A 108,145-nucleotide genomic window follows, 5' to 3' on the forward strand; every position below is an offset into this window, starting at 1 on the left:
ATGAGGGGATAATTAGTCAAGATGACGGTACACTAACGACAATGTGTGAAGGGGCCATTTAGCAGAAACACAGGGGCCAAACAAGGAGGGTGCAGTTGGTGCTTGGTAATTAACCCAGCAGGAGGTTAGGATGGGGGGGGGGGGGGGCTGGTCAATATAATGCTGTTGCAAAGGTTGGAGTCCCGTCCCACTGCTGAAGCACCGCTGTTGATTCAGAGCTTTGGATTTGTTTGTGCAGCAGGTTTGAGGAAGGACTTCATTTCTGCTTCTGGAGCTTCTGGTTTCCAAAGGTCGGAGGAGTCTGAACAACACAGACTGTGGTTGTGTCTAAAGACCAAAAGTGTTGAGCAAGAAAAACTTGTAATTAGATCAGTTATTTCAATCAGCAACTGCTTAGAAAGTAATTTATTACGAGGTGAAGTAAGTTCTGAAATATCTGTATGAATTCTTTAATTGGTGCACCCATAACTTTATTATTAATACGTCCACCAATGATGTTGTGTTTTTACTGGCGTATGATTGTTTGCAACAGCTAATTGACAGAATAACATTTAATTGAGAAAGGTTGCTGAATTATAAATTTATCTTATTTATGACACCTTAAAATCGGGTGATGGTGTCATTAGACAAAAGTAGAGTAGTGAGATAATTTCTCTCACAAGCACGTACACACACGCACACACATACGCACACACTGAGTAGGCCATAATTCCAGATATGTATTTTTAAAACATAGAGACGTTACAGTAACATTCGAAACTGCTAAAAAGAAAGAAAATACAACATGTTCTGGATCTATAGGGTTATTATTCTATATCTGTAGAGCAGCAGGTTTCCCTGGCCTGTCACCGTCTGTCACCGATGACATAGGGGATCTGAAAAGAGGAAGCAGACGGGGACACAGAGTCTCTGTGGTGAAACGGCTCAGACCAGAAAGACATTTCTCAATTGTCGAGTGCGTCAACGCCTCTGATTGGCCGTCGGGGCCTCCGGTCAAACTTATGTGTCCGTGCAGACGCTCATGTCAGTTTGAAATAAGGGAAGCAGTCGAGAGACGTTTGAGTTCAGCACTTATTTTGGGCCCATCGATGCACAGAGAACAAAACGGCATCAGACAAAACCACAGAGTTTATTCTCTCGCGAGGGAAATGAACCGGTCTGAAGCTGAGATGTATAAAAAGGGAAAGATTGGGCGTCGTAAAGCGGCTGAGTCTGATAGAGGGAGAGGAGCGTGCGTGGGCGGTCGAGAAACAGGATGCGGGCGACACATGTGCCGGAAATCCACCGTAAAGATAGAAGAGAGTAGAACTGACGAACAGGCTCGACAATAAAACCTCATTCCAGTGTGATTACTTCATTGTTTAACTATAAGTGTGTGAGTTCAGATAACTGAGAGCGGGTGTGAAGGTGCAGGGACGTTTGACATCACACAGGATCACGTGGGAGACACAGAAATCGTTGCTTTAATCCTGACGTGTTCGGTGCACGTGGCCGACAATGTGTCCTGGATGAATCAGCGTGGAGGAGGCAGAGCAATGAGGCTGCACCAGAGAGTGGAGCTGGTTAATCACCCTCCCTGGTTAAAGGTTTCTATTTTGAATACACAATAATGAAACCTTTGAGTTATTACTTAAATGTAGAAATACACATATGTACTGCAGTTTCTGCTGTGATGTGACAGGATTTCAATATTTTAGCTATATTCTCTGTCTAGCTGAACTCTAAATGGATAAAGATAGAAGCAGTTTGAGCCAGATAAGGCCTGCACGCAAATGATTTATAAATAACCCTTGCTGCGTAGTGTTAATAATGAATATTTTAATTGTTCTAAATTCTAACTTCTGATATTAAATACTTCCCTTAGCTCCATTCAACATCAGACAGAGTCCAGGAGCTGTCCCATCTTGTCCCAAGTTGTTTTGAATGTCGTATTTACATTTCTACGACAGGTCGGGCCCTTCCGGCTTCTCTCTCTCTTCTCATCTCTCCATCACGAGCACAAAGCACGACGGTATAATTGCTCGTTAGTGATCGTCAGTGACCATTGTTTGTACTCTACTTATCGCAATGCATTGTGGGAAACAATGAGTCCACTCTATAGGGTAACAAATATCTCCCAACATTTGGGCAGGACTAGAAAACGGCAAACTCACTATGAAGTGATTCATGACTGGTTTCAGCCTCCCCTGTTTCTCCTCATGACAGCTCCCTCCATCACCTTCTACCAGGAGAGTGATCCGCCAACCAGACTCAACTGTGCGACTGTTCTCCACCTACAGCGTCTGAGCAGTGAAGTGCATGCAAAGTGATGAATGCTCTTTATAATCTGATCGTGCATTTTGGTTTCGGCAGCAGTGAGTTGGTTGCTTAAAGGTTTTATCGTCTGGTTGAGGCTTTAACAGCTTCTCTCCTGCTGCTCGTAATTCCCCCCCCCCAACAGCTTGTTAATGGACACAACCAGACTCTTATATTGAAGAGCAGGACAGCTGTGTGTTTTATCAGAGAGTCGATATGGTCCCTCCGATGTTTCCCTGCAGCAACACAAGTCTGATGGATCCACACAACGTATGTCAACATGTTAACTGATAACAGAAGATGAACAAACAATCCTTCCACACGCTCTGTCCCTATATAAAAGCAGCGCTGTTTTTAAACTCTTCTGGGTCAGAGAGAAAGTCACCGGCTGATCCATTAGATCCTGCTCCTGAAGCTCCGGGTCAACAGAGGTGTCGTAAAAAATCCAAACGGCTGAACGCACACGTCACCGTTTTGTGAGTCTTTGTGCGACGATGCTCGGTGTGTTTGTTTTGCAGAGGAGGGAAAAGACGGTGGAGATAATAAACTGGGTTCAGTTTCTGTAGCAACACTTCCTATTCATCATCGACTCGTGTGCTTATCTCTGGTTACAGAGTCCTTAACACACACACACACACACACACACACACACACACACACACACAAACTCCACATCTTTACTCCAGATCTGGTGCAGCACTGAGGTTTTGTGTTAACAAGAAAGAACAAAAACTAACAGCTGTATTAATGTTAAACCTATGAAGCTTCACTTCAGAATGTTTTTACCAGAGACTAATAAGCAGGGAGAGAAAAAGAAGGATCCAGTCAGAACGACATTTATTCTGAGATTAGCTACACAAGCAGCTGTTGTGTTTCTGTGTCGGCTTTGCACTAAACGGTCGTAGCTGCCTGACACATGAGCAGCAAAGGGAAATAAAAGAATATTCAGTAACACAGACGTTCACACCTGTCACAATCCTGAAGAGGAAATAAGGCTGTGGCATAGTGTGTGTGTGTGTATTTATGTATTTATGTATTTGTGTGCTGTTGTTCAGCCATCTCTGTGAGGACCCCCCCCCCCCCCCCCCTTTAATGGACTGTTTGGGGGTTAAGACTTGGTTCGAGGGTTATGGTTAGAATTAGGTTAAGGGTTAGGCATTTAGTTTGCATGGTTGGGTTAGTGTAAGGGGCTGGGGGGGGGGGGGGGGGGGGGGGGCATTATGCCAATGAGTGTCCTCACACTAAGATAGCTTTACGAACATGTGAGTGTGTTTGTGTATTTTGACCAGAACATCCTTTTATAAGGTTCTTATCTATTATTATTATTATAACAATAAGTTAGGGTCACAGAGTTCGACAGAGTGTGCGTGTGTGTGTGTGTGTGTGTGTGTGTGTGTGTGTGTGTGTGTGTGTGTCTTTGTGTGCGTGTGTCTGTGTCTTCGGTTATTAAACAAGTTCCTCTTTCTTATGATGGCTTTATGATGTTTGAGAACACAAAATCAGATAAGGAACCACCTGCTGAAGTTCTGTCAAGCACACACACACACACACACACACACACACACACACACACACACAGACACACACAGACACACAGACACACACACAAAAACACACAGCACTATTCTTTCTAGCCTCATGGGGTTCAGTTTCCCAGCCAAATGTATCTTTACTAGGTAACTGAAACTTAAAAATCTCTCTCTCTCTCTCTCTCTCTCTCTCTCTCTCTCTCTCTCTCTCTCTCTCTCTCTCTCTCTCTCTCTCTCTCTCTCTCCTGCAGGGCATGTGTGTGGCAGGGTGTGTGGTTGTTTAGCAGCTAGTTTTGCAGTGTTTCTTGTTTAGCTGCACGGTCGGAGAAAGTCCTCAAATTCAATAGCAGGAAATGTCCTGTTTTTTAAAATCTTGTAACAAACTGTGGCTCCAGTTTGAAAACTTTTCCAAGACCCTGTAACAGCTAAATATTCAAAATGGACTATTTGCCAATAGCATAATTCTTTCCAGTAAAATACAAACCCCAAACTATAGATTTGTGTCTGGGCTGTTCAGGCCTGTAAACATCCACAACATCCCCTCCAGGGTTGAAGCCTGGCGACACAACTTCTTCCTGTCTCCAAAGTCAGGAAGTGGTGGGGATCAGCCTGTTCTGGACGTCAGTTTCTGTTTCCAGGAGGATGCTGGACAAATAAAATGACCACGTCCGCACGGGGCCGAGCTGCACAGTCCGGGCAGATAAAGGTTCAGCGTGTTGCCTCATCTCCCACCACGTCGGAGCAAATGAAATCAGCCCGGCCTCGTGAAGGCTCAGGCTGTGCCGCCGGAGCCTCTGGGCTTCAGGAATGCTGTGAGCAGTATTTTTTTGTCCAAGAGGAGAGAGGATGTTGACTCACCAGGGTTTTATTTCCTTGCAGCTCCCGGAAAAACAGAGAGGATGGAGCCCAGAGATACTGTACTGTGTTTCCCAGAAATCAACACGATTGCAATGGAATTCTCAACTTTTAGGAAGATGGCATGTTGCTCCTGTTTGATGATGAACCTTCAGAAAAATCACAAACAAACTCCCCTGTGTGAGAATGACCTGAATCAGAAACATGGCGTCATCTGAACGACTCTGAGCTCGGTTGGTTGGAGCTTTACTGGAACTTCTATGGAGGAATTGTTCATTTTATCTTTTTACTGGACAGAGAAGACAATTTGATCAATATCATAAACTTTGACCACTGGAATCTAATCAAATAATCTTTGAATCCAAGCAACAACTGGTCAGCGTTTGAAGAAGCTCCCCAAAGGCAGACTTGAACGCCCAGAAATATTTGTTTTATTGTGAAGCCACTATGACCTTGACCTTTGATATTAAACCCCCCAAAATAAAAACAGTTGATTCATGACTCCAAGTGAACATTTCCGCCAATTTTGAGAGGATTCCCTCGATGCGTTCTTGACAAAACACGTTCACAAGGTAAACAAGGTTTTGTGAGATAACTGTGACCTTCACCTTTGAAACCCAATCACTTCATCTCTGTTTTTAGAACAGACAAAATGGAGAATATCCCCTGTGTGTTTATCAAGATGCCAATCACTAGTTGTATATTAGCGGATGCTAGGGACATGTCTTCAGTTGTGTATCTTAGCATCATCAGGTGTTCTGGCCTTTAAAAACATCCGAACCTGAGGGTACGATGAGGCTAGAGGTAAACCTGACTGGCTACTCCCTTGTATGGCAACACTATGAAAGCCATGTGGCCGATCAGTAGAGCAAACATCATTACCTCTGTGTCTTTTTAAACTTAACCCCTACTGTCACAGGCAACAGAGTCGAAAGCTGTCCTATTTTGGATCTTTGAGTCCAAGTGAGGGTTTGTACAAGATTTCAAATATAAATATAAATTCGTACACATGTTGAAGAGCTGATAAATCAAATTACGTTGATGTGGAGTAAACCTGGGGGTCCGGGGCCCTGGGAAAGTTAATGGTGATTCAGCCTCAACTTTTCATTGAGTAATATGGACAGTCAACGTCAAGTCAATGTAAATAATAATAACTCTACACTCAGTTATTTAGAGTGTAGACTTGAAGTCTACAGTAAATGTTAAGGTATATTTATGTGATGCTGTTCACAGACACACACACACACACACACACTCCTCATCAGGTAGAACTGAGTCCTGCTGTAACCTGTATGTCACACACACAAACTTCACAGGAACAAGAATGACGATTATGAAAGCAGACACTTTCTTCACTGTGACGTTACTCGACTCAAACGAGACAGAAATGGATCCACAGTTTTCGGGGGGGAAAGAGGAAGTTTCCCCCCCCGATGTGCCTGTCGAGTCACATCGTGGTTTCTTATCTTCTCCTTCCTCTTCTCACTTTTATTACTTGTGTTTATTAGATTACATGATTTCCAAAATACATTTGGCAGCATTTAATTCCCAGGTTAGGAGTTGTGTTTAATCTTCAGCAGTGAAAAACGTGTCACCTTCACGTGCCTCGCTGTTTTCTGTCCTCGTGTGTTTCAGTGGAGCCTCATGTTTCAGACTCTGAGCTGGAGAGAGAACTCACTGCGATTAGAAAAGAGAGCAAACATAAGCACATTGTGGCAAAGCTATTTTCCCTTTTCCAGCTGAATGGCAGCTGTGGTAGTAACAGCTGACATTTCTCTTCCAGCCTCTACAACTTTCCTCAATCCCTGTCTCACAGTGACAACCGGGGCTTTGCATTGTTTGGGGGGATTTTGCTTGCACACACACACACACATGCACACGCACAGGCACACACACACACACACACACACACACACACACACACGCACACGCACAGACACACGCACAGACACACACGCACACACAAACACACTTTATAAAGTCCCCCTACTTACTCTTAAACAACTGGCTCCTGACCTTGAACAGGTCCAGGAAACTTTGAGACAATAACACCCCTATTTCATCTACGGACTGTATCTGGAAAAACAAGAGGAAATTCATTGAAGAGAGGGAGAGAGAGAGAGAGAGAGAGAGAGAGAGAGAGAGAGAGAGAGAGAGAGAGAGAGAGAAAAGCGTTCAAGTCCAGAGTCAGCCAAGAGCCAATGTGTGTGAGTCAGTGATGGCGACTGTCCCGGGCCTGGAGAGGAATCAAAACAAGAGCATAGCCCATAGTTGCGGCGGCACATGCAGGCCCGCGAGGAGACGCTGGTTTAAGGGAATTCCTGGAGGTGTTCGGCGATGACTCCTGGATTTCTGATTTGGGTGTTTTGAGGAATCACGTAATGTTTCCTGAGAGTTTTCCTCCTGGACCTGGGAAGAACATTCCTCACCCTCGTCCACACTTCTGCTCGGTGAGAGCAGCGGCATCCACGACAGAGACGCCCCCTGAACACCGATATGTGAATAAAGGCTTCCTGTGACCTCATTGTCATATTGTGATTGTGTTCTTGCCTTTGTGGGAAGTAACTAAGTAGATTTACTCAAGTACTGGGCTGGAGTTCATTTCACAGATATAGTTACTGGTTTCTATTCAGACAAAGTTCTCACGTAGCAAAATAAACAACATACAGCGTCGGCTCTGAAGGATTTCCGTGTCCAGCTCGGGCCTCTTGGCACATGGCAGACGAGTTGTTAGCGCCTCGGCCAGAGAAACCATTCCTCTCCCAAACGTCTCTGATGGTTTCAATTAACAAGTGTCTGAGCTCCAAAGAGGTGAAACCTTCCAACATTCCATTAAAAACTAAGATTAGAGAGAAAGAAGGAAAATATTAGGAAGCAGAATTCTTTTTTTGTTCCATTCATCAGATTTATCTCATGACCACCTCGGACTGTAGTAAAAACAATGCTAAACTATAGTATTTTAAGTAGTTTAGACCATAGACTGTATATAAAGATGTCCCCAGTTCCTCCCACTATCCAGAAATGAAGCTAAGATGGATATGAACGCTGCCATCTTGTGTATTTGGAGCCAAATTCAAACTACGGAACTATTTAAAACTAAACTTATCAGAAACATAAGCACTTGAACATACATGAGTTTGATAAGAACGACCGAAAATGACAGAAACCATCTTTCAGAAAACGTTATTTGGTCGATGTCCAATCTGCTAACACGGAGGAGGTAGGGTTTTTGACCTATAATGCAGCCTGCCACCAGGGGGCAATCAAGCTGCTCCGGCTTCACGTTTAGTGAGTGACTTCGGACACAGCCTATCTGGTATTAATTTAACAGCATGTATAAATAGAAAATTAAAATTTTCTGTATTAGATCTGTCACAGAGAGTTAACGAGTTAACTACAGAGGTTCATAGGAGCTCGTAGTCCGATTCTCCAACATCTGGACCGAGTCCCCAGTTTCCCTCTGTTTTCAGTCTAAATGCAAAGCAAAGCCAAATACAACCTTAACTAATCTCATCTACTCTCCACCACAAAGTGAATTAATACATTTCCCTAAAGGTTAAACTGTTTATTAAGTGAACAACCATCACGTTTTCTCTTACGTGATTGACTGTAACTCAATCATCTGCATGTACAGGCCTGTGTGTGTGTCTGTGGCCCAGCGACATCAACATGTGGCGTCCCTGTGAGTGAACCCAGTTGTGGAGCATCCCTGCGTCTGTGCTCCAGCGTACGTGGGCAGTCGCTGGGGGAGGAATGTCCGAGTGGGACGACTCAAAGGGAGACTTCTTCTTGTGTCCTGCAAACGGGGCGACAGAACAGATTCTGTCCTCCAGGGTGAGAGAGACAAAACAGGAGGTCAGAGCTCATCATTCAGAATTCACTGTGATGAAACGTCTCTGATGACAGGAAACCGGCTCTCTTGCGTCACAGCCTCTTAATGTAATCTGGACGGAAACACATTATTCAGCACATGGCGGGTTTACAGTGCGGTGTCAGTCCCAGGCATCAATACTGGTGCATCACATGTTCTCTGTGGTATGTTTATAGATTTGCATGCAGGGTTTCAGACAAATAGAAGCTCTCATTTGAGATGTGTAAATAATTTATATATTTCACGGTTTAAAAACAATGCTCTTTCATATCTTAGGGTCTCTGACACACTTAAGAATCCCCTTTCAATGTGTTTTTATTGATTATTAATTATTCTTTTTAATTTAATCCTGAACTTTGTTTAATAGTTCTTCTTTCTTAGTTAGTTACATATAATTAGTAATTAGTAGTAAGTTTGTTTTCAATCTTTTCATTACCATATTTACTATCCTTTGAGTTTAAATCACAAGTGATGAGGTGAAGTTACTCAGTGACGTTGGGATGCTGCCCTCTAGTGGTGGATCGGCTCACAAACATTTGAGTTGTAAATTCTATGGACAAAGTGTAATGGTATAAATATATTTATTTAGAATCAGGAGTTGGTTTGTGAAAAGTAAAAATCCTCAAACTCTAAAACTTTGATGTTTTTTAATTCAATCCAAGGACCACATTTGAATGATTAAAAGACATATAGAAGATAAAATAATTCTAAACATATGTAAACTATAGATTATAAATGCATGTATATATATGTAGTACACGTATTCAAATGTGTTATACATCATATGCATCTATTGTACATATCTCATGTGTTGCTGCTCTCTGTCCTGTCCCCTGTGTGTCAGCTCCACCCTGATGAAAGCCAGTCAGTGTTTGATGTGGTTCACCTGGACTGGGAATCAAGGAGATGCTTCCAGTGTGGGGACCTACTGGGTTTGTTGTGCCACAGTCTGTACACATACTATAATTATCATACATCCGTCAACAAGGCTTCAGCAGCTGTTCTAGAGCTTTTCATTGTATCACGTGAGTTTGCTCAGGCCAAGAGAAGCCTCAGATCTCAGACCGTTTGAATCTAATCACATGATTCAGCTCTCAAACGTCACTTCTAGTTCTCTGGTCTGTAGCTTTCTTCATTTCCAGAGTGAGTTCTGGTTACATTTAAATCTCCTACTTCTGCAATAAGCATCTTTCACACACATCATAACCTCCAACATATTGCAGAACCCTTGTTTGAGGCAGCATGAGTTTCTGGTGACCACAGTGAGAAGCCAGCTATGTGTGGATTCACCAGCAAGTCATGCTGCCGTGTCACGCCACCAGATGGAGCGGGCACAGTGTGTCATGGCTTCTCCTGTCGGTGCAGACCTCAGCAGAAGTGGAGACGTCTGAAGGGAGCTCAGACATAATGGATAAGATGTCACTTGTTCTGACTCTGAAGTGCACACCCTCAAACATTCGGACCGTTATAATGCACAACGGGGATCTGAACAAAATGAAAAGATAATAACTGACAGTGACAGCTCTGGAGACGAGTTTGTATTTTTATGTGAACTGAATGTAACATATGAGCCATATTTATTTTATGTGTGATGTGTGATCTGCTTATGTGAGAAGGGAAAGTGGAACCTGATAAGGACATGGGCGACTCAAGCCTCGTGGAGGAATGTGGGAGTAATTGAAAACTGTCTCATGGGTTATGTCACAAAAGGGAAAGAGTCGCATGGAGGCCGGGTCGTTCTTACGTCATCTGGTGCACCAACTTCTCCAAATGTGTTGGTTTTATGGTCTGGAAATAATTTTTTGGGGTAATATATACATGTAATTTATAGGAATTTGGAATCATTTTGGAAATGCCACAACTCATATGACCAGAATTTCCCTCTAAACTCGTTTTCTGTTTCACATGTTATATTTTACATATTTTACAATCAACCTCAGACAAAATTGAGTTGAATAAAACAAAAAAACATAAAAAATTAAATTTTTTCCCCCCGTCAATTTGAGGAATCTGTCATTACCAAAATATCTCTTCCTATTTATTCCTCTATTTAGATAATATAGGATGCAACAAGACTTAATATGATACAACACAAGACACACATGACAAACAAGACATGGTACGATAAAACACACGTGTAATGAATTGATGGATAATTGATGGAGAACCTTCCCAACCTCACAGTGTGGCCCTAGCTGTTCCTAATCTTCTTATCATTGTTATGCATCTGTACCTGCGCAACAGAGGTCGTCCTCCAACCAGAAGGTTGACGGCTCGATTCCCAAAGACGAGGTGTCTTTTGGCAAGAAGCTGAACCTTGAATGGCCCCTCATAGATGTTAATTGCACTAATTGGAAGTCGCTTTGGATAAAAGCATCAGCTAAATGAGGTAATTAACTTTTTCAATCCACTTGTTTACTGCTGTCAGAACCTCAGTTTGTTAATTCAATTTAAAGGTAATTTCTTAGACTAAATTAATGCTTTGATGCAAATGAGATGGAGAAAACTTTTCAGGCTTTAATCATCCAATCGAGTGTGTTTTAGGTAAGGTATCATTTATTTCAGGTGCTATTCAATTCAATTCAGATTCATGGTGTTATTTAGTTTTAAATCTTTTTACGGTATTAGGTATAAATCATAGAGAAGCCCAACAGTTCCCACAGAGAGCAAACATATTGCATTACGTTATTCAGAGATGTCTATACTCCAGCGTGAAGAAGAACATAAACAGTAAATATTAGATCAGGTGAATGTATGAATAAAACACACGAGGAAATACCTACAGATGCACACGTACACGACTTCATATCGTGTTCCACGCAAACAATTCCCACCTCGCACCACCTATAAAAACATTATGTGACACTTTACTGGTGGCACAAAGGCCCTTTTGAACCCGATCACCGGGTTCTTAGAGTCCTGGCCACCGGGAGAAAACTGATACTCTAGGTGCAGAATGTATGAGCTATGTCTGTGACTGAAATGAATCTGCAAGGCATAAAACAGGCGGCTGGTCGATGGAGGAAAGGGTCCGGGGATCCTCGTCATGTTCAGGCAGTGTTAGAAAAGAGCTGAGTAATGGATTTGTTACCGCAGAGAGACGACCAGTGACATAGTTTTACTGGAGAAGCAGAGGAGGTTCAGAAAAAGATGCAAATCAAAACTGAGAGCATCTTCACTGCTTCGGTTACAGGTTCATGCAAACTACCAGGGGTATTTATAACTATAATAATAAGGGTTTTTACCTAGACAGCACATTTCAACTACAAGAAGGAGTAGAAATGAAAATCAGACCCATAAATAGTCGGGACATACACATTTTGTAACATGACAGCAAACATGTAAAGCCACACTGTTCCCACACAAGTATCATTTTGTTAAAAATAAATTTAAAAAATGTGGCTTACTTGATAATATGCTCCTTTTTGACTGGTGCAATTAAAATAAAGTAATTAATGGAATTATAAAAGATCTACGAAAGATATGTACGACATTATAAGAGAGAATCTCATGATTTGAATGAGCCTGTTGAGTTACTGTAACCAAATAAATAAGATAGTAGTAATAGTAGTAATACACTTTATTCATATAGCACTTTTCAACTACACTGAGTAGAAATTAAAATCAGAAACCCATGAAATTCCTCCTTGTAGGAAATACAAGTTTTGTAACATGACAGCAAGTATATTTATCTGATAGATAAAATAGAAAAGAAGAAAATTGTTCCTAACCGGATAATCGACTCCAATAAGGCAAATTCAATTTAAGTGAAGGAATTCGCAAATACAATGAAACAATACAAGATAATCTCATATGAAGTGAAAATATTCAGAATTTATTAACAATGTGCAGAACTTCCACAGGAAAATGTTCTATATCAAACTGAAGTATTCCTCCACAATGACAAACATCCTCTAAATATAGAAATGGCACAGTGGAGGAGCGACAGGTGGTGGGAGGAGATCTGGCCGTGCACATGTGATAATACATAAAGACTACGTGTGCTGGGACATGCATGTGTGTGTGTGTGTGTGTGTGTGTGTGTGTGTGTGGGAGCACGGCTGCACACAAAATGCCACATCCCCCCCCGTCTATGACAGGCAGACTCTCACATCAGCCTGTACTCACGGCACAACTTCCTTTGTTGCAGCAGCTCGTGAAAAACTCTTCCTCTCACGGTTCCTCTCCGAGTTGTATCAGTGACGTTATTCAGAGGCAGAGAGGAAAATGGTGAATCTAGAACAGTTTGAACGATCTGTGCCACATGGAGGAGAAGAGAGTGTGAGACCTCAGAGAAAAGTGTGAAGAGAACTATGATAAATACGTTTCAAAGTCAGTATAGTGAGGATTTGATTTATTGGGGATACTGACTGGGGATAGACACAGTAACAGAAACAGAGCACTTTATTAGGGACACTTCCACACAGTTGGTTGTAACAAAGTATATTTTACTTAAGTGGATTTATTTTCAGGTACTTTTCACTTTTACTCCGCTCCATACATCAGTAAGTTACTACATCTTCACGCAGTTTTTCATATTTTTTAAAGTAATCAATAACAAGAGGGGAATTAGTCGATTGATCCAATCACAGCGTGCAGGTAACATTCGACTCCGCCTCCTGCAGCAGCATCACTGAAATGGAAGAAGAGGCCACTGCTGAGACTCAAGCATTAGAAGTGAGGCTGCAGTGGACAAGGCCTCAACTACCAGACAGAACTGGGACAATCATCTGGACATGGAGCATAATCTCCAAGGGATGTTTCCACCAACCGGTGAAATCAATACTTTTAAATAATCAGGCAGTAATAGTAATAGCATGGTTCTGAAAATCAATAACACCACAAAATACAAAACTCAAGTTTGTGCGTCTGACCTCAGGAAACAGGTTTTGTTTTCAATGCTAAATGCTGCCGTGCTGCACAGAACTGGGATGTTACAACTATATTGCCCAATTCAAAATTCACATGGCCACATCATCAACATGTGACCAACATGAAGTTCAATGAACCTTCTAATAACAAAAGGTCGATAGAGCAGTTCCTCTTGCGTTTTTTTTTTCACACAAGACAGCGGGAATCAAAACATTTCCTTCACCGCCAGAAATGGAAAAAATAATCATCTGACTTCTTGTTTGTAAATTAAGAAATTGTGTTTTCCCATCTTAGCAGGAAAACTCACGTCAGAGAGAAATTTGTGGAGTCATGTGGAGCTGATCTAATAAGGACTGTGAGAACTGCACCTGCTAAAAATACGAATTTTTATTCTGCTTATTGAGTTTCATTCAGTGTGTGTGTCTCTGTCTATGTGTGTGTCTCTGTCTGTGTGTGTGTGTGTGTGTGTGTGTTCCTGTACTTATATCCTTGGGAGGACCATTTTTGGCATAGCCCTGGGGTTATGGTTAGGGTTAGACATTTAGTTTGGATGGTTGGGGTTAGGTGCAGGATCGAGGGACTGTATCTTATCAATGAGTTTTTTTCACTAAGATAGAAGTATAAACGTGAATAAAAGTATAAATGTATGTGTGCGCGCGCAGGTGTGTGCCTGTGTGTGTGTGTGCGTGTGTGCGTCAACGGAATCCCGGAGTGCGTCATCCCCACCACCGCTGTCTCGAACGCGGGCCGTGATTGGCCGGAGGATGGAAATCTCCCCGCCCACCGCGCGGCCCTTGTATGGAAAGAGTTCTGTGACGTCACGGCCGAGGTACAGCCGCCAGTATAAAAGCTCAGTGAGCGCGCCTCAGCTGGGAGACTGGGACGATGACACGCGGCAGATAAAAGTCTTGTGGACTCAACAGGTGAGAAATATTAATATCAGACATATTAATGTATAAAATATATAAATAGGAAACATTTTATTTATTTTGAAAGAGCATCACAATACATCACAATGGATTTAAATCAGACACACCTCTGTTTAATATACAGTAAAGATAATTCATGTAAAGTTATGTTCACATTATTATTATTATTAGGTTGTGTTATATCCACATGTTAAATGTGCTCGGTGCAGATACAACAGTGTTTGCAAGAGATATGTCACTTACTAAATTATGGACTTTATCACTGTGCTGTACTCACCTGTCTGTGCAATATTAACAGTTCATGTACAATCCAGTCACTGTTCATATTCTCACACATATTCTTCCTGTTTTTACACTGCATATATTAGTTTAATTACATGCATACTTTTCTATATTTATTCATATTTCTTACACCTAAGTATTACATGTTAGTTATTACTTCCTGATGCCTGTTTTTCTGAACGCTGTGTGTTGCCGTCCATATGCATCACTGCACAAAAGCTTTAGAAAATGAACGGTGAGGCTTTTGAAACTAACAGTGGTTGAGTCTGCCGGCTCGGAGGAACAGTGCCGTGAAAACGTTCCTCATATTTGTCAGAGAAACATGAAAGAACGAAGAACAATGATGCTGGTTTTGATCGATCAAACAGAAAAGCCCCAGTTCTCCTCAGCACACTCCAGGTGGCTCGTTCCAGGCATCTTGTAGAACAGCTCCTCTGGGGATTTAAAGTCTTGTCTGTCCATTCATGTGATCCCACACTGACGCCATGATGTGGAGATGTGTGAGAATTCGCGGCATGACTCCTCGTTGTTCTGTCTCTAAAGATAGTTCCGTTTGTTGATTTTGGGTCGTTGTTTTGGATTAGTCAGATTACTCCTTTATAAAGTGATGGACAAGAATCTGAGCACTGTGTTCCCTTTAATTTATGAGCTGATGTAGGATTAGGTTTTGAAATCCAAGTGGCCCCGGTGTTTTCCCGTATATACTTTATGATTTGGCATAATGCCCCGTGTGAAAGTCATCCCCACATTACTTTGCCTGCACATGTGACATGTGCAGCTGAGCAGAGACGTCTGATGAGATTATTCAAGACTGTTGCTATGAAGAGCTGAAAACCTTCCTGTAGTTTCTCATAAAATCAAGGATTTCCATTTCCTTCAAGGCTGGATTATAGGAAACTCATGTTCTCCAGACTTCTGGTGAATTAAACTTGATTTAAAGTGTTAAAAGGAATCTGGTGTGGGGATTTGCACTGCTAATAAAATAATATCATCTGACTTGATAAGGATCTTAAGGAGGAACGCTGCATTATCACCTAATCTCCAAACTGGAACCCCCACAGAGCAGACAGAGGCCTTTATGATTCTCCAACAAATAAATAATCATATACTGTGCACGTGGAGGGGGAAACGGACCCAGAGCAGATTGATTGGCCACGACTTGAGGTGTAAAGATGAAGATCTCGTCGGGCTCTAACATTTTGCATCATGTCTCTTTCAGTCTTGCAGCCATGACGTGCATACACCCCCAACATGGATCTCAGTCCCACGACAGCCTCTGCAGCACTGAGCTAGACTTCCTCTCCAGGCTGGCTGTGGACATGAGCAGCCCACGGGACCAAGTCTCTGCTCCGTCCCTGCCCAGCATCGGTTCACTGGTGGGCACTCCAGCGGGCGACTTTGATGCATACTCCTGCCAGTTCACTGCCGCCCAGGCCCAAGTCAACCCGTCTGCAGGCCACGAGACCCCCTTCAAGCTGGACGAGCTCCAGGTTTACGGCTGCTACCCAGGAACGTTCACGCTGAGCTACCCGGACGAGGTCTTGTCCCCTGGAGGGTCAGACTATTTTGGCAGCCCCACATCCACCTCGTCTCCTTCAACCCCCGGGTTCCAGAGTCAGCAGGCATCCACCTGGGATTCGGCCTTTGGCTCGTTCTCACCCAGTCCGGGCTACTGGGCAGCTGAGGAGACGTCAGCGCCGCATGCACCCTCCTTCTTCACATTCGGATCAGGGTCGATGGAGGACGTGGGTCAACCGCATTTACGAGACCAGGACCTATTCACGTTGACCCACCCTCACCACTCTGCACTGACCTTCCCTGGCCTGTCGATGGAGTCAGCCCTCAGCCTGGATGGCAACGATCATCTCGATGGAAGCCTATCGCCAAAGTTAAAAAGCCCGAATGGAAACGAGGGCTGCTGCGCTGTGTGCGGAGACAACGCCTCCTGTCAGCACTACGGGGTTCGAACCTGTGAGGGATGCAAAGGGTTCTTCAAGGTAATAAAATCTGACTTCTGAGAGACATGTCTTCAATAAGAGGAGAACTCTTGACAGCTAATGTTCTATGTCTTTTGAGACTTCTAAAAGCAATTCCTCTTCCTTTTACAGCGAACAGTGCAAAAAAAGTCCAAATATGTTTGCCTTGGCACCAAGGACTGTCCCGTGGACAAGAGGAGACGGAACAGGTGTCAGTTCTGCCGGTTCCAGAAGTGCTTGGCTGTAGGCATGGTCAGGGAAGGTGAGTTCAGTACCAGCGGACTCAAGGTTGAATAATTGGGATGATACAGAGGAAACCAAATTAACATCGATGCTGCCATTTTCTCCAGTTGTGCGAACAGACAGCCTGAAAGGTCGAAGAGGCCGCCTGCCCTCCAAGCCCAAAGTCGTCCAGCAGGCGACCACTACAGTGTCTCCGGTGAGCATGATCGCTTCACTTGTGAGGGCGCACATCGACTCCAACCCCGACATTGGGAAACTTGATTATTCCAAGGTAAGACAAAGGAAACAACACCCGTCCTTTTACTGCTCCTTGGCAATAATTGGTTTATGCATTCGTCTAAACGTCTCTGCTGTAATTTCAGTATGAAGAGACGGAGGTCAGTCCGAACCAGAAAGAGGACGCGGGCGACATCAAACAGTTTTATCATCTTCTCACGTCTTCCATGGAGGTGATCGGGAAGTGGGCGAAGAGCATCCCGGGTTTCTGTGACTTCAGCTCCGAGGACCAGGACCTGCTGCTGGAGTCTGCGTTGATCGAGCTCTTCATCCTCCGTCTTGCATATCGGTGAGTGCAGCGTCCTGTGAACTGACATGGTCCTGACACAACAAACAAACATCCCTGAGATGTTGGATAACTAAACTGTGTGTTTTCTTTTTTCAAAGGTCCAATCCTGAAAAGGACAAGCTCATCTTCTGCAACGGCTCCGTGCTTCACAAAACGCAGTGCGTCCGAGGCTTTGGAGACTGGATCGACTCCATCTTGGAGTTCTCTCAAAGTCTCCATCGCATGAAGCTGGACGTGTCCTCCTTCTCCTGTCTCACAGCTCTGGTCATAATCACCGGTAAGCGCTTAACTCCCATCAAGCTTCGACTTCAGGGCCGGAGTTACTCACACACTTTGAGAACAGTTTGCACGAGGAATCTGGTTTCACTGGGGCGGACAGAATAATGCAGTCACACAATATAGGATTGACGCGACAGGTGTATAACAAAATAGAAACAGGACCTCACGTATGGAGCGGAGACGAGGACAGTCTGTACATCACAGCAGACTAAACATAACCACATGTTAACAGTTAAAGCCAAGGGATTGTTCCAGGGTGACAACACGTCGACTATAGCAGTGTAGAATTAAAGTAAATAGAGTATATGTCTTTTTTCTCCTGATTAAACTGGTCTCAAAGTTCACATACGATAATCAACGTGTGTTCTCTGGTTACAGTCATAGTGCCGCAGCTTTAAGGCTCATGCTCATTTTGCTCTTGCTTCCCTCTGCAGACCGACACGGTCTCAAGGAGCCTAAACGTGTGGAGGACTTGCAGAACCAGCTCATCACCTGCCTGAAAGATCACGTCTCCGGCTGCGGCTCTGACTCCTTGCGGCCCAATTACTTGTCCAGACTTCTCGGGAAGCTGCCTGAGCTGCGAACTCTGTGCACCCAAGGCCTCCAGCGAATCTTTTACCTTAAACTAGCAGATCTTGTTCCCCCACCGCCGCTCGTGGACAAACTCTTCATGGATACGCTCCCATTCTGAGTGAGAGATGGGAGAGGGGGCGATCTGCGATTTCAAATCTGGAGCCAGAGAGAACAGACTCAGTGCTTCAGGTGGTTTGAAGTGAAACTGCACAGAGCGAAGGAGAAGAAGAATCCTGAGGGAGTATGCGGCTCCCTGGGAAGAAGAACTACTTCTCATTTGTGAGTGAGTTATGAACTTTTGGATGCGACGTGGAGCATCAAATAAAGCTCTCACTGGTTTGATGTGCTCTCCAGATGGAATGAGACCAGCTCATGGACCAAAAAGGCGACTGTTTACACACAACACGGTGCCATGAATGGAAAATGTTTCTGACGGAGGGAAGATAAAGTTAAACCTACATCTGCACTTTCATTTCAAGGATGTAGAGTTTTTCTTTCTGTGATCTGGATGATTGTAAATTGCATATAAAAACTACGACAAAGCCATTGTTGTGATTATATTTGGTTCGAGTATTTCTTTGAAAATGATTTCACAGAACCAATTTGTCATTTTAAAGACACTTTCTGATGTTGTGAGTCATACAAAGCTACCGATCGGTTTATACTCAATGCTTCCATTAGCATTTGGTGATTTCTACTGCATTATTGCGCTTTATTATTCATGTATCATGAATGGACATTGAGCAGCTAATGTGTCATCCAGTACAGTCTTATGAAGTGGTCATGAGTGTAAATGATTCTGTTTTAAAGTGTTATTGTCACATGAACTGTAATCTACAGTCTGTGGAAGGGGCATTTTGTTTTGGGCTTGTTGTTTTTACAGACTAAGATGCTCTATCCCCTGCAGCTGAACATTTATTAAATGTGGAACGGGATATTTCATCTGCTTTGCTCATCTTTGCTCAGGACGTCTGGAGACGGACACTTGAACTCAAAGTGGCTGGACGGCAGATGACTGAGATATATTCTTTGCACATTTAATAGTATTTAGTACAGCATGTCAGTCTACTGTCTTCAGTTGTGCTGAGTTCCCTGGATGTCCTGCTGAGCCAGCAGCTCGGAGCCCGACTCAAGTGTTTTCTTTGGGCAACAGATCAGAACATGCATCTGAAAAATGCAGCCCCACTCAACTCCCTCCTAGTTATGTACTGGTCTCGTTTTAGAACCCGGCAGAATTCCCAGTACAGTCTCAAGTGACCCAGTCTGCTTCATCAGTGTATAACGCCCCGCTGTAACATGTGTTCATGTGTGTTGAGACATGAAGGTACGCCTCCTACCCCTTGAAGTAAATGTTATGGAAACACCGCTATCCCTAGGGCATTAAAGAGGTATTCATAGACGATAGGCCATAGATTACGGATGTATTTATAGCTCATTAAACTTTATGATCCTCTAGAATTTTATGGGTTTTTACATTTGCTTAGGATTCCCCATCAGTGACACTTCAACATGAAACATAAATGGCACAAGAATGACAAGGACCAACAGTCCCCTTATGAAACAACATTTAAATCCCCTAGAATCTGCACCGAATTGCAACCACTCATAGATATCAGTCCCCTTATGCCTTTAGGCCTGATTTTATTGGAATCAAGTTGCACAAATTATTGCCAGGAACATTTGAAGTGCAAAAGGCCCATGTTCCATCGTCCCATCAAGTTGTGAGGGCAGAGAAGTAAACCTTCTTGGTGGAATTGAGTCAAAATAGGGTAAAAATATCATCTTATAAACATGAAAAATACTTTTATATTATGTTTCTGATGTCTTTTCCTTCATTCTGGCAATGCAGCTTCGGTGCACATCACACAAAATGCAAACGACTGAAATATCTGACCGTATTCCCTTTTGCCTTGGATTTAAAAGCACATATCTTATCATATTTTGGCCGCTGCTCCTCCAGTTGAGCATCTTCATCACTGAAGCTCCTGTCTTCTGCGTCCCAGCAGTGAACCCTCTGTCAGGGTCACTCAGATCTTTTCCACCTGTCACTGGGACAGAGTCAGAACTGACTGGGCCTGCTCAGCAACCAGTCTGCCACACAGCATGAATGGATGTTAAACCCTCAGGGGCACTGGACTGTTTTGGCCATTTAATCGTTTACATTTTTTACCACATTAAAAAGTTTACCATCCCACTGTTTGGTATCTTTGTTTTCATGTTATAACGTGACCAGACAATTATTTTCTCACTTTGTTGTATTAAATAAACGCATTTGACCCCAAAACACAAACAGAAATGAATAACCGGATTTAGAAAACTTTGTTTCTTTCCTCTATAAAAACCACAAACATCCTCAATAATGCCTTTTCAAAGTTGTAAATGTAAATAAAGGTTGCAAATGTGAAGATATAATCATAAAACTGATAAAACATCAAGCAATAAACACCTATTAGAAATAATAAGTAGATATAATTTATATCTGCATTTGTTCTGTTCCTCCTTGATTTGAGTTTCTTTTTTGATTTGTCACCCGTCTGAATCCGAAGCAGCCGGCCGATGCCAGGTTTGACTTCAGTTACAGATTCTCAAATTCTCCTTCTGGGTTGTAATGTAACTTAATAAACCAGTTGGAGGACTTAATAACCTTTCGAATGTTGGACTTATGTAGCAAGGGCAGTTGGATAAAGTCAGCATCACCCTGATTACAGATCTCCGCCTGGGCGAGCGGTGTGACACTGATAACGATGGTGTGAATAAGACGGTTCTCTTGAGTTCCTCAAAACTTGACTCGGTGGAAACATAGCAGGCAGAGAGAGAGAGAGAAGTACTTGGTGGCAGCTTGTTTGAGTCGAGGAACTAGGTGCAGGCGTTAATAGAAGATCACAAGCTTCGGACAGAGTTACAGGATTAGAGGTCCTCTCCACTGCCCTCACACATTGTACTGGACGGGATGTCTGTGAGAACATGAGAATGTCACAATTATAAAGCAAGACCGGCCGAGAGGCTTCGGTTTCCCTTGGAGGCGACGAGCCCCGGGGTTTGTACCTCCAGCTTGTTTTCAGCGTGACGGGTTCCAGCAGTGTCACATTAACTGTCATGAGTAATGACAGAGTTTTTTTAAGATTCTCTCCTTGAAATGACAGGTCAGGGTCGGATGCTTAAATGTATCAAACTTCTTAGTTTTTATGGTATTCAGTCAAAAATTTAAGCACAGGACACTAAGATAAGATAATATAAGATGGTCCTTTATTAGACCCATTATGGGGAAATTTACTGTGTAACAGCAGCAAAAAGAGAATAGTGAAATACACACTCACCCAGGAAAGGTTATAAATAATAAAACATAATCACGAGGAACTATACAAATAGAAATACGTACAAACATGAAATTAATATGGAGACAGTGACTTCTTCTCCAAGTGGGTGAGTTTAACAGAAAACAAGTTTAGACGATAGTTGTATGTAACAAAGTACCTTTACTTTGTTATTGTACTTCAAAGCATTTCCATGTATCTATACTTTACGTGTTTTTTAAGGCGTGCTGCTTGTTTTATTACCATCTTCTATTTTATTTCTCCATGAACTTTATGAGTTGTGTCTCTTCTGCTAAAATAAACGTTACGTGCCTTTCACCTATAGTCAGATGTTGTTCTGAATATTTGTATTCAACCAATGTTAAACATAACTCCCCCTCATATACTGGATCAGGAGACTAATCACTGGATGCTATATTTGACAACTTGTCCATGTGAAGATACAATCACATTCCAAAAGTGCTCAGGAAATATCAGAGATGTTCCGGTGTCAGCACCGGCTCCTACATGGAGCTGTGGGATCATGCTGAGAGGCAATAACCACCACTGGCTTTGGTTTGCAGGGGGGTGATATGGTGTTGAAGCCTCCTCTGTGAGCAGCTCAGGTTTCCCTCATTCAGTTAACACTCTATATGCAGCAGATAGTAGCATATGCATGTGAGGAGAGGCGGCTGTTCCTCGATCGATTCAAGGCCCCTGCACAGACTCCAGGTCCGGCACGTCCCGGGGAGTCGTATCAGTCCTTACAGATGGTGACAGGGCAGCACAGAGCTCGTCTGAACACTTCTAATAATAGCCACAGCTAAAATAGACCGTCATCACATGAAGTCAATAATGCCACTTAGATAAGACAGAGCGCTGGCAGGACATCCTCACACACGGATTACCCTGGCACCCCCCTCCTCACTTTGAAGTCATGCAGCCTTCACCTGGAAAAGTTTCCTCAAATATGGTTCTTTTTATCTGCTATAACTAAACATTCTTGATAATCAGGAGCCATTTCAATCCAAAGGAGATAAATCTAAAATAATTACATTTTAAAAAAGGACGTGGGCTGAAAAGTCAGTGTCACAGGTTGTGCTGCCTCTCAAAGTAAAAAATGGAATAGTAGTGCCCACTAGTGGTGGAGCTGTGACATATGTTTGAGGAGTTCCCTGTCTCCTTATTGTAGACTGCTTTTATTTTTTGATCAATAATTTTTCTCTCAATTTTAAAGTCAATAACTATTGCTTCTTTTTTTTTTTACACCTTTAAACACATTAGACCAAAAGTTTTTTCTCTAACAAGTAACTAAATAAATTTACCGAAGACATTGTACACTGCATTTCAGATGTATAAATATAATTAAATTGGGTGTATAATTACTTTAACTTAAGGATTCAGGTACTTGGTCCTGGGATTAATTATCAACAAGCTGCTCACATTTTGAGTCAGGGCACATTACAACATGCCATTCAGTTTCATTAACCAACAATCAGCACAGGAGGATTTCAAATTTAACTTTAATACTAGCTTTAATATAAAAAACAATACAATTGTAGAAATTAAAAACACTGAACTCGTTAAAACCAAATTTAAAACATAGAACCTTAACTAAGTGCCTGAACAGTATGTGTAACTAATCTATAAGGTTAAACGGCGGCGGTGGGAAGACCTGGATCCTCGATGGCGGGCCGCATCATTCTGCTGAGAGACGAGAAAAGACAAGAGTTACAAAACAAAGAAAACAGACATCTTAAAGAAAGTTACCCACTCGTAGATATCAGTCCCCTAAATGTGCCTGATGCTATTCTCATCTCTGCATTATTCCTGAAGAAAGTCATAAAAATATATTTTGTACAAACACCCCATCTCATAATATTAAAGAAAGTGATAAATTAATCCTGAGCTTTACACGTGTGCAGCGTGTGACGGCTGCGTCCAGCTGATCTCCTGCATTTGGCAGTAAAAATAAAAACCTTGTCAAATAAAATGAATGGATTCAGTCCATTAAAATGCTACAGTGCTTTTACTTTGAAACAGGTACAATGTGTAAATATGTAAATATGTAAATAGGTGTAAATATTTCTGAGACATATTTGACATCGAGTCACTGAAACTGTGAAGAAAGATAATTTTCACCCTCTACTTTGCTGTGAACCGTGCTCATGAATCCAGTGTGGCCCGGGCCCATAACCCCACCTTATCCCCCAATAGTCAATAAAGTCAGATCCCTAGTTTCTCTGTCATCCTGCAGTCTCACAACCAAATAGAAATGAATACATTACCTCCTTGTTAGAGATAACGAGCTCTGAGGCAGGATGGCGGAGCAGGACACTTACTTTCGATTCAAGCCATTGTTTTGACCCCATTTAAATGTGGGAGCATGATCATCGATCTCTGCCAAACAAAAACACTGTTATCTTGTGCGGCATCAGCTTCCAGTGTAGAAAGCAACAAGGAGCGTTGCTGACACTTGTCTTTACCAGCAGCTGCTGTGCAGGGAAATTGTGTGTTTTACAAAGATACAACTTCTCACATGTCCAGTAGGACCTGAGCGGGACGCATGCGAGGGGTCACGGGATATATGTTACAAGCAGGTTAGTATAGACAGGGGTCTAAAGGTCGAAGGTTAGTACCACCCACGTCTCTGTTGGCTTAATTTGCAGGAGATGTCAGCTTAGATTAGAAAGGACTGAAAAGCGGGAACCTAGCTTTTTCCATCACCAACTTTAAAGCTCCTGTTTGTTCAATACATAAAAAAAGCAAGGAGGTTGTGGCTTTTAAATCATACCGTCATCCCAGTCCTCGGTTGAGTTTGGGTTCACCCAGGTGCTGGGTGGGACCTGCCATTCAACATGTCCATTGGTGCCTTCATCTGTAAAACAAATAACAGACACTGTAAACTTACACATAGGATCAATCTGCAGGGAAAGGGAAGAGACGGTGAAGTGAAACTCTCACCGCCGACACTAGGGTCCAGAGACATTCTGTTCTCACAGGTATCAATGTGGTGAGTCAGCTCGTTCTTGGGCATGAGGTGGCAAGCGTTGAAAGGGCAGGTCTTCAGCTCCTTTGCCAGCTTTGGATGATTCTGCATCAGAGAGCGATAGACTGAACGGTTAAATCTGCACGTGTCTGTCTGTCAGGAGACCCGTCTTCAGCTAAGTGCATCCCCGGGCTCACTCGGACGATTTACCAACCGGCTGGCAGGAAAACTTTAGACATAAAATTTCAGGAAAGTGTCCGGAGGTCGGTGGATCTCTGAAAGTAACTTAAGCGAAGACAATGTTATCGTTGCTGAATAAATTCTAACGTAACGTAAAGCTTGACTCACCTTCCTGCACTTTATCAGGTGGTAAGGGAAGCGGCAAATCCGGATCTGGTGGTTCTTGTCAAAAGGGCACTGCATAAGTCGGTCTGGGTCAAGGTTTCCTTTCTCATCTAAAAAAAAAAACCAAACAGAAATAAAGCAAACCCATTTAACACTATTAAGATTTACCATGATATAGAACTTTTAAAGCTGCCATGTTGAGTTTTACCGATTTCTTCCGGCAGCTGTGCTCTCTCACTGGAAAAAATCCCGCACGGATCAGTGGTGTTTCCAAATTTGAACATCGCCATCTCTGAACTGGGATCTAGTGACGACGCTCCAGACTGGTGAACTGGGAAGGTCAAACACACGATGAAGGTGAGCCTGGAAATCTTCACCAATAAGGAAACTGTTTAATAAACATGCAGCGTTTGAACCCATCAGATCGTTAATCTGCAGGACGATGGGATAATCAGTAAATATTAGTACTGACTGAAATCTCATGTGACCGTCACCTCAAGTTAGAAATCTACAACTGCCATTTAAAACAGTCGGCTCTAAATAGTAGCTGCTACTGTGAACGTGTCAAATGTTAAACTTTTGTCACTTGCAAATAATCATTTTTTCATATCAGTCGGTATCGATATCTATCACGATATATATCAAATCACTATTTCTGTCATCTCTGCTTCAGATTGTAAAAAAAGATTAGTGGTAAAATACTTTTTAACACAATTTGCAGTACACAACCCTTTTCTTGTCAGACTTCAAATAGTCAAACTTTCTCCTCACAACAGAATTCCTCTGTGATCCTTCTGTACAACACCGTCATCGTCCTCTGTTTTGTCTTCGTCTGTAAAGATGTCGCTGGAGGTTTTTTAAACATGCTTGTCTTTTATGCAGCAGGAGCCCGAACATTGGCACGTGCTCTTTCAGGTGATCCCACCGCTGGGCCACATGTTCTGTCACTCGTAAGTTCACCTGTGGAGGTCGCTGTTGTCGCCCTGCAGGGCCCGGGTGCGTTTCTATGAGGGACTGTGGTTTCAAACTGGGGTTAAAAGGGTCTCGAGAGCCACAAAGTTCCTGGAAACACGAACAACCGCCAGTGAGCGGGTCCCTGAACCTTACATGCAGGAGACCCGCCACACACCGTGTCCCTGAACCTTACATGCAGGAGACAGGGCACACACCGTGTCCCTGGACCGTACATGGTGGAGACAGGGCACAAACAGTGTCCCTGGACCGTACATGCAGGAGACAGGACACACACAGTGTCCCTGGACCCTACATGCAGGAGACAGGACAAAAACAGTGTCCCTGGACCTTGCATGGTGGAGACAGGACACAAACCGTGTCCCTGGACGATACATGGAGGAGAACGTGGCTCGCCAAAAAGAGACAACCGTTGCAAGGCCCCGAGCGGTTAAAGCAGTTTTAACGGTTGGAACAAATCGTTTTTTTTTGACTTTATAACAAGAATGGTTGTGTGCTTGTTAAGTGTTTCAGTACTTACTGTGAAATAAAGTGTAGTTGTATGATACGGGTGAAAATGTGTCTTTCCCAGATCCAGCGTGTTTTTGTGCTCCTGCCGCGGGGGATTCGCTCTGACTGGAAGCTGCGTTTCTCCTCACGTTGATTAAAGTCGATTAAACCAACGTCACTTCCTGTTTGACCCTCACTCACCTGCTGGAACCAGAAGTTTACAACAAAATGTAGCAAAACATTATTTCACTTTTTCTCCACAATATGTTAGTTGTCTTTTTCATATATGGAACATTAGCAAAAGAAAAGAAACATACAGTGACAACAAGTTGAGGCCGGAAAGACATATGAGACAAATACACACATATCCCTAACATCAGTGAGAAATAAGAAACAGTTTTCCGCTACTTTGTTTACAATTTACCTAAAATCCCCATTATGTATTATGTCTTTATGGACCAATATAATCTGAGAGCTCTTGTGTCCACATTTTCACTGATACATTGAGACCATACTCCTGCATCATAGTGAAACAGCTCTCCTGGCATGAAGCAGTCCAAATTCCATGTCTGTATCAAGTCCATAGGATATATGTACCGTAAGTATACAGAGTTTGACGTATGTTGGAGCCTGACAGGAGTTATGTACATTCTCATCAGCCACTTGTTCGGAGATCATTTAAACTTAGTACATGTTGCCTACTTTTTGCGCTTTCAAACGGGCATCTGTACGGTATGAGCGTCATTACGGTATCTGTCTGCTTTACCTTATGTGAGCGTCATTACGGTAACTTTCTGTTTTACTGTACATGGTCGTTATTACGGTAACTGTCTGCAGAACCTTATATGAGCGTTATTACGATGCCCTTCTGCTTTAACGTATATGAGTGTTATTACGGTAACTGTCTGCTTTACTGTGTATGAGCGTCATTACGGTAACTGTCTGCTTTACTGTACAACAGCGTCATTACGGTAACTGCGCTTCCAACATGGCGCTGTCCTGTTCGAGCCTCTGCAGCCGTTTGTCTTTGGTCCGACTGTCCGTCCTCAGGACGAACAGGACAACGACTGTCCTCTATTCTCCACACGTGTCCTGTCAGTCCAGGTGAGTGTTGGGTCTCTTCAGCTCCACTTGTCCACGACTTGTCCCCCAGTTGTACTCTGTTCTCACCGGAAGCCGTGTCGAGCTAGGCTAAGCTAAGTGTCTCTGCTGGTGTTCCTGTTCAACTATTCATTAATTATCTGTAATATCTGAGTTCCATATCGAGGTACCTCTGATCTGTTGATGGACATGTTGAAGGTCTCAGCTGGAGAACATTGTTACAGAGGACATAGACAGTGTGGGGGGGGGGGGGGGGGGGGGGGGTTCTCCATGTCAGCTTTGTCACTTATTTTTCGTAATTTATCAAAAAAATCAAGAATGAAAACGATCAATATAAATTCCGTGGATATGACGAATCGGCTAATAACATAAATATCGATAGGCTGCAATGTGAACTAATAAAACCAGTTAACCTGATCACCAGTTAAACTAGAACATGTTGTGTTGTTTATCTAAAATCACGAGTTTTTCAATAAAATGCCTAAAATTATTTAGGATACTTCCCTTCTCTCCACTTTCATACAACTGGCTTAATTCCAAAAGATTGTTCTCACATTTGCAACCGAAAATTCAAAAATTTGTGTATCAGAGATATTTAAAATGACAGCGGCACAGATGTCGTAGATATTCTAGTTTTGTTATTGGTATAAGAGGGAAATATATATGGTCAGTAATAGATGTAATAAACACACACACACCAACACACACACATATATAAATATATATGTTTTATACCTCTGCATTTGTAAACATTCACTTTGACTCACTGATTAACTGATACAATTTCTGAGGTTAAAGGTCAAAGTCACAGTGGCCTCTTCTTGAATGATGATCTCATGACTGCTTGAGGGATTTCTTCAACTTTTGATGAGTTGTCACTTTGACTAAGATTTCAGATAAAGTTATTACACTTCAGGGGTCAAAGGTCACAGTGACTGATGTGAATCTGGAAAAAGAGGATGTGGAAATATGTACAAAGAAACTGCACTGGTTGGCAGAGGCACACAACCACAGTGCGGTTATTCTAGTTCCCTTTACCACTTTGTGAACTGGACCAAACAAACCTAAAGTCGGACTTTAAAAGTGTGCCAATGTTGATTTAAAATACTCATGTATACCTCTCTTTTATTTCCAGGTTGCCTGTGTGCAGATTCTACTCATCATCCAAAGCTACTCGTGGTATCGGTCGATACGTCTCCTCCCGCCTTCAACTAGTAAATAGCAAATATGAAGAGTTCCTCAAAAGAAGATTTCCCCGCTTTTATCAGCTCTACCACACTTTTGTGCAAGGTAAAAACCATGGTTAACTTTTCTCTGAGATATTCAGATATTCTCTACATTCTTAAAGTGATACTGCACTTAAATGTGTTATATGTTTTTAAATCACATCACCAAATTAATTAAAGAAAATCTAAATTAATGGGTTGTACATGGCTCAAGCACCCTTTGTCTTCGACCTTGCAAGGCCCATGCTTAAATCTACACCTAATAGAAAAGGGAATGGAATATATGTATGGAACCCAGCTTCTCAAATTTTAGATGATGAAATAAATGCTATTCTGACTGTATTCATCCAAACTTCACACAAGTTCCTATTACCAGCTGTTGCACACCTGATTTTCACTCAAGGTCTTTGTTTGAAGGTTGAAAAGCGCTGTCTAGATGGCAGTCCCTTCCCGTCCATACTTTTTATTACCATTAACATTGTTGCTGTTATTGTTCCATTCAAGGATTTAAGTTACTGTACCAAGATGCCAAAGAGGTGAGGAGGATAAAAGCAAAGATGTACTTTGATGGAGTAAAGTTCCAGGATTTGGCCTACAGAGACATGGAGAAACTTAGACAGGTGGGTCAGTTTGAGCTGCATTTGATTTGAGCTGCAAGCGTTATTGATATGAATATATTTGTAAAGAGGCACCAAGGGCTAACAGCCATTTTAATTTAGTTTAATTTAGTATAAAGTAATCATTTGTCGCAGTCCTATATATATTTATTATCTTTTGGAAAATGAACTTACTTTTACATTTATTTCAGTTTCGCAAAAACGTGACCAAAGCCTTCCCGCTGGTGTTGATTTCCATCCCTCCCTTTGCCAACTATCTGGTTTTTGTCTTGATGTGAGTTGCTGTGAAATAACCATCTTTTAATTACCTTTGGCATCTTTGGTTCACATTCATCAAAGCAATTTGAACTTAGACTCTAAAACATCCCTCCATGTGTCTCTCCTCTCTCTCCTGTCATCCCCCACCTGTTCAATGCCAGGTACTTTTTCCCCCGGCAGCTCCTGATCCCTCACTTCTGGACTCCCAGGCAGCAGGTAGAGTTTCGGGAAGTGTATAATTCCCTCAGGGCGCAGCACCACTGGCCGGTGCTCAATGGCCTGGAGTTCACCAGCCAGCAAGTCAAAGACCGTCAGCTGCAGAGTCGCCTTAAAGATCTGTGCACTAAAGTAAGAGATTGTATTTCTTGATGAAAATGTCCTCATACATTCAAATAACTCTGTGGACTTATATTTAGTTATTTGCTTATTTATTTAACACAATAGTTAATTTGCTTAAACTTTTAGGTACTACTGTAAAGACTGATCCTGTGTCAAGTCTTACATGTGAGTATTTCGGTGCATTTTTCAGGTGAAGAGTGGATCGAGCCCCCAAGTGTCTGAGATCCTTGCCGTCCGAACCCTGTTCTCCGGACCTCCTCTGGGCATACACCGGATGGACGTGGATCACATGGTCAGTGGGACTCCTCATTCACATGCCGCACAAAACAATCTGCTCACAAGGTCGATACCCAAATGCAAAGGGCTCGGTGATTTTGAACATCTCTATAGACGGACCGTTTCTTCTGCTTCTCTTCACGGTTAACCAGAGGCGTATCAGCCCGCTGCTCTTCCTGACGCCGCGCCTCCCCGGCTCGCTGATTGGCCGGCGGCTGAACACTCACGCCTATGAGCTGCTGCTGCTGGACCGCGCCCTCAGCAGGATGGGCCTTCACCAGCTCAGTGACTCTGAACTCAGACAGGTCAGTCGCTCTGCATACGTGTGTATTCACCGGCCAGACATGATTGATATGAGGAACAATGATAAGCCCTCTGTACGCTGTGTTTACAAATGATTTCACCCTCTCTAGGCTTGTTATCTAAGAGGACTCAACTCTGACAGTCTCAGTGTTAACCAGTGCCGGGAGTGGTTATCCCAGTGGCTTCAGGTTTCCTCCTCATTGAAAGGTATTTTCATTTCAAAATTACTCTTTTTGCTTTTATCTTCATGTATAGATAACCGAAACATTTCAAACTATTCTTTTAACCCCATGCTAGTGATGGGTCCATCTTTTGTAAAATGCCATGTTATCCTTATCCTGCCTTTGTTTGATTTTTTTTGCAGATTCAGAGGTGTCACTGCTTTTGCACAACATTGTATTTCTGTCTGCCAACTACCCCAGTGCTCCGAAAAGGTCCCACTGACAGGAAGCCACAAGAAGTCTGCTGCTGTGATCACTCGTGCACTGGTCAGCAAAACATCCTGCAGATCTGTTGACATCAACCTTTTTTTGCCAAGGAAAAAAGTTAAAAGTGTTCTTGGCAACATCTTTTTGGAAAGTTAAACACAAAGTAGGAAACACAAAGTGGGTCTGCCAATAAAGAAAACCAAACCCATCTCCACACGCTGTAGAATTGTCCTGTTTGCCAATGATCGTTCTTGTCTTAGCCGTGAGATCTCTGTGCTGTTTAACAGAACTCAGACAAACTGGAAAATATGACTCTTTAGTTCCACTCTGACATAAGGACAATCTGAAAAAGTATTTTTTGGCCTTATTTCTTTTGCTCGTTGCAGTTTTACTCTTTATGATGCACTGAACTAAGTTAAGTGGTGATAACTTGATTTTTTGTTGCTGTGGATTTTTTAAAATAATTTTAAGGCACAGACCTGTGATCTGTTTACTTAGTTCACACACATTACAAAGCTGCAAACACAAAGAGGAGATTGTTAGTGACAGTTCGCAGAACGTTGTGATCTGTTAATATTCTGCTTGTGTGGCAAATTGATTGTACACATTCCATTCACAACAATCCAAACTCTGATACCTCACTTTCCGCTCTGCTCATACGCATTTTTACTTTGGATAATACTGGTCATGGCAAAATGGCAGACAACCCTTATTAGAGCCTTGGTGGAAGGGACAATATTAAAAACATTACATCCCACCCTGGCTCCTAAACTGAAAATTGAGATTGGTTGTGTGTTGGGTGAGAAGCTGAACTCATTGTATAGGAAAAGTCAAATCTGCTGTGAAGGCACTTTACTTTGTTTACGGGATGTTTTCTTGCTTTAGGGGCTGAATCATATTAACTGACCTGCTCAGACTTCTTACATTCAAGCTTTTTGCAGACTTCAGTTTGATGGTACAAAGAGGAACGGCACATCCTGTGTGCTGGGGTTTGGTGTTGTGAAAAGGGAAATGTCATTTACTCCATGTGCCTTTCACAAGGTACAATACATCTGGAATATGAGTTATAGCTATAAGTTATAATCAGTTTTTAAATCTTTAAAAAAAAACAATTTCATATTATTTTCTCAAGTTTTGAATGTGGTGTTGCTGTGCCAATATTATTTATATTGCTTGTACTGTGTCTGGAATAAAAACCTACATGCTCCATTAATTTTACTGCTTTGTATTTACACCACACACAAAAGAAAATCAAGATTTAATTTAAAGAGTCTTTAATGAAATGAAGCAGTTTGTGTTTGAGAAACTCACCCGAATGCATTGAAGCCTTTCAAACAAATTTCTTCTGAGAGTGACATCCTACAGTCATCAGTGGATCGTCACATGCTGACAGGGCTGTGGTAGCATCACATGACATCGTGACACTGTTCTCAACCCTGCTCCTCTCGCCCCCACAGCAGGTGATGGACCCTGTGACTGTGCTGCATTAATAACTCAAGCTTGTTTTACTAGAACAGACTAACAGGATAAAACACTGACAAATGCAACCAGGCCACAAGATGCCCAACAGAATCCAGCAGGTTTTACAGTCACAGCCCTGCATGACACAATCAGGACTTTGAAGCATTGACAGAAAATACTAAAGATTATTGTTGACCTCTACACAGACAGCAGGTCAAAACTACAAAGAAGATATATATATCATCAATATTAAATACTGTCGTGTAATATTTATGTATATTTATTCCCCATAAAACTATGAAAAGCCACTGAAGTCATGTAATCGATCATTCTTTGTGCTGTGTGTGTTACAATGCAATTTACAACACTCTCCAAGCAATTGCAAATGTGTGCCTGGGGCTGCTTTCTTCTTCTTCTTTGCTCGGCCTGGCGGGGGGGCCATGGATAATTTATGGCCAGAACTGCCTTAGATCTCGAACTAAATTCCTTTGATCTTAAATCTCATACGGCACTAAAGTTCTTGATCTTAAAAAGTCATAACAGGGAGCGGTAAGCAGAATCGTGGAGATTTTTCCGGTATTGGTATCGACTGCTACATTTTGGGATTGTGACATCCCTCATATATAATCTATATGCAATGAAGCTGCATGTTTCATAGCAAGAAAATAAATATGATGTGATAAACATTTGAGGTTTTTGCTCCAACTCTTTCTTCTAATTCTATTCCATTGAAATAGGTTCTGTAAACTTTGTGGACATTTGTGCAGCTTAAGACTCGTCTGTTTACACTTGCTTTGTTTTAACATGTCTTCTTTCATGTTTGTGTGTAAAATCAACTTCCTCTTTGTTGTGTTTTGTATGTAAAGCACTTTGTGACTTTCGTTCTTGCGAGGTGCTGCATAAAAAAGCCATTACTATTATCATATGGTCCAATTATTTTCCCGGTTTTTATTTACACTTTTTCAGATGAAATTTCAAGAGTCTTTAATAGAAACGGCAAACTGCAACCTGGAACCAGCAAAAACTAGAAAGAAACTCGATGCCAAAACGGGTTGAAAATAGCAGAAACATATGCAACAACATACAGCAGGAGAGGAAGATTAAAATAAAGAACAGGAAAACAACAGTGTGAATGCTGAGTCAGCATTAGCTAGAGCTGCAACCATCACCGGGTGGATGGTTTTTAATTTTTTCAGCAAAGCCTCCACAGCATCAGGATCACTCTAACAATCTAAATTTATTTGCGCAGCCCACAACCGCAAATCTCAATTTGACCCATAAGCCGACCTTTCATCCTACAAACTGAAAAGTTAAGAGTTAACCTGCTGACTGCAGAGGTCGGCTTTCTATTAAGATGATTTGTCAAACGTCAAAACATGAAAACGGACTCATCATTCACACTTAAAATATATATAGTTCTGTGTATCAAACTTTAATTATAAGATGAACATATTCAATGTTTACAAAAGAAGCTCCCAGTAAGTGTGACGTGAGCGGCCGGCTCATTAATAAGGTGTGGAGCTGGATCACATGACTTCGTAGCCGCTGCGGATGCCTTTCATCATTAAGCAGGCGAAGACAAGGCCCAATATCTGGAAGGGGAACACAGAGGAGAGGTATTTACTCCCTTCTTAAACTACCTGCAATAAAACTTGACTTTACTTAAAGTCCACCTGACTATAAATATATAAACATCTCATAAGTGGTTCGTAACTCAGAGCGATTCAGTTTTATTTGTGTAACACCAAAATGACAAAATTCATTATCTCACGGCAGATTAATGTGCAAGGTCAAGATCTTAGATTTCAAGATATATGACGTGTCTTCTTTACGTCCTCAAACTACAGCAGTCAAGTGGGTCAAACCACCGGTCACAATTGTCACCAGATACAGGAACCACAACCCTCAACTGGTTCTGAGCTCCGTCCATTCAAAGAATCTCTTGCTCTTTAGCAAGTTGCTCCAGAGCTGAATGACAGAGGTTTTATTTTGAAAAAACGGTGAACTTGGGTCTGAAGATTGTGTCGGTTGCTGAACAGAGATCTGATACAGCCGACATGCAATGCATGAAAAAACGACAGCTACACTAAAGCAGTCGAGTAACTCATTACAAAGTACCTATTATTTTAAAAGCAAGGTGCGATTGAACCTTTGCAGATTGTTGTTATAAAGACGATATGTCAGGTTATAAGAGTGTGAAGAGGAAATTACAAGAGCAAACCATCTACTATATAACTTTATGTGTGGTTATGTTGTGCCCCCCCCATGTCTATATTATCTTGATAGGTGCATTCGCTATTTAAACAATGTGTCGCTGGGGGGAAAATGAGCAGTGTGTTGATCTGAAACTAGTAAAGACATGTGCGTCTTGCTTTGGAACCGGCTGGAGAGAAATATGTTAAAAGGTAAATAACAGTATGTAAAAATCAACACAAACACAAACATGCTTCTGTTACATACCTGCAAGCCAGCGATAACAAGAGCTGCAACGATCACCCAGAGGATGTTTTCCTTCAGGATATCCACCACCGCGTCGTGACAACCCTGCATCAGGAAACACCGACGACACAAGAGGTCAGGTGATTATTTTGAGAGACACTTCGTCTCTGGGTGAAACATCGACATCTTTTCAACATCTTTCAAATATATATATATATATATATATATAAATGTCATGATGTGTATCTGAAGCTGCTCCTCAAATGGGTTTCAGTGGTTGTTCAAGGAGTGTGCGGCCAAACCACGGGTGTTGCGAAATTAACAAAGCCCGAAATCTTGAGGATTAACTAATCTCATGCATATTCATTTCCCAGCAGAGCGTTAAGTCACTTTACCGTCGTGTGAACTTTGACAGGGTCCAACATGGCCCCAGCTCCACAGTTCGTGCTGACATTCACACAGCACGAGTCCGGCACAGAGTTTCCTGCAGGTTTGAAGTTTTTCCAGTCAGAGGAGCTGTTCACACCGCAGCATTTCAACTGGAAGGAAAGGAGTCAAATGAAAAAAGAACCTTTAATATGGAGACGCCAGCTACAAGGCCGCACATGAGCAGTTTACGGTGAAATGATATCACTTGTGTCAACAGATGGTGCAAAGAAGAACAAGGTGGTGTCAGCCGCAGCAACCAACAGGATGCAGCAGTGTTATGTGAAGGTGTAGTCCAGCTAAGTAAAGAGTGAGGAGGAGGGTTCACATTGAACTCACATCCTCCTGCAGTTTATCCACGCTGGCTTTGAAATCGTCTGTGCCGTTTGGGTAATTGGTAATCATTTCAGTGAGGCTGTCCTGGACGACAACCGAGAGCTAGAGGGGAGACACAACACGGAAGCTGACGTTAAACCACACCTTCTGCAGGGTTTTACACAATCACACAAAACTGTGACTTCGCACACTCACCTTGTTTCTGAAGACGTATCCAGTGATGGCTGCTGCAATCTCCACAACGATGATCAGGGAGAGAAGGATGGCAAACTGCCGAGCGGAGAGAAAAGAACAACACTCACAACATAAATATCTTTCAGTGTTTTGTATGTTATTACATGTTTTCAGCAGAATTACACAAAAACTGCTGAACGGATTTCCATCCAACTTGATGGGAGGATGAGTCATGGGCCAAGAGAGAAAACATGAAATCTTGGCCCAGATCCAGACAAAGGGCAAGAGCCAGGATTGTTTTTTACACTTTCTTTAACATTGCATCTCTGATCATCTATAAACGGGTGATATCTGTGTAACGTTGTGCGATTCAGTGCGTTATGATAGTGAGCTAGATGAATTACCATTGTGACCATGCAGTAGTTTTCTTTCCAGGCTCCACAGCAGCCGAAGAAGGCGATGAAGAAGATCACCACACCGACGACGATGACGACGATGGGACCTCCGGAGGCTGTGGCATCATGGATCATGGGAGTGTTGTGCAGAGCCACCTGGACCAGGATGCCCACCACGATCAGTGCTAGGCCGCATAACTGCACAAAAAGAAAATGATTTGTTTAGTTTCTTTACACAAATACAAAATGTGTGTCTTTGGTCTAAGGGTTTAGTGACCTTTAGAAATGTTGGTAAGGTATGGTGATTAAAGTGTATTTGAACCTTTGGTTTGAATTTGTGTAATTATTTTAGCATGCTGACTTTTGCTAATTAATTGAAGTTCATTCATTTTGCAGGTAGGTTTTGATGGAATTAATTAATTAATAATTATTTTACTTTGACTCATGGTTCATCAGAGTAAAGTACTTGAGTGCAAGATTTAGATGAAACTGATCTATTGACATAAATTTTATATAAAATAATCTTAGTGATGATTTCACGAGGGTGTTTCATCTAAATTACACAAATTGTTGTTTTATTTACCCTAGAATTGTTCCTTTATATTGAAATACTTTATATTTACATCCGGGGGGGGGGGGGGGGGTCCTCCCTATGGAGGCCGCCATGTTTCTTGTAGTAGCCCAGACTGGACAAACTCCAAACACCCTTTGAGTGTTTATGAAAACTGAAGGTTACCACAGGTTCTCTATCATGTTTGGAAGGTGAGGTGAGGGAGTATTCAGCTGCAACATGCAACTCCACCTCTAGATGTCACTAGATTCTGCACACTGCCACTTTAAAGGATGATTACAATTTCAGAATTCAGTCCAGATCAATTCATCGAGTAAAATATTCTCTTGCTCATAAGAGTCAAACTGTTCCTGTGAGAAACTAAACTCAGAAATACGAGTCAGCGTTGATGCTGATCAGACGGAAGGAAGTTGCAACAGTCTTCAGTTCCTGAGTGCAGATGTAAAACAATCAGATAAATAAACTGTGATGTTCAAGATTGATTGGTGCGATATCATCATCCACAGACCATCCTGTGATGACTTAGAACAGGTGTTGTTACAGAACGTTTCCAGAGAAGCAAGCTGAATTTTTCTTGTGTATTTACTTTGACTCGTGTCTCTGCAGCAGTATTGTCTTAACATAATATTACACAACAGTAGAGTCGAGTATCTGTAACTAACAGAAGCCCCAGGAACAACAGCTCCCGGCCAAACTGGTCCAACTACTCTATAAGGTGGTCGATTTTCTTTCTGGTTGAAATTAGGCATCTAAAGTAGAATCTAATAAAACCACTCTAATAAAAACACTTCAGGATTAAGACCTGCACATTTTCCCCTGGAAGTCAACAGACTGTCAGGTGAGTCGGTTTGTGATATCCTCCGTGTGACGCTCCTGTTGCAGCTTAGCCGTCGTTCTCACCCCCAATGTCAATATTTGAGTTGAGTCAAACAAATGTCTGATGGTTGACTTCGGGAAAACATGACGAGAGGAGTGAACAGTAAGAGGGTCATGCAAGTCCCAGAATAGAATGAAAATAGAAAATGAAGTGTCTTTCTAGAAGCTGTTTTCTCTTTAGCTTGATTTGAATGTTACTCGATTAATTGATTAGTCGAAGAATAAGAGGCTCACTGGATTAATAAAGTAGCCATCTCTCTAGCTATCTACCTTTTTGATGTACAACCATCTATTTAAGCTCTTTTTTTGGTCGGTAGGTTAAGTTTGACGGATTTAACAATTTTCCTCAGAGACATTAGCGATCGTAAATTTCAGATTAATCAATAGATTAATTTCTGATTAAATAAACACTTTACTTTAATCCCACATTGTAAAATGTATAAGCAGAGTATAAACAGGTTTAAAACCCAAGTAGCTGTAAGCATATATAAGAAAATGTTAACTCCTTGTTAATGGTAAGTATTTATCAACAATTACATTTTCTCTGAGGGAGAGTATTCGTTAAAACTTTTACTTATCAAAATAAACTAAGCTGAAAATATATTTATCGTTATTTGCAATACAGTTTGTGATTAAATCGCTAAATATCAAGTCTCAATCACATTTCTTTGTCACAAGGGTTTGATTACAACATCATAAAAATCTGTCATTTTTTTTAATATATATATTATATACTTATCAGCATATATATATTGGTATCAGACATTTGTAACTCCCTATTATTTGTATTGGCACCAGCAGCCAAAAATCGATATCAGATTTTAATATCCAAATAGACGAAGTTTTAACTGTTGGCAAATCCTGTGTTAAACTCATAAACACAGTACAGTAAACTACAGTACCTGCAAATGTTTATATTTTCCAAATAAACCTTAAATACGAGGGGTTAAAGTGAAGCACTTCCTATAATAATAAAAACGATTATAAGTTCCCACCCTGAAAATGTGCTCCGTGAAGATAGAATAAAAACAGCTGTGTCACTCTACAGTTCCTCTTTCCCAGAGATAAACGACTCAGCGCTAGAGTTTACTTTTCCTTTTTTTTAAGTGGCACTATGTCAGTGACGGATGGAAAAAAAGAAAAAAGAACGAGTCACATGATTTTCGGTTACACATTGAAATCTGGTCATAAGATTCACATTCCACCCCCCCCCCCCCCCCCCCCCCCCACCTGCTGTAAAGCTGCCAAGCCAACCATGAAGAAATCTGCAAACAGATTACAACTAGGAAATGTGAACGTCTGTCCAGGATACGTCTCCCTGTGCTGCCTTTGTGTGAATTTAAACAAACATGTGTCGACAAGTCTTTCGGGGGTGGGGGATAAATCCAGAGGCGGTGTCATTAGCTTCATTAAGTGGTTGTTACAGATTGTGTGTTAATGTTGGGTAGCAATTCATTAACCCATGCTCAACGTCATGTGGTCGGAGGTGGAGATATCTCACACTCAGCCTGTGAAGGTGTCAGCTGATGGATATTGTGAAGCTTATTTCAAAATGTACGTTCTTGTTTGCTTCCACTCACTTCACACGGAGCCTTGTGTGTCTGTGTTGTGTTGACTTTGTGATAGTGAGCACTTAAAGAGGTGGTTGGCGTCCTATTGTACCGGAAAGTTTAAAAAACGAAAAAGCAAGGCGAGGACAACATATTTCACGGTGTATATTGTGATATAGTGCATTTATAGATGTACTTCTTGTTTGTGTCACTTCCTGGTAACACTGGGATGTGCGTTGGTGTTGTGTTGTGTTGACTTAGAGATAAGTGAGCTCACCCAGAAGATGAAGTTGAAAAAGAAGAGCAGGAACTTCACACATTTCATTCCCCCCTCAACGCCCATGGCTGCCGAGGATCGAGTTCCTGCGAGGAGGAGGAGGAGGAGGAGGAGGAAGAAAACAAACACATGTCCACTTTACATTCAACTGCACATAAACATGACAATCAGCTGTACAGGGAGCGGAGACAGTGGGAGATAAATAACTGACGTCTTGATTTACTTCACATGTGTGTTTGCTGCAGTTTAATTCCCCTCCTGGGTGTCAATAAAGTTTGTCTGAATCTGAATCTGAACAAACTTCGAGGCCTCGGTCCGTGAAGAAGACGAGGTGTGACTCACTTCCTTTGTCATTCTCGTCAACACATGACCAGGATATGATGTTATTTCTGCTATTTGACAGTTTCACAGCCCAGGCAGATAATCGAAGCTCGAGGGGGCTTTGGATTGGACAGTGAACCGGGGGCTGAGTCTAAAGACAAACTCACAAGTGAACAAGTAAACTCGGGTATTTCCAACACATCATGGAGGATTAAAAAAAGAAACTACAGCTTTGAGGAGGAAGGAGGGGGGGGTGGGGACAAGAGCCAGAGCTCCCCGGCCCTGCCCCTGCTCTGCCCCGGGACCGTTAGCGACAATACCCGCTTTGTCAACCGCGGCTAAATTCCATTAACCACATCCTGCTCCTCTGATTTAATTCATTATGGAGTTAGGAGTGTGTAACGGGAACACAAACAACGGAGCAGGTGCTGGTTCTCTGCGGGTGGGGGGGGGGTTCTCTCTTTCTTCATGACGACGATGTTTATTTAAAAAGTGCGCAACTCGTTCTGCGACCCCCCCCCCCAAAAAAAAGAAAAACAAACAAACGCAGCCACCGGAGGGGAAACGGTGAGACACAGATTCTAATGTGGAGTGAGTGTGTTTGTTTGGTGGAGTCCTACCTTCGCGAGGAGAGAAATATCCGGTGGTGGAGAGCAGGAGGCGACTATGTGTGGAGGCGAACGAGTAACTACAGTTTATAGTCCTCCTCTTCCTCTTCCTCCGCCTCCTCCTCCTCCGCCTCCACAACTTCTCCCTCCGTGATCCATAAAACTTTTCCTGATGCCTTCACGGCCTCCTCGTTAAACGCACCACTCAAGGAATATCTCCCACTGCTCCCAGTAGACCTACACTCTGGTTTACCTCTGGTTTGACTCTCTTAACTGTGCAACATTCATTCTGTCTGTGCGATACGATGCCTCATGTGGAATCCATACACTGCACATGTTTTTCTTGCTTTTACACATTTGATTCCATTTATGTATTTCTATATTTTTCATATTTCTATATACTTAAGTATTATTATAAGTATTTCATATTCACTTAAGTATTGCATATTACTTATTATTACCCACTGATGCCTTTGACTCCTGTTGCTTTAATATTGCTAAATTAAACTAATAAGGTATTTTCTTTTCTTTTCTTTTCTTTTCTTTTCTTTTCTTTTCTTTTCTTTTCTAGTCTTGTCTTGTCTTGTCTTTTCTTGTCTTCTTTTATCTTATCTTAACTTTTCTTATCTTATCTTTTCTTAGCTTATCTTATCTTAGCTTATCTTATCTTATCTTAGCTTATCTTATCTTATTTTGTCTTATCTTATCTTAACTATTCTTATCTTATCTTATCTTATCTTTTCTTATGTTGTATTATCTTATGTTACCTTATCTTAAAAATCTAATAGTTGCTGAGACTTCTTTATCTCTACATGACTGTGGTGATATCTCAAACCTCTGCCCAGCAGCTGCACATTGCTTAACAGAGATTCTTAACAAATTGTAATTGTGCCTCTGTCAATGTTCCTCCTTTATTAATAAGGCCATTATGGGCCTGCTCCATCATCACCTGTCAAGTCAAGTCAACTGTATCGACATACACGTGTACGGCTGAACGAAATGAGAAGTTACTCACAGACCAATGTGCAAAAAGAGTCCAGCATTAAACACAATATATATATAACACTCAAAAAGTAAAAACAGGACGGTTCTTTAAGGGTTTAAAGGGTGTTTCAAGGTATAAATAGTATAATAAATAGCATATTACTATACAATGGCTGTCACCTGATTGACTATTGCAATTGTCCGTTGTTTGTGTGTGTGTGTGTGTGTGTGTAGGAAGTGGAGGCGTTGTTGTGTTGGCTGTATATATTCATGTATTGACATTTAACTTTATTGAGTTAATCCACACTGACGTCATTTGATTTATTCCCACTAACTCAACGTGACTGATTGAACTTATCTAATAAAGTTACATGGACATTAGGTATGTAATTGAAATACATAGGCCAGTGAACGGATGATGTTGGAGACCATGAAAAAGGAATTTAATATTTTTGCATCCGTGCAAAATAAAAAAATCTGATGTACTGTTTCATTGTAGTTTAGAATCATCACAATTTAAAATTGATCTCCAAAGTTACACAAAGCAGACATGTACTGTAACTAAATGACAAATAGACAAGAAATACAGAATATACACATATTACATGAGGAGCTTGTTGTATAATTAGATGGTTTTGTTCCCCTTCATATTAACTATGAGTTAAAAAGTCCCGATATAGTCTGTGAATATTTACAGAGCAGAAGTAGAGTGACACAAGAAAGAGGAGGAGACAGGAGAGGACATAAGCAACTGTAATGTAAAGAAGACGGCATTAACCAGGGTCTTAGATTAGTCAACACTACCATTAATAATAAAAGAGGAACAACTGTTATTACCATGTTATGTTGTTATAACCTAATTAATGCGGCTTAACTTCACAGCTCACACACCAGCACAGGCGGGCGATGTCAATCAAACTGTCTCCACCTATTTCCTGTTACATTCTCTCATTTAGAGTTTATGTTTATTCAACCCAGCTTCTGTTTCCTCTATTATTTACTGAGTAACATCGTCTGATCATGAGTTAACTGTGACCTTGAACAACATTTTCAAAGAACTCAGGTGATGATGTGTGACCATTCAGCTTCTCGTTAGGACGCAGGAACCACGTGAAGTGAGGTGACGGCTGAATCCAGATGATAACCCCACACTGTGCTCTAGCTTTAAGAAATCTTTCAGACGTGTCGTTAACATCACGAGACTCCAGTGTGTTTTATTTTATAGCCACAGATGATAGTGTAAGACTGCGCTTTGTGAACTTGGTGCTCAAAGTTCAGGTCATGTGCTGCCAGTCACAAGTCTGACTGAATGCTATGGAAGAATTCCGGAGTGAAAGGTCACAATTTTATGTGAGAGGCGTTTTGTTCCATTACCAATCAATGACATCATTTTAGAAACACAAAGAGGAAAGGTTATAGGTTGATGATATTTAGGCTGAAGCCGGTTCGACAGAAGTAAAGTACTTCCTTGATGAAAGTGCTCAGTGGGGACGTCTGGCTCTCGCTGCGCGTTTTCTCACATTACTTCTGTTATGGTGAATGAAGTGGAGAGAATCGCTGACCTCAGCTGGTCTCGCTGTAACTCACTCGCTTGCTCAGTAGCAAGCGTATCAGAAAACAAACAGCAGGATGACCCACATCCCTCAGAAGACCTCAAAGCACCAATCACATCTGTTTGAATTGCTTCACTGCATAATTCAAATCACACTCAGAAACTGGATTGTGTCTTCTGTTAATAAAGAACTAAGATTATAACTTGAATCATTTATGGGAACGTATGAGTGTTGTGTTTGGTTATCATATATCCTGAAACCTTTTATCAGCTTTAAATCATCATGTATCAACTCCTGCATTTGTTTATTTTATCGTATACAAACTGTTCTTGATAAATAAAATCCCAATAAGCAGTCATGTCTTTGGATCTGATTATATAATAATTATTTATGTCGTCTTTCATGTGGACATTTTTCGCAGCTGACATTTTGGCTCGTATTACAAGGAGTCACTAACAGTGGACCATCTAGTGTCTCATAGCCTTTGTACAAATATTTGTACACGCCTTGTGTCCTTGTATAAATACTTAGGTTTCCAGGTGGAGGACATTTCGTCTTTTAAGCTAAAACAAACGAGGCTTAAAAACAGTCAGTTATTTCTAGAGGCAGCTCCTGTTTCACTTGTGGAACTATGAAAAATTTGTGTAGCTGTCATGTAAAATAAGCGCCATATATTTTCTCTGTTAGTTCACTGTTTCCTACCGTGGTTCCTTAGTATTGACAACCGGCCTTAAATCTTATGCACACACTGTGAAGCTTAAGTCCACTGGCAATCCTTTATTTTTAAGATAGGCCTTGTATTTACTTACTCCACCAATGTCAAACTACAGGTCATCTCGTTTGCACCAAAGGTACACAGTTTGATATTAGACTTTTTATTTGTTCAGCACTGAATTACAAAGACAGAAAAACCCTAGTGCAATCACCTGTGACGTTTGATTGATTGATTGGTATGGAATAGATCCAGTGGTTTTATTAATTAAGATTTGTAGGTTTTTGGTATATTTAACATAATGGCCGCATCCCATATCTAAGTATCGTTATCTGTACACTTTATCTGAGTATTTAAACAAATCATAAAATGTCAACTTTATCTGCAAAAATGTACAGTTTACAAGATAAAGTTTACATTCTTGACTTCACTATTATTTTATTGACGTGAAGTGGTTAAATCCGAAGACATACAACCTGTTAACTATATCAGTCGGCAACAGTAACTGACAGCAATTGTTTTAGTCATTCTCAAGAGTTTTAACACATGCAAATACAAACACGTGCTGCAAATTACACGACAATGGAAATGTTTCCAGGGGACGGGGCAGACTTCAATAACTTCACATCTTGACTTTTTGCAGTGGACGTGGCGTCAAACTGATGAAGGTGTATTGTTAATTTGCACGGATGTTTTTCTATTTTTTTTTTTACATGTTTTGTCAATTTGCGGTGCGTTGAGCTCTCTCGACCACCGTAGATATATTATCTTTTGGTACTTATGGGACTCCGTAGTTTGTGAAATTAAGCACGAAATATAATTCAATAAATAAATGTTTCTTGTTCTTTTTTTACCAGTGAATTTACAGACTTTTATTTTAATACACAGCACGAAATATTATTAAATAAAAAAAGTTTTAATTTTTAAACTAGAGCCGTTGAACGCGCACTGCTGATGACGACTTCCGGTGTCGTGTTTTGTGATTGGCTGTGCGGCGCGTCGCTCTGTGGGGAGAGGCGGAAGAGGCGGGACCTGGCGCTCTCATCATGGCGGGACACATGAAAATGACAACCGGCTCCAGCTCGACTTGTGGTCAGCTCTTAGTCTTCCTGGCGCTGCTGCTCAGTTTCCCTCCGGACTCACACCAGGTCTCAGGTGAGCAGCCGCGTCGCGACGCCACAACACAGCCTGGGGCTCGGAGGACATGGGTTCTAACCCCGCGGCGCTCAGGCTAACGCGTGCTAGCTTGTGTTTGTTGTTGCTGTTATCAAACGTCTCTACGTTTCTGTTCTATTCCGACTTTATTTAACTTCCTGGCTTGTGTCTCCTCGTTGTCTCCGTGCAAACCGGAAACTCAATGTGGCTCAAACACTCGTTTTAACCTCTTGTTTTGATCAAATCTTCAAAAAACCTCGCCCCCATGTGATTCGTCACGTATTAGCTATGAAAACACCACATCAGATACCACGAGATAACACTAATGAAGTCTTAACACAACACTTTATTATTTTTGATATTGTATAGTAAATCCTATAAAATAAAACAACTCACTACTACTGGTTCCATGAAAGAAAAGGGAGCAAGAGGAAGAAGTTGTCATGTTATCTTCTCCTTTCATATACATAACACAATATTCATGTTATGTACATTTCATAAATCATATAAAAAGTCTTAAAACAATATTCATCATCATCACAACAATGGAGAATATAGCGACGTGTGGTCCTTTATTTCTTTCATTCAAATCAATGAGGCTGATTTCAGGATAAAACTAGAGTTTGACCAATATGGACATTTAGGGGAATGAACATATTATAATACCAATATAATGAGTGATATCTCATTTGATCATAAGATAATTGTTGCTCATTAAACTAAAGTTTGGCAATGATCCTTAATATGTCGCTAACAAGAAGTGTAATTTGAGGCTCGACATTCTACAGTGGAGTTGAAATGCAAAACAACTCTTTTTAAAACTGGTAAAATAAGTAAGTTTGTAACGTCATCAAAACCATGTGTTCGATGCTCAATTCATCTAACTGCAGAACTTACATAACCATTTGAATGTCATGATGGGAAGGAACACACGTGATGCAGACTTAGTGTAACATGTGTAACGTTCATGTCTCTGCTAATCAAACCCAGGAAAGGAAAGTCCTGTCATTGATCTTCAAGATGGAGAGCAGTACGTCCTGTCGGGGTCCAATCGGTTCTGCTACCAGAACTCCATCGTGCCCACCTGGAGGCAAACATGGACCAAAATCCAGGTTAGTTGCATGAATCGAACACAGCAGAAAAACAGCTGTTTGTCATCGCTCCAGTGTCGGTAATATATCGGTAATACTGGTTATGTGTTCCTGCTCCGGCAGTTCCTTTCGGTTGAAGCTCAGTGGTTTACTTCTGTTTGACAGGTCAAAGTGTGGAGCTCCAACGTGTTCAAGGTGGTGATCGTGGAAGGGGAGGAGCAGCTGCAGGAGTTGGACCGATTCAGCGTGTGGAGCTGGTTTCAGAGCTTGTTACGTGAGCGGCACAATGAAACCACCATTAGCATCGGCCTCTTCAGCGAGAAGACGTGCTTCCAGATCGATCCCAGTGCAAAAGCCCATTACACTATCAAGCCCCTGCGCAGTAAGATGGACACACATATACTTTCTGATCACTGACAGATATCACATGACTCTGATATATGACGTGTTTGTTTGTTTGTTTCTCTGCAGAGTTTGATATCTATCTGTTTTTGGTCTTCCTCTCTGGGGTGTTGTTGTTGGTCTTTGCAGATTCACTCAGCCGGTAATTTATACTTTATGTTCAACGTGTTTTCATACTTTATGTCTTAGCAGCATTGTTTTATTAACTTCTTTCCTCCTAATGTGAAGGAGTCAAGTTTTCTTCTACTCTGCCGGTATGAGCACAGGCATGATCGCCTCCCTCATCATCCTCTTCTTCATTTTGGCTCGCTTTTTACCAAAGGTACAGTTTTTCCTTGTCCCTCAAATAGCCACGATTTCTGTAGGTTAAAAACCACATTGGTCAGTTAATCATCTTAATAACTTTGTGTTTGCTTCCACAGAAAAGTCCTTTTTATGTGTTGATTGTCGGTGGCTGGTCATTCTCTGTCTACGCCATTCAGCTCGTCTGCCGGAACCTCAGCGTAATTCTACGAGAACACTGGCACCTGGCTTTAGGTACAAACTCCTCATGCACACAGGTTACAGAGATAATGAGTCAATGGAAGCAGAGCAAAGCAAGGCTCTTCGATTTTTACAATATTATTGAAGCTTTAGGTATTTTGGAACCACTGATCATGCTAGTAAACATCTCACAAAAATAACCCTAACCCTCACCTCAAGACCTTTTTCATAAAAAATGGGCACCCATTAAAATCTCAACACAGATTTGTCTCCTATAGGAAACATATTGACACACAATCAGGATTGTCTATATTCTGTAGCATGTCATTTTTAAATATAGTGGTGTAACTAATTATTGTTTACATTCTGAGAGGCTAGAAAACAAAATGTCCGAAATTTTGTTGTATCTGTCAAAGGCGTTCCAGGTGTGTTAGTTAGTAAGTTGGTTAGTTTGTTAGTTGTTTCCCTGGCGGTGTCTCAGGACTGAATGCACCTAATGTTTTCTATTCTTCTTCTTTTTAAGTGAGAAGAGCACAATATCATACCCGCTGCTCAGATGACAGATTAAATAAACACCTTATTATATTGACTTAATGTTTAAAGGCCTTTAGATGACATGTCTGTTCCCTTTGTTTTACTTCAGGTTACAGTGGACTGGTGGGATTCATCAGTTTTGCTGTGTGTTACCGTTACGGCCCCCTGGTGGACGAGAAGAACATCAACATCTTGTCGTGGACACTGCAGCTGTTCGGCCTGCTCCTGATTTACTTCGGAATTCAAATTCAGCAAGTTGCCTTCGCCATCATGGTGGCAGCCTTGCTCTCCAAAAACCTAGAGTACCCAGTCTCGATGGCAGTTATAGCATGGAGGTGAGTGTTCTCAAAGCTGACAGCAGGGGGCGTCAAAGCTCTGTACTACAACTGAAAATCACTGTGTATGTGTGGCCTAACTTTTTACTGTACTTCATCAATAGTTAGTTCCTTGTAAAAAAAATTGCATAATGTTTTTATTGCAGGCAATAAGATTTAATGAAATTGAAATATCCCAAACATGAAATTTAACGAGTGGTCGTTGCAGGAGAGTCAGACGGTTTAGAGTTCGGTGGAAGCCGGAGCCCCGTCGCCTGTTGACTGAGGAGGAGTATCAGAGGGAGGCAGAGGAGGAGACGCGGCGAGCGCTGGATGAGCTGAGGAAGCAATGTCACAGCCCAGAGTTCAGCCCCTGGAAAACAGTGTCGAGGATTCACTCCCCAAAAAGGTGGCAAAACTACATTATTCTTTATTTCTGTACAACTTCTTAAAGCAAAAAGTCTTTTAAAAGTGTGATTTCAGCTCAGCCCCAGTCTTGATTTAACAGGAAGAGAAAGATACAGCTGGTTTATAACTCTAACTAGAGTGGCAGAGTCAGTAGAGCGCCAAAGGCCCAACAGTCTCATTGGAGTCGCACAGAATAACTTGCACTCAGAGATACGGATTTATTCCTGGGGAAAACAGAAAAAACTCAATTCCTTGATATAATAATATAAACCTATAATACCTGCTTGTATAAACATATGTGTGTTGCTGACCCGTGAGTCTGCTTCACAGGTTTGCAGATTTTATTGAGGGGTCCCCTCACCTGATGCAGAACGAGGTGTCCGTCCACGCTCAGGAGTACGGCTTCGGTGGATCCTTTTTCGAGGATGAATTATTTGACACTGACGACGAGGAGGAGGATGAAGAAGAAGACTTGAAGCCTCTTATGGTTCCAGAGTGAGACGGGGAGCGAGTTCTGTGCTGGAGTTGTTGAAAGTAAAAAAACAATCGCCATCATCGCTGTCTTTCAGGAAGGTGCTCGGACAAATGGCTCACTGCAGCTTCAGTGCAAACGTCCATGAGCTGGGCAGGATGGTTTAAAACGCTGGATCATCACTTCAGTCACAGGAGTCACCTTGACCCAAAGTCCCGGGCAGAACAGTGTGTTATCAGCATGTGACTGCCTCATGGCTTCAAAGCCTGTGCACTAAAGCCAGATCTCTTCTTTCCTAAGGGAAGGGCTGATGTGAAAACTCTGTCCGAGGCTCATTGGATGTCAAGGTGAATTTGTACTGGGTGCTGGTAAGTTTTGAGTTGTGTGGTCTTTTAGTCATAGTTTAGAGAATTTTTTTAGTTTTCAAAGCTGCAGTAGGAGCGTTGAGATTTCATGTGCACATCACTGTGCTCGGTTCACTCGTCTCTGAACAGCCGCATGTCGACGGTGGTAGTTACTGTTCCGGAGGTTTTTTTCTGCAGGGAGGAAACGCTTGTTCCTGTTTTGTGTTTCACATGTTTCAGTTCATTTTAATGGACAAATCAGCCCAGGTTTTAAGTATTTTGAATTAAAAAGAATATTTGCACTCTGACATGCATGTACTGGTATCATTGTATACGATTGTGTTACTGTAATTGTGTCATGCATCTTAAGCCAAAAACTGACTTTACTAGAAAAAGGATTTCATCGATGGTGGAAAGTAAAAGGTAATTTTGAGGTATTTTTTACTTTACTTTTACTGCTTCATAAAATTCATCTGTAATAAATACACTACACTGATTGGCCAATGAGTCCATTTACTTATTATATTTTATTTTCACTTTATTACCTAGCTGAAAGTAATTTAAGATATTTGGAATTTTGCTTTATAGCTGCAAAAAAAAAACATAACTTCTGTTCTATTGTAAATTTGTGATTCAAAATGGAAAACAACTGTTTATTCTTGCTGAGCAGCAGCTTCGGGGGCATTTCTGCTCGATTACCTTGGAATCCTTTAATCTGTAAATTGTGGGGGAGAAAGACGCCCCCGAACCTTGTGGACTTTCCAACTGACCAACAGCAGAAGACTGAATTGTATCAAAGACGGCACTTCCACAAGTTCCTGCTGATTGTTATTACTATGCTATTTAGTGTAAGTACGTGTTTGGGAAGTCAAACACTCATTCATCATCATGAATCATGTTGTTTCTGCAGATATCTGGAATCTTAGTTTTTACTCTGAAAACCCCTGATAATGCAGCTGAGCCACTGTGAAAAAGCTTTTAAGTTAAGTTCTAGAATGTTTCACGAAGGTTCTGCAGCAAAGTAGTTTCTAACCTTTCTCATATATGCACATTAATTCTGACATGTTCCCTTGTAAAATCTGCTTTAAGTCTAAATCAAATGGCTGAAAGCCTTGCAATGTTAAAGGCAGGGATGAAAAATTCACCTCTTTATAAAGATCAATGTTAAGGGTTTAACTGGTTCTTTCTTGGCCCACGCTCAATCCTTCCACCAGGTTTTATTAAAATCTGCAATTTAGATCTTGTGTTATCCATCTAACAAACAAACCAATGGGAAGGGGTGAAAACATAACATCTGTACCAGCTCTTTGAGTTGCATGTGAAACGCTGTGCACAGCTTAAAACCACCTGGAGCTTCTCATTCAGCTTCACTGCCGTCACCATCGTGATGAAGGTGGAAGCAGAAGTGGGCAAACCTGCTCGAGTGAGATCGTGTTTATCTTCAATCAGACCACTTTCACTATATGTTGGAGAGAAACATCACATTCATCCCTTCCCTCCCACTCTTTCAGTGAACCCTATCTGATGCCCAGTGACATTTAGCCCAATTGCCCTGCGAGTCCCACCACCTGCCTTTGAACACCAATGTGTCTGTCACGGCAGCATGAGCAGGGAACACCCCCCCTAACACTGATGGAAATGTTTACACAACATGTTTGAAAACGGCTGATACGGCACCTTACATTTGCATGTGTTTCCCTAGCTGTGTGGCATAAAAACATTAGCACACGGCAGCATTTCCTGCCTGCTACTTCCCCAAAACACGCATGACTCATAGGGAAACCTCACCACCAGTACGGCTACATTACACAAGGAAGTGTCTGGGGAATCCCTTGGATATATGAGCTTATTGCATGGCAGCCGCCCCCTCATGTAAAGTGCTGGGAGTTCCCCACAACTGATCAATTGATGCTTTAAGCCGCAGAAAAAAAAAACTACTTGACCATGTGGAATAAAGATAAGGCAGCGTTTCCACACCAGGTAGCTGTCATCGCCCATTTTATAAGCAGGAAACTATGTTTAAATAAAGCGAAGCCTTTAAATCCAACAGTAGATTACATACTTATGTGTATCATAGCAAAATAAAGACTGAAAGTGTTTATTGGAGGAATGCTGCGAGTAAATCCTTCATAGTAAATCAAGAAAAAAAACATCATTCATAACACGACAACCAGGAACTCACAGTCCTGATAAATAACTACGTCTGTGGCAGAGTAACAAATACATATTTCCTTTAAAAAGCATAGCAGTTCAAATGTTGCTCATATTTGAAGATCAGCCAAGAGTCCGACTCCAGACAAACCCACGTAAGAAAGATCGGGAAAGAAAATAATGACTTCTCAGGCTGCACGTCGCAGCACACACTGCAGCTTTCATAAGTTACTTCACACAGTCTGTACAGTTCCACGGAAACAAGAAAAAAAAAAAAAACTCAAGTCCAGTGTTGGAGGTTATAATCCAGAGTTCTGTCAGTATTTGTTGATTCCAAAAATTCGCACTCCATGAAACTGAGGCAACTTCGGGAGGACGACACTTAGGAGGGAGCTTGTGTTGATCAGGAAATGTGTGGCGTCGTATTTTGTGTAGAAACTGGCCAGAATATACCTGCGGAGATGGAACAGTGTGTCAGATACAACATCAAAAACACACATGGTCACATGCAGACCACTGCCCAAAGTGGTGGAGGACTCCATCACAGAGGTTGAGAAGTTGTCTCCACCCGTCTGTTCAGTTGGTTGGTTGGTTGGTTTGTAAGCCAGGAATTTACATTCACTTTGTTTAACTTTTATATTTTTTCTTGACACACTTAGGAAACTGATTTCAATTAGTTTGAGAAATAAAGTGCAGCTTTATTGAATGTAAGGGAACCGAGGACAGCGGAACAGAGGAATGTGCTCAACCGAGCTCTGCAGTGCTTTTCTGCATGATAAACATTTAGCTTTGCCTCTGAGGAGAACTCTCTCTGTGTTTACTGATGACTGCTGTACTTAAAGAATTGAGGCAGAAGGTCTGAAAGCATCTTTTCACCAAATCCTGTGTGTCAGTTTAATTCTGCTGCACTCAGATGTTTGAACAGTGGAACTGACTGACGCTGGATCATGAGGAGATGATTCAAACCTTCCCTCTGAAAATAATCTCCCCACTGAAAGTACAGCTAACACTGATAAGAGTCATTCGTTTTGTAAACATTTGGCCAAAAAAACAACGTACTAAGAAATCAAAGGACTAACCTGATGACGGTGCTAGAGAAAAGAATTGGGGGGATCACCAAATTCCTTCAAATGGATTCGTGTGGGAACCATGAATATCTAAACTGAGTTTTATTGAGATCAGTCAAGTAAAAATTCCACAAGATAAGGGAAAGAAATGAGCGACAGATGGCTGAACATCAAGTGGGTCAAGAAAAACAAATGTCAGCCAACTGCTCTCAAATTAAATTACAATAAGATTTCACCATTATAGTAAAAAAGCAAACAGAGCAAACTTCACAGCACGTTTACTCTTGAACAAAGACCCCCCACTTACAGGACGATTGGTGAGATGGTGAGGAATTTACGCGAAGATGTGAACTGGACACCGTAGTCCATCTGTTCCCAGTGTGTGAGCAGACGAGCTTTGCCCTGGTCCGGCGTCTCGAAGGGAGTTCCCTTAACTGTGTGTAGGAACAGGTACATCACCTGCAGGAGAGAAACCACACAACAGACACGCACAAACACCGTTAGCCACAAAGACGGACGTAAGGAAGCAATTCTCTACAGAAATTACCATTTAACCTGCTATAACAGTTTAATGTTTAAACTGACTTATTCTAGTGGTTCATCTGTTAAAAAAATCCCCCGACAATGTTTCTATCTGTGAGATAGAATCACATCTTGATATATTTTCCTACACAACAAACAAATGTGTGTTCCAGATATCTAATAAATCCTCCTCATACAATCCTCTTGAAAGAAGAAATCACGTGAAAACCTGTCAAACTGACTAACTCTTCAGGTTCCTCCATCTTAATAAATATTCATTAATCTGCTTTTAACGGACCAGGTTGTGGATCACGTTGGTGAGGGTCCAGACGAGTGGCACGGTGAAGAACGGTATACTGAGCAGCACCACATGCAACACGACCGTCAGGAGCAGGTAGGTGAGCCAGATCCCCCGGCTGTTCATCACCCGCGTGTTGGGGTTCACTTCGCTGTGAGCTACACCCACATTCATCCTGAAGACACAGAGAGAGAGAGACACAAAGTGTGAGAGGTGGAAAACAAAGGCGTGCAGCTACAGGAGGCTCCCCACAGAGCTTTCACGCCCCTGGACGCTGGAGATACAGCTTCTAACAACAAGGTAACAAACAGGATCAATCCTAAACCTGAGAAGAGTGAAAACCTGCTGACTTGAGAACATTTGGCAAAGGATTATTTTATATACTATAATTGTTTTTTAATATTCATGTTGATCCACTAAGATCATCTATAAATCATCATATTTTGATCAGTTTCCTCAAGACTTTATGTATTTATATTTAATATAGGACAAGATGGTGAATATTCCATGTACGTTTAAAGGTCCTCTACACAATTTAAGTTATGAACTACTGGTAGATGTTAGCGGATGTTAGGGACATGTCTTCAGTTAAGTACCTTAGCTTCATGAGGTGTTTCAGCCTTGTAAACACAACACACCCTGTTCTAATGGAGGCCCACCACAGGTCGATCAGACCTGGGTGCATGTCCCTAACCTCTATCGTCATTTTACTGCTGTTACGTGTTCACGTTTTTCATATTTATTTTTCTTGCTTTGCTGTCAAAGCACTTTATAAACTCTGTTTTCAAAAAGTACTATGTAAATAAAGTTGATTGTTATTATCTTGGGGCCTAGTTGGGATCTCTCCTCCTGATCCAGAGCCATTGGCTGCAGCGTTGTGTGTGATGTTGTGTGTGTTGTTTCTTTTACGCTCTGCTGCAGGACTTGTTTGTGGATCCGCAGATCTTTGAGCAACCTGATGGTGGAGGTTGCAAGTAACCCCCCCCCCCCCCCACCCAGCTCTCCAGCCACGTCTGCATACCACAGCCTTTTCCTCTCATCAGGTCTTAAGGTGGTAGTGACCCCTTCTGATGGGCAGTGAGTCACTGAACAGAACTTTATGAACTTATGAAGGTTACTTCTCATTAGTGGTGATGGAACTTCACACAGCATTGAACTACAGCAGGTTCATATGGTGTTTGGATCCCCTGGAGACATTACTGGAGTCGGTTTCGCTATTTCCAGCTCGTTTCTGTATTTGCATGTGTTGTGACTTTTTGCAGCGCGTCCAGCTCTCTCGGCCACCGTAGTGATACGACTAATTGATTAATCACTTATCATTCTCATTTATATGTGCTTTAACATTGGGAAACTAAACACTTTATACTGTAGGACCACGTGAGGCTCGTGAGTTTATATTTGAACTGACGAACAATCGCAGACAATAAACAAAACATCTTAATAACAACTCTGTGGCGATGACCCCGCCCTCCCGAGCGTTACTGTGCGTTTAAACAAGCGCGTCCTGTCATCACTTCGCAGCAACATTTAACCAAAGTGAAAAGTTAAACTTTACCGAATAACAAAAATCTGGTTTAACTGTCACGTGACAATCTGCGTTGACACAGCGCTGCGGCTCTTTAGCTCAAACCCTGACCTGCTAACGTTAGCTCCCTGTAGCATTAGCCAGCTAGCTAGCAGCGGCTAGCCACAGGTTGGCAACGTTAGCTCAAGTTAAACCCAGAAAACCAGGCCGCGGACAACAGCCCAACAGCGGCGGGGGGTGGGAACCTCCTGCTCAGCCGAGGAACAGCCGTGACTCGTGTTTCCGTGCACACTTTTAAAACTTCACGTTTCCGCGAAGCAAACTTTACCTTCCTCCGTTGTAGTGGCTCAGCAGGAAGTTCCTTGTTTCTCGTGTGGCCCCGCCCTCCTATCCCTCCCTCTGCAGAGGAACCGCCTGCAGGCTGCAGTCAGAACATCCGCAGCTGCTGCTCCAACAAGTCAGCATCACACCCCCGTGCATGTGAGCAGTGCTTCATCATCACTGATGATTAAAGTACTTTAGAGTTTCATGTATCACGTGCAAGATAACCCAGGTAGAATGAAAGGTACAAAAACTAAAGGAAAACTCATGTCCAAAAATAATGGCATGAAGAATCCAGGTCCATGCACTCAAAGTGGTTTGAGAATTTAAATAATCTTTGTTTATTTGTAGAATTTCATTTATTTATTGGAGGGATGAGCTGTTGTAAGTTGATGTTTACCCCTAGATTTGTGTGTCTAACTGTTTGTATGAGAGAGACTTGTATGTAAATGAATGTTTTTTGTAGGGATGCACCGATTTATCGGCCGAACATCGGTAGCGGCCGATATTCGCCTCGTTTACTGATATCGGCTTATCGGTAATAAACTTGACTTTCACCGATATCATTGGCCGTTGTTCATATTTGTTGTAAAACCGCTGGGCACGTGCCGCGGCTGGGGGAGCAGTCGCTCCGTCGCCCTCCTCTCCGCGCCGCCGGAGGCTCAGTGTGCGGCACCGGGAGGTCCTCATCCGGTGGCACCTCACGGCGTTACTGGTGCAGGGGCTTTCTTTCTCTTTGACCGCGGGGCGGTGTCCATCGCCGGCGCGGAAGGCGGGCCGTTGGAGGGGACCGGGTACGCGGTCAGCGGCGGCCACTCTGGACGCGTGTCGGGCCCTTCTCGCGGATCACCTCAGCTACGGCGACCGCTGGGGGAACCCTCTGTTCGCGCGGGGGGGGGCCTAGCAGCTGACTGAGAACTGGTGCGGACCAGGGGAATCCGACTGTTTAATTAAAACAAGCATCGCGAAGGGCCACGGTGGGTGTTGACGCGATGTGATTTCTGCCCGACACTCAAAACAGGTAAAACTGAGGAGGGCTTGTTAAGTTATCTAGACTCAAGCAGTGTAACTTGGTGTAAAAAGTATGAGCGTAGCGTCTGTTTAAGTACTTTATTCTCATGTGCACCGGCTCTATTCATCCGTCTCATGCACAGGTAACAAGGGAATTGACAACATACGTCATACACACAGAAGCCGTAACACATCTAATAAACGGGCAATACTGCTACCGTAAATCAATGAGAAGAGCGTTCTCTATAATGATACTTTAACAGGGCTGTTTTAGACAGGGTAAAAGGTGCTGTTTTAAATTATCCTTGTGGTATTTTGACCAAAATATGTTACAGTCATTTCATTAAGATCCCGATGAACCATTTCAACTTGCGGTAAAATGGGCATAATATGTCTCTGTTAAATAAAGTTTAGTTAAATCAAAGATTGTTTCATAAATCTGATTCAATCTGTGCTCATTAAAAGATAAGAGTGATGAAGGGCTGACATTTTTTTAAATAATTATTTAATTATTTTTCTGGCACAAAAATGTGAAAGAATAATAACAAAAAGAAAATAAACAAATATCGGTATCGGCCAAGAATTTCCATATCGGTGCATCCCTAGTTTTTTGTGTTTGTTGTGTTTTAGATGTAGTGTGTACCTGCCTGAAGACTGCCCATGGAAAAGTGAAGAATGATTTGATTATTAAAGAGAACAACTGTGAAAAATATTGGTAGTAAAATTTATTTCCGGCCTTTCAGTACTTCTACGATGAAATGTAAGTATAGTCTAAACCAGCACCACACTTACCTGCTACAACATCAACAAGCTTCAATGTGATATACATTATCCTCAAACAATACTTCTGCGAAATGAGTACTAATACCATGTATTACTGCCTCTTGACACTGCTGTTTTTTACAAGTACTTCTACCTCCACTGTTTGATGATGCAATGAAATGGTATTTAAATGTCAAGTGAATGACTAATGCTTGGGAGTGAAAATCAAAACGTACTTTTACTGTCACTCCGAGAAGAAGAAAACTTCCTGATACTCGAGGGGTGTGTGGAGAGATTAAACATGAAAGTGATAAAAGATAAATAACATATGTGGGAACCAGGCTGGTCGAGTCTTACTTTTGTGGAAACGTAGATTTTAGCTTTGATATAGACGAGTAGAATCATTTACCTGTTTCTCTCTCCTCTTAAGACACATCTCTTTAAACAAGCTTTTATCGTACGAAGTCTTTAACTTGTATTATTTGTTTCTGTAATAGTATTATTTCTTTACTCAGATTTTTTGTGAATTTTGTATTGTTTGTTGTGAAGCACTTTGTTACTTGTATTGAAAAGTGCTACACAAATAAAGTGTTAGTATTATTATTGCAGCAGAACTAAATTAAACAAGTATTTTATGTGACAATCTTTTACACATATGACAGAACCCCTGCTGTGCCACTTTGAAGGAGACACGTCATCCACCTTTATTCACAGTCAACACTCTGATCGAGGTCATTGTCTCTGTAATCAGATTCTATGACACTATATCATATTTGACATCAGGTGACTCACTGTAACACTTTAGACTCTTCCTTGTGTCTCATGTTACTGCCAACTCTGAGTTTTTTTATGTGACAAATGCATTCCTGTCCTCCTTTGTGCATCTAAGTTTTTATTTTCTCTACTCCCTCACATTTCTTGGAACACACTTTTGGAAAGTCCAGAGAGGCATATAGATAATTTCTTCCTTTACTGTGACAATCGTTCATCAGATGCGAACAACTGGAGATTTTTCTTTCACCAGGATGAATGAGGCTGGAATCTGATGACATGTTGATAAGTCATTCATGGGACAAACTTCCACGTTGAGCAATCCTGTATCTTTACAAATACGCTCGCTGCTGCTTCCTCTTCCCCTTCAGAGGAAACAGCTTCCTTTTTTCATTGAATTACCTCTACACTAGAGTTACATCATCAGAGTGTGAGCGCATCCACAATGATAGACACTCTAATGGCAAGGAAGTGGGCAGGAAGTTGTGGATCTCCAAAGAGCAGCAGGAGAGTTTTAGGAAAGCACAGCTTCCTTCTTGTCGCTGCACAGAGTGTGCTGTTCTGGAGAAAGAGTTCCAGCACAGGTGTGGAATTATTAATCTCGATTGTTTTCTGTTCACAAGAAATATCCTGACATCATTGATGGACAACACCGCAATTGATGATTTGATTAATTATTGTTTATTATGGCGATCTTTCCCACATAATCAATATGCATAAATACATGAAATAATCAATAAATACCAAATAAATACAATAAATATATAAATGAATACATATAGTATGATATAATTATTCCATTGGAAATACATGGCAGATATGGCAGAGTAAAAACTTTGCTGTATCTACATGATCAGCCACTGAATGCTGCAGCAGATATACTTTGATCAATGTGACCAAGTTGGCTTACAGGATGCTTCCCAGCTGCAGAATCAGCCGACACTTAGAACACGCGATGCTCCACATTTCTGAGAGAAGCCTGTTGCGTGATGAGCCGGATCTCCAACGGCGAAGACACGAGCGACGAGGATGGAGAAGGAGAAGAGTCTTTGCTTGGTGCTGTTGCACAGTAGAGCCTCCTCGTGGAGCTGGACGGGGTTGGTCTCTTCTTTACCGAGGGGGAACTCCTTGAGAATAAAAAAAATAATATTAATACAGAGTCAGACAAATCTATAGAGCCTAATGATAAAATACACCATGCAATTCAAAATGACAATGTTCCCAGCTAAATTGTAATGCTTTTACCTTCATGTAATCCTTCCCTCCCTTCGACTTCCCACATGTGCTCAGGTCTTTGTGCAGTTTCTGAATCGCTGGCGTCACTTCGCTCGAAAACTCTTTGCAGCTTTGAATTCCAGCAACTGTCTTCACTGCAGCGCTGTAGCTCGTCAGAACCCTGATGATCTTCTCCATGCACGGCTGAGGATGGAGAGAGGAACTTGATGACTATCATGTTCATACACAACCATATACTGACATTAATTTGCTATTTCTGTTTTTTAAACCGGTTGCTTACTGCAGAGTTATGTTTGAGTGTCGCCGGATCACACATGTCCTTGGCCTCCATCCAAACAGGTAAGTTGTAGAAATCTATTTCCTCTCTGGGTTTATTCAGTGCCTACGGATAATAAGAGTGGAGGCACGGTCAGTACAGTAACTCAGCTTATACAAAATAACAATTTATGAAAAATAAGTGCTGCAATACAGCAAATGTAAAGCAAATATTCAGTTCAGACTAATTATGATAGTTTAAATCTATGCAAAACATAGTGTAAGTGTCAACAAAGTAGTTTAAAATCCTGTAGGTTAATTTTTATTTCTATATATTTTGATTCAATGATTCCAAAATCATCCATTAAAAAAATCCATTTAAATTAAAGCCAATGTGCAGATACTATTGTGTCAGTGTACAGCTATACAAAGTACATTCTGACAAAAAACTATCAATTATTCCAAACACACTTATTAGAAATACAGCCAATATTCAGTCAGTATTAATCTTGCCAGTTTACAGCTGAGTGAAGAAAACTATTTTCAGCTTATTTCTACATGTTCTGCATCAATAATTCCAAACACATTCCATCAAACAGCACTCACCTGCAGAGAGAAGGCTTTAGCCAGGCGGTTGAGCTCCAGGGAGCTGTTCCGGACCTCCGCACATGCATCCTGCCCGGGGCCGGCGGTGGGGGCGCAGGAGGCGGAGGCAAAGAGCCAGAGCAGCGCAGTGAACACAGAGAAGTTCATGATGGGAGTCAGAGGTGATGAGGCTGGGTCCTGTTGCTTCTGCTCGTCCCCGTCAGTGATGGACTTGGAGTCCGGCGGCTGCTTTTAAATGGGCAGGGACGCGCGCCTCGCACGTGCGTTGGCGAGGAGGGATTTCCTGGGCATCCCTCAGGTGAGTTCACAACGAGTGCATTACACAGGAAGCGGATGAGTCACACAATGACCGAATGATATCACATCACAAAGTCACTACTGTCCTCCGATTATGACCTTTTGCAAATTATCATATTTCATTCACCTTTAAATAAAAGTATTGGCTGACGTATACCTGCTATGTGGAGGATGTATATACTGTATATATATATACTTATATACAGCAAATGTAAAGCAAATATTCAGTTAAGACTAATCATGACGTGTAAGTGTCAACAAACTAGTTTCAAATCCTGTAGGTTAATATTATTTCAATATATTTTTATTCAATGATTCCAAAATCATCCATTAAAAAAATCCCTTTGAATTAAAGCCAATGCTCAGATAATATTGTGCCAGTGTAAAGCTTTACAAAGTACATAATAAAAGTATTGGCTGATATATATTATATAGATATAATACACTAATAACATAGTTGGGATTTAACAGAGTTTCACTGCTGTACTCACGAGATGAGATTTGATCTTACTTCAGAGTTTGGACAAAACTTTCCATCTGCCACCTTTTCTCTACCAGAGAAAAACCGCTTCACTTCAATTGAACCACAAAAGGAAACTGATGAGTGAAGGCATAAGATGTGTACATACTTCCTTACATACATTTCCCATGTTCTGTTATTCTTTAAAGTGGAATTACAGATGTGACTGTCATGGTTATTAAAACAAGCTGGTGGCAGATACCAAAATGTATTGAAACTAGTCTTTGTGTCTTAACTTTATCAAGTGACCAATGACCTCTGCACCATCCCTCATTTAAACAGTAATACTAGCTATTCAAAATCATTCTTTTTTGGTATGTTGCATTTTTATCCTTATTTGTGTTCATTGGTCTTGAATTATTGAACTATTATTATTATTAATAAAATTAATACGACCCTCCTGAATATGGCACTGTTAAATTACAAAAACTCAAAAGAAATGCAAATACCTGATTATTACTTAGAACTTAAGCATGTTGAGGAAATGAATACATTTTAAAGCCACAGCCAACCCATCTTGATACAAGTACACTACAACCACTAAGATTCAAATTTGTATATGAATTTATGTGTACACAACATTCTGAATGTTTGAAAAAAGGCACTAGATATTCTTATTTGATATATTTTATTAACTATTCCTGCATCTAGTAGTCTATTTATTTATACTAATATAATTTGTCATAATCACGCCTCCCTGTCTGCAGCTCTTGAACACCCCCCTGTCTGCAGCTCCCTGTCTGCAGCTCCCTGTCTGCAGCTCCCTGTCTGCAGCTCCCTGTCTGCAGCTCCGTGGCTGCAGCTCCCTGTCTGCAGCTCCCTGTCTGCAGCTCCCTGTCTGCAGCTCCCTGTCTGCAGCTCCGTGGCTGCAGCTCCCTGGCGGCAGCTCCCTGTCTGCAGCTCTTGAATGCCTACTTGTGTGCAGCTCCCTGTCTGCAACTCCCTGTCTGCAGCTCTCTGTCTGCAGCTCCCTGTCTGCAGCTCCCTGTGTGCAGCTCCCTGTCTGCAACTCCCTGTCTGCAACTCCCTGTCTGCAGCTCCCTTTGTGCAGCTCCCTGTCTGCAACTCCCTGTCTGCAGCGCCCTGTCTGCAACTCCCTGTCTGCAACTCCCTGTCTGCAACTCCCTGTCTGCAGCTCCCTGTGTGCAGCTCCCTGTCTGAAGCTCCCTGTGTGCAGCTCCCTGTCTGCAGCTCCCTGTCTGCAACTCCCTGTCTGCAGCTCCCTGTCTGCAACTCCCTGTGTGCAGCTACCTGTCTGCAACTTCCTGTCTGCAGCGCCCTGTCTGCAACTCCCTGTCTGCAACTCCCTGTCTGCAGCTCCCTGTGTGCAGCTCCCTGTCTGCAGCTCCCTGTCTGCAACTTCCTGTCTGCAGCTCTCTGTCTGCAGCTCTCTATCTGCAGCTCTGGAACACATCCTGTATGCAGCCCTCTGTCTGCAGCTCTCTCTCTGTAGCTCTTGAACACCCCCTGTCTGCAGCTCTCTGTTTGCAGCACTCTGACTGCAGCTCTTGGACGCCTCCCTGTCTGCAGCTCTGGAACACATTCTGTCTGCAGCTCCCTGTCTGCAGCTCTTGGACGAATCCTGTCTGCACCTCTCTGGCTGCAGCTCCCTGACTGCAGCTCTCTGTCTGCAGCTCTCTGTCTGCAGCTCCTGAACGCCTCCCTGTCTGCAGCTCTTGAACGCCTCCCTGTCTGCAGCTCTTGAACGCCTCCCTGTCTGCAGCTCTTGAACGCATCCCTGTCTGCAGCTCTCTGTGTTGTGGATGAACATGGACACATGTGCTGTGAACATCTCAACAATAGGTCGGTGTAAAGTTTACACGTGTTTAAACTCTCACAGTTTTCAGCTGCACATTTATTCTCTTTGTACAAAGCGAGTTCGTGTCCCACGCGAGCTTCTAGTGTCTGTTTGGCTACGATGCTAAGCTAGTTTAGCTTAACTTAGCTGTCCACAGTGAACCACGGCTGCTCTAAGTGAAGGAAATATATAAACATAAAACTTCCAGTACAAGCTTCAGTCGTTAATACAACACGTTTGGTTTCTCATGTGTTTTGTTAGCATTTGGTTTTAACGTTAGCTTCCGGGAGCTAGCTACTACTACCCAAGCTAATGCTAACAGCAGAGCTAGCCTGAAGATGCTAACAATAATCAAAACAAACGATGTGTTTTATTGGTGTTAGGCTCATTTATCACAACCGCTTCATGTCGCTACACAAAACACAGCCTGGGGTAGAGAAGTTAGATCAATAGAAAGATCATAAATTTATGGATATTTATTACAGATGTGAAGTCTGATGAAGAAACGTCAAAACACCAGTTTTTAGGAAAGTTGATAACAACCACACATTATGATTGATGTTTTTATGAAGTTCTGAAAGTATAAACGAAGTCCAGAGTGTATAACCAATTCATTTCATATGAGGAGCTCCACATCTATAAAGTGAAGCTCTCTGGGTCCTTTTGAAAATAGATTTTAAGATGCTTCCCGAGTCCATTCAATGTATAAATAACTTAACTAATTGCCTACATATTGAATAAATTATTATATTTGTAAAGTGACTTGTATCTCAAGTTTCTATTTTTGTGCATTATATTTTAAGCTTTGCAACTTTGAATGAAACCGGGCTTGAGAGGAGTGAATGTTCACAGCTACCGTTCCTCTGCAGGTTGACTGAGCCGCACCCATGATGAACTTTGACGGCCTCGACCCCGGGATGGGCGAATACCCACCCAACCTTCACGGCACGCTGGAGTCGGGTATGGAGCCCTCCATGGATCAGCACCTCAACCCCAGTCACCTCCAGGGCGTGGAGCTGGACCCGGAGGGGATGGCTGGGCCGGGCCCCGAGACAGTGCACCTCATGGAGGGGATGTTCTCCGAGCTGCACAGCGTCGTGTCAGAAGTCGGCGTCCCAGTCACTGCAACGCATTTCGACCTGCAGGAGGAAATGCTCTGGATGGGAAACCACAGAGTGAGTCCTGATCCTGGAGCATTGACCGATTGCTGAAGTGCCACTTTAACACTAATGCATGAATATTATTTGAATCCCTTTTGTTCAGGGCCATGCGAGCTCGTTCTTTGGACCGACAATGGGCCGGTACTCTTCTTTTCAAGCGCACTCATCAGATGAAATCCGACAAATTCAGAGTTTGGAAACGGGCGTGCTGTTCCTCTCCAAGAACAACCTGAAATGCCACACTCGGGGGGGCCTTGTCATGTTTGATTACCCGTAAGTGTCACTAAAAAGCAACTGGATCTAAAGTCCTTGTACAGAGATTGTTTATTTTCTCATTGAATTCATTGCTTTAACTCAATGATGTGTGTGCGTGTCCCAGGATGGATGAAGGAGCTGATATGCATAGTCTCCTCATGACTGACAACAACATGATGATCATGGGCGGATTGCAAAACTATGTGATTGAAGTTGACTTGAATACTGTTCAGGAAACTCAAAAGGTGAGACTGTGGGAGGAAGTTAATCCTCGTCCACAGCTGGTTTAATCTGCCACGTAATATAAAAGTCACTAATACTAAGTGTAAGTGACTGACTGTTTACTTCTGTGTTGTGTGTACTGACAGTTCTCGGTTGAGGTACCAGGACTTGCAATAATGCGTCAGACCAGTCGTTTCTTCTTCTGCGGACACACTTCTGGGAAGGTACAGACAACCCGAAGAAATCTCTGTGTGAAAGATGTTGTTCAAGGTCACACGTCTCTCACGTTTCGCCCTCTGTCAAATCCAGATAACTCTCCGAGACCTGCGCACGTTCAAGACGGAGCACGAGTTCGACGCGTTCTCTGGAAGCCTCTCGGACTTCGACGTTCACGGGAACCTTCTGGCTGCGTGCGGGTTCTCCAGCCGGGGAATGAATGGTTTGGCATGCGACCGGTTCCTCATGGTGTACGACCTCCGCATGATGAGAGCCGTAACTCCCCTGCAGGTGCATGTGGACCCCCTGTTCCTGCGCTTCATCCCTACCTACACGTCGCGCCTGGCAATCATCTCACAGACAGGTATGAGTCAGGGAATCTCATCTGACCGTTTTCTGTCTGTCTGTTTGTTGACTTGTTTGTTTTACTCGTACATGTTCTTTGTAAACAATCGTCCAGGCTACATGTATGAGAATTTATGAACCATTTCCAATTTACTGGTTTATGATGTAATTGTTTCTCTCTCCAGGTCAGTGCCAGTTCTGTGAACCCACTGGTCTTGCCAACATGGCCGACATTTTCCACGTGAACACGGAGGGGCAGGTGCTCATGAGCTTTGACGTCTCAGCCAGCAAACAAGCCTTGTCCTTCGGGGACTCCGGGGGGTGCGTGCATCTGTGGTCTGACGCTCCTGAAGTGAATTTTAATGATTACTCCCGGGAGACGGAGTTTGCTCAGCCGTGCCTCGTGGACTCGCTGGCTCAGCTGGACTGGAACCACGAGCTGCTGCCCATCTCGCTCATCCCCATGCCGCTGACCAGCACCGAGGCGCTGCTGTCGGACTGGGCTGCGGCCCGGGCTGCACCTAGACCCAGGTAGCAGTCAATGAATTTACAGTGTGTTGCATACAGTAATAGTGAGGATCCTACAAAAGTACTTCAGTAAGGTTACATATACACATAAGAACGTACATTAAACAACCTGTGACTATTTATTAGCAATTATTAATCTCAGTAACAGGTATAATCTGTGTAGCCTGATAACGGCTTATTCCTCATTGCACCAGACTGAGGTCATTTACCAGTGAATAAAATAAGTGGATATAGTTCCCATCATTCACTCTGTTTACTTCTGCTTTAGTACAGGGCTAAGCTGTTGCACTAACCCGGTGCAATAGTTTGCTCTTTGTTAGGAATGAAACCACATGTGTGACCGTGTTGTAAGGTTCACGTGTTTAGAAGGAACCAGCAGGACGGGGACAGCCGCCACAGACAGAACAGGAAGCTGGAAAGTATTGAGAGACAAACAGACGAACACATGTCTGGGATTTGTCGACGACAGCACAAATGTAGAATATCAAGAGCGTCACGCTTCACTGAAAAGCAAAACAACAACCTGCAGAATGAAAAATGAAAAAACGTATGACCTCACTTCTCCCCAATGCGGAATGTATTTCTCTTTTCTGCTGCCATTGTCAACAAATTCTCTAGAAGTGATGTCAATGTTTCCTGTTGTGAGCGATACACGGAACAATTGATAAGACAGCAGCCAGTTAGAAACATCTCCAGTAATTAAACATTACACCATCAACAAGCAATTCTACTTAAATGTAACCTCACTTTAAGAAGAGCTCTTTAATTCAAATACGGCCGCATTAGAATGAGGTGTGCTCCTCCGAGAATTACAAAGTTTTACCTGTGTCTGATCACACACACACACACACACACACACACACACACACACACACACACACACACACACACACACACACACACACACACACACACACAGACACACACACAAAGAAATGTCTGTTAAACCCTCTAAATTAAACATAAACGTCGTCAGATCAATAACATTTAGTTTCGAATCCGATGTGGTTTTCATCTCTGTAATAACCTCATAATTTTCATATCTGCCACCATATGAAACATGTCTGTGTCCAACAGACGAGCTCCGCCCGTGGACCCTGAGATCCTGCGCACAATGAAAACCGTTGGGTTCATTGGTTATGCAGCAAATCCTCGCACCCGCCCTCGCAACCAGGCACGTACCAAGTGTTTCAGCGTCATGTTTATTTGTTTGATATCAGTCGTTCATTGTTAAAAATCCATTTTCTGTGTTGATTTCAGGTTCCGTACAAAATCAAAGATGTGGAGCTCGACTATGATAATTACAATCAGATCCCTGAATCCCCGATTGGGCGCGACGAGGAGCCACACCTCTACATGGTGCCCAAAAAGTACAGAAAGGTACAGTTTACCACTTGTTATTGGACAGTTTGTTGACTTTTGTGATATATTATGTATTGTCTTTGTTGTTGCTGTGTAAAAAAAAATCGTGTTTGATGTGATAAACCATGTTTTTGTTCCATCAGGTCACAATCAAATACTCTAAACTCGGACTGGAGGACTTTGACTTCAAACATTACAACAGAACCTTGTTCGCCGGCCTGGAGCCTCACATCCCCAATGCCTACTGTAACTGCATGATCCAGGTGAGCAGCGAGGGAGAGTGTTCTTAGTGAAATGTACTTGTGTGATGGTGTTTTCTGTTTCTCATGCAGCGTTGTTGTCGTTGTTTTCCTCTTTGTGTTGTCACGTTAGGTTTTATATTTCCTGGAGCCAATCCGGTATCTGGTGCAGAATCATTTGTGCCAGAAGGAGTTTTGTTTGGCCTGTGAGCTCGGCTTCCTCTTCCACATGTTGGATTTGTCCCGAGGAGATCCCTGTCAGGTAGCCGTCAGTTTCTATCCCTGTGGCAAGGCAGAGGGTTTTTCTGAATTTGTGATTTCTCAGCGTCACCTCTCCTGTCTCTTCTCCTCCAGGCCAGTAACTTCCTCCGAGCGTTCCGCACCATCCCTGAAGCCTCGGCGCTGGGCCTCATCCTCGCAGACTCGGACGAGCAAACGGGGAAAGCCCGACTCGGTCGCTTGATCCAAAGCTGGAACCGCTTCATCCTCACCCAGCTGCACCAGGAGACGCAGGAGCAGGAGGGTCCGCAGGCCTACAGGGGAGCCAGCAGCAGGTCAGCGCAACAGACAAAAACTGAGCCTGAATCGTTCCCTGAGCAAAGTGTCTGACATATAATAAGAATAAGTTAAGGGAAATGTTCTCATGTTGTGTTGATGGTTCTCTTGAAGTTCTCTGGGTTCCTCTGGCGAGTCTGTCATTGGAAAGCTGTTTGGAACTGAAGTGGAGAACAGCAGCCTGTGTCGCTGTGGCAAGGAGACGGTCCGCGCCTCCCTCACGCTGCTCTTCACCATGCACTATCCCGAGCACAACTCCCAGGGTGAGTTCAAGGACCTGCTGCACGTCACCCTGTGTGAATAGAGTCGTGTAGGCTGAAGCTGCAGAAAGACCACGAAACTGTTTTCCGTATTGGATAAACAATATTCATCTCACTTGACAGAAAAGTCAATAAAGGAGTACGAGTTCTCCGAGATCCTGAAGAAGAGCATCTGTCTGGAGCAGAGCACTCAGGCGTGGTGTGAAAACTGTGAGAAGTACCAGCCCACAGTGAGTTCCAGCCATTACTCAGACAACAACCCCAATCTGACGCTCACACAAAAATCCATTTCAAACGTTTTATCGACACTCCTGCCAGTCACAGTTCCACCTAAACCCCTGCTTTTACATTTCACCCCTGCTGTTTCACAATCAGTCATTTATTTAAACACTATATACTGATAATGTTTTTGTTCATCACTTCAGGTGCAAACACGAAACATCCGCTGTCTCCCGGACGTCCTGGTGATAAACTGTGAGGTGAACAGCGCCAAAGAGGCTGAGTTCTGGAAGGCTCAGGCGGAGGTGGGTTGTTCAGTCTCATTTCCACTTGGACAAGTTTCAATTACACTCTGAAACGTGCACGTTGATGTTTACTTGCATTATATGATTGTTTTTTGTGGTCTTCACAGTTTGCCTTCAACAAGGTGATGCAGAAAGAGGCGATGGAACCTCCTAAACCCAAAGAGCCACCACCACCGATGCCCACTGAGTGGTGCTTAGAGTAAGATCTTATTTAATATAATTAACAATTATGTTCACTATCGTTAAATGGTTTAAATTTAGTTGAGTCTTTAAAACAAGATAGTGAGAAATATCCAACATCATTTCAGAGATGTCTTCACATTGCTGGTCTTTATTTAACTCACAAGGACAGAAATGAGCTGTAACACTTAATTTAAACATTTATTAGATCATCAGTTCTGTTGCCAGCTAAGTTTCTGCTCTACAAATAAAATTGGTCTCGGTTGAATGTGTCTGAACTCGTTCTTTGTCCTGCTGCAGCGGGGAGGACATGTGCAACATGGAGGGCTTCCCCGTGGACACCCGGGCGGAGGATCTGCGACATGTCTGGATCCCCCCCACTCTCAAAATGTCCATCAGCAAAAGTCAGGGGCTGGAGATCAGCAGCTGGCCTGAGTCAGAGGAGGTGAGGGAGGAAGATGCTCGCTGACCACGTTATTCATGTTTTTTACTGTGGGGTCAAGATCTACATGCGAATAATGACTCGTCACGTTGTCGTCCACCAGTTAACCACTGAGGAAGAGGAGGAGGGCGCTTCTTTATTTGACCTGATGGTCACGGTGCCCCACGTCCTGGACGCTCGCACGGGTGGGAACTTGATAGCTCACATCAAAGTGGGAGAGACGTACCATCAAAGGAAAGAGGTGAGTGAAGCTCAGAGGAGTTAATCCAGTTTGATATGGATTCTGTGAAACTCTAATGACACGTGTTTGCTTCAGGGAGTCACTCATCAGCAGTGGTACCTGTTCAACGATTTCCTGATCGAGCCAATTGATAAGGTAAATGTTTCATCACCTTTTTATAAAAGTTCTAATGAAATCTTTTGTTCGTAGCCACGTGAAAATAAACGTTTTGTTTTGTCGAAGGCTGAAGCTGCACAGTTTGACTTGAGCTGGAAGGTGCCGGCCATTCTTTACTACGCCAGGAGGAACTACCACACCAAATACGACCTCCGCAGTACGTTCAAGGACATCACCTGACCACTCAGAGGCTGAATAACCTCACGTCTCATTCACCTGCTCTTTCTGTCTCTGCTCTTCGTCTCAGTTAAAAATCCCATCGACGCGAGCGTGCTGCTGACAGAAGCCTCGCTGGCCCGGAAGCAGAGGAAGAGTCACGCCACCTTCATCCCGCTCATGGTCAGTGAGATGCCTCAGGCTGGAGACCTGGTGGGGCTGGACGCCGAGTTCGTCACACTCAATCAGGTGAGACTGACAGAACTTGACCAAACACAAGAGTACAAAATATTACATTTTGCAATATGGGAAATTCTCACATTTGACAAGATGAGATCAGATTTTGCTTGAAAAATAACAAATGATTATGACAATGGAGATCTATCAGTGTTTCTATACAATGCAATGTGGTGATGCTCCGACTCAAATCTATTTTACTCTTAAATCCCCCTCTTATGATAACCTGATTGATGTGTGTGTTTGTGTGTGTGTGTGTGTGTGCAGGAAGAGGCAGAACTGCGCAGTGACGGCACCAAGTCGACCATCAAGCCCAGTCAGATGTCCGTGGCCAGAATCACCTGTGTGAGGGGCCAGGGGGCCAACGAGGGCGTCCCCTTCATCGACGACTACATCTCCACTCAGGAGCAGGTGAGCGAGCGCAGAGTGAAAACACCAGAATGACACAACTGCAGAAAATCCGCCTGCGAATGGGGCGTTTACAGGGATTTTTGTTGCTCTTGTGGAAACAGGATACACTCGACCAAAGCGCTGTGCAGGGAGGACACCGTCTCCCTTTACTTCCTCTATTCTGTTGCCTTCATTGGAACAGCAGCGTGTCCTCTTCAGTGTGGACGATCAGCTCACAGGAACGATTTGCTACATGAGTCAATATCTAAGAATGAGCCGTGAGAACTGAGCTCTAACCCCCGTGAAACAAAAAGATATCTGAAATACCTGTGGAGTCGGTTCAAACCTTTTTGGGAAAGTTCTGAGATGAGTCACACTCTTCAGAAACCTCTGCTCGTTGCCTGGAGCGTCTCAAGTGCTGTGTGTTGGTTTTTTGTTGTGGTTGTATCACTGTAATAATGTGTTGTGGTTCCTGCTCTGCACAGCTTGTGTCTTGTCATCGCTCAGCGTCCTGCTGCTGCTGTGTTTTATATTTATTTTTGTTGTTTTTGTCTTGAGGGCTGCTCGTGTGTCGACCTGTTGTCAGGCAGACTTTATTTATAGCACTTGTTAAACAACAGGGACTAAGGAAACTCTGCAGGCAGAATAAACAAGAGATGGAAAGATGTAGAAAAGAGGATACAATTATAAATCCTAAGAGAGAATATAGAGATTTCTATTAAAGTGAGTGAAATAAAAAAAGATGAATTCAAATGAATTCAATCTGAAAATAAGTATAAGAAAATAAAATAAGTACATTTTAAAGGATATACATCAAAGTAAAACAGGCTAACATATAAATAAATCAAAATGTAATTGAAACACTCAAAAGTTGTTCTTCATAACGCTTGTGAATGTTTGTTCTTGCAGGTGGTCGACTACCTGACTCAATACTCGGGCATCAAACCAGGAGACCTGGATGCAAAGATTTCCTCGAAGCATTTGACGACCCTGAAGTCCACGTACCTGAAGCTGCGCTTCCTCATCGACACGGGAGTTCGCTTCGTCGGTCACGGCTTGCAGAAGGACTTCAGGGTCATTAACCTGCTGGTACGTTAAACTGGGAATCACATCTACTCTGTAGCCTGGTTTACAGGCCAGTATTCACATATCAGTTTCTGTTCTTTTGCTCCTTCAAGGTTCTCAAAGACCAAGTCGTGGACACCGTGCACCTGTTCCATCTGCCCCGCAAGAGGATGATTTCTCTGAGATTCCTCGCCTGGTACTTTCTAGGTCAGTTCATTTCAGGGGAAATGTGGATTAGTGAAGCAATAAAGTTCATATTTTAAATAAACCTTCGACTGTAAAAAGACTGCAGCTGCGGCTTTCTTCAAATGGGAATTGACAGTTGATGTGGAGACGTGTAATTTGAAGTCAGCACCTAGTAACACCCCCCCCCCCCCCCCCACCCAAACACACACATCGGTAGAAATTACAAATCTGATATTTTCATGCCAGAATTTTGAGGATTGAGTTAATTTTAGTATTTATTAAATATAAAGTTCAGATGTCTACTTGCTCACGTGTCCATGAATGGTTTAAAAGAGAGTTTCTCTTTTCACGTGGAGCGTTGAGGTGTTGATCCGATGTCAACGCCCAATAATCTGATCAGAAACCGATGCTAATTGGTTGAAATGCTGCTGTCGGAGTCAGACCCCCTGTGATCGTCCTCTTTGTCCCGCTCGCAGAACTCAACATCCAGGGTGAAACTCACGACAGCATAGAAGACGCTCGCACCGCCCTGCAGCTGTACAGGAAGCACCTGGAGCTGAGTCGCGCCGGCGGGAACGATGAAGTGAGGAAGGTGCTGAAGGGACTCTACGATAAAGGTCGCCAGCAGGACTGGAAAGTCCCGGACGCAGACACTGGAGATGGTCAAGGTAGCTCGAAAAGTACGAAATGCTGGTGACTCTTAGACATCGTGCTGAGTTTAGACGTCAGAGCATCATGGGAAAACGCTCCCAGTGGATTGAAAGCACTGTCTTCTCTTCTGCAGGTGCTGCTGTGTTTCCCTCTGTGATGGGCCTGTGAGCTGCTCCCTTCCTCCTCCACTCCATCAGTTTGTGTTCACTTTTGTACTTGTGTGCATTTATTCTTGCAGAGTCTGTGTTTTGCTGCAAAGTTTCACTGCAGCTCGGCGGCCACACATTTTTTTTATCAGTCGACATTTGTACTTTTCCTTTTTGGGTTTTCGGAAAAAAGTAAATGTGTATTTCGACTTCGGAGCCTTTTAAAAAAAAGAAGTTTTCTGGTGAATGTAAATAATTAAAAGCATTGTGAGCACTGGAAGATTCTTTTTCATTTCGATTCCAGTAGGTTTTGTCAGCATAGAAAGAACTGCATGAGAATTTAATAATGAGTTTGGTTTTCAGGTTCGCAGCCATAATTTTTCCATGAAGTTCGATAACATCTAATGGTATTTTTGGGTCGTTTCAAAGTAAAATAATCTCCATTTGCAGTTAAAACTCAGACAATAACAGCACAAACTTTACAACATCAACTAATATAAATGACTCAGGTTTAAAATGGATTCATGTTCTTTGCAAACACAGATCACTCCTGAATGATTCCTATTATCCAGTCGGGGGGGGGGGGGCTTCCCTACCTTTGATGGACCTTTACAACAGAAATGTTCAAGATGAACTTCAGTTCTTCTTTTAGCTTTTCTGTCTCTCCTGTAATTGGCAGTATTTTCGGTACAATGACGCCCTCTACTGGCTGTTCAGGATCTTTCTTTTACCATAACGTGGAGACATCAAACCTCAGATTAACACACAGAGGAAACTACATTTAAATCCACTAGATCCAGATTTGTTGTTTGAAATCGGAGTCAGATGTTTTTCGCAAGAATTATTTCTCGGGAAATTTAAAAAAATCAAAAAGCCCAATCTCTCAATGCCTAAGTGAAAAAATATTCCTTGAAAGTTTATCAATTTATATTTAAAGTTCCACCGAGTTCAGTGGAAACCCATTGTGTACTTTTTGAGACCTTACTGACAAACAGACGAGTGAAACCACAACAAAAAACTCCAAACATACACGGTCAGTATTGCAAACGGTTTATTCGTAGTAAATGAAAAGTGTGCCATTCAGTGAGAAGGAGAGAGAGAGAGGGGGGGCGAGGGGGGGGGGGGGGACGGCTGATGTCTTTGGTCCATACTCTGGTGGAGGGGACGTCGATGGATCGGTGGGAGACGAGAAAAAGGCACTTGAGTTTATAGTTGTCTCAGAGAAATCGTCTGGAGGAGGACAAAGGCTCTACTGGAAGAATGAATGGACTAGATGTTTTAACCTCCATTATGCCTAATATGAATATCACATACAGAATGCCCTATGGGAGCACAAAATTATATAGCTACATATATGTATATACAGTAAGGAATCAGAAAGTAAAGCAGGAGGAGACAGAAAGGAGAAGTGTTGGAGCTTTACCCTTTGGAAATGTTTACAAGCAAAACAAAACAAAACGGCAGCAACTTTTTTCTTTTTTTTAAAAAAACGGGACGAGATTATTTCTTTGGCGATAAACTAATATTCCTACTGTTTTGGAATGTGAGAAAACGAAAAGTGGTCAAAGCGAGACGGACAAAAAACCCAGACGAGGAAACTAAAGCGTCTCTGATTGAACGGGTCCAGCAGATTCTCTGGAGTAGAAGCTGAACTGTCGGTCTGCAGAGGAACTGGTCCAGCTTCATTGTAGAATGTCCAACAACTTCAGTCAATAAAAGTCTCAGAAAGAACTTTAAAGGAGTTTAACTTCTCAGGAAATACACTTTTTCACCTTCTAACCGAGAGCTGGATCAACCGGAGCCGGCAAATCACTGGTTGACCTCCAGGTAGAAACTGAACTCAGCAGCTGAAATGATTAGTGGATTCATTTGTAGACAGAAAATATTCATCAGCATTTATTTTGATGATTGATTCCTCTTTAAATTTACTTGTTCCAGCTTCTGAAATGTGAATATTTGTTTCGTTTTTCACATGTCGACTTATGTGTTGATAATAAATCGATTGGTTTCACGTCCCTGTAGTGGAACAGATTCATCTGGCCTGAGGTTTAAAGCCATCTGAAAATAAACCATTAAACTGATTGTCGTCTCACACTTTAACTCCAGTTTCCTTCTGCCTCTTGAGACAGTCCTGGATGATCCAGAAGTTTATTCCTCCTTGTCCAGGAGTTCTCTTTTTATCGTCTCTAGATAACAAAGTAAAAAAAGCGTATTTCCCAATTTCCTTTAAGTCAAACTGTTACAGCACAAATTTACCGAAAGCCGCAAACAACTGAGAACTAATTTCTCCAAATTATACTCATGAACATAATCTCTCTTATTAAAAAACAAAAAACTTCCTATGATCAGAAAACCCGATTAACAAACACAAATCGGGAGAGAAAACTAAATTAATTCCTTTCAACAAAATAAAATAAAAATCGTTTTCTTTTCAAAACGTCCCTCTCGTCTTCAGAGCGTCGGCTCGAGGGAAGAAGACGCATGAAGGAAAATGCAGCTTTAACGTGAAGGAGAGTTTCCCTCGACAGGAAAATGCGATAACAGGTCGCGTCACAAACATCAGCACTGAGGTATTCACCAGCAGCAAAGAGATGAACCCTGTCCACAGCCCTGCAGCAACTTATCGGAAGCAATAGAACAAAACAAAAAAGAAGATCTTCGAAGTCGATAACAAACTTCTGATGCGACGAGAGATAAAGTGAGGATAGAAAAAGAGGAAGAGACGCTCTGGCAGGTTGCTCTCCGATTGGATCTACATGCGCCGTCTGTTAAAAGAGCCGTCGTGGAGCAGACACTGGTAAAAAAAAAAAAAGTGAGGTCGCTCTGTGAGCAAAGGCAAAGCACGTCAGAAAAATGCCATTTGTGTGCATTTAACAAAAAAATATTAACTATGAACAAACTGGATGAAAAGCCTCCTGGGACACGTGGAGGAGTATGAAACAGCATGTGGACAGATTCCTTTGTTATTAGCTTTTTAAACATTTGCAAGGTAACGAGCTAACATGAGCTTCCTGTTCTTTAAACTAAGATGAGCTAATTAGCTGCAGCTTCACACAAATGAGCTAATTTCTCAAGTTGTCAGGAACTTTTCCTTCGAGAGTTCACAGCGTTAACAAACTCCCTCAGGTTGGTAGCAGCCGTAAGAAAAGCTCTGGATTACAGTTTGATATGTTCTCCGGTATTTTGTCTTTTACCTTAAAGAGATTAACAATAGTGTGTAGTGTTGATCGCAGGTCTACTCTCCCGGACCCCTGTTCACGCTAGAACTACTTTTGCACTTCTACGACGAGTTCCACAGTGAAGCCTTTGAAATGTTTCTGGGAGACTAGGAAAAAAAAAAAAAAAGAAAAGGTGGAGGTGTAAATCAAAGAGCCGATGAACGCCGCCGCAGAAATAGACACAGTTCTACGAGCTCGACTTCAATGGAGCACAAATCGCTGCAGATGATCCTGTCGCTCTCTGGCAGGCGGCTCGGAAGCAAGAAGATGAAGAACAAGAGTCTGTCGATGGCTCCGCGATGAGATCTCTCCAACGGGCTAAAGATAGAAGCGGCTACCTAAACCAGGATGAGAGAAGAAGAGAGAAAGAAAGAGAGAAAGAGAGAGAGAGCGACAGCGAGAGAGCGTTTCAAGTTTGAAGGATGAGTGGACTGATGAAGAGCGGTGGCACTACAGCTCGACTGATGGAAGTATGTAAACTTGTGTTCTATTCTTCATTGAGAGGAGTTAGTATGGTGTGTGTGTGCGGGGTGTCGGGGATGGGGGGGGGGGCGTTACAGGGAGGAGAGTGCAAGGGTTAGTCGGGCGGGGGTGTTTGATCGGGACCAGGATTTCCAAATGTCAAGGGCAGTGCGTCCGCGGAGGCCTCTGTGGCAGCCCGTTGTGAGACGATGGGTCTGGGTTGTGGGAGGACGAGGAGGACTGGGGGGACTGGGGGGACTGGGAGGGATTGGAAGGATTAGAAGGACGGGAGGGATTGGAGGAATGGGAGGGTTGGGAAGGACGGGAGGGATTGGAAGGACGGGAGGGATTGGAGGAATGGGAGGGTTGGGAAGGACGGGAGGGATTGGAGGGATTGGACGGAGCCCTCGAGTTGGTGGCGCGCTGTGAAGGATGAGCTCCATCGCTCTGGTAGCGCTGGTTAGCTCGAGCAGCGTTCCTCTCCTGGTAAGAGCCGCCGTTGTACCGCTGGAACCCTTGACCCTGGAACGTGCGCCTGTTGCCCTGGAAAATCTGGAGGAGAATTAAAAAAGAAAATCAGTCGGCATCTAAAAAGGGATTCACGTCTCAAACAGGACATATCAGGACTCGTGTGGCCGACCTGTTTGTTTGGCGGGGGGCGGTGTTCACTGGGGGGGCTCTGGGTCTGGGTGGGAGGAGGAGGAGGAGTTTCCTGGAGACTCGGGCTGGCGACAGAAGAGGAGGTGGAGCTACAGCGGGACCGGGCTGAGTAACCTGTACGTGGATGATAAACTGGAACAGACACAACAAACCACTCGTTATACAACAAGAGACTGGTTTAAAGAAGCAGGATCGACTGGTTCAGTGTATTTCCAGCTCTAAATGTAGACGTGTGACATTAGAGATGCAACCGATCAGCTGGTTGGTGATGAAGGAGAGAAACCGGATTCTGTACCTGATCCGAACTCTGTGATGCTCGTCTTCAGCGGCTCCAGATCAAATGTAAATCTCACTGCTTTCCCGAGGTCCTCGTCGTATTTACGTTCACTCACAAAGTGCTGCAAAGACACAAAACACACCACAACTGTATCATATCAAGCGCTCGCAAAGATTCAGCAGGTACATGTGTTTTATGTTTTTACCTTGATGTCTGCGCGCAGCTCGGTCAGCTGCTCCTCGGACATGGACGCCGACTTGTCCGTCAGCCGTCGGAGCTGCTCGGCTTTCTTCTGCCGAGCGTTCAGAATCACCACTGGAGCACAGAGACAGAGAAATGATCTTTAACTGACGTCAAGCTCCTTTTTTCATTTGTTCTATGAAACAAACCAAAAACACTTTCAGCCTTTTTTCTATTTCTTCCTGTTTGACAAGAACTCCGACAGATTCTGTCCAATTAGGAGCAAGATCACAATGAAGCTGAAAGTTTTAGAAAATGTGGAATATCTGTCGCTTCTACATCTGCCAGCTGCAAAACTCTGTCTCCCTGAGAATCTCCTGCTGAAGTCTGGAACAATAAGATTATTCTGTTGATCAATTAATTCATAAAAAGGGAATTGACAGTTTCAGCTCTACTGGTTTTTCTCCAACAGTTGAAAACACCAAGATTCTCAGTTTGAGATAAATAAAAACGAACCCTCAGATCTGAGAAGCTGGAAGTTGAGACTTTGAGGCATTTATTCTTTAAAATTGACTTGAATTCATTATTATTATTAATTTTAATGTCAATCAACTAACGGGATAAGAAATGAACTGTTCCAGCCTTAACAGAAACATTCCTCTCAGTCCCAGTAAGACCAGTTTCCCTCTGAGTATTCAAGGCTATTCTGAAATGGGACGAACAAAGTACAGCTGACTCAGCGTCTATAGGTAAACACGGTTCGAAGATAAAACGCTTTTCACATCGAGATCCCACACGTCACACGTCACTGACACACAATCATTACACACTGAACACGTTTCTTCATGTTTGAAATGTTTTCCTTTCGCAAACAGACCTGACCTCTTTGACCCAGTGATCGTTTATCTATGTACAGTATCTATACAGTAAGTTCAAGGACTGTGTGTGTGTGTGTGTGTGTGTGTCTGAGTCTCATGGAAGCACAACACGTCTTGTCGCTGTGCTGCCTTCTGATCTGGAAGAGAAAACAACCCCCAGGAGAATCATGACGTCTTCTACAAAAACACGTCTCCATGTGTGATGCTGAACATCGGATCAACAAAGATTTTTTCCTGATCTTGTGGCTGAGCTGCAAATATGAGAAATGTCATCACATCAACCGCTTTTTATTCTCAAGCAACAATGTTCAGATGTTTTCTGGTTGCAACTTCTCAGATGCTGTGATTGTTTTTCTCTGTTTCACATTATAAATTCATCTTTTTTGGAAAAGACTTGAACAAAAAACCTTTTGGGAAAATACAGAGTTCGGCGCTGGGTCAGAAACACGTGGATACAGTTTGTGTCTCTGAAAGAATTGTGGGTATCAGCTGCGTCTTGGCTGTACTATGTCATAATAAATCTGTGTGTTTATCAGTGAAGTCTGCTCCTTCAGGACAGTCGAGGAGGTTGAGGAAACGCGTCAGTTTGAAGAAATGAAACACAGGGAGCAGATAAACGAAAGTTAACATTCTGAGGAAATCAGGCTTTTGTAACGTGGAAGCTTTCGGATTTCTTCTCTTTTCCTCTCGACTCCCCACACACCTTGCACAAAGACGCCATTGAGTCTCCCTCGACACCTGACACTATTCACTTTTTCCAGGCCTGGAACACACAACACTCGACACTGGGAGGACAGAAGCAGAGAGAATGGCCTACTTGTACAAGTATGCACTCCTGCTCTGTCATGTTACACACAAACACACACACAGACACACACACACACACACACACACAGCGGTATGCTCTAGGTATATCAAAACCCTCAGGGCTCCACTGCATGTTAGAAGAAACTGGGACTGGATTGAGGTCAGAGTTTCTTGGCCCTTGAGTCAGGTGAACACTTTATGTGAACAACACCAGTGGCTTCTGGGTGGTATGTGACAAGCTAAGGTCTAAATGCTGGAAAACACAGTACTTACTGGCATCTGCTTTCACTTTATCCATTTCTGAGAACAGAGTCACTTCTCTGTCCATTAAACTGGGGAAAAAGAAGGAGAAGAGGAGAAGAGGGTGAGTTTACTCTGTTGAAGAAAAAACACTATTGTGCTCGCTGACTTCACACAGAGATGACAGAGCAACTACAGTAACATGAAATAAACCAAGAGGCGGCTGCATATTCACTTTGAAGCAGCTGAACGTCTGATCCCAGTGAATGACAACAAAATACCACAACATAAATAATACAGTTGTGTAAAATATTTGATAACGTGAGAAGTGGTGGATGTCCTGATGCTCTCATACCCGATAATATCTGATTCTGTGTTTGTTTGCGGGTTTGAAAACCACAAAAAGTAAACAGAGCAGAAAGAAGCATTCATGTTTATATTCTATATTCAAGTTCTGTGTTTTCTTCTTATTTATAATGAAGTTTATGGTTAAAGTGTAAAATATAAAGCCTCAATTACATTTCTTTGTCATAAGTGTTTGAAAACGTAATCTTAGGAATCATTGTCAAATACCAGTTGATATATTGGTATTGGTTTGTCTCTCTAATCAAAAAATCCAGTTCAGTTTCCATTTCCCTTCTTGTATCTACGATGAACTGCTGATGTAACTGAGGCGGAACAAAACCTGGAGGGACAAAGTACATTTGAACAAACTGTTCCATTACTTCCTGCTCGTTTCAGATCCAAGTCCACTGTAATGTACCCTGTGGACTTTCTGACCACTGGAGCTGTGGAGCAACGTGGGGCCACAGTTTGCTTGTACTGTTCAGCAGCGGGGATCGAACACAGACGACACCGCGCAGGCACAGCTGCCGCTTTAACAATATCATGTGTTGGCAGTGGAAGAGACTTCCTGCAAGCGAACAGTGATGTAAATGAGGCAGGATTTGTTTTATTCATCACTCTGCTCTCCAGAGGGAACACTGTACATCCTGATGAGACTCAGTGAACTTTGTTTCCTGACTCCACAGACCTCAGCAGAACAAACAGCCTGTTGGATCCCATCAGAGTCTGAACGCAGATTTGAAGAGTTTAGACACTTTTCTGGATCATTTTCTAAAAAGACAATTTGGCTTTTTGGACACTAGGTTCACCTGCTGCCTCCTCTTTGGTATTAACATGGTTTTATTTGCGGTTGCCTGTTGAATCTTCTGCTACAGAACCAGAAAGCAGTTGGGAAACACATTCGCCCTGTCCCCCTTCAACAGGACTGAGCAGCACGTCTGTTGAAGCCTCGGACACATTCATGCGACTCCTGTGTTTCCTTTCACCTCCTCGCTTTTGTGATTTAACTACATGAATATGCAAAGTAACAGGAGTGTAAAAAGTGAAAAGGAAATGGCGGCAGGTTGTTTTTACACAACCGTCAAACGTGTCTATAATAGGAACAGATTGAAACCATGGACATCTTCAGACAACTTGATACTGACACAGCCCTGTGCTGCTCCTGAGGGGCAGTGGGTCAACACATTGTTCAACCTGCTGAGCTCTTTGCCGTCATGATCTCTGCCTTGCAGCACATGAAGCCTCTGAAAAGAAGATACCCACAACAGTATTTTGACAGCTGGCTGGATTCCAGTGGCGTGAATTAGGCTACACCCATGAAAACGTTGAATCTTTCATTTGATACTATAAGGCTGCTTGAGGGGGGTGCACGTAAAGCAAATACTGATGTCATCTACTCATTGTGTAGCTGACTCTCTGCTGTTTGTAGCTGAAATGTGATTTACTGAGACTTTCTGTTCATTTTCTGTGATAAGTGTGAATCTACTTCTGTTCCAATTCATCTCAAAGTGAGTCTGAGCCACAGACGCTCAGCAGGAGCATCATGGGAGCGTGAGGTGCTGAACACTAACAGAACAATCTGTCTTTTATACGTGTTAAACTGACAAAGTGCTCAGCTCGTACAGGCCAGTGGAGGAGAGGAGTTAAACCGATCTCCCATTCAGCTCAGAATATCGACTGGAAACCGCCGCATCGTGTTTCAGCTTTTCAGAGAGAAGAGTGAAGGAGTTCTTTATGAAAACTACAACACAACCCATCAACACTTCAGTAGATATATATATATATATAAAGGGATACATAAAATCATACTGCAGACCTCTTGGTATTAGTATACGGTAATACTAATATACCTGATACTCTCATTCTAACAAGGATTAACTCCAGTTCATCTTCAACCCAATACCATCAACTAGCCAGTGAGATACCCATCTGCTGCCACAGTTAGTAATACTTACAGCCAATGTAGAATTACTTTAATTATTTAGTACGAGTGATTTTATTATATCTTTCTGAATAAAGAAATCAATTCCATAACTACTTCATTAATGTAGAATATATCAATAGATAATACATAAAATATACATAAAATAATTCATCCACGGATTAAAGACCAACTCTGAGTAATGACCCAGGATGATAAAGTCTTTAGTTTTGTATTAATGTTTGAAATTTACAATATAGTCAGTCTTGTTTGTAGTTAGTCTTTATCAATGAGCCCATCCCACCAGAGGCAGAACATATAGAACAGTCATTTTTCCTATTATGCAATGTTCATCATCCAGGAGGCCAAAGGTAAGAAACTGCCCTTTGACTCACTGATGCTACAGAAAAATATAGAAAAATGCAGCCACGCCCACATCACTCGTGAAAAGCAACTTGAACCACGCAAAAATTTTTCTAAACAATAACTGTGGAGCAGGAAGAACTACTCTGGGCGTTGAACGTCCCTTTCAACAGTCAGCTGTTCCACGGCCGCTGAAGAACCATGAGGATCAGGCTAATAAGAATGTGACCCATTGAAATATAACAACGCCTTTTAGAACTCGTAAAGGAAGCCACAGAATCCTCACGGTGTCCATTGTCTCTACTGCTCTGTGACTCATGTTTTTAATTAGTTGGAATAAATGTCTGACTCAGAATAGCTACAATTGTCATCAGAAGCTGTTCAGGCTGAGAGGCAGGTTTGGTTGACACGCTCCTGAAGGAGCTTCTCGTTGCACTGGTCTCAGATCACCTCAGGATTCAGCTGCAGCTTGAGAAGAAGTGACACGTACCAGCTCTGGAGCTCGGCAAACGTCTGCTTCATCCTCTTGATGGACGAGTCCATCTCGTCCTTCACCACCATCCTGTAGCGAGTCAATGAGGCGGTGCATCGCTGCAGGTCCTTCACAGAGCGGTCGATGGTGGAAGCTGAGGGGGGGGGGGGGGGAGACGTTAGAGATGACTCACAGACACGTGATGTATTTTCTACCAAATTCTTACTACAAAGTAAATTTAGCAGAAAGATAATTCGAGAGTTATAGTTGTCTAACCGATCTTCTTGGCTCCTTGGGACCCTTGTTCATCAGTGATGGGTCCTAATGAGGAAGTGGGGGGATGTGAATTTGGGCCGGGCCGGCGCCGGGCCTTGTTGCCTCTGGGAGCCTGATGGTTTCGCCCTTCTTGGGGAGACACGGGACTCTCGGCTCTATCTTGACTTTCTGCCTCTGCACCTGTGAGAAGACGGAAAACAAAAGATGATTAGAAACTTCTCCTCAAACAAGTTTCAAGTCATCTTCCCTAAGATTCTCCTAAAAAAATGTAACATCAAATTGTGACTTCTCGTTTTGTTATGGGACTCACTGAAGACCATTTGGATATTTTTTATGACTTTTTACATTCACCAATTTGTCTTGGGCTGAACCTAATATGCATTTTCAAAATTCTGCTTAATATTTCCCAATTAATCCGATTAATCTATTAATAATAGTCTACAAAATGTCCCACAACACTAAAATAACTCCTGTGTAATTCTTTACAAGTTGACGTCTTCAGTTCAGTCTGACAACATTACAATGTCGCTGACCTTTGACCTATCGGATAATAAAGGCCATCACTTTAACACATAATCTTATAAGAGGTTTGTTTGAAGGTTTGTCATAAGTAGTTTATGGATTCCTGGGTTATGGCCAAAACCACGTTTTTTTGTACAGTACACAGGACCTTTGACCATCAGGTTCTGATCCCTGCACAAAAGAACGTCTGTACCAAATGTGGGGAAATTCCCTCGAAGTGTTCCTGAGGTATCATTTGCAGGAGAATGGGTCAAACGGACACAGCTGTCACCGGCATCAGCCACAAAAAAGACCTGAGCAGCTACTTGAGAATAAAACAGTAAAACTATCACATTTTGTCTGAAGAGCCATTATTACCAGTTGTTTCAGACGTGGCGGGTTCAGAGTCCAGCTCTGCTGCGTCGAGGGAGGCCGAGTCCAACTGTTCACTCAGAGAATCGAGTGACTCTCCGTCCACCACCGAGCCGTTGGCGTGAAACCCGTTCATCTCATCCTTTCCCTCCCCGGCCGACGGCGCCTCCGGGGGAGCGAGCTCGGCCGAGGCCTCGGGCTGAGGCTTGGGCTTCTTCTTCTTCTTGGGCTGGACAGGGAAATATCAGTGTCAGATTCCTTTGTTCACGTTCTCTTTGTTCCTTATCTGCTTCCTCATCGGCTCACTGACTTGAGCTTGTAGACATTTGAACCATAACATTGTTTGCGTTGCCAAATAAACAGTTTGAAATGAACAAGGACCACTTTGAACGTGACGCACTGTGAAGGCTAGTAACTACTGGCGACAGAAATGTGTGAATTAAACAAGTCAACATTGGAGATGTGGGCGTTCGGGCTCCTACCTTCTTCTTGCCGGTGACATTCCATTCTTTCAGGATCTCAACTGCGCTTCCTAAAGCAAAACGCAAACAAGGAAGACGAAGTTGCAAAGTGACATATAATAGATTTACAAGTCGATAATCTTATAAGTGGAATGCCCAGAGGTGGTGTTTAGACAATTACACACAATGAAAGTTAAACAAAGCAGCTTGACGTGCAGCGTGACGTCCAACCTTCCTGTTCTATTATTAAACCTGTCAAACCTAAAGGTATGTGTGTGTGTGTGTGTGACGCTCAGCTTCTGAATTCAAAGCATCGGAATGTGTGACAAGAAGTGTCCCGAAGGTGAAGCACAAGTTATGTGGGCAGCGTGTCGGAAAATGAAGTTAACTAACAACGTGTTACACAATCTGAGTATCTGTGGAAGTAGGCATTATGTAATACGAGCATATAAAAAGAAGCTTTGAGCTGCGATCACTTCCCGGCCTGCAGGTCAAGCTCGGACGTCTTCGTTACCTTCTATGAAAGCCTGCACAGCTTTGTCCACGCAGTTCTCGAAATGCTGCAACACCAGCACGATCTCATTGTTGCTTTTGTTGGGGACGACTGCTCTGACAGCGCTGATCTGTAAAAACCAACACAAAGGCACAAAGAGTAAGAGAAACCATTGTCAAGACCATAAATATTCCCAAGGTGACACAACATTTACTGTCAATTCACACCCAAGGTATTTACCACCCTAATTACGTTTAGCTACACGATACAGCACTTAAACCCCGAGTCTTGTTCATTCATTACAAATGTGTAAATACAAATGTCTTAAAGAGTATTATTCTAGCAAACACACTCACAGCTCCGGCGCAAATATTTAAAATTAACAACTGTGTGCGCACTTCACTGAGATACTACTTCTTTGCAATCAAAGACATAACATTACACAACAAAATCGAAATAGCCTGCGGCCATGACAATATTACACCACCACAGTAAAAACCAAAACCCTGTGGTGACACATTGACCGTAAATTGTTACATCATAGATTAGCAGCTTTAAGGAGGACAGGGTGACCGTCACAAGACTCCACAAGGAGCAAAATCATTTTTTTTCTTTTTACAAGTTATCTAAAGAGCCGAGCAACTGCACGTGTCAGCAACCTTTTCAGCTGATCTGTCAACTCCCATTGAGACATGAATAATCCAAGAGCCAACAAGAGCTCTAAGCCTTGTTTGCACAGTTTAATATTATAACTGCAGCTCTGACTGACAGGTGGAGAAAACTGCAGTCTCTCCTCGCTGCTCACCTTCTCCTTCATTCTCTCCGCCGTGCCTCCCTGGGACATGACCATCTTCGAGCGCGTGTCGAACACCACCCCAGAAGTATCTGGAAAAACAAATTATAAACGCTTATCTCCATTTTCTGTTCGGGCGAGGAATTTCATTTGCAAAACCACTTCGGACAATCATTTGCAAGACAAAACAACCTCCAAACACCTTCAAGGATTTTCTGAGAGAGAGTCAAGTTTATCCAGATGAACAAGAAGAAAACCCACAGACTGGTCTTTAATAAATAGGAAACAGATTAGATTTGTTGCCTTTGGATGTAATTTGAATTCAACAAACAATCACTGTGGCCTGGAGGTGGAGGGAACACTTCCTAAAAGGTTTTCAAGCACAGCAACGTTAGCTTCTTGCAAAAGCAGCGAGCAGTTGTGGAAAAACAAAGAAACAAAAAGAAACTCGGCACATCTGTGCGAGAAGAGTCTGGAATCTGCATCTCATTTCAATGATTCATATCCACTGAAGTTCTCCAGGAAGACATTCTCAAGAGGAACAAACCTCAGGGCTCCTTCCACCACAACTGGGCCGTTGGAGAAACAGCTGAGTGAGAAGAGTCAGGGCAAACTCCACAGCTAATCTACGGCCATTTATAGATGACACAGAAATAAAAAAACACTGCTGAACCCTTGTAAAGGTGGTTTTCTCCCTGCGTGTGGAAGTGGGTTAGAGTCACTGTGAATGTCCACAGCTCATATTTGTTTTGCTGCCTCTTACGCCACAGTCAGAAATCTGGGACTACTCCTTTATGTGACGACAGACATGTGCACATTCACTTGCTAAATAAATTGTTCATTGGAAGTTCTTACACTAAATGCAGCAGACATAAAAAAACTGAAAATACAAAGTCTCAGTTTGCTTTACTACAATAAATGAACACAAAACATTAAATACAGATTTTTTAATAAGACAAGTACGTACCCTTCTGGCTGTTTTTCTTTGCCATGTTGTAACAAAGACGTATGTGAGAGAGATGCTTGGTTTTAACTTTCGTCCAGAATGTAAGATAACTGTTCAAGTGTGTTTAAGCTGCTGCTCAGACGAAGACTCCACGTGTGGCAACTTTCTCCTCGAGGGTTTCTCCGTTGAGACGCCAGCAGGGGGGGGTCACAACTGGCAGCAGGTCCAGATCAGTCCTCCACCATTAAGAAGAAAACTGTGGTTCTCTTTTTGCTTCTTCACCAGATTGATCTGCACCGAGGGGTTAAATTGAGAAAAGAAGAACTGGCGGTCAAAAATAGTTTCATGTTAACTTCTCCAACAAGTTGTGTGAAGCAAAAAAAAAACACAGAAACTAAACCTCGAGTTCTGCAATATGTGAAAATGTGACTGTTAATAAAGAAGAGAAAGAGCCATTATAGAATATGAATGAAAACCAGTTTTCAATAAATGATTGTCGGCCTGGCGGAGCATTCGCGGAGAAATCTGCAGTTAATATTTCCCTTGGCAGGACCGATGAATTTAGTTTGGGGGGGGGGAAGTTAGTTGGGCTATAGAGCAACACATCTTTGAAGGGTATTTCCCTTTTCTCTGCAGGAGTGACGGGTGCTAATATCCTGAGGGCAACACAGAATACTTATGTGTGACAGGAACAATTACAACTGTAAATCTAAATATTTGACAAATCGGGGATGATCAAAGATTACCACAAATATTTTGGATTTTCCAGCAGCACAACCGATGCCACAGATGAGCGAGGAATTGTCCCGGCATTATAAATGAGAAACACATATCTTTGACCCTGTGCCTTTGGACTCGCTGTAACCCTGACACGTGGTTTTATCCTATGCACAATCCATTTGTCTATTTGTGGAAATGAAACGTTGAAGTAGCTATTGAGGAAGCTGACGGGTCTGACAGTCACACCATGCATAAAGGAGTTTATTAAAACACTATAATGCACATGTTGAGACAAAGTTTTTTATTTGTCATTAGGAAAAGAACTCCTTAAAACAGCGGCTTTAGTTTTAAAAGGGATACGTGGGACGAGCAGTAAGCACTGGTCAGAGGTCAGTGATGTGAGCAGGAGCCTGAGACCTGCAGGGCTCTCTACCTGAAAACCAGTAGCTTCAAATTAATTTCAATTTTGACGGGAAGCCAGCGGAAGAATAATAAGATGTCAGAAGACCTGTGGGACCTTGACAACAGTCCCGAGTTCTTCTTGGGACACGTGACGGTCCAGAGACGATTTATTACGGCAGGTGAGAAGAGTTGTGGTCGTCTGAAGGGGATGAGGTGAAGGTATGAATGATAATCTGTACGGCCTCTACTCTCCAAATAAAACCTGCCTGTTCTGAAATGCAAATAATCCCTGTGATCAAAAAGGTATTTTGATATTTTAATGCTTTGTAATTAGTAAAACTAACAATTGCACGTCTCTATAACAACCTTGTGTGTTTTGCAAACAATGCCATCAACACTGTGCCGGCACGTCAGACACTCAAACATCCCTGTCTGCTCTATTCAGATCTTTAAAAAGAAAGAAATGCCTGAGCAAGGAGTTCAGTAATCTGTCTTTTTATGGCCCAGCTGTTTCCTTCTGGAGGATTTCACTTTCGGACCCTGCTTCTCTAGAAAAGGAAACTTAGAAGTTGTGTAAACCCACGCCCTGCTGATTAGGACTTCACATGTCACAGAGTCCTGCTGGCACCACACCTTCACACACACACACACACACACACACCTTCACACACACACACACACACACCTTCACACACACACACACACACGTCAGAGTCACAAATGCACAGTCAACAAATGACACTGCAGCAGCCAGTCACGCAAACACTGACAATCGTAGTGTTTATCAAGAGGGAAGGTGCTCGAGTCTTCAAGAGAGCCAGGTGCACAAGCTGAGTGGGTTTAGAAGTGGAGACGTTGACCAATTGAGACAAGGAGGATGCGAGTGACGCATTTCAACTTAGAGATGTAGATGGACGAGCCCCACGCAGACAAACGCACAACTGCAGATGAACTGTTGCTTTCGGTTTCCAGGGTAAAGGCGTGAAACCGAGGGGCGGTCGAGCGGTTTCAGTGAAAGCTCCACATCGACCGACCCAGTGGAAGAGCCTTCCACTGGGAACAATTTACCTCATTGTCCACTTTTAAATCTTGTTTAATGAGTAATTTGTATAATATGGCTTTTAACTTGATTTCTTGTGTCTTCGTGTGTCGTTTTTCTCTCATGTTTGTGAAGCACTTTCTAAATTTGTGCTTGAAAAGTGCTATATAAATAAAGTTGTATTATTATTGCAGAAAAAAGCTTTTAACTGAGATTAAACTGGGAATATTCTCTCATCCCGACTGGAAAACCAGTTCATCTCCTGATGGAGAAGAACCCCTTTGTGCTCAAATGCACTTGATGCATTTCTAAATCTGGGTTTTAAATACTTCATATGTTTTAACATGTTTTAATTAAAGCAGGTAGACGGATAATCAGATGGAGATTCCTGCAGCAGCATGAAGACAGTCACACAGCTTCTCTACCTACGCCCCTGCAGCTGCATCACTCACACCAGCCTCCAGATGTTCCTGCAACACGTCTGCATATAATACACACACACACACACATGCATGTCAGGACAACACACTTTCTTCTTACCCCCTCAAATCTCAGAAATACACAACCGTTGCTTGATCTCTTGCAGCGTTCTGCACAATTTCAGAGGCAACTTCGCGTCGCTCACTCGGGAAGAGAATTAGCATCACACGCGGTGAAATGCGTGAAAACTTCCCTCTTGACAACATATTGTGTGTGAATAGTTCATTTGTGTGTTTCCTCCCTGCGTCACTTCAGAGCTGTTTTGTATTTTTTGTTGGGGGGGGTGGTTCGAGTCCCCCCCCGGCGGCGGCGGCGGACGCTAGCTTGCTAATATCACCGAGCGTCGCTGCGTCGCACTGATGAGCAGCGGGCGATGAGAACAGAACCAACATCCCCATGAACCGGGATTCAACGCAAATTCAGAAAGACGCTATTTGTATTTTGTTTTGTTTGGTTGAGCCCCAGCTAGCACGCAGCTAACAGAGCGCTTCACATCCAACCCTCTGCTGTCATGCTAACATCCCCCAGCTCCTGGGGTTAAATCACGTAAAAAAAAACAGCACGCAGGGTGTTGGTTCGGTGCCTGCGGAGGTAAAGAGGATGGAACACGTACTTGTCTTGGGCCGGAGAAGTGATCCGCAGCTCGGGGACGCGGCGCAGCTCCTGTCGTCGGTCGATCTGGAACCGAGACTCTGCTGCTGGCGAGGTTTTCTGCCAACAGACTCCCCCCGGGTTGCCAGGTTGGACTCGACCAATCCTCCAACCCCCGTCTCCTCCTCCGCCCACCTCCGCTTTAAAGGGAGAGTTCACCCCTTATGGAGGTGGGTGGGGACCAAACTCTTCTTCTGGAGTCTCAGATCTGATACAATTGAAGTAAATGGTGCATGAGGCACATAGAGCATTTCAAGACAATAAGTCAACACAAGAGAGAAAACGACAATGATCCGAGGACGGTTAAAACTGTGTAGTGTCTATTTCCATGGCCCAGAATAAATCAACAGACCAGAGAGTGTGCTTCTTTTATTTATCACGACTTGATCCTGTAAAAATGAGATAGTGAAATAACCGTTCAGATATCTTTAAGCTGGAGCTCAAATGAAAACTAACTTTCAACTGGCTGCAGGAACGGAACGACAGGGTCTAGTTCAGTCTTCCACCATTCAGAAGAAAATTGTGGTTCTCTTTTTTTTGTTTCTTCAAAAAAATCAAGGGGTAAATTCAGAAAAGAAGAACTAGTGATCAGAAATTGTAACATGTCAACTTCTCCAATGTAGAAATATACAATATAAAGAAACACAGATATTAAACCCTTGATTCCTGCAAGATCTGAAAATGTGACTTTAAATTAACGAATCCTCCACTTATTGAAGTCAACTGACCAGAGTGAGTTGCTTTTATTTATCAAAGACCATTGTAAAAATAAGATTGTCATAGCACAGAGTCACAGTAACCTGCATTGAGGTTCGCTAGACATAGACTGAAATAGGAATTGAAACACATATTTTCACACGTACACACAAACAGATATAAATAATGTCCTGCTATGAATGAACACAGTTCCACGTACAAGTCTCTGCTTTGTTCAATTGTCGTGTTGCTGCTCGTACTTTTCACAAACACCCCTTTACGTCGAAATAAAGGAAAATCTTTATCATTTTCAAATTAGCTGCATTCATCAGTTTACTAGTTAACATAACAATATTATCTAGTTTTTTAACTGTTTTGTTTTACTCATTTCATACATGTATTTTAAATACCTTCAATTTGATGCATTTTGATGCTTATCCCCCTGTACTTTTATTTTTAGCAAAAATCTAAAATCATTTAAATGAATTTTCCTGGCAGATTAAGTAATTTAAGTTATTGTTGTTACTTTTAATAGAGACAATCTTTTTATTCTTGTTCTTAATCTGCATCTAGTTTCGTTTTGTTATTGTGTTTTTAAAAAATCTGCCAAAGCTCCAAACCTGGCAACCCAAGATCCACGTCGTCATTTCCGAAGTTGAAGAAAAGGGTTCGCTGGGTTTAACCACCTGTACCCTCCGCTTAATACACTCACATTTCAGCGGTCGTTGTCTGTCGTCCCCTCCCGCTGCCCTCGCTCTGAATCCCCGCATGCGGACTCTGCTATGACCGCAGTCGCATGGAGGGAGGACACATCTTTTAACCGCAAACATCTAAAAACCACCGTAGTTCGTGTCCGCGCGGGGTCCAAGTGACGTTTGAAGACACCGTCCGACTGAGGGGAGCGGGGAGCGAGCTACAGCAAAATGGCAACTCCGTATGCGACGGACGATTCCGGTGAGGAGGCTGCACGTGCCGGTACCTTGTCTCCATGAAAAACTCAAACATCTGGAGCGAACACACAACAACACAAACATCTGGAGTGAACACAGGAGACCCACCGCAGAGCCACAGTCCGGAGATCCGCAGCTAGCTTAGCATGCTAACCGTAGCCGGGACGCTTTTCCTCCCCCTGTAGCTTAGCTTGTGGCTAACGCGCGCCTGCAGATTTGGAATAGAGCAAAAATAAATAAAATATGAAAAGACTTCTAAAAGGAAACAGGTTTTATTTGTGCAGCTTCCTTGCAAAAACAGTTTGAAATCGCCACGTTAGCTTCCTGTGTAACGTTAGCTGCGGTGGTTAGCCTGCTGCTAACGTCAATTAGCTTCTTCTGCTGCCACTGTTGTGATCCGAAGCATCAAATCAACCAGCGTGAGGTTTTACTCACTGACACACTCAGTTATTTTGTGTTTATTATGATTAAAAGTTTGTTTTGCATTTGTCTTGGTTGAGATAACTTTATTTACATCAGCCTACATGTGGTTCAATCACGTTACATGCTGATCACTGAGGTTATTGATCAGGTATTTAAGATTCGTATGTGGATCATAACACAAAACTCCCATCATACGGTTTCCCTGATCACATGTGAATAAGAATAATAACAATCTGATCAGTATTGTATTAACATCATAGTAATAGATGATACTAATTCTTGATATAATCACGTATGCCAGAAAAAAAGAGAAAAGAGGATTTATAGTTTCAATGTCACATGTGTTATAAAAGTACAATAAGGCGACTTGAAGGATTCACCCCACAGTTAACCAAATATATTAAAAGTCCTCAAAGTATTCAGGTCTGTTCATGTAAATATATTAATGCTGTACCTGTTCCCTCAGGGAAATTTATAGTTTCCACTCAGAGACCTGATGGAACGTGGAGGAAGCCGAGGCGGGTGAGGGATGGTTATGTCCCCCAGGAGGAAGTACCAGTGTAAGTGCATTTCTTCTTTTTGTTGTACACAGTGAATTATTAATCATAACCTTAATGATAAGATAAGAAGATTGATTAATTAAAAAGACACAGACAGATTAATCACCATTTGTATTGAAACAAGCAGGAATCTCTGATCGATTAGAAATGTCCAGTGTTCTTTACAAATGATTAATACACTTTGCATGAAGTGATCCTCACTCAGTTTTTGTCTTTTGCTGATTTAGCTACGAAAACAAGTATGTGAAGTTTTTCAAGGGCAAACCCGACCTGCCGCCTGGTATGAGCCCTTCCGAGGCGGATCCACAGAACCAGCAGAAGAACCCCGGTGGTGCAGACGGCGACGGAGCCAATCTCTCAAAGACGGCCAAACGCAACATGAAGCGCAAGGAAAAACGAAAACAGCAGCAGCCGGACGGGGACGTGGACGTGGAGTCGGTGAGCGATGCTGTGGAGAATGTTTCCATTTCAGACGGTGGCAAGTCTTCCAAAAAGGCGCCGGCTTCGGTCTCACCTGCCGACGATTCTTCAGCAGCAGAAAAGGTCAAGAAGATCAAAAACCTGAAGAAGAAGCTGCGTCAGGGCGAGGACCTGCAACAGAAAGTGGACTCGGGGGAAATAGAGCAACCGACAAAGGATCAGTTGGAAAAGCTGGCTCGGCTGGAGGCCTTACGCGAGGAGTTAGTGCAGCTCGAGCGTGACTCTTGAAGCAATAAAGGACAGAAGAGTGCGACTGGACAGACAAACTACACACTGACACACAGGGGAAGGGACCTCTGCAGCTCTGTGATGAAAGTTTCCATGTAACATATTCTACCTGTTTGATATTCACCATGAACTTTGAGATTACACAGTTTCAGCTCCCTGCAGAGAGCGACACACTCCGAACTGACGAGCCTGTTTTCTAGATTTCAAATCTCCGAAACAACATCACCACTCCTGCTCGTATACTTGTATTGTTACAAGTGCAGTACTGTGTAACTGATCAGCTATAAACATCTTTTTAAGACCTCATTGTAAATTGTTCTGTGCATGTCTGTCTTTTACATGTCGTACCTTTCACAGCATCAGGTGTCGCGTAAACAGAAAAACAGAAAACAAATCATTTTTTGAGAGGATTTCGTTTGTTGACCTTTCTGCTTTAATATTTTTGTCGATGACCGTATGGCCTCATGTTGTGCCACTAATGTAAAGTCTATACAGTCATTACACTAATTAAAGTTACATGCTGCGTCAAAACCTTTATCTCTTAATGCATTTCCGTTTTAGAATTCCATGTATACTGAGGATTTGCTAGTTTACAACTGTACCTTGGGGTCCTGGGATATTTTGGAAAGAGGTTACACACTTATGTGATGAGGCTGATGGAGTTTGTTTTATGCTCTGACTACAAATCCCATGAAAAGACCAAAACCAGCAATGATTTGATCCACTTATAGATATTGTCTGTGGAGCCTGATGAAGCTTGTTCCTCTGCACCACTGACTGTTATTAAAAAACACACCAGTGACCCACTGTTATCATCACAATGAGCCTTTAGAATGATGAACAGACTCTGAACTGCTCCTATAAGTTCTCACTACAGCACCAAACATGTATTCATCCATTACTGAGAGTAGTATTTGTTAGGGATTACTTTGCGTGCAGTTATTTTAGGAAAATACTGATCCTATTCAATTCTAATGAGTTTTTTTAAAATATAAGATCAGAAAAATTCATTAGAACTGAATGGATAGTAAGAAGTAGAACAGGTACTTTCTTGCCCTCAGTGAGGCCTGTCAGGTTCATTTTTAAAGCAGCACTCCAGCATATTAGTCTTGTGTTTTTATAAAGTTTGGGAACTTGAAAGAAACTGATACAAATAGAACAGTTCAAATGGAACTATTCAATTAGCAGCATTAGGCTGAGATATTCTTGTATTTAGTCTGTTGTGGAGTTTATACCCTCAACACACTAGATCCTATATTTCCCATAAAGCAGTTTTTCCTGGCCTGGTAAACTCAACTTAATCTCTACACTGGTTGTAACAAAGAAGTTTCCTTTTAACTAATACTGTGTCTTTATTTGATGCTACATACTAATTGTACACAATGTATGTTTTACACCTGCAGTCTAGACATATGAAGTCAACACACTTTTTTTTTACAAAGATTCATAAAACACATGTAGACAGATGTCAAACTGTGACTTCAAAAATAAACAAAGTGTTTTTTTTTTAATAATTATTTTCTTTAATCAAGCTATCATAGCATTGTATATAAAACACCATATCTGCTTATTAGTGTGAAGTATAGATGCTTTTATTCTGTAGGCATCCTCAGGTTGGGACTGCACCTGAGAGGCAGAACCGAGGAAACACTTGAAGGATGACCTCTACTGGTGAAGATCAGGAACTGTCCAGTGCATCTGACCTTAAAATACTTGATAAATTCAGCAGCTGTAATTGTTTAAGTCGTGTGTGAGCATTCACCCTCACATTCCCCGAGCTGTGGTCCACAGTGTTGAAGCAGGGAAGGAGGCGTCGTCCGTCTCCATTCATAAGACGATGGCAGGCGATGTTTACACGAGGGCGTTATTGTCTCTCCATGAATGGGCCTCTGCATTTTGAACAATATAATTAGCTGTGGTGTCAAGGAGGAGGAGAAGTGTGGTGAGTTGTTTTCTTCTCAGAGCTGCATCCACACACCAAAGAATTCACGTCCAACATCTTTCCCATTAATCACAATTGAGCAACAGCAGCAGCTTTTTCTAAGTCACAAGGTTGGAAAATAAATGACTCAGAAAGTTTTGCAGCTTAATTGAATTTGAATTGTTTGTTCTTCACCTTTAGTTGATGATGATAAGCTGTTTTTTTTTTTTAAATCCTTCATTTGACGTAAACAACATTACTCGGAGGTTGTTCTGACACTTTGGAGACAAACGGCTCTAAATGATGGAGTAAGAAGGCGTGATCACGACGTTAGTGTTTGAAATGTGTTTTGGGTTTTTGTCGTCCACACATTCCTCGTGCGAGTTTATCGTGTGGTTTTGAGGCAGATCTGGAGCAGACAGTATAAAAACCCAACCTCTAAACTGGGGCACCAGCTCCAGCTATGATCCAGGGACCCCAGCACCCAGAGGATGGAGGAACACGGAGGAGCCTCTCTCCTCAGCGATGACTAGAAACACTCAAAAACTTCATCTCCTTGTGTTGGACTCCGTTGAAATATTTTTTTTAATTCTCACTAATGGAAAAAGGCCCAGAGTATAAAATGGGACATAGTCTGGAGTTAATGGTTCTTTTTGTTTTGATGACACCAGTTCCTCTTGCTGCCCTGAACACTGAGGAGTTTACCAAGGCTGTGGTAAGATGACGCAGAAAACTGGAGATTCTGAAACTTGAAAACATTATTGTAAAAGTTATCATAGTTACTTGAAAATAGTTCTTGAATATAAACATAAGTTTGAGTTTTCATTCGGTTTAGATTTTTACAGCAACTGGGTGTTTAATTGCTTATGATTATAGATTCTATATGATCACAATCTGTGTTATAACATAAACTACAATCATCAAATAACATTTCAAGTTCATATTATTTTACTTTGCAGAAATGACATTATGATGTATTATTGGGATGGTTCGAAAATACACTGTGATTTCTTCTCAGGGTTGTTTGGGAACATGTAGTTTCTGATAACACCAGCCACTCCCTCTGATAACACCAGTACCATGAAATGAAACTGAAAAAATATCTGCAAGAATATGTTGAGGCTTTGATATTTTAGTAGTAAAGAGTAGATAAAAATAGAACGTGGCTTTTTACTCTCAACTATGAACATTCTTTGACAGATTAATACTGTTACCGGCTGCTTTAGACTTTTAAATTAGGATTTGACAAATAAAATAAATGAGCAATCAAGATTTTATTCGTTTAGATTAAAATATCCATCCATCATCTATGGATTGGTCGGCTCTGTAGATTAAAACACCCACTATTATATAAAATTATTAAAATTAGCACCACACCCAGTTACAGCACCCAAGTACTGGTTTTATGTAAATGTTCCACTGATAACAATCCAATAAGAGGATTTTATTGCACAGACAGAGCCCAGTGTGGACTGTGCATAATGAGTAGATATGTTAATACTCTGAGTTGTCTCTCTTCAGGCATATTTAAGGAGTTATGGATATCTGCACATCCCTCTGGACAGTAAAGGCCCAACCCCTCCACCTGCGGCAATATCTGAAGCAGCAAGGTGACTGTCTCTTAAAATATCAGTTTTCATTTTTTAACCGGAGTCTCTTTGCCCCTTTGAATCGTGACACATCATAAAAAAAATCTTTTGTCTGTCAGAATCTTTCAGAAAGTGACAAACCTGCGAATATCCGGAACCTTAGATTCAGCCACACTGTTGATGATGAACAAGCCTCGATGTGGTCTGCAGGACTCGTTCAATAACAAGTCCCTCAGATACAGAACCATGGGTGAGTCAACGTCTTCATGTTATATATTCAGATTGTTGATAAACTGAATAACCTCTCAAAAAGGTTAACGAATGTTTCCTGCTGGGACAGGTTACTGGCGTAAGAAGATGTTGACCTACCGCATCTTTAACTACACCCCCCACTTGGGTCAGGGAAGGACCCGGTCGGCCATCTTCAACGCCTTCAAGTACTGGAGTGACGTGTCGCCGCTGCGGTTCAAGGAGATGCAACAGGGAAGAGCAGACATCAAATTCTCCTTTCACAGAAAAGACAAATCGTGTCCAGTTCCCTTCGATGGACGAGGTAGGACAGAGTAAACCCAACACAACCATAACCCCAACACAACCCAACCCAACCCAACACAACGCAACCATAACCTTGGCCAATAACCTATGAACCCAAGACTCCACACATAATTTGATCATCTGAACAAACTGTCCCCCTCTATTCTCTTCATATTTGGTTAAATGTCACGTTTTATCCTCAGGCCACGTTTTAGCCCACGCTGACGCTCCCCAGTCGGGCATCGTCCACTTTGACGAAGACGAGCTGTGGACCGAAGGGCGGAGCTACGGCTCCAACCTGATGATCGTCGCGGTTCACGAGATCGGCCACGCTCTCGGCCTGGGCCACTCACAACACTCCAGTGCAGCCATGGGACCTGTGTACAACGGGTACCGCTCGGACTTCAAGCTGCATCCAGACGATGTTCGAGGGATCCAAGCCTTATATGGTGATATCAGAATACCGTCACACTGCTGAGATATGATCCCTGTGCTGTTTACGATATCAGTTATGCAATTTGCAGTGTCGTAACCCTCTTAGGAAAAGCCGTGACTCTTCCTCCGCCCAGAAAACCAAGTCAGCCGGCACCAGGGGGCGTTGCAGATCCTTGCAAAGCCACATTGGATGCGATCATGTTGGGTATGAAGATTCTAAACCTGTCTGAATGCACTTGATCTAAGAAACAAAAATGATAAAGGAAGAACATTGTGTAGTAATTCTTGCCCTGACAATGAACTGCAGCTACAGATCTTTGTGTTCCCACCTGTGTCCCTGTAGGTCCTTCACATAAGACGTATGCTTTCAGTGGTCAGTACATGTGGACAGTGTCCAGCTCGGGCCCCAGTTCTCCAATGCTGATCTCAGCGCTGTGGAAGGAGCTTCCCGGGAGCCTCGATGCAGCTGTTCACTCTCAGCGGACCGGAAAGTCCTATTTTCTGAAAGGTTAGGGTTAATTTCAATGCTTCAGACTTTCCCACCCGAGCCCCAGGGGCGGGAGGTCCCACGCTGGCAGGGTTTGAACATTTCAGAGAGCTCGTAAAAGTCGTACTGCAGTTGTTACAGATTTTTTTCTTCTTTCCAAATGTCCTCTCACAGACGACAAGGTGTGGAGATACACGGGATTCAAACTCGACCACGGTTACCCCAGACGCTTGGTCAATGTCCCAGCAAAGGTTGACTCGGCCTTGTACTTCAAAAAGAACAAGAAACTGATATTTTTCAAAGTAAGTGATGAAAAATAACATTTACTTCTGTTAATTTTGCAAAACATATATTTGGTGGAATGGCAGATTCTGTAAAATAACACTCTTCTCATGTCAGGGATCTGGATACTGGCTGTGGGATGAAATAGGTCCGACAGACTTCAGGTCATATCCCAAACCCATCAGCCACCTCTTCCACGGAGCGCCCAGCAGCACCGACGCTGCGCTCACGTGGACAAACGGACATATTTACTTATTTAAAGGCTCTGAGTACTGGCGTGTGAACCAGAAGCACCAAACCGTGGAGAAGGACTATCCTCAGGACATCGCCTCACACTGGATGCAGTGTGACGACTGAGCCACTAGAGGCCACCGAGGAGTCAACACACAACAGTGTCAAAACAACTTCTTTATTTTGAGGCTGACAAACACTTTGGAGATGTTCCTCACACTCTGATAATCTCTTGTGTGAAGGATGAGTTATTATGATAATTGTTATTGATTTAAGGACAATTCATGAAGAAATATTTGCATAATGTGATGTTTTGATTTTCCGTGGAAACAAGACATGAATTTGTGAAAAGTATCTATTAACACACATGAAATGAATAAAGACAAATTAAGACTTTGCGTTGTGTGATTCATTAAGATGTTGTTATCTACTGACAAATGTTTCATATTATGGGACCAGTTAGGGAAATCGCCCAAAAGCTAATTAAAACTTTAGTTTATTTCTGAAAGTTGAATCCAGAATGAGAAGAACACCAGATAAATTAGTCCTGCTAAATGCTAATTAGGTTTGTAGAGTAGCAGCAACTCGGCTTGAATTCAATATAAAATAAATACTGTAAAATTAGTAATAGACTTTGAGCTCCACCCAAATTCCACCTGAGCTGATGTCCAGAGAAACTTGTTTCAACGAATGTGCTGTTATGGATTTATTGCTTGAAACCACACAACGTTGAAACTGCTGTAACAAAAACTAATCTATAAAATCACACCTTAGGTCTATGTTTGCAATCGATCATCAGTTTCCAGAGAGAAAATACAATAGTATGAAAAGAGAACGTAAACTGCTGGGAGGATGTTGTGATCAGATGAGTCTGGTGTCTGTGGATGTTGTATTAATTAACCTTGTGATCTCCCAGCTCCTCAAATCCCTCCGTGTGCCTGTTGATGATTATCTGAGGAAGCCGGTTCGGGGAGATTTACCGGCAGCAGTCGAGACGGTGTGATTGTTTTCCTCTTGAATTTCAGCCGTTCAGAGATTCAGCTGTAATGAATTCCTCCGATGTGAGTAGTTTACAACAAACGAGTGATGTTTGTTTCAGAAGGTGAAAACAGGGGAGGAGGAAGTGAGAGGCACCATGGAGCCCGTCTCAAAGTCAAAGTCAATGAGGGCGTGTGTGACGGTGCTGAAGCTGCTGTTGGACGAGCCTGTTTCCAGCTGCCGCTCCTGAAGGCTCTGGAGATAACTCTGCAACACAAGCAGGGGGGGGACATGTTGTTGTTGATGTGATCATCAAGGACAAAAGAATCATACATGAGGAGCCGTGATGGAGATAATTCAAGTGCTGTGGTCATTTTGAGATGTTAATTCTATATCTGGCTGCTCTTTCCCCCATTTCCCACCACATTTATTTTACAAATGTAGTTGCATGTTAAGATTTCATATAGAAAACATGATGGGTGGCCTGAATAAAATGTTTTGTTCTTTTATGAATTCATGTTTACTGATGGAGACAATTTAATTCATATTTTGTTTGCGGTTCACTGATAATACTGACAAATGTTTACACTAGTAACATTTTCAAAGACTTTTACTTGTAATGGAGTATTTCTACACTTTGGAGTATCTTTTACTTAAAGGTGTACTGCAGAACTCACATATAAATAAATCTCATTTTGCAAAACGAGTTCACTCAGTGCTGATTAATCCCATCAGATCCAGGTATATTTTTTATGATAATAACATATTTAGCAGTATTAGAGGTTTAAATCTGGTGTCTGTGGTACTGATGTGTTTTGCATCAAGCAGGTATTTTGAAGAAGGAAACAACAGGTGAGGTACTGACCGGTGCCAGGACGTCTCCGGCGTAACGCTTCAGGGGGGGAGGCCTGCGCCGCCGGTGTGGTCGAGGTCTTCCCCTGCACTCTCTGTACCTGAGCTTCTTGGCATGTTTCTTCTGTCTTTTGTGTGCACCTGGGGGAGAGTGAGGGGAATCATTAGTGTGACAGATGGCCTGTTCAACATGAAGACAGCCGGAGCCTGAATGCATCAGTCGGTGCAGATGAACTCACCTTCTGTGTGAGACAGTCCTTTCGCAGTGAACCTCCACTGCACTAACACACCTAACAGACTGAATACAGGACAGATCCCCATGATGGTCCCATTATACCAGCACAGTGGTGGTGGGGCAACTTGACAGAGAACGTCATACACCTGATCAGGCAGCATGAAGGACCCCACCAGGTAATCCACACACAGCATCACAGTGGTGGCTCCAAACACAGACGTGAAGACGATGCTGAATAGTTTCTGCCACAGGAGTGTGCAAACGGCGGTGATGATGCTGAGGACCAGTATGGTACTGGGAGGCACCCACACGGGACTGAGGCTGCAGAACTGTCCGACGACCACCAGGGCGACGAGGGAGAGGAGGGTCCCGAGCTGCAGGCCGCTGAAGAGGAGTCCTATGGCCGGCAGCAGCATCGTCATCAGGCCGCAGAGCACCCCCACGCCCAGGCCTAACCCCGCCTTGGTCTCCGGGCCCAGCTTGATGTCCAACACTGGCTCTGTGTGGTACAGCAGGAGGACGGATGTGGTGCCGAACAGGAAGCCAGAGAGGAACATGACCATCTTGAAGCAGCGGTATCCTGGGAAATCGATCAGAGACAAAATCAGTTTACATTTACAAATCCAAACTGGACTGCAGTATTTTACAGATGCTTCAGATAAGACGTTCAAAAAGCAAAACAGAATTGAAAAATTCAGAATTGAAACACACAAACAAGAAGCATAATACAATCACATTGTCTGAAAATCAACTCTCCTCACATTAGCACTAGTTTTTGTTATTATTTCTAAATTTACTACATTTCTTCCCAGGTTACAGTTGATACTTTGAGTTTTGATGTCTTGAATAAAGACAAATATTGTGTTTAATACAGATTTTCTTTCAATCATAATTCTGTCTCGAACAGAAGACTGGAAACTGGTAATCATCTAATTTTAGAGTAATATGGCATACTCAGTATATCCATCTTTACATCATTTTGAATAGTAAAAATACTATTTATACAAACTTTGAGGAAATGAGCTGGACAGTTTGAGTTTTACATGCAGAAACGCCGGTGAAAATATTTCCAAAGTAATTTTGAAATACTGAAAATGCAAAGTAAAACAAACTCTTTGTCGAACTTTAGGATCCAATCAAGAGGAGCAGTTTTCTGACAACAAACAAAAACAAGTTGTCAGAAGCTAAAAGGGAAAGTTCATCCAGTTTTGTGTTTGGATAAACTTTCCTTAAACAAACATACAACAATGTCAGATCCCTTGTAAAAAAACAAACACAAAAGGTACAGTTGTCTTTACTACAGTGGTAGTAATGAAAGTAAAAATCTGAAAACACAACTCGAACAAAACGGAAACAGCTGTTCTCCTTCAAGTTAAACATTATTTAGCAATATTAATAAACTTTCTAACAGACAACAGCAAAGTTGACAGTGTAGGACTTACTGGGACCTTACTGGGAGATTGGCAGCGTGTGTGTTTGAATAATGTCACGTGCTTTAGAGAGCAGGTCGACAGGACACACAACTGCACACACACAGCTTGGTTTTGTTGTGTTTACATTTTGCAGATTATTTTTTCTTACAGATCCACAAATGACTGTTTTCTGGACCAGAGAAGGTGTTTAACACAAATCCAGAACCGCTGCCAGATCTCTCACGAGCTGTCGCCATGTTTAACACGGTGACGTAGGTGAGATGTCGGTCAGTGCAACAGGTGGCGCTTCATATACCTCTGTGGGAGTCAGACACGGGGCCGTCCCCATCTGCCTCCTCCAGTTTTGGGATTATCCAATCTAAACCCCTGGCAGCCTTCCGACACCTGCCACGAGGCCTTAAGCCATAGAGATACTATAGATACTTTTGAAAACAGTTGATAAATAGTCAACTTGTGACTTTAAAAGAAGAGAAAACTGCTTTAAAAACCTCGGCCTCCACTGAAAGGTCCCACAGTGCAGCTCTGGTTTCATGAACACGTACCGAAGAAGCAGTAGATGAGGCCGAATGAAAGGCAAACCGAGCAGACGATGGACGAGATGACTTCATACTTCATGCTAATCTCCAGCGTGCACATGTCCACTCCGGCTAACTCAGCTCCTGGCTCCTCCACAACATAGTCTGGAGGGGCGGTCATCTTGGAGGATTATCTCTTCTGCTCTGGAGGAGAATCTGCTTTGTTCACTGGGAAACTGCAAAGTCCGGCATGTTGCATCCAGGCCAAGAGGAAGCTCCAGAGTGGAGAACGTGTGCAAAAGAGTTTCCTGCTGTGCACCTGCAAAAATCAAGTGTTAGGGTAAGTGTTTTCAGCGACAAACATGAATTCAGCTCGAGGTTTTCCTGGCTGCAAACTGCTATTATCCATCATGTCTTATGACCATCCTGGGAGGAAATTATATTAATTTAACTTGAAACATCATCATATTTCCAAACGACATGATTTATGTGAGAGGATGTAGCTCGTTCCCACGTTCAAGCATCTGTTCAGGAACCAGAGAAGGAAACTGGGGATCCCCTCGGAGCTTTTCTCTTTCTGCTTCTTTTGTACAAGAGCAGGAAGCAGATGAGGAAACGACCCGGTGGCTCATTGTTCTGGGAACAGGTACTGAGCAATACAACAAAAACAAAGAGACTTATTCTGAAGCATAATGAAGACAATAACAACCTGTAGTGGAGAAGAACTCAGATCTTTAGATACAAGTCAATACGGCAATTAAATAATAACAAATAGAATAAACACCTGAATTTCAGCATTTAGCACTGATATAAACTTATAATATCAAAAGTATAAGTAAAGTATTACGCATGCATATATTATTGGAATGCTATTACTGATGTACATTGTTTATATCACCTTTATTTTGAAGCATATATAGGAGGTAATTTAGATTATTTATATACTTCTGGAGCTTCTCCCTATATCATAAACCATCCTTTTGTATAACTGTATTTCGTGTTATTAGTCTAAATCTGCATATTGCTAAAATATAGAGCAACAAATTGTGCAATATTAGCCTCAGGTGACGAGTCTATGTACATAGGTACTTATAATAACCCAAAATACTTTCAACTCATAAAAAAAAAAAAATTGTGAGTACAGAGAGCAATCTGCTCTTTTTCTTATCTTGGCTCTAAATCCAGCTGTAGACACAGTACTTAGTGATATTTACATTTATTTTACTTCAAATATCAAAAGTAAAAGTACAACGGATACAGAATGGCACTTAAACCTTAAAGATTGCGGTAGTTTTAAATACTTCATACACCTTTGAAACTTGTGTCCATCAAAGTGCATCATATTGTTTGTCTATATTTTATGCTATCAATCTTAATCTGCAAAAATGTAAAGTTATCAAACTAATATAGTGCAAAGAAGTTTTCCTTCACTTATAAAGTGAAATAAATCTAATTATTTTCAACTCTGAGAAAGTGTGTAACCCTCGTCTCTCTGACTGCAGCCACAGTGGGTCTGACTGTAAAGACCTTATAAGCAGTTCAGGCAGATACGCGCTCAGCAGATGGAATTAGAGGAGCTTTAGCAGGTGAGTGATCCTCCTTCTGTTTATGTGAACTACGTGTCCTTCTGTAAAGTCGAGTGTAAAAACACAACAACACTTTTACTTTCTACACCTTCAGAAAAGCAACGGCTGCTCTGCACGGGATGAAAAGCTGCTGAAATGAAATTCCCCTTTTATTGGTTTCGCATGTTTTGTGATATTCTGTCTTTTCAGCGACATTACTTTTCAACAAGTGACAGTGTCACCATCAATAAGAATCAGGGAATATCTCACTTAAAGATGTTTAGGAAATCTATAAGGATTTATCTCAAATGAAAACATGAAATGAGGAAATAATACTTCTACCTGGAGTGAGGCATCTCCACGCAGCAGACGATATCAGAGGAAGAAATGGGTCTTCAGTGGTAATTCCAGCAAAACCAGTGAGCTGCTTTCCAGGAGCCTGTGATCTGTGGGTGAGACTCCGAGTTCGACTCCCTCAGGCTGTTGAGCACGTGAGCACAGATCCCTCACTCCCCTCACTCCCTCATCTGTGCTCACGTGCTCAACAGCCTGAGTCTGAGAGAGAGAGAGAGAGAGAGAGAGAGAGAGAGAGAGAGAGAGAGAGAGAGAGAGAGAGAGAGAGAGAGAGAGAGAGAGGCCATCTGCCCCCAGCGACCAGTTGAGAGTCCAGCTCTCACTTCCCATGATCCCACGGGGCCTCACCTTTATCACCTCAGAGGTTTAACCAACTCAGCTGCACTTTCCATTGAAGGTCAAGGTGGATTGACGTGAAGGGATATTACCTTGGCTTTTAATCCATTAACTCCAGAGACTGTCATGGATATATACACATATACAGTCATATGTTTATGGTCTGTGAAACATGACTCTGGGTTTCCTTCAGTTTCACATGTTTCTGAGAGCTTGGCCGGAGAGTTGTGCTTTGTTGGATTGATTTGTTTTTGCAAATGTTTTGCATTCCCAACAGGATGCATCACGTGTTGACCTGACTTCACCTCTAGCGCCACCAGGTGGTCAACATTTGGGCTTAGAATTGAACTTGTCAACACCGAGATTCACATTAAATCAGCCTCAGTTATAGTTTGTGCTCGTTATTTTAGCCCGTTAAACTCTAGACTAAGAGAATGAAAATAAAATATTATTTAGTATTCAGAAATAAGGTGATAGGAAGCACACGGTCTTATTTAACAATCTGGAAGGTTTTATAAAGTTGCACGAAAGAAAAGTATAAGGCAGAATCAAAATCTAATTAATACTACTCCTACTTCTACTACTACTACTACTACTACTACCTAATAATATATGTTTATTTTTATGATTGGCATTTTTATTATTAGTTATCCTTAGATTAGAAGTTTTAGTTAAAGTTATGAGTGTGTTCTGTTGCTATAAGTCTGTTGTTAATATATAATATTTGTCAAATGTGTTCACTTCAGCCTCCACGAGCTAATTTATCGATGCCAAATTCAAACAGCGGTGACAAACATAAGTTTAGCAAAGATATGATTTCATGCTGCATTTGTCAGAGGAGGACTCTGTTGTTACTCCTTTTAAAATACACGCCATAAAAAAGTACTTTCAAAACACTTACACGAAAAAAGCGGATTCCCAGGAAAGCTGTATATTATAATAATATCCTGGACGACCAAACTAAAATCTTATTTATAGACACCGATATAAAACTGAAAGTCTCCTGACGCAGCTTCGAGGGGAACACTGTGTGAACAGAGTTATATTTTATGTGTGTTTTTAGTGGAGCATAAAAGACCTGAATGATGCCACGAGCACAACGGCCCATGTCCGGAGGGAAGAGCAGATTAATGAAGAGCAGATTAATGAAGAGCAGATTGATGAAGAGCAGATTAATAACGACAGCAGTTATTGTCATATTACCGCGGGGACACTGAGCTGCAATAAGGTCGACTGTGAATCGGAGCCGTGTGGAATAAACTCGGTTCTTCTTGTGAGGAGCGTAATAAAGACGTCACCAGTCTGTGGTGGTTTCATTAAACATGTATTTTTCAAAAGGGGAGAGATCAGGTAGAGAAGTGACAGGCAGCTTGTTCAATGTGTTTTTAGTCCAGCTACAGCTCCATGATAGAAATGTTGGCCTGTTGGTTAAAATATTTCAAAAACTATTAAACTACTAAATTCTGTGCAGACTTTTATGTTATAAAGATAATGAATCCTACAGCCTCTGGTGAGCTCCTTACTCCTGAATCACCATGAAGGGAGATATTTCTGATTTTGAATTAAATGTCTTGAATTTGTTTAAGTGGTTCATGTTTTCAGGGGAAGAATTCTGATAGTTTTAGTGATTCCTTATTGACAAAATCAAAATATTAACATTGTGATCAAATCTGCCAAACAAATCAGCAGCTTCTGTTGTACTTTGTGTTTATGTGAACTATGATTTATTAACCAGGGCCAGGAAGGTTATGTTTCCCCCCCCTGTCTGTTTGTTTGTAGCTTTGTTAGCTTGTAGGCTATACAAGGTTGTGCAAAGTAAAGTAAACAGTGAGTAAATATATACTGGTTTTCAATTTTTTATTGCCTTTCCTATGTATGTTGTATTTATTGCGTTTTATGTTATTGCGTTTTTATGTCCTATGTTCATTGTATGCACCAATAACCAGAGCAAATTCCTTGTAGGTGTAAACCTACTTGGCAATAAAATACTTCTGATTCTGATTCTGATTCTGATTCTGATTCTGAAAAACTGCAAAACGGATTTCCCCCAAAACTTTAGGGAAGGATGTGGTAAAGGTCAGGGAAGGGCCCCTTCAATTTTGGTGCTGATCCATATTGGGCATATTAAGGAATGTCTTTTCTTCAACATTTCACCAAGGTAAAATTCAGGTATCTGGTTTAAAAAAAACTGTGTTTGCCATATAGTTTCACAAAGTGATTATTATCTTCTCTATATTATTTCTCTGTTTAGCTGAAACTTGCCACAAAGGCAGCGATGTGTAATTCATGTTAAGACAACATAACTGATGCAGTCGAGATTAATCATTTCCCCGTGTGTGAAAAGAGAGAACGCTGCTGTCATGTCCTGGATTATGTTCATATTTCATCCACTTGTTCTCAGACACGACAAAATAAATATGTAGTGGTATGTAGGACTCATTGATACGAGTTTGGTATTGATAAACCTGCAACTCCCTGAAATATGAAAACATACAGTGATCAATTCATGAAATCTGTATGTGTGTGTGTGTGTGTGTGTGTGTGTGTGTGTGTGTGTGACTGCAGAGCAAACTGTATTGATTGGAGCCTTTCAGCCCTGTACATGAAATGTGTTTTCTCACCTGAGTGGTTTGAGGATCAATTAAAGTGAAACTAAATTAAATTGGATTATTTCGACGTCTCACCATTTATCTCTACTGAGCAGATTCTCCTCTGATCTTCAATGTACAAAAGCATGAAGCTCTATCATTTGCATATATATATGTGACAATCGCAGTTTTGCAAATCCATTAAATAAATATTCAGGAAGTATTTTAATTCCAAAAAACACATAAAAACACATGAAAACAATATGTTTTCAATAAACAGTTTTCTTTCTGCAGGTCCGGTGACACCATCATTTATAGATATGTATAGTCATGCTTCTACTTAATGCAGACATAAGTATGCATAACCACTCTATGTCGAGGTGATCAATCTATAGGTCATATAAATAATTCAAGAAATGCTCCCATATCCCCTGGTTTCCCTTTATGGGACAAGGACTCATTCTTAGATTGAATCAGGTGAAATTACAGAAACATATGCAGAACATATTATATATATATATATATCACGTATGGTTTGTCTCATCTTGAGTCGCTCGGTAGTTTCACATGTGTATAAATAACATCTTAATATTGACTCTGAGTGAAACATGCATTGAAGGCTGAGGAAAGTTCAAAGTACGCTGTGATAGCCACTGATCAATGTGTACAGTGTTTGCAGTGGCTGAGCAGAGGAAAGATGAAAGCTTTTATTCACGTGTGCTTCAACGGGAGATTTTAATGGTTCGGCCACATAAAGCCGATCTCGGGATGCGACCAGCTCACTCACTTTAGATTTTTGTTTTCACTCCATCTATTGACAGTTCCAGAAATTTGATCATTCAGAAACAGAATCAGAATCAGTAGTTTTTTTTTGCCAAGTAGGTTTATACCTACAAGGAATTTGCTCTGGTTATTTGTGCATACAATGAACATAGAAACATAAAAACATAAAAACATAACAAATACAACAAACATAGAAAAGCAATAAAAAGAAACAATATATATTTACTCACTTTTTACTTCTTATTTACTCCCTTTTTCTAATATTTATACAAACTAACATTTATTTAGACATAAACATATCTAAATAAAAAGATATAATAGATAAAAGATATAAAAAGTGAAGTAAAAAGTGAAATGCAAAATGCAAAAAACAGTGAACAGTGTCAGATTGCAATATGCAATGCATTAATGTTGTAATGTTCCCTTTAATAAAATAATAATCATATCATCTGCAACTGTTGTATTAATTATTGTGTCCTGGGATTGGGCATTTAATATTTGCCCTATACTTTCAAAATATTTTTTTTATGCAGCGTAGTGCAGCCAGTTTCTGTTGGTGTTTATAAACAGATCTATAAAGATAAAGTATTAGAAAAGATAAAAGATAAAAGATCTCATCCTTTTTGCTGCTTCTCACTATTCCTTTCGATTATTTTGTGATGCGTCTTCGATTGTTTTCAGCTTCTTTTGTTCGTTCTTGAAATAATCCTGGTGCAATAAATGTTTCTTCTGACGTGCATCACATTGCTATAGCTGCAGTTTTAGTATTTATGTCTGATTTAATTCTTTCCATGACAATGTGCTGCTTGTTTCCTGGTTACTCGGAAAGTCGTTAAATCCAAAATCAATCGACACCTTGAACGAGCACAGCTTTTAAAAAAATCAGTTCACTGTAAATGTCAGTGAACAGATGTGAGACTCCTGAAAACATGAACATACACAGGAAGCTGCAGGCATCTCATCCACCATCACTTTAATTTACAGCCCATGTTAAAAGCTTAGGCCGTCTCATAGCAACCTCTCCTCAGCCCCCTGATTCTGAAGGACTGCATGTGAAAGCACAGGGTTGTAAAAACTCATACATGAGACTCTTTCTAGGACTTAATCACTAGATATTATTAATTTAATCATGTTTACAGAACACAGAGTTGTTTGATACATCACATCGATGACTAATAATAACTGAAGAAACATTTATTCCAACAATAAACCTGATAATAAACTCACATGGAAACTGTGATTTTTGTATTTCAACCTGAGACAAACTTGATTCTGTAGCTCAGTTC

At 42.2% G+C, this 108,145-nt stretch overlaps 11 protein-coding genes across 15 annotated transcripts; 6 read left to right on the top strand and 5 right to left on the bottom strand.

Annotated features, from left to right (window-relative positions):
- Nucleotides 1–14,293: 14,293 nt before the first annotated feature.
- On the top strand, nt 14,294–19,204 carry nr4a1 (nuclear receptor subfamily 4, group A, member 1). Its single transcript, XM_053425755.1, has 7 exons — nt 14,294–14,345; nt 15,853–16,630; nt 16,742–16,871; nt 16,960–17,123; nt 17,215–17,417; nt 17,516–17,694; nt 18,131–19,204. Exons 2-7 carry the CDS (start codon nt 15,863–15,865, stop codon nt 18,385–18,387), a joined length of 1,701 nt encoding a protein of 566 aa, XP_053281730.1. The 5' UTR covers nt 14,294–14,345; nt 15,853–15,862; the 3' UTR covers nt 18,388–19,204.
- Nucleotides 19,205–23,068: 3,864 nt separating this feature from the next.
- On the bottom strand, nt 23,069–26,534 carry zgc:56699 (uncharacterized protein LOC405758 homolog). Its single transcript, XM_053425261.1, has 7 exons — nt 26,389–26,534; nt 25,105–25,227; nt 24,900–25,006; nt 24,527–24,656; nt 24,357–24,440; nt 23,905–23,962; nt 23,069–23,269 (listed from the first exon to the last, which is right to left on the bottom strand). The coding sequence occupies exons 2-7, from the start codon at nt 25,184–25,186 to the stop codon at nt 23,215–23,217; spliced, it is 516 nt and encodes a 171-aa protein (XP_053281236.1). The 5' UTR covers nt 25,187–25,227; nt 26,389–26,534; the 3' UTR covers nt 23,069–23,214.
- A 760-nt stretch (nt 26,535–27,294) lies between these two features.
- On the top strand, nt 27,295–32,114 carry letmd1 (LETM1 domain containing 1). Its single transcript, XM_053424389.1, has 9 exons — nt 27,295–27,461; nt 28,594–28,748; nt 29,189–29,304; nt 29,493–29,575; nt 29,721–29,907; nt 30,089–30,190; nt 30,327–30,479; nt 30,588–30,684; nt 30,842–32,114. Exons 1-9 carry the CDS (start codon nt 27,346–27,348, stop codon nt 30,919–30,921), a joined length of 1,089 nt encoding a protein of 362 aa, XP_053280364.1. The 5' UTR covers nt 27,295–27,345; the 3' UTR covers nt 30,922–32,114.
- Nucleotides 32,115–33,289: 1,175 nt separating this feature from the next.
- Nucleotides 33,290–40,510, bottom strand: cd63 (CD63 molecule). 2 transcript variants are annotated; one of them, XM_053424390.1, is made up of 8 exons: nt 40,352–40,510; nt 39,411–39,496; nt 36,146–36,334; nt 35,763–35,837; nt 35,571–35,669; nt 35,201–35,344; nt 34,827–34,910; nt 33,290–33,958 (listed from the first exon to the last, which is right to left on the bottom strand). In XM_053424390.1, the coding sequence occupies exons 2-8, from the start codon at nt 39,474–39,476 to the stop codon at nt 33,893–33,895; spliced, it is 723 nt and encodes a 240-aa protein (XP_053280365.1). In that variant the 5' UTR covers nt 39,477–39,496; nt 40,352–40,510; the 3' UTR covers nt 33,290–33,892. The 2 variants fall into 2 exon arrangements, with proteins under 2 accessions (XP_053280365.1, XP_053280366.1); XM_053424391.1 differs by lacking the exon at nt 40,352–40,510 and adding an exon at nt 39,622–39,646.
- Nucleotides 40,511–44,609: 4,099 nt separating this feature from the next.
- Nucleotides 44,610–49,288, top strand: nemp1 (nuclear envelope integral membrane protein 1). The gene is made up of 9 exons (XM_053425458.1): nt 44,610–44,743; nt 45,734–45,855; nt 46,000–46,216; nt 46,306–46,378; nt 46,465–46,558; nt 46,659–46,773; nt 47,363–47,588; nt 47,797–47,976; nt 48,306–49,288. Exons 1-9 carry the CDS (start codon nt 44,635–44,637, stop codon nt 48,472–48,474), a joined length of 1,305 nt encoding a protein of 434 aa, XP_053281433.1. The 5' UTR covers nt 44,610–44,634; the 3' UTR covers nt 48,475–49,288.
- A 1,585-nt stretch (nt 49,289–50,873) lies between these two features.
- On the bottom strand, nt 50,874–54,733 carry ormdl2 (ORMDL sphingolipid biosynthesis regulator 2). Its single transcript, XM_053425459.1, has 4 exons — nt 54,683–54,733; nt 52,830–53,004; nt 52,317–52,468; nt 50,874–51,395 (listed from the first exon to the last, which is right to left on the bottom strand). Exons 2-4 carry the CDS (start codon nt 53,001–53,003, stop codon nt 51,260–51,262), a joined length of 462 nt encoding a protein of 153 aa, XP_053281434.1. The 5' UTR covers nt 53,004; nt 54,683–54,733; the 3' UTR covers nt 50,874–51,259.
- A 6,961-nt stretch (nt 54,734–61,694) lies between these two features.
- Nucleotides 61,695–71,727, top strand: pan2 (poly(A) specific ribonuclease subunit PAN2). Of its 3 annotated transcripts, none has more exons than XM_053424490.1 (26): nt 61,695–61,936; nt 62,735–63,106; nt 63,195–63,364; nt 63,471–63,591; nt 63,715–63,792; nt 63,878–64,148; nt 64,315–64,660; nt 65,735–65,831; nt 65,918–66,037; nt 66,163–66,282; nt 66,392–66,520; nt 66,613–66,812; nt 66,928–67,076; nt 67,197–67,303; nt 67,499–67,597; nt 67,705–67,796; nt 68,078–68,222; nt 68,323–68,460; nt 68,536–68,595; nt 68,683–68,773; nt 68,864–69,021; nt 69,277–69,420; nt 70,309–70,488; nt 70,578–70,671; nt 71,127–71,330; nt 71,435–71,727. In XM_053424490.1, exons 2-26 carry the CDS (start codon nt 62,819–62,821, stop codon nt 71,467–71,469), a joined length of 3,636 nt encoding a protein of 1,211 aa, XP_053280465.1. In that variant the 5' UTR covers nt 61,695–61,936; nt 62,735–62,818; the 3' UTR covers nt 71,470–71,727. The 3 variants fall into 3 exon arrangements, with proteins under 3 accessions (XP_053280465.1, XP_053280466.1, XP_053280464.1); XM_053424491.1 differs by having other exon boundaries at nt 61,696–61,936; nt 62,801–63,106; nt 71,127–71,318; XM_053424489.1 differs by having other exon boundaries at nt 61,697–61,936; nt 62,801–63,106.
- Nucleotides 71,728–72,481: 754 nt separating this feature from the next.
- spats2 (spermatogenesis associated serine rich 2) lies at nt 72,482–88,494 on the bottom strand. Its single transcript, XM_053424493.1, has 14 exons — nt 88,367–88,494; nt 85,134–85,403; nt 84,179–84,258; nt 83,395–83,503; nt 82,902–82,951; nt 82,426–82,648; nt 81,547–81,726; nt 81,289–81,424; nt 78,203–78,261; nt 76,270–76,379; nt 76,083–76,185; nt 75,768–75,919; nt 75,520–75,679; nt 72,482–75,366 (listed from the first exon to the last, which is right to left on the bottom strand). Exons 2-14 carry the CDS (start codon nt 85,156–85,158, stop codon nt 75,287–75,289), a joined length of 1,467 nt encoding a protein of 488 aa, XP_053280468.1. The 5' UTR covers nt 85,159–85,403; nt 88,367–88,494; the 3' UTR covers nt 72,482–75,286.
- A 1,249-nt stretch (nt 88,495–89,743) lies between these two features.
- pym1 (PYM homolog 1, exon junction complex associated factor) lies at nt 89,744–92,272 on the top strand. Of its 2 annotated transcripts, none has more exons than XM_053424525.1 (3): nt 89,744–90,075; nt 90,940–91,033; nt 91,261–92,272. In XM_053424525.1, the coding sequence occupies exons 1-3, from the start codon at nt 90,024–90,026 to the stop codon at nt 91,739–91,741; spliced, it is 627 nt and encodes a 208-aa protein (XP_053280500.1). In that variant the 5' UTR covers nt 89,744–90,023; the 3' UTR covers nt 91,742–92,272. The 2 variants fall into 2 exon arrangements, with proteins under 2 accessions (XP_053280500.1, XP_053280501.1); XM_053424526.1 differs by having other exon boundaries at nt 89,746–90,054.
- A 1,786-nt stretch (nt 92,273–94,058) lies between these two features.
- On the top strand, nt 94,059–97,688 carry LOC128442973 (matrix metalloproteinase-19). Its single transcript, XM_053425635.1, has 9 exons — nt 94,059–94,377; nt 95,184–95,272; nt 95,371–95,501; nt 95,592–95,804; nt 95,989–96,250; nt 96,310–96,425; nt 96,564–96,728; nt 96,882–97,009; nt 97,107–97,688. The coding sequence occupies exons 1-9, from the start codon at nt 94,261–94,263 to the stop codon at nt 97,344–97,346; spliced, it is 1,461 nt and encodes a 486-aa protein (XP_053281610.1). The 5' UTR covers nt 94,059–94,260; the 3' UTR covers nt 97,347–97,688.
- Nucleotides 97,385–103,273, bottom strand: LOC128442974 (transmembrane protein 198). Its single transcript, XM_053425636.1, has 5 exons — nt 103,141–103,273; nt 101,261–101,552; nt 99,290–99,865; nt 99,064–99,191; nt 97,385–98,465 (listed from the first exon to the last, which is right to left on the bottom strand). The coding sequence occupies exons 2-5, from the start codon at nt 101,412–101,414 to the stop codon at nt 98,316–98,318; spliced, it is 1,008 nt and encodes a 335-aa protein (XP_053281611.1). The 5' UTR covers nt 101,415–101,552; nt 103,141–103,273; the 3' UTR covers nt 97,385–98,315.
- Between the last annotated feature and the right edge of the window lie 4,872 nt (nt 103,274–108,145).

This window comes from Pleuronectes platessa, chromosome 6 (assembly GCF_947347685.1).
Source record: "Pleuronectes platessa chromosome 6, fPlePla1.1, whole genome shotgun sequence".
NCBI classification, from domain to species: domain Eukaryota; kingdom Metazoa; phylum Chordata; class Actinopteri; order Pleuronectiformes; family Pleuronectidae; genus Pleuronectes; species Pleuronectes platessa.

Bases quoted from the DNA above. Each gene is read 5' to 3' on its own strand.
- pym1 (XM_053424525.1), top strand. From the start codon at position 90,024: ATGGCAACTCCGTATGCGACGGACGATTCCGGTGAGGAGGCTGCACGT. The intron at 90,076-90,939 runs GTACCTTGTCTC...CTGTTCCCTCAG, and splicing joins TGAGGAGGCTGCACGTGCCG to GGAAATTTATAGTTTCCACT. The intron at 91,034-91,260 runs GTAAGTGCATTT...TTGCTGATTTAG, and splicing joins CCCCAGGAGGAAGTACCAGT to CTACGAAAACAAGTATGTGA.
- pan2 (XM_053424490.1), top strand. From the start codon at position 62,819: ATGATGAACTTTGACGGCCTCGACCCCGGGATGGGCGAATACCCACCC. The intron at 69,022-69,276 runs GTGAGACTGACA...GTGTGTGTGCAG, and splicing joins AGTTCGTCACACTCAATCAG to GAAGAGGCAGAACTGCGCAG. The intron at 70,672-71,126 runs GTCAGTTCATTT...TCCCGCTCGCAG, and splicing joins CCTCGCCTGGTACTTTCTAG to AACTCAACATCCAGGGTGAA.
- nemp1 (XM_053425458.1), top strand. From the start codon at position 44,635: ATGGCGGGACACATGAAAATGACAACCGGCTCCAGCTCGACTTGTGGT. The intron at 47,589-47,796 runs GTGAGTGTTCTC...TGGTCGTTGCAG, and splicing joins ATGGCAGTTATAGCATGGAG to GAGAGTCAGACGGTTTAGAG. The intron at 47,977-48,305 runs GTGGCAAAACTA...TCTGCTTCACAG, and splicing joins AGGATTCACTCCCCAAAAAG to GTTTGCAGATTTTATTGAGG.
- letmd1 (XM_053424389.1), top strand. From the start codon at position 27,346: ATGGCGCTGTCCTGTTCGAGCCTCTGCAGCCGTTTGTCTTTGGTCCGA. The intron at 29,305-29,492 runs GTGGGTCAGTTT...CATTTATTTCAG, and splicing joins ACATGGAGAAACTTAGACAG to TTTCGCAAAAACGTGACCAA. The intron at 30,685-30,841 runs GTATTTTCATTT...TTTTTTTTGCAG, and splicing joins GGTTTCCTCCTCATTGAAAG to ATTCAGAGGTGTCACTGCTT.
- ormdl2 (XM_053425459.1), bottom strand. From the start codon at position 53,003: ATGAATGTGGGTGTAGCTCACAGCGAAGTGAACCCCAACACGCGGGTG. The intron at 52,469-52,829 runs GTCCGTTAAAAG...TCTCTCCTGCAG, and splicing joins CCAACGTGATCCACAACCTG to GTGATGTACCTGTTCCTACA. The intron at 51,396-52,316 runs GTAAGTGGGGGG...CCATCTCCGCAG, and splicing joins ACCATCTCACCAATCGTCCT to GTATATTCTGGCCAGTTTCT.
- spats2 (XM_053424493.1), bottom strand. From the start codon at position 85,158: ATGGCAAAGAAAAACAGCCAGAAGG. The intron at 84,259-85,133 runs GTACGTACTTGT...TTGTTTTTCCAG, and splicing joins AAAGAAAAACAGCCAGAAGG to ATACTTCTGGGGTGGTGTTC. The intron at 76,380-78,202 runs GTAAGTACTGTG...TCTGTGCTCCAG, and splicing joins TAAAGTGAAAGCAGATGCCA to TGGTGATTCTGAACGCTCGG.
- nr4a1 (XM_053425755.1), top strand. From the start codon at position 15,863: ATGACGTGCATACACCCCCAACATGGATCTCAGTCCCACGACAGCCTC. The intron at 16,631-16,741 runs GTAATAAAATCT...TTCCTTTTACAG, and splicing joins GATGCAAAGGGTTCTTCAAG to CGAACAGTGCAAAAAAAGTC. The intron at 17,124-17,214 runs GTAAGACAAAGG...CTGTAATTTCAG, and splicing joins GGAAACTTGATTATTCCAAG to TATGAAGAGACGGAGGTCAG.
- LOC128442973 (XM_053425635.1), top strand. From the start codon at position 94,261: ATGGAAAAAGGCCCAGAGTATAAAATGGGACATAGTCTGGAGTTAATG. The intron at 96,251-96,309 runs GTCACACTGCTG...TGCAATTTGCAG, and splicing joins TATGGTGATATCAGAATACC to TGTCGTAACCCTCTTAGGAA. The intron at 96,426-96,563 runs GTATGAAGATTC...GTGTCCCTGTAG, and splicing joins ATTGGATGCGATCATGTTGG to GTCCTTCACATAAGACGTAT.
- zgc:56699 (XM_053425261.1), bottom strand. From the start codon at position 25,186: ATGGCGATGTTCAAATTTGGAAACACCACTGATCCGTGCGGGATTTTT. The intron at 24,441-24,526 runs GTGAGAGTTTCA...TTTGTTTTACAG, and splicing joins TCTGGACCCTAGTGTCGGCG to ATGAAGGCACCAATGGACAT. The intron at 23,270-23,904 runs GTAAGTGTCCTG...CTCGTCTCTCAG, and splicing joins AACAATGGCTTGAATCGAAA to CAGAATGATGCGGCCCGCCA.
- LOC128442974 (XM_053425636.1), bottom strand. From the start codon at position 101,414: ATGACCGCCCCTCCAGACTATGTTGTGGAGGAGCCAGGAGCTGAGTTA. The intron at 99,192-99,289 runs GTGAGTTCATCT...ACTCTCCCCCAG, and splicing joins AGGACTGTCTCACACAGAAG to GTGCACACAAAAGACAGAAG. The intron at 98,466-99,063 runs GTCAGTACCTCA...CTTGTGTTGCAG, and splicing joins CCGGAGACGTCCTGGCACCG to AGTTATCTCCAGAGCCTTCA.
- cd63 (XM_053424390.1), bottom strand. From the start codon at position 39,476: ATGGGCGTTGAGGGGGGAATGAAATGTGTGAAGTTCCTGCTCTTCTTT. The intron at 35,670-35,762 runs GTGAGTGTGCGA...TCTCCCCTCTAG, and splicing joins GATACGTCTTCAGAAACAAG to CTCTCGGTTGTCGTCCAGGA. The intron at 35,345-35,570 runs GTGAGTTCAATG...CTTTCCTTCCAG, and splicing joins TGGATAAACTGCAGGAGGAT to TTGAAATGCTGCGGTGTGAA.